The following is a 144,179-nucleotide window of genomic DNA, read 5'->3' on the forward strand; positions in this document are numbered from 1 at the left end:
ATGAGCGAGTCTTGTTACATAACGCCGTTTACCTGGTAATTTTCTCCACATAAACACGTATTATATATAGACGAAAGGACCGTATACACAGTGTGATGTTGTTTATGAGACATTTTATATCCAACATCAAATTGATTAATTCAACTTTACACGACAGTTCTTTTTCAGATTCATATGCCACATAGAATAATTTGAGGATCTTTATGTAAATCTATTCGTCAATACAGAAAATCGGTTGATGATAGTCAAATGCAGACTATTAACCCCTAACCCACCCAAGGCCGGACATACTCATAAAATTACAGATGTATGATCGGTAATTATGATCTGTATTAGGCCTATTGCTGTGTAAATCCAACCGTCCTTGGTTGATTATTCATGTTCTCAAGTAATTCTGTCGTTTCATGAACGATTTTTTTTTATCACTTACGTAACCTTTATCCATACAGTGATAACAGAAAATTCATTTTTATTTAAACGGGAAATATTTTTTAATGATCTATATATAACAAGTTTGGATATATTTTAAATTACTTTTAATTACTCCATTTTTCAAGTAAATATAAGGGTCGAGCTGTATACAGCGTGTATAACGTTGTACTGTCCAGTATACACTGTACTTTGCCCATTGCAAGTACATTCATGCCTATTTGCTTACTAAGTTCTTGAAAGAAAAACGTGCAATTTATTTTTACACTCCCTACACTAATTAAAATCCATCAAGAGATTTTTTTAGGTTTGTTCTTAGAGAAGTCAGATACTTTTAGGTAATCGCTACAGTAAGCCTACTTGGCCTAGTGGCCAGCTGTTGGTGATATGAAATGGTTCGGATGGTGGTATTGATCTCTGTTTGTACAGTAATATTTGCATTTCAAATTCCAAACGCGCGTGTGACGTTTCTAAGCAAAACAATCTCCGTCACAGAAGAGCTCGTCACTGCAGGAGATGTGAACCCATGATTTTCTGTGATCGTTAAATTTGGTGTACGGGAATACAACGCAAGGTAGAAAAGTTTATATATTGCTGTTGAAAACATAGGTTTTTAATGTTTTTATTATGTACATGTAAATATATTGTACAGTGCATGATATTTGAATTATCCATAACGTAGACTACAAATTGTATGCGATTTTTAGCCTAACTTAGAACCGAGTTGCACGTGAATCTGAAACTCATTCATGACGTCTTCTGTTTTGTAAAATTTATCATTAGGTCATCATTATCAAATGTGTGTCACAATATTTTGAACGCTCTTGTGAATTCATATTACTGTAACACAATATCACTGCAGATCACATGTATAACTGTACTGTTACAGCATATATTGTATAATTTCAGTAATACAAACTTATTACCAGGCTTACTGACAGTTAACCGCAAATGAAGATACTAATTAGCAGTTTACAATTGACATCATATGAAACAACACACTCTTTGATGAGGAAAACTGCAGAGAAACTTGTAAGTACCACAATTTTTTCATTGATATTGATTGTTGTTTCAAAATAATGTGCATTGTTTGTTATTAAGCTATCATGTTAATATGCCAGCATTGACTGCTATTAAGCATGAAAAAGATCTGCATTGAGCTGATGGTGCAGTATCCAATAACTGGATTAGCACTTGCACACAATAATTCATTTGCTTCTCAAATTAAGCCCTAGCTGATACACACTTATTCAGCAGTCAACAAGTCAATTATTTGATGCCTTCATTACAAAACCACACAATCTGCAGAATAAAACCCAAGTTAATAAAGCACCTGACAATTTCTGATATGCACACAGGTATCCCAATTGCAGTGAACTTTAATTTTGCTATAATGCCCCATGGCATTCATACTATAAATATCATATCAACACTATGTATATACATGCAGTCCTAGGTAGCCAAACATTTGCTCCCATTATAATTATTGATATTTACTTTCACATACTAAATCTGGTCACAGTACGTGGTGGCTGACACACATAGCACTTGATCAGAATATTTCACACAATATTGTCAATACTTTTATGTCAGGACATTATGGCCCAGTGGTTAAGATGTTCCAACTAATTACCACAAGCCCTCTACCTCTGGATCTTTAGTTTGAATCCCTTGTGGGGCAGTTGCCACGTACTGCTCACTGGTTGGTGGGTTTTTTCCAGGGTACTCTGGTTTTCTTCCACCATCAAAGCTGACATGTCCTTATATTGATCTCTTTCCTTGCTCACCTGGCACCAAATTACTTGATCTGCAGCAAAACAGTGCTCTTTCCTTAAGCTTGCTCACCTGGCACCAAAAGACTTGATCTACAGCCAAACAGAGCTCTTTCCTTGCTCACCTGGCACCAAAATACCTGATCTGCAGCCAAACAGAGTTCTTTCCTTGCTCACCTGGCACCAAAATACCTGATCTGCAGCCAAACAGAGCTCTTTCCTTGCTCACCTGGCACCAAAAGACTTGATCTGCAGCCAAACAGAGCTCTTTCCTTGCTCACTTGGCAATAAAATACTTGATCTACAGCCAAACTAAGCTCTTTCCGTACTCAGTCCTTGCATCAAAATACTTGATCTGCAGCCAAACATATTTTTTTCTTTGCTCACCTGATATCAAAATACTTAATCTGCAACCATGCAAAGTGAATTAAAGGTATGTTACTGCTCACCTACCGACAAAATACCTTTTTTACTCAGCTGCCCACAAAATGACCTTGTGTTCAAAAGAAATTGCATGAGCTTCTTCTTGTAATCTGAAGTTTTAGCATAAACTTGCTCCATTCATTATATACATTCATACAATTTAGGTTTTTCATTTATATTTAATAAAGAAAAAAAATGCCATCAGTACTAGTACTGTGAAAATAAATGTGTGTCAATGTGAAATGAAGTAAAGAGGTTATGGTAAGGCATTTTCTCTAATTAGACTTGGTAAACAGAGTGTTGAATCCATCACATACTTGAAATTTTTACAATAGCCAAGGGGTGCAGTTACTTCATGTGCATGACTAACTTTGTAGAGTTTAGTTATTTTTGTGTAGCTGTCAGGCATTGTCAACATCTGTTGACATCATCACCATAGTTTCTGGTGAAGTTCCTCAATTCAAAATAAAAGTTTGAAATTAGTGACAGTGATCATTGACGAAATGTACATGTATTGTTAGCATACATGTTCATTCTATTGCTTCTATGTGTTCAGTTAGGTAGACTGTACTGAATGTGCACTGAAAGAATAAAACAAATTGTAGTTTAAAAGTCACATTTTAATTAGTATCAAATTATTATTTGAAAAGATATCGGTATAATGAGCGTATAATTAAGCTAACAATAATTTGCAAATTAATGATACTTGTGCTTTTGGATATTGCTGACCTGTAAGTTAAAATAAGTAGTCATGTACCTGCTTATGTGTTTAAGATACAGTGGAACCTCCCAAAACCGAACCTTCTCAAAACCGATCACCTCTAGAAACCGAACATGGATGTCATGTACGGAATGAATTCCTCTTTATTAATAGTATATAAAACTTCCCAAAACCGATCCCTCCCAATTCCGAATACCGGACCGATTTTGAGATCGGAATAGTCAAATGTAACTAAAATACACTTCTGAAAACCGGCCTTACCTGAGCGACACCGATAGATTGCATTGAGGTCTGATCAACCGACCGTGAAATACACACGTACCTGTACCATAGTTGTTGCATGCCATGTCCTTGGGCATGTATACAGATGTGAAGGCTATAGGTACACGGTAATTATACCCGAGATGGTGGTGTAATTATTTAATCATGCCTATTGTTTAGATATCTAACGAAGGTCTACCATGTGCATGCGGTTTGTTTACTGTAGGAAAACAAGCAGAGCTAGTAATAAAGAGAAAGTTTCGTATTTAAATCACACTGGTTTTTTTTTTTATTTACATATGTAGTTGTCGGATAACGTAAATTATCTGTATGAAGAAGCCGAAGCCATGTATTGTTTTAGAAAATGACTTTGTCATATAATGACTGGCATCAACTGATCATCGTGTAATATTAGACCATTAAATTTGATTCTTGACGTAACCGGAAGCGATCGGTCGTATGTAGGTTGCAGACGAGAACATCCCCAGGAACATTCACGCAACTAACTAACTAAACTACGTTTATAAGCGGTAACAAAGTCAAGTTTGCTGTAATCCATTCCTTTTAAACGTATGATTCTCTCTTTTGTGATAACATTCACATTAACAATCAATATCGGTCGGTTTTAACGAACACTAGGCATACGTGCGATGCACTAATGTAAAAAACGACTTCCGATCGATTAAATCCGGATCGTGATGATCGGTATTCGGTTCACTTCTCCAAACCGAACCCTCTCTAAACCGGCCGAAATTATATGCACCGACCATGATCGGTTTCGGGAGGTTCCACTGTACATGTGTAGAAGAACAGGGAAAATACACATTCCTGTCGAGTGCCCCGACCAGGAATCGAACCAGGGTCTCCGGCGTGGAAATCTACGGCTCTACCGACTGAGCCAAAGAAGCATGCTCCGTCAGCTGAGTGACAGAGACCGTACTTAACACTATTTACAAGTCACACCGATCCGCTCCTTTTACACATGTACATTATGTATGGCTTGAATAGTGAATATGACCTCTCAAAATTATTCACAGAAATTAAACACAGTTTCTATATCAAGTGATAACAAAATGTGTAAACCATTACAAGCTTGATGCTTGAGTCAAGTTATTGACACAAAATATATTTTGATTTCATAGTAGTATTCATGTAGTGGAGTTCATTAGACTGGGTTGATCATTGATCACGAGGTAGTGCAGCAGAAGAGCATTAGGCTTGTGGTTGGATCGAGGTTCCGGGTTCAAATCCTGGTCTGGCGGCTACATTTTCTCCTTTCCTGATACAAACTTACCGCCCACCTAAAACACCCACAGTGGTGGTATAAGGGTCTTGTATGTCTTCAGGGAAGGAGGAATGTAGTGGGATTGGAATAGGTTGATCATCGGTGACCAGGTAGCTTAGCGGTAGAGCATTAGGCATGTGGTTGGATCGAGGTTCCGGGTTCAAATCCTGGTCTGGCCACTACATTTTCTCCTCTCCTGATACAAACTTAGCGCCCACCTAAAACACCCACAGTGGTGGTATAATTTTCTCCTCTCCTGATACAAACTTAGCGCCCACCTAAAACACCCACAGTGGTGGTATAAGGGTCTCGTATGTCTTCAGGGAAGGAGGAGTGTAGTGGGATTGGAATAGGTCGATCATCGGTGACCAGGTAGCTCATTGGTAGAGCATTCGGCCTGTGGTTGGGGGCTCCGAGTTCAAATCCTGGTCTGGCTGCTACATTTCCTCCTCTCCTGCTACACTCATACAACTTAAACACTGCTCATACACATGAAAATATGATACTCATAAGCAAAGCATGAATGAATTAGGTTGGAATGGTGGCGTGCAGCTCTAAATGGGTGGAGAGAGATGTTATTGACAAACAAGGTTATGATGATTACATTGGAGACAAAAATGAAAAATCTGAATATAGAATGTCTAGAATCTCATTTAATTGTCTGTTTTGTGATTTGGTTTGTAAAGTGATGTGAATTCGGTGGTGACATGCCAAGGGCACAGGGTCCTATAAAGAGATTGAGATAACTAATGTCATTACCCTGGGGACTTGTGTCCAGGGGTGAGGCGCCTCACACATTCAGATCTAATCATCATCAGTATTGGTAGTTAAGGTTGACACATAAGATCTAATCATGCAGAGTTCCCAGGTCAACCACTGGCCAGAAGCCATTGTTACAAAAGATGAACCTTAAATGTCAAGGGCGAAATGATCGTGAAAATCAGTGATGATTATTGTTATGTTTTTGATAAATAGTGATTCAATGATAACTTTTTCAGGAAAAAATATTTTCATTTCAAAACCAATTCATTTCTTTGAAGAAAGTAACAAAACTTTATCATATTTCATGTATGCAGTGCATGCTTTTTCAATAGACTCCCGCAACTAGCTTTTAACTTTGATTGCAGCTTATATATTTATATTGATATTTGTTTAAACTACAAATAAAATTCTTCCGTCTGTGCATGTCCACCTATTTTATCCAAATATACAAAGTACTTAAAATGTTTTAAATAAACCAATACAGTGTAGATCTATATGTACATATAATACAAAAGAGTTCATCTGTAATCGGTTCTGAACATATTTGGTCAGAAATAAAATAAGCATCAAATATTTGCATGACACTCAAGTAATAATATGGTATTAGAAAAAGGTTACATCCAGACTGCCTAAGGATTGATGAAGTAGTAAAATGTAAGGAAAGGGGAGACAATCATTTAGAAACAAATATCTATCCATTCAGAGAGACAATATTACTATCTTTGGAGCTTGGAATGGCATATACATGTAGATAAACAAAAATATTTTTAAAAGAGATCAACAAACAGAAATGAGCGAGTTTGCAATAATGATTATGGGTAAGTTAGTGAGATAATTCTATCTTAGAATCTATCTCCTTCATTTGTCTGCAATATTTATAGAGTGAGCTAGTTTTTGCTGTGCTTACAAGCATGGCAACCGGTAATTAATATAAGTGTCCATAATTTGCCTGTTTACAAACTTTTCCCTTTTAACAATTTGTTATCATATTATAGATATAATCGTAATAAAGTAAATCTGTCTAGTATAGTGAACTGCAGTAAAGTTTGTTTAAATAAATAACCTTGACTTAATACTAATTCATTCAACACTGACTGCTTAAGTATATTAAAGTTATTTGGTAACAAAGAAGTCTTGAGGCCAAGGTCAATCAAATAAAATAGATTTATGCCTTATAAGATCTAAATGTCTTTACATGGAGCTATAACACTAAGTTTTTATATAATTGTTGTTGTAAATGATCTAGGTTACTCTAGGTACCTATGGCCAGTACTGCTGGCCCGATGAGCTCACCGGTTCCTGATTTCAGTTCATTATTAAGTGTGAAATCATTTTATTAATATCATCTTCTTGAGAGCAAACAGACCCATGAAAACACCTTGTAGCTTTTGTACTAAACGTTTCTTTAGTCAGCTCATATCAATAATTCAGGATCTTACATGGAAACTGTATAGATGCTGCAAGCTAGGGTATGTCAACCTAGGCTATGAGCTGCTATTCATGTTTTTTCATGAAAGCATAGATAAAGCAAATTAAAAATCACCTCTTTGCATAAATTTTCCATAAAATTATTGATCCCCTACACTTTCCCATGGTGATTTTAGATTTAGATGACTTAGACATTGCCACATCATGGGATTAAAGTTAGCTTTCAGTGATAGTGTAATCTAGTCAAAGTAGATAAAACATTGTCAGATATTGGACTGGTATCTGAGGGCATTTCAATATCTATATATCACTCTTCAAGATATTCTGAAACGGGCAGCCACAGTTTCTAGATATTCAAACGGCAATTCAGTATTGCTGATATACGAGTGTACCTCCCCTATGACCACAGTTTGTCTATGTTCTCCCTTAAAAATGTTCTGAGGAGGAACATTTCTTTATTTAAAGATGCTCCACCGCCGACAGAGCATAAATGATATTCATTATTTGAACAATAATTGGTGTTTAATCGTGTATATATATGTCTAATTAACACAAAAAATGATATAAAATAATTTATTTTGACTTTGGTGCATGCAGAGTCAGTCTTTCATTCTATATAGGATATAGCGACACGGAATTTTTTCGGGATACAAATAATTATTTTTCATATTTTTAACTTGAAGTATTAGAAGCTCAAATTTTCCAATGGTGGTAATGGTGTAAAGTAAGTAACTTTTGTTACAGAAGAAAAATACTAAATCGTCTGCTCCTGTTTGTGATAGTGAAAATAATACCATTTGTCAGCAGTGGAGCATCTTTAAATTGCAATTCCATATGCTATTTGTTTGTTATTGGGACAAAATCCAGTGGGTGGGATATTGGAATCCCTGGAGTATTATCTAAGGTCAGCATGGATACAGGTCAAGTTGAGTGGTGACAGTCACAGAAGGTATTTCTTTTATGCATTAGAATTAATTTTTTTAAAGAATGTATACCAGTACATACAAGCAACAATTACATATCTTTTACTGTTATTGTTCCACCCAGACAGTTGAAGTTGAAGGGGGCAATATTTTTTGAAAAGATGATTGTCGCTCAAAACACAGTATCACTTTTCCTTTGAGTAAATCGGCCAATGTCATACATGTAATTATACTTTTTTTCTTAATGAAAGCTCATATTGATTTTAGTAGTTTTAACAATTTCCATTTTGAAGGTCATATTGATGTAGGAAATAATTCTTTGTATGCTTGCAGTGATTTTTTTAGGTACATTTGGGGCCGAATAAAGGCCCCATCCCCTAGAGAAATTTTGCTGTATTTTCCCAATTTTATGTAAATATTTTTTCCCCTAATAAAGAAAAACTCTCTAAAATATACATATTTCAAGAAAAATACTATGTAAATTTTTTCCAAGTACAGGCCCCTAAAATAATTTAGTAAGAAAATTACTGGCTTGGACGTCGAATAAATACTTGACATTTTCATTGAATTTAAATTAATTTACCATGTACTGATAGATGAAAGGTATTTTATACATAGAATGCATTGTTTTTATCTCATTGGCCCTTTACTGTCCCATTTGCACAGCATATAACAACAATCGACCTCCCTATAGTATTGTGTACATAAAGTGACTATGGCTGCCATGTTGCTTTGTTTATTGAGAATTTATGCATTTATTACTCACTGGAACTTTAGTACTTTGATCATTCAGTCTTTCTATTCCATCATGTTAGTTCTGTCTGTTGTAAGTTAACCAAGGTTCCAAGTCCATCCACATCCTGCCAGATCGATCTTAAAACATTCTACAGACCATGAATTTTTTATCTTCTTATTTTGATGTCTGCATAAAATTTTAAACAAATGCATAGTTTCCTGAGTCAGCTATTGTATGATGTTTAGAGAAATTAAACATGTAAAATACAAAAAAGGCACGTCAAGGACCACATATTCATGTCTGGAATTTTGTTTGGATTTTTTTTTCACCATTCTTCTATTAAAGCCATATTGCTATTTAATAAGGATAGATATGTGCCTGTTAGAGGAGCTATGCATGTAGGTGCTCAGGAAATATAGTTGTACACCTTAATTGCCATTATGCTTAATGCAGATGCCTCTCATGCAAAATTAGTAGTCTAATCAAAGGCCTTTATTCAAAATTTATCATTGACTGTCAGTTTTACCTGTGCAGTCTCAAGAAACTTTGATTTGTCTTATATGTTTGATTTCATCAGTGATGTAACATGAGTGTTCAGTATGTCAAATCCCTCTAAGAAAATTTGAAGCTAACATAAGGGGCCTTTGTTCAAGGCAAACTGTAGAGTTATACTGCTACATTTTACCTATAGTATGTAACTCAGTCAGGTCATTGACTCGCACAGTAATCTTTGAGCTGTTGGTCCAGATCTGAAAAATAAAAATCAATTAATACAGAAATCTTGCTTAATTCTTTTGACAAAAATCCACAGAATGTCTTTTTTAAATATTGATCAATGATGCAAAAATATACACAATGTAAAAGCTAACACTCATTCAGTCCAAATTATAGTCAGAGCACTATAAGGCGCACCATGGCTGTAGCAGTTTCTAAAATAATGTGATTGTAAATCAAATTGGGCATTTCCATTTTGTAAATTATTCATGTCCGATTCAAACTAGGGGGAGATAATCTAATAATAAAATACATCAGAGTAGTGATTATGAGAACTATAAGGTCTTGTGACTCAGTTTGAACCCAGAGGGTTCAGATCATGATAATTGTGAGTACACAATGGACTTGCCTTGAGAGAGTGAGGACGGGTGGAAATTGTTTTATGCATGGAAATTATCAAAGGTAAATTAATTAGAATAATTTCAATTAATGATTACTCACATAATTGGTTAGTTGATTGGTTGCCACATGCATTGTGTAATGAAGATGGATGAGTTTGTGGTTTAGGAGGCTGTGGTATATATGGTGTAATGTCTCCATGTGATAGTATGATTTGGGAGGCTGTGGTTTATGGTGTTGTGTCTCCTTGTGATAGTGTGTTTTAGGAGGCTGTGGTAAATGGTGTTGTGTCTCCTTGTGATAGTGTGGTTTGGGAGGCTGTGGCATATGGTGTTGTGTCTCCTTGTGATAGTGTGTTTTGGGAGGCTGTGGTATATGGTGTTGTTTCTCCTTGTGATAATATGTTTTGGAAGACTGTGGTATATGGTGATGTGTCTCTTTGTGATAATGTGTTTTGAAAGACTGTGTTATATGGTAATGTGTCTCTTTGTGATAGTGTGTTTTGTAAGGCTGTGATATATTGTGCTGTGTCTCCTAGTGATAGTATGTTTTGGGAGGCTGTGGTATATGGTGTTGTTTCTCCTTGTGATAGTGTGTTTTAGGAGGCTGTGGTAAATGGTGTTGTGTCTCCTTGTGATAGTTTGTGTTGGGAGACTATGGTATATGGGGATGTGTCTCCTTGTGATAGTGTGTTTTGGGAGGCTGTGGTATATGGTGTTGTGTCTCCTTGTGATAATATGTTTTGGGAGACTGGTATATGGTGTTGTGTCTCCTTGTGATAGTATGTTTTGGTGACTGTGATATATGGTGTTGTGTCTACATGTGATAGTATGTTTTGGGAGGCTGGGATATATGGTGTTGTGTCTCCTTGTGATAGTATTTTTGGGAGGCTGGGATATATGATGATGTGTCTCCTTGTGATAGTGGAACTCAATCTGACCCAATTTTATAGTGCTATCTCTCTGCAGTATGCTGCTGAAGACTTCAAATGATATACCTCAATAATGTACCAGGTACATTATATTAATTTCTTGAAGTTTCTATTTTCAGTTTTTTAACAAAATAAAGATGTCTTAGATGGAACAATACAAAAATTATTTGTAAATTGATAATTTGATATTGTATATTTGTCAAAAATTGCTGATGCCATTTTGCCTCAAATGGCCTCTCGATCATTTCCAAAATAACAGGCCCTGTGAAATATTTTTGACTTGCATTTTTTTCTAGTCATAGCATTTGCTTAGAATATGTAAAATGAATTTGGCCTCTATAATATATTATAAATAAATAATGCTTTATAGTTTTTATCTTTATTTGATACTTTTGCCGGATTTATTTAAGATGCTAGAACTCAATAAGATCTCTTGTACAAGGTCTGTATATTGACCTTCAGGATGACCTTATTTGACCTCTAGTCCACACTCTGTCTACATAGGACATCTTTGAACTAAGAAATCAAATGATTTTTGTTTTGTGTATATATAAAACCTAACCTCCTTACTCATAGATATAGAATTAGAATCAATATATCAGTACTATGTACAGCTATTATCACTAACTGGTGGTCTGTTCACTATTATGTATAATCCTACCAACATATGTAATACAAATTAACACCTCAGTGGGTCAATCCTATTTCACGCCTAGACTCACCCCATATGACACTTAGTGTGTGTATGTATGTGTGTAAATAGGGGTTTCCCTTCTGCCTTCAAGGTCTAATGCACTGCACGTCATTATAACTACTAACTACCCGCTACACACATGTAACAGCCCACGTGTATAAGTCTCAGTCTATCAACAATACCAAAGGGGATACCTTCTACAAGCACGTGGACATTGATTTACCCTGAGTGTGGTGCTGTAATTAAGACTTTGGTAACAAAGAGGCCTGTGTATTATTGGGAAGGATTATCCACCGGTATATAGACGTTGTTGGTAAGTACCAACAGTTGTCTCACAATGCAGCTTCTAGCTGATCTTTATAACGAGTCTTTAGATCACAAGAATTATGGTTTTGGCACTGTGTGATATCTGCCACTCTGTGTCAATGAAGGCCATGTAAAAAGTCTGAAATTTATATTTTCACAAGGTTAATTCAAGAAAAGCATTATTTTTATTATTGACACTCAATAATAAAATATTTCATTCAAGATCAATACTTTCTGGAAATAATTGCGACATTGGCTTAGTGAAAATTCATCCGGGTGTAACATTCATAATCAATACTGATATTCTATAATAACCAGCTGTATGAATTGTCTGTTTGGTTGTCTAAAAAATCATTAACCTGTATTTCTTTTCATCATTAATGTTCAGGAACCGACACTGATTTTATAAACATAAGTATATAATGTAATTAATGAATAGGTATAACCCTATCAATGATCTACCAGACTATATACGAAATCGGATGATACAGGATATTACATTGTCATGCAGTATCCTTATAAAATCTACTCTATGCTAGTAAATGTCACATTTGTCTCGGACTATAATACAGAAGCCTATACACACGTTTATCTCTATGTGTGGTGCGTGTAGTAGTGTGTTAAAACCTGGCCAGTCGTCACGGGTGGCTGCTCTCGTCAATCCGTAAATAGGGGGTTTCCAGAACCTCCTTCATTCAGGATTGATGGCCGACTATTTGTTACATGTACCTGTTTTTGAAGGCCTCGTTGTGACCAAATTCTATACCTACAGGGACTTCACGCATCAAAAAGTTAAAAATGTATACATATAACAGTGACTGACTTGATTATTGTCTCAGTCCTGTTGATATGCACACATATCAGTATTTTTGACATCAATCCAATTTATAGCAATTTAAATGTTTGAATAAATGCCAGATTTATAAAAGAGAAAGATCTAGAGAGAAAGCATGTGGTGTCTCATGTTACAATTAGTAAATGGTTTCCATTATGTAAACCAGCTGTTATCGAAATCCAAGATGGCTGCCTGGCGGCCATCTTGTCGATCAATCTGTCCCAAAATGCAATATGCACATGCTGGTTTGAGAATTGGTTTCTTTGTAGGATTGTCTTCAACAATTCATCATAAATTTTCTTTAGCTGAAATGTACAGTGGCAATCATCCATATCATGTGGTTTTTTTTACTTCAGTAAACGCCATGCCTTTAAATAAAATGATGTATTTATGTATTTTCATCATTTTTGCTCAATGTTCCCACTCATGAACACCCCTTAGGTATGGGTCCCTGGATCTACCACTGATGTATTATATATCACACAGGATAGACCAGCATTGCTATGTCATTGTATATATTTGATGCACAGAATATGTTGCTAGAGTGTTTCTATTTCCTTATCAAACAATTCCAAAGCCAAGTGATTAAAATCTATCTATGTACATTGTGTGTACTGTATAATACTGTGAGAGGAATAAACTTTAGAAAGGAAATATCCAGTCTAGTATAAATGTATTGGAGATCAAGATGTAAGTCAATCCTTAAGCCTTACAGTTTAGGTTCACTATATATGGTTAACTCACTATTGAGTTATTAAAAGTTCATTACAGTTTTTTATCAGCTCACCAGCTTATAATATTAGCCTGATGAGCTCACTAAGTTATCTGGTTAGTTTATAGCCCTAAAATTTCATTGCAATAGGAGGAAGCTTAAGTTAACTTCTCTGTGTTAGTAAAGTTCACACTGTGTCACATGATATTTTGAAGTTCACTAACCCTATAAGCTCACTGTCTATGACCCTTTATTCCCAGGACAGTACATGTATGATGTAATATTTTGGGAGCAAAAAAATAAAGTTCCAGTGCAGTGTGATATTGAATCATTTAACCTTGGTGCATGTATTGAGGTAGTGGTACAGGCATGGTGGGTTTATTTATGAATTACTTTCCTCTCCTGGTATGTACAGGGCTCACCCTGGGAGGGTGGTTATCAGACTGGGAAGATGACAATAATATGACAGATAGCATTAGGTTAAATTAGACACAGTAATTATATCTATACATATAGATAAGAGAGTTAGACTGTCCACTGTGTAGTGTCAGGATAGAGGGACCATGCTGAGTCAGTACCCCTGGCTGAAGGGAAGGGTTGACCCCCGTGGTGACCACATGATAGCAGGTCTCAGTAAGAGCTAAAATAAATGTGTTTGTTTTATATTTAAAACAAGTAATAAGTAAAGAATTATAATAGTGAATAATGTAATTTACTAAGCATTGGATACAGCAAGATGTGTATTATTGATATACTGAGTTACAATTCTATAGGCAGTATAGTTTGGAAGCTGTATAGCTTTTACAGTAATGTTTAGTGTGTGAAAGTCAGTATTTCTAATGTAACATTTGTAATTAATAATAGTTCTATATATTTTCTACATCATAAGAAAGAAGATAAAGTTATCTTTAATTTGCAACCTTTATATTGGTTGTGTACTGTATGGTTTCATTAATATATTAGGATAAAGATGTATCAGAAACACAGACTAGGCCTGTCAGGCAAAACCTAGAGATCCTTAGGGAGTCTGATTAGGGTGTCTTCTACCAGGTGTTGCAGGGACTTGTATAGTAAGGTCTTAGAGCCCAAAATACAGTTCCAGAGAGACTAGTAGTTTGAGAAGTTCTAGAAGTGACAAAAGGTTATAGTAAGACCATTGGAATATATATATATAAACATGGAGTGCAATTGGTGAATGTGAGATGCTGATGATGTAAAATTGTGGAACCCTATGTAATAAATATGAGGAACTGGCAGTACGGATTGGACATTATATTTTTAGTGTAAACTAAGCATAATCATTATGTATGATTATGCAAGTGCTATGACCAGCCACGAGGGCCGGTCATACAGTGGTGGAGAATCCTGGGGCAGGCACAATACCAGCTTGTGAACACTGCAAAACTACAGATCCTCGGGTCGAAATTAACATCAATATGGCCTCCAAAGATTTAAACATCAATGTGACACCTTTTTCCGGAGAAGGAAATGCCAAAATTTGGCTCAACAAGTTTGAAAAAGTTTCCAAGTTGAGGAAATGGAAAGAGGAGGACAAAATTTTGCATTTTTCATTGGCGCTGATCAACAAAGCAGAACAATGGTTTTATAGCCTTGAGGAAGAAAGCCAGAACAATTTTGACAAAGCTGTAGAAAGTTTTCAGCAACGTTTTTTTCAAAGTGAGGTCTCTCGGCCTAAATTAATTAGACAATTTCTTGCCAGTGTACAAGAAGATGGAAGTGATGTAATCTCATATATTGAAAAGGTACAAACTTTAGGAGCAGAACTTGGCCGCAGTCAGGAGGAGATTAAAGATGTGGTGGTAAATGGTCTGTGTCCTGACATTAGGAAATTTGTATTGAGTAAGGAAGCACAGTCCCTGAAGGAAATAGTGAAATATGGGAAAATGTTTGAGTCAATGGAGCAGGAGGGTACCAACAACACAGAACTGTTTAATAAGGTAGCTGCCTTACAACAGGAGCTGGAGGAACTCCGAAAACAAACAAGTAGTGCGAGTACTCATGTCAACATAGTAAAGACTGGACAATCCAATTCCAAATGGATCCAGAGGAACCAGCAAAAGAGAGGCAATCCAAGTGGCATACAATGCAGACATTGTGGTGAGTACCAGCATGTTGCACGTGATTGTAGGTTCCGAAATGCTAAATGTTTTCATTGTCAGAAAGTCGGCCACATTAAGGCAATTTGTAGGGCCGCCAAAAATCAAAAATAGGGGTGCGCGCCTGTCCCAAAGAAAATCTTTAGGGATAGGCAGGAACAAAAAGTGGGAAGTAGTCCGAAACCGGAATCAAAAAGACAAGAATTTCCCCTAGATAAATATTTAGTGAGTGTCAGGGTAGGCAATCAGGTATGTTCAGCCTTAGTAGATACTGGAGCCCAGGGAGTGTCATGTATAGGGGCTAGTGTTTTATGTAAATCAGGACTAGGCATAGAAAACTTGGAAAAGTCAGAGCTCAAATGGTTGCATAGTGCAGATGGCAGTGATATTGTAATCAAGGGGCAGATAACTATACCCATAGCCATTGGTCATCTGACAATGTGTCAAAAATTCCAGATAGTTGAGAATCTTAGTTTTCCCATGATTTTAGGCACTGATTTCCTGAAAACTCATAATGCTAAAATAGATTGTGGAAAGGGATGTCTAGAATTAGAAGGAGGGATAGCTGTTGTGGGATTTTTACAACCTAGTCAGGAAAAATCAAACCTAGCCAGAGTACTAAATAACATCAATATATCTCCCAGGTCAGTTAGTACTATTAAGGTCACAACAAGTAAGAATTGTACAGGAATCAATCTTTTAGAACCTTTGTCAAGTTTACCATCAAAGTTACACATCATGGGTGCTAGGTCAGTTTCTACTGTTAAGAAGAATAGTACAGTTTACCAAGTGTTAAACCCAACAAATAAGATGGTTGAACTAAAAGCTAAACAACCTATTGCCATGGTAAAACAGATAGAACAAAATCAAATTTTTGATGATCTCCCCTTACAGGATGGCAGTAACAAAGTAACCCCAGTGTCTAGCATTAGTACAAAGACAAACAACACAGATAGTGCAAATGTACAAAAAGCTAAAGACATAGGCATCTCTATAGAAAACTCTGACCTAACAACAGAACAGAAAAATAAACTTCTCAGTTTTCTAGGGAAAAATAGAGATGTATTTGCAAAAGACATGAGTGAGTTAGGTACCACAAACCTCTACTTTCACGAGATAGACACAGGTGAAGCTAAACCTATCAAACAAAGATTTTACCGAACTTCACCTGGTGCAAAAAGGGAGATAGAGAATCAGACTAAAGAGATGTTAGACAATGACATCATTGAGGAAGCTAATACACCTTGGCAAAGTCCGGTTGTCCTGGTTAAGAAAGCAAGTGGTGAATATAGATTTGCTATTGATTACCGAAAGGTAAATCAGGTGACAAAACCAATAAGTTTCCCCATACCTCGCTTTGAGGACATATCTGATACCATTGGCCAGGCCAAAGCAAAATTTTATTCTAGTCTTGACTGAAGGGCAGGTTTTTGGCAAATTCCTATTTCAGAAGAATCAAAACCAAAAACAGGATTCGTAACACATGAAGGTGTTTATCAGTTTAAAAAGCTACCATTTGGTCTGTCAAATTCACCTACAGCATTTTCAATGGTCATGACTGAAGTTTTAAGAGACCTTAGCTACAAGTTTGCACTTGTCTATATAGATGACATTCTAGTGTTTTCTTCAACATTTGAAGAACATCTTGACCATTTAAGTCAGGTCTTTGACAGATTACGCAGTGCAAACCTGCGGCTCAAACCAGCTAAGTGTAATTTTGCGGTGTCTAGTGTCAAATACCTCGGCCATATTTTCTCAACAAATGGCATCAGTGTCAATCCAGAGAAAATAAAGGCAGTAACAGAATACCCTGTCCCAAGATCACAACATGATGTTCGGGCATTTTTAGGGTTATGTAACTACTACCGCCGGTTTGTCAAAGGTTTTGCTGCAATAGCAGCTCCCCTTAATGAACTTCTAAAATCAGAGGTTGAATTCAAATGGTCAGAGGAGTGCAAGTCAGCTTTTGAACTGCTCAAAACAAGTTTGACAACTGCACCTATACTGGTGTATCCCGATTTTGACAAAGAGTTTATTCTCTATACAGATGCGTCAACCAAAGCTATAGGGTATGTACTTGGTCAAAAAGACAGTAATGGAAAAGAAAGAGTTGTAGCGTATGGTGGCAGAGCCTTACGTAAAGCTGAAAAGAATTGGGGTATCACAGACTTGGAAGGTCTTGCTTTAGTGGAAGGTATCAGGTACTACCATGTGTACTTAGCTTCTAAAAAGTTTGTGGTATATACTGATCATATGGCTATTAAAACTATTCAGAATAGTAAGCAAAAAGCAGGTAGAATAGCTAGATGGGCATTGTTGTTGCAGGGGTACAACTTTGTCGTAGAACATAAAGCAGGTAAACAGCATTCTAATGCTGACAGTCTGTCTCGTCGAGATTATCCTGAAGAGAAAGATCAGAATGACAAAGTGCATGAGGTAGTTGTAGCATCAATCAGTAGAAACCCTTCGTCTAGCATGGAATACACATTACATTGGCCTGAAAGTGTTCCAACTTGTGCTTCAATAAAATCAAGTGTGGTTAAAGAAAAGGTACTCTCAGATACTAATGATGACAATTTTGCAGGGGCAGAAAAGTCAGTTTCAGCAATGAGTTCTGAGGAAATGAGGGATATTCAGATCAAAGATCCTAAACTGAAGCCTATGATGGATTATCTTCAGTGTAGAACATTGCCTGAAGACAAAAAGTTAGCCCATACCATAGTAGTAGAATCCAATGATTTCTTGATGGATAATGGTGTACTGTATCATCTGTATTATCCAAGAGGTAAAGGGTTGAAAAGTGAAAGAGTTATCAAACAACTGGTAGTCCCAAAATCACTACAGAATGATGTTCTTCTCAGTTATCATGATGCATTGACAGCAGGTCATCAAGGCATTGAGCGCACATATCACAGTATCAGACTAAAGTACTTCTGGTATAAAATGTTTCAAGATATCCAGTACTATTGTAAGTCATGTGAGGCTTGTGCTAGGGCAAAGCGAGATACACATCAAAGTTCTTGCGCCTCTAAAACCTCTTCCAGTCGAAGATGTATTTAGTCGTATACACATGGACATATTGGGACCTTTACCCAAAACAACACAAGGTCATAGATATATCTTACTTATAGTGGATTCATTTTCTAAATGGTGTGAAGCTTTTCCACTTGTCTCATATGAGGCAGCTGAGATTGCTAGAGTTCTATACAATGAATTCATATGCAGGTATGGAGCACCAGAGTCTATTTTGACAGATAGAGGTCAAAACTTTGTGTCAATCCTTGTAAAGGAGTTATGTAAGATCTTTGATATCACCAAGATTCAAACTTCGTCATACCATCCGCAGACAAATGCGACATGTGAACGCATGAATGACAGCATAGCAACTAGTCTCAGAAGTTACTGTAATGAGAAGCAGTCAAACTGGCATGACATTTTACCTAGCATCATGTTGAGCTATAGGGCAGTGCCTTCGACACAGTCAACGCAATTTTCGCCCTATTTTCTATTGTTTGGAAGAGAGTGTCGGTTGCCGATAGATACGGTCTTGACGCCTACTACCACAGTGGGTAAATCAGCAGAATCACATCTAGCCAAAATAATAGAAAACCACGAGACATTTAGGCAGCTAGCTAAAGATAATGTCAGGAAAGCTCAGGCTAAATATAAGAAGCAGCATGACAAAAATGCCAAAAACCCTGATTTCAGAATAGGAGAAAGAGTTTGGTTGCACTGTAAACGAGTTCCTATTGGGTTGTCACCAAAATTATGCCAGAAATGGGTGGGCCCATTTTACATTACAAATGCCATGGACAACCATAGGTTTAAAATCAGGAACTGTCAGACACATAAAGTGGTAAAGTCACTTGTGCATGCAAACAGACTGAAAAGGTATATCAGTCCAGAGCTGAGACCTACCAATCCTCCTGAAGGATCAGATGAAAATCAAGATGCTAACCCTGAGTTAATTGATGACTCGGATGTTGAGTCTGATCAAGAGGTAAATGCTACCAATGATGCTAGTCAGAGTAGTCAAGGTTTGGATGATACAGACAGTACAAATAGACCTATTGTTACTCAGCAGAAATCTGGAGACAGTGCCAGTAATAGCCTGACTGTTGACAGAATTATATGCTGTAAACCAAGTAACAAGGTGAAATGGTACCGAGTCAAATGGAAGGAACAAAGAGAAACTTCTTGGGTAAAAGAAGAGGCTTTACATCCTCACTTGATCAGAGAGTTCCATATTCAAAAGACTCAGAGAGGTACAATGAAGAAAAAGAATAGGAATAAAAAGAAGTTGTAGTGTATATATAGAGTAGTAAAAAAAAAAAAATTAGAAAAATGCCATTCCTCTAGTATTGTATGATTATTATTGTTTTGATGTAGCGTATAATTGACACTCAAACATGTAAGATAGTGGTATAAAGAAGAGTATGTAGGTATAAAATATATGCATATAGGTATATATGGGCACCAGAAAGTACTAAATAGACTTTATATCCTTTTCTCATACTGATAGATCTTGAGCTTTAGCAACTTGAGTTCTAGGATTTCTAGCAGTTTCAGAATTATTTACGAAATTTGTGCGCAAAATATTCGGAAACTTTGGGGTAACATTTGTTTTTTTTAACTGTTAGGATTTTAGTATTTTGAGCCCTGCTTTAGTTATAGGTTTATTTTGTTGGGAATACGATAGTAAAATCCCTTTGAATATTACATATCAAATGTATTGTATAATTGTGCTGATATAAATACTCAAACCGTTCAGGGACATATCCAGGTACAGGTGTGTCTGAGGGTACAGAGAGTATCCGCTAACCTAGGTACAGAAGGGTACTGGAAGGGTTAATACTTAAATATAAAACTACCGGTAGAAATAAGTAATAGAACAAAGTTTGAGTAATCACCTCAGTTATGTTCATGGGATATAATAAGTCTTGGAGATATAAGTAGTACACAGGAATATGTGGTACTGAGGCATGTAGGATACATGTATACAATGTATATAGCTATAGAGAAATAGTTATAAGAACACCAGTTAGTATTGTTCTGGAAAGCCAAACAGCTTTGGGAAGAATTCAGTATAAATAGCTGTATTGTAACGTTTTATTCAATAGATAGATGAACACTTACTCTCAGTGCTGGGATGATTTAGGACTTGTCCTATCTTTTTGTTCTATCACTCAAAATCTATTTTGTTTAAGAACGTTGCATGGAACCTACAATTTGTGTGCAATTTGTTGTTACTCAATGATATGAAACATGAACAGTTTCAAATGTGAGCTTAAACGCTATATTTTCAATCGTGGAATTGAAGTGGTTGTGAATATGTCAATGTATGGACAAAAGTGAATATATATAGTGCTAAAAAAAAAAAACACGGACAGTTTCAGTAATACAGCACTAGAATATATATTAAATTGAGCATTTTTATCGAACGTTCTACAGCTCATGGAAAACAAACTGTCACCAAGCAAAATGAGTTAATTTTTGCATGTCTATACAATATACTTATGAAATTATTATACATGATTATATATTATGTTGAGAATTGGAATGCAAGAGTGAGAAACAGATAAAATAGAAATGATATTTTACAAATATTATGTACATATAAAGCAAATTTGTGGAACAAATTTAAATGGTGTAAGGGCGTATATGACAGATAGCATTAGGTTAAATTAGACACAGTAATTATATCTATACATATAGATAAGAGAGTTAGACTGTCCACTGTGTAGTGTCAGGATAGAGGGACCATGCTGAGTCAGTACCCCTGGCTGAAGGGAAGGGTTGACCCCCGTGGTGACCACATGATAGCAGGTCTCAGTAAGAGCTAAAATAAATGTGTTTGTTTTATATTTAAAACAAGTAATAAGTAAAGAATTATAATAGTGAATAATGTAATTTACTAAGCATTGGATACAGCAAGATGTGTATTATTGATATACTGAGTTACAATTCTATAGGCAGTATAGTTTGGAAGCTGTATAGCTTTTACAGTAATGTTTAGTGTGTGAAAGTCAGTATTTCTAATGTAACATTTGTAATTAATAATAGTTCTATATATTTTCTACATCATAAGAAAGAAGATAAAGTTATCTTTAATTTGCAACCTTTATATTGGTTGTGTACTGTATGGTTTCATTAATATATTAGGATAAAGATGTATCAGAAACACAGACTAGGCCTGTCAGGCAAAACCTAGAGATCCTTAGGGAGTCTGATTAGGGTGTCTTCTACCAGGTGTTGCAGGGACTTGTATAGTAAGGTCTTAGAGCCCAAAATACAGTTCCAGAGAGACTAGTAGTTTGAGAAGTTCTAGAAGTGACAAAAGGTTATAGTAAGACCATTGGAATATATATATATAAACATGGAGTGCAATTGGTGAATGTGAGATGCTGATGATGTAAAATTGTGGAACCCTATGTAATAAATATGAGGAACTGGCAGTACGGATTGGACATTATATTTTTAGTGTAAACTAAGCATAATCATTATGTATGATTATGCAAGTGCTATGACCAGCCACGAGGGCCGGTCATAATAACATGACATACATGTGTGGATTCCCCCCTCCCCTGACAAACAATGTACCTATCCTCTGCGCTAAAACATATTGGATATAGCAGAACTCAGCAGTACTGTATAATATGGTGTGATTTATTATATAGCTAGTAAAGTGACTCAGTGATATAACACATTGCTATACATGCAGTGTGCGATAAGGAAATTATTGCAGTGTAATTTATATTGTAAAATTACAATTAATCCACTGCAATATGAATAATAACTAATTATTCTATTGAATCATATACTTGGTTGCAAAGATAACATAAAACATAATCAATTAATACATGGTGTGTAAGTGGGAATTAAATATCACAACAAATGTTGGAAGATATTTGTAGACTTGAAGCAATTTAAACATGCAGGTAAAGAATATGCAAGAACATTTTGGGTTAATAAACTACCTGTTGATTTTCATGAGAGAAAAAAAGAGAAGATATAATCTTCTAGCACCTTCTGAAACCATCAGCCATGGTCACTGTCAATTTTATATCATGGGAAACTTTCACATATGAATGCTTCACTTTTCAGTAGCCAGAAATAATTCCTGTTTTCAAGATCAGAAAACAAATGACAGACCCTCATGCAATGTAACCGTCAACAAATATTCTCCAAGAAAAGACGGATGTGCAGAGTTGAACAAATCAATGGATTTGAGCATGTTCAGGATCAAATAAACAGACCAAAATTACTATCAATTAAGACCAATTAAGTAACAAACACTTCATCTGCACAGGTTTTTTTCTAAATGCAAGGATCAAAATTAGTATTTTGTAAAACAATATTAAAGGGACCAAAATTACTATCAATTAAGACCAATTAAGTAACAAACACTTCATTTGAACAGGTTTTGATCTAAATGCAAGGATCAAAATTAGTATTTTGTAAAACAATATTAAAGGGACCAAAATTACTATCAATTAAGACCAATTAAGTAACAAACACTTCATTTGAACAGGTTTTGATCTAAATGCAAGGATCAAAATTAGTATTTTGTAAAACAATATTAAAGGGACCAAAATTAATATCAATTAAGACCAATTAAGTAACAAACATTTCATTTGAACAGGTTTTGATCAAATTTTGCAAGGATCAAAATTAGTATTTTGTAAAACAATATTAAAGGGACCAATATTACTATCAATTAAAACCAATTAAGTAACAAACATTTTATTTGAACAGGTTTTGATATAATTTTGCTTACATTGTGCATGAGTTTTCTCATGTGTTTTAGCCAAATTTATTTTATCCCATACAAACCTTTTTTTATCAAATTAACGTTTACAATCTGTGTTTTAGTCCTTACTTGCTTTTTCTTACCCTGAACTTTTATCCTGATATTAATGCATGACTTGTAGTTTGGCCCTAAATGACCTTAGTTGTCGATGGGCCGTAAAACTCAAACAAACAAACAAACAAACAATATAATTTTGCAAGGATCAAAATTAGTATTTTGTAAAACAATATTAAAGGGACCAATAATACTATCAATCAAAACCAATTTAAAGTAACAAACATTTCATTTGAACAGGTTTTAATATAAATGCAAGGATCAAAATTAGTATTTTGTAAAACAATATTAAAAAGGAGATCAGGATGAAATTGAAAATGATTGAGACTAACCAGGTTATAGGTTAAAGATCAAATGAGAGAAGATGGAATCAATTTCTTATCATTAAGATTATATATTGACATATGTGCAGTATAGGTGGCTGGTACTGAATGATGATGTATAATTGTAGAACCTGATAATTTTTGGTGTCGTGTTCAGTAATATAACTCAAAGTTAATTTGAATTAGCTGATAAGTCTGATAATGTTAAGGATATTGTGCATGTTTGTGGTGTTGATGCTGTAACAGGACCGACATTATAGATAATCTTATCTCCCACATAAAATATCCCCTCTCTATCTACATAAATATCCCCTCACAGATTACATTCCTGGTTTGGGCCCCTCCTCAGTTATTTTTGGTTCCTCCATGGAATTCCAAATGGAAAAAACATTGATTGATGGACTGATTGAGATAATCATCTATTTTTGGAGAGAAGTGTAAAAGTTACGAAGGAGTTTTTAAGATTTACTCTTTGAGGTATATTATTGACCTAAGTTACACCCATCTATATATTTTTAAGGTCTAACCACTTTGATGCCTATCTATTTGTAGATCTGGTTACATGAGCAAAAATCAAAAGCATTGACTTCAAAGTGGGTTTTTTTTATCTCATGCAGTTTCAGGTTTTGTGGTAATGATCCTTGAACATTCTTAAAACCAAGAATGGTATTTTCAATATTTAGTGACTATCACTTTTTTGCCGGTGTTATGGAAACTTATAAGTATTGGTTATTATATAGATATCTTACTGTACAACCATTATACCCCAGAGGAGTTGACTAATACATACAGAATATGATTGTCTTTTGCAGACAAAGAAGTATTGCCGTGTTGATGTCTCTACAGTATCAGAGAAAATGTTTATCACAGTGTTCTCACCGAACTCAAACTGTCATGTCAATGTTCACTGTATGAAAAAAAACATGTTGTAAGGTTTAGTTAGACTGGCTACTAAAGTTTTTTTCTCAGCAGAATTTTATTACTCGATTATTTCCCTTAGTTGAAACTTAGAAACAGACATGTTGCAGAGACAACAATATTAACAAACCAAATTTTAGTGATGTTTTTAATATTCTAGAGACTATAATTTTAGTTGTACTTACATGGAAATCTTCCTGTAATACAAATACCACATTTACTTATAAATTAGGCTACATGTATTGGATGGAGTTGATTTTGTGCTCTTTCCTGGTAACATTATAATCCCATTTTAAGCTGCATACTTTTCAATGAATATTGAATAGTTATCAATTTATACAAAACAGCATTTAAATGCATTTCTGTTAAGGAAAGGTTTCTGTTTCTGTTATAGCCATGCTATGACAGGGAAAAATTTGATTGCTGAAATTGGAATATGGAGCCAATTTTAAACTGTTTTATGGTTTGGCTATTTGTGTTGTATTATACATGAACTGTTGCACGTTATCGATGCAATGCATACTGCGCTGTTATCATGAGGCAGCAGAGAAGTCTGAAGAGGAATGCAGTCTAACCATTGCTAAGAAAATATAGTAGTTTTCTGTGAGAGATAGGAGCGACACTTTAATATGCGATTGATGAGGGAATGTGGAAAGAGTAATGTCAGGAATTCAAATCTAACAGAAGGTCTGGTTTTATTACTTTCCTCATCAAAGTTTTGCAGACATGATAATATTGGATGGTATGTTTCATATGGAGATTGTCTATACATGTGTGGAATGTTTAACAGATGATAGGAACAGTTTCCCTGTTCTCCACACTTTCCTATATGGATCAATCTGACCACAGTTAATGATATCCTTACGTTAAGATGAATTAGTTTTAACTGAGCCAGAACTAGTGATCCCAAAAGGAACAAAAATCAGTTCCTCATCTTGTTTGTAGATGTTTCATTTAAATTAGATATTGCCATGTTGGAATTTTAATATATTAATTTTGATTCTTTATTTGTCTGAGTTTGACTGCATATCCATTTTCTCCTGCTACCATATTTCTTTACCTTCCTAAAAGACTTTATTTGTCCCGACATTCAAGGCTCTGTGGGTCCCTGGGTAATATAGAAGTCACTTTTCTGCAGTAATGTTTCATGTTGGTGTCGGTATATCTGACTATGGTTGGAGTCAATAAGCATATATTTGTTTGATTTCAATTGTCTGTATTTGACCTATGTATATTAGTCCTTTTGCACAGAGTTTGTATTTATTCCAGTTTCTTACATAAGCAGTCGTATTTTTCTATAACCAGAGTCTATTATGCTCTATTGCCAGAATATATTTGTTCATATCCTGTATGTGTTCTAATTGTCAGAATCAGCATTAATTAAATTGCCAGAATCATATAAATTTGTTCTATTGTTAGAATTTATATTTTATATTTTTATTCTTTTCCCAGAGTCTGTACTTGTTCTATTGCCAGATTCTGTATTTGTATTTTGCCAGAGTCTGTATTTGTTCTATTGCTCAATTCTGTATTTGTTCTATAGCCATACTCTGTATTTGTTATTTTGCCAGAATCTGTAATTGTTCTATTGCCAGAATCTGTATTTGTTCTTACTGCCATAATCTTTATTTGTTCTATATCCAGAGTCTGTATTTGTTCTATTGCCAGAATTGGTTTTTGTTTTATTGCCAGAATTGGTACAGTGTATTTGTTCTAATGCCAGAATGTATATTTGTTCTTTTCCCAGAATCTGTATTTGATTTATTACCAGATTCTGTATTTGTTCTATTGCCAGATTTTGTATTTGTTCTATTGCCAGATTCTGTATTTGTTCTGTTGCCAGAATCTGTATTTGTTCTATGTCAGATTCTGTATTTGTTCTATGTCAGATTCTGTATTTGTTTTAATGCCAGAATTGGTATTTGTTCTAATTCCAGAATTTAAATTTCTCCTTTTCTCAGAATCTGTATTAGTTTCATTGCTAGAATCTGTATTTGTTTTATTTCCAGAGTCTGTATTTGTTCTATATCCAGAATCTGTATTGTTCTATATTCAGAATCTGTATTAGTTTCATTGCTAGAATCTGTATTTGTTCTATTTCCAGAGTCTGTATTTGTTCTATATCCAGAATATGTATTGTTCTATATTCAGAATCTGTATTAGTTTCATTGCTAGAATCTGTATTTGTTCTATATCCAGAGTCTGTATTTGTTCTACATCCAGAAACGGTATTTGTTTTATTGCCAGAATTGGTATTTGTTCTAATACCAGAATTTACATTTGTTCTTTACCCAGAATCTGTATTTGTTTCATTGCTAGAATCTGTATTTGTTCTATATCCAGAATCTGTATTGTTCTATATTCAGAATCTGTATTAGTTTCATTGCTAGAATCTGTATTTGTTCTATTTCCAGAGTCTGTATTGTTCTATATCCAGAATATGTGTTTCATTGCTAGAATCTGTATTTGTTCTATATCCAGAGTCTGTATTTGTTCTACATCCAGAAACGGTATTTGTTTTATTGCCAGAATTGGTATTTGTTCTAATACCAGAATTTACATTTGTTCTTTACCCAGAATCTGTATTTGTTTCATTGCTAGAATCTGTATTTGTTCTATACCCAGAGTCTGTATTTGTTCTATATCCAGAATCTGTATTTGTTTCATTGCTAGAATCTGTATTTGTTGTATATCCAGAAACGGTATTTGTTCTATATCAAGAAACGGTATTTGTTCTATATCCAGAAACGGTATTTGTTCTTTTGCCAGAATCTGTATTTGTTCTATTGCCAGAGTCTGTATTTGTTCTATTGCCAGAATCTGCATTTGTTCCGTTGAAAGAATCTGTATTTGTTTTATATCCAGAGTCTGTATTTGTTCTATTGCCAGAATATGCATTTGTTCTATTGCCAGAGCCTTTATTTAATCTTTTGCCAATGTTTATATCCTATTGCCTGAGTCTGTTTTTATCCTATTATTAATATCTCTATTTGTCTAGTTATAAATGTCCTTTTTATTTTTGTCTGATATTCATCCTTTTTGGGTTTGTGTTTGTCCTAATGGTGGTTATGTTTTTTGCGGCCTGTTGGTATCTATGATATTTCCCCTTGTACTATAAACATATGTGAAATGGAGAACATTTCAAACTTAATTTGTTTTTTTTTCTGACAAGTTCCTGCAGCACTTTTCAGTAACTTTCATCATCATTTTATATTTTCTGATATTATCTTTGTTCATTATATTCTAGAAAGTCTGTCTCTTCTGTGGATATCTCAATCATAAATATGTTTTGTTTGTCTGTTGAACTGATTATATCTATATTTTTGTGTATAGTCGCCCTTAGGTATAAATTCTTTTCTCTCGAATATAAAACAATTTTTTATGATAATTGAAACACTGTAGAGGCAAGTCTTAAATAACATACCAGTACCACCATTAGTATGACATTTATTTGTTTAAAGGACAAAGTTAAGACATATTACTATATGTGTAGTGAAAATACAATTCCTGAAATGGAGTGGAAAAATTAAGTAGAAATAAGGAAATACAGAAAAAAATGTCTAAATAGCAAACACTTTCACCCATCTGGGCTGTTCAGGCCATGCTTTATTTAAATGTACACTTTACTGTCGTCATTAATAACCTCAAGTCATGGATATCAGAAATTGAATGATTTTGTTATCATTTTTTTATATACATATGTTTATATACATAATAATGTACTATTGTATTGAAATATAATTTTTAAACTATAGTACTATACAAATGAACTTTCACATCATGAATGAAATTAAGAGAAGAATAATTACAAGTATATAGTACATCAATGATGGCTAATTGGTGTACTATATAAATATTCTTTTCTTAATTTCATTTTGGGATCGATTAATAAAAATCTTGAAAATCAATTGTTTTACGTGTGTGGGCAGAGTAGTTGTGAATCCTCGTATTTCATCCATGTCATTTCTGGTAAAAAATTTCTTCATTAATTTGGACATAACATGTAGTTTAAAATGTAACAACTAGCAGTTACCTGTACGTGATGCAGAACGCCCATTTACCCATACATAATTACATGAACAGGTAACATTTGCATGTAAATTGAGAATTTCAAAGCCTCATGACCTTGATCTAGTGGTTAAGACAAGCGTTAATTTGATATGGATATTCAACATCACAGATTTAGATGTGTAGATCTCTGGATAAGTAACAGATTTCTGAGGTCAATTATAGACCTTTGGAGACTATGCATTCTTCCTCATAGAGATACATTTCCTAGTTCTATATATAGATTCAGGTTTCTTTAGTTTAATGATTATGACTTGTTCCATTATAAATATGTTTGTGTCCTATTTGTTAGCATAGCACTTTGATAACTAGATGGCCATTTTTTAGACCAGATAATAGCAACAGGCTTTTGTTCCACATGAACTCTGACCCTCAAAGTGAGACCCTCAAATGAAGTGTGTTCCTTCCAATTTTGAATTCCAATATATATATGTTTTATTGACCAAAATTGGTTTTAGAGATAAAAATTAAACTAATAATGTCACACTGAAACATTCAAGAAATAATATCTTTCAAAATTTCAAGTTTGTCCTTATTCACAATTCAATGCACAAATACTTTTGTTTCAAATGTTTATTGGACAAAAGGGAAAAACAAAAAGGAAAAAGTCACAAATAAGATGAAAAAGTATGAAATATACAAATCTGTCATATTAGAAATTTAGTTTTAACTTGAATTTTATATAAGTGCATGGTTTGATTTCACTTACTTGTGCCATTTATCAGAGCTCTACAGAATGTGTCAAATATGCCAACTTTAGCTTTGTTTTGTGCATTGGCCTGGTCATCGACCTTCCAATAAAGGCTGTACATCATTCAGTCGGTTGAAGGCTAGTTCAATTTCTCTGGCTGTACATTTATTTGGATGTTTTGGTCAAACAGCCATACATAAATAGGCCACTATAAATGTGTAATTGTCACATAATTAGTCCGAGGCTGTTTTTGTTGTCCAGGTTCTCATCAGGACACAGGGTTAACTACAATTGTAATATCCCTGTCGGTTGATTCTGTTGGCATAAAGTCCAAACTAATTATTAAATCTCTCACATCACTAGTTTGTACTTGGAATGCCAATTATTTCATATAGTAGTTGCTAGGTTCCAAATATGACCTTGATCTATAGCTATATAAAGAGAAGCATGTTGCAAATCTGGTTGACTGCCTTAACTGACTCTGAAATATATATCGAGGTATCAGTCATAGATTATAAGTAAAAGTTAACCTAAAATTACTGTTGTATCATGCACCAAAAGTAGGAAACTGTGACCTATAATTTTGGTTTTGACCTACATTAATCAAAGAAATACAAATAGTTAAAGACAACCTGAAATGCTTATTGCAAGGATTGTTCAAGAGCATCCATGCAGTGGCCTTTTATATGTAACTTCTATAATATATTATATAAACCTATTGTCATGCAACCTTCATTAGAAATTACGTGATTTACACTCACATGAATAAAATCCATGAAACCCAATTTGAATGTGGCCATGGTGGTTAAGTCACACCAATCAATATTTTATTTCCCTTACTACTACATCATCAGTGCGTGCTTGGTGTATGATTGCTCGAGGGAGTTTGTGTCACCCAATTGTCTTCTAATCATTGGTGTTGTCTTTCTAAAAATAATTCACATTTTGTGAAATTTGGTTTAAAAGCAATGTCTCTAAGCATTCTTGTTTATTTTTTTTCTTTGAAGCAGAAAGAAAGTTTTGATCAAGAAGCCTTATACAAATGTGAAAAACATTAATTTCCATAGTTATCACTAATTATTTTTTATAATTTGCTTTCAACTTTAATTTCATTAGAATAGCTTATAAAATGGTAGTAAGCTTAAATCCCGATCCATTGATCTTCATCTTTATTAATAAGTTTACCAGGATATTGGGAATATTTGTAGAGAGGACTCACATATTAGCACCGTTGTCTGTAAATCAATACTTCTATTGTTTGCAGTATTTACTAATTTCCCTATCTGTTAATGACAAATAAAGGTCTGTAGGAGCTATCTGTTACATAGCAAGGCCACCTGACTGTTTGTTCCTGTGAACTTGAAGCTTTGACCATTTATACCTGTTTGTTCTAGATCTGTTCCTGTCACATGTATTATAAGTTCATATGCCCCTAGGCCTATAGCTTCTACAACATCTTTACATGATATGGATTGAAATCGGGTATCAAGGTCAAATTTTCTAGCAATATTGTATAGAAAGAGTTGAAAATTAAAACAGATGCTTAAAATTTATTTTTAGTCACCATGTTTTAAAGAAATATTTTTTAACAAATATGTCTAACAATAGAAAATATCAATTTTCAGTGTTGAAAAACCTTGATTTTCACAATACAAATTTTGTTATGTATGGCTGATAGCTGCTAATATCAATATGAATATGTATGTGGACTCCAATGGTACTTCTATACACAGGTGTCTATATGTAAATAGCTGTTTTCATTTGTATGACGGCCTTTATGCGTTTGTTTTTCTCCATGTCACGCCTATCAAATTTGCGATCTCATAGGCTATTACATTCACACCCATTATAGACATATATGGAGAGCTTGACTTATCTTCTTCACGATTGGCTGAAAGTTACTGGAACCAGTCCAGTCAATACAACAGACTGTTGGTCTCATTGACCAAATTTATCTTGAGGCTGTGATTCTTAACAGGGGCAAAATATCAAAATTACATGCTACAATGATCATATGGTATAAATATATAGTAGAGCATGGTCGTACTGTATTTATATATCTACGCTTGATACAAATCACTCAAATACATATGTAACAACACGGGAAGTTTGGGGTAAGTTAGCATTCTATATAGAATATAATATAGTAATTATTTCTTCAGGCCTTCCTTAATCATTGTACATATTCATGTAATTGATGATGTAATTTATTTTATAATTTTTGCTTTTTAAATTGATTTTGGTATCCTGTAAAACTGTGGCATGATTTTCAAATTTTTTGCAATTTTACTTGTAGGGGTCAAATTTTTTAGGGTAAAGAGAGAGAAAAAAAATGCAAAATAGTGTTTTTGTTAAGATTTATTGATGTACAAAATGCCTCGCTATTTTTTTATTGATTTGATGTATTTTGTATGGTATGATTTGCAGACTTCTTACTAAATGACGTAGCTAATAGAAAGTTGAGCATAAGTGCACTTAAAAGAACTTATGTTTTTCGTAAAGTCATATGATCTGTCCATTTAAGGTTTGTTATTGTGTAAAGTGAGGAAGGGTAAGAATTCAAAACGTAAACAAGTTAATTCTGTCATTGACTAAAGTCCTATTGTGTATTAGGTACACACTGTGTAACAAAAGACTTGGCTATTAACCTTACACAAGGCCGATATGTGTATTACATATACATACCCACATATACTTCATAATGTGATTGACAGGCACGACTCATATATCTCATATGTTAACTTGGATCATTTATCTTTTGATCAAAAATTTAATAAATGTTTGGTTTGATGCAATATCCCGTACTTTGTACCTAAAGTGTATACAGGTGTGAACAAAACTCCAAACTCAAGGTAAATTATTATATCATATAAGCATGCACCACCTGCCAAAACTATCCTGTAATTAAATGTGAGCACAGGTACACATCTTATGAGTTATGGCAGTCTGTATATACATTTAGAGAAGGATTTCATATTCTCCTTGATAGTAATTCTATTCATTTTTTGTGTTTCAAAAATTAATCAATCAAATACTGCATGTAAACATGCAGAATAACACATCATCAGTTAAGACTATTTTCCATTGATTTATACATATATATAATTTTCTTGTTTTGTACCATACAAACTAGTTCATATTATAAAGCAGACCTGCTTTTTTTGCAAGATTTCCAGCAGTTCTAGATTATCACCAGTTCTTTGGGTTAATTATTATATGAAAGATTTTAGGACTTTGTTGAAAAGGACAAATCCATTTAAATCCCCTGATCTATGATAATGTGTACAGAACAGTAACCCTGTACATTACATGTACTAGCTAAATAGAGTTACATGTTTACTATAGCCATACACGGGACATATGTTTTCTCATTGATTTCTGTTATAAATAAGTAAATGGCTATCAAACAGACAACTAAACCTTACGATGACATGCAGGGTACAGTTAAGTAAACACCTCTGTATAATTAAGGTCACTTGCTTAATAAGACCTCTTTCTCAGGGTCCAAAACTTACAATTTCAACATAATTTGGCTTGTGTAGGAAGACAACCTGGCTATAAAGACCACTTTTCTTGGTCCCTTGAGTGGTCTACAGACAGAACTGTCAGTATATTTTTTTTGTATCACTCTTGCCCCAGAACCACCTTTAACCCTGCCTTTCAGACCCATTCTACTAGGGCATCCTGCAGACAGTTACTACTAGCAAGTCCATCTCCAAGTATCAAGCACATGAGTTAATGGTACATTGGTCATGGCCTTCACTAGGGCAAACTACAGGGCTACTTACTGCAGTATACATGTAGTGTTAAAAACGATGTCACTATACCAAGCTACCAGGCCAAGGTCACCAACAGCCCAACCTTTGAATATAGCCATGCAATATGACAAATTCCTTGTTACATATTGCAGTACAAATAAACTATACACCCTGACTGAGATAGGGCCAACAGCATGACTGCTACCCTTTGGTCATAATTTACGACCCACCAATACATACCACTACATACACTTCTATCCCCATTCTTAGGTCAACAGCTGCACAACCCATTAAGAACAAAACTGTTCATAGCAATACGCTACTCCCAGGACAATTATATATGTAAAGACAGTCCTTAGGCTACCAAATATAACTCAGAGGATCACCTTCAATATTGCCATCAACTTGGACTATTGAACATGTACACTATAGCAAATTGCACCATGCACCGTTGAACTATCAAAACCATAAAACCATCAACATAATTGCAAACTGGACTATCATTAAGCCACCAAAACCAATAACACCATGCACCCATGCAAAGACACCACCAAGTTCACAACAACATGCAGCCTTGAACTATCAAAGATAACAGCATATGCCTTGACGCTTAAAGAACACACCAAAACCTGAGACAACGCATGCAGCTTTGAACTATCAAACAAGTGGTACTGATAACACAATGCACCTGTGAGTCAAACTACCAAGCACTGTAACATATACAGTTAACACCTAAACCATAGGACTTACCAGTAACAGATATAGTTAACACCTAAACCATAGGACTCACAAGGTGATCTAAATTAAGAAGGCATACCATTTCCCTAGACTCGTCACCATACGCTAAGTTGCTATATGTGTCCCCCTAGTTAAAAATTAGAATTAAACAAAAAATATCAACCAAAATTTCATTGACGATTTTAATATCACTGCATGGTTGCAAATATGCACTGGTAGACCTTATGGCCAGACTGTGACCAGATGGAACTAAGTAAGATAGAAATCAGCTGGAGCCTTCATGGTCAGTCCTGGAGGTCAACATCTGTCAGACAGGGTGTGAAGGGCTAACTAGATAGAGATATGTGATAGGACAATCTGATCTACATGGTGTTCATACTACTGTCATACACATACTTCTTCTCCTTATCATTTCTTATCAAATCTGATACCGCCACTAGGCAAATAGCTGAAATTTATAAGAAAAATATATTATTTCTATAGGCATCATGCACTGGTTCTGAGAAGGAGGCAGAATTTCAACTCTTATTTAAGAACATTTCTTATCTTAGTGTTAACTACATCCCACTCTGGCATTTGTTGTTGTAGTCAGTCATTTGTCATGTCTGTCATCAGGTATTTTAATCTTTTCTTTAAAAGCTGATTACATATAGAAGTTAAATATAGGTTGTATAATCTACCATACTACAGGAATGCAAATCTTATAATAACAAAATAAAGGCAGTAATTGTTTGTTTAATTGACAGCATTCTGATATAATTTCAGATAGACTAACAATATATTTGATGCAAGGTACTTTCAATAAAATTTAAATGTTTAGTGTTAATTATGAATTCATGATCAATTTGAAGTTTCCCTTCTTTAATTTCATATATCTATATTTGAAGGTTGCAAGCTGTTTGCTAGGTTATAATATTGTTGCTATACAGTTACTATGCATCATTATATACCTGTGCAGGTTTAACTTGACACCTATGAGTTCGGCACAGATATTATGTGACTGATAATTCTCTGTTCATTTCTGGACGAATTCCATTGTTTGACAGCAATAATGCAATCAACAGATGTTGCCATAGAAACATTACAATTAACTATGATTTAATTAAGTGCTAGTAGTTCCCTATAGTGGTTTAAATGTAACTACCTTGAATACCTTAATGCTGTGAAAGCCAAATCAGCTCTGTGTTAATTTTCATTCATAGTCAAGTCTGGCAAGCTCAAAGTCGGTGAGGCTAGAATGATTATAAAATTACACTATCAGTGTACTTATAAGTATTTGGGTGAACTTTGATGTACTTGGTGTACTCACTGGTTTCTTCAAATTAGCGTAAAGCTGGGTTTTTTTTTTACGTATTAAAATGTTCGCAAATTTTGGTCTGAAAACAAGAACATTAAATATTTTAACGGTTTTACATTTTTTCAAAGTGGATTTAAAAGTATATATGATTCAAGCACATCATAATGTTTAGCAGATCAAAATTTGTAATTACGGCAATGCATGTCCTGCGAAATTACAAAAATAACCAACTATACATGCAGTGGGCTGTACGGGATCATATGTAGTAAACACCCGATCCACAGTAAACAAGGCTGTTGGTTCCTTCTGGATCACAGTAATAATAATGGAGATTTAGTGATGAACTCCATTAATTTTGTTGTTGTTGGTGAGTTTTAATGTCTGTGTATAACTATTAGTTATTAATTATTATTACCATTCTGTATTTCTGTGGACAACTGTCTGTTACACATTTTGCTGCAGAATTAGCAGTAACTACATGATGGGGTGGGGGGGTGGGGGTGGATGAGTTGAAATTTAATTTACTTGATGTACATAATGGGAGATTAACTCAGTGTACTGTATGAAGAATGTTCAGGTAGGAAGTGACTGATATAAGTTAATTTCCACCACTGGTTGTCTCCATCGTTTGATTCCTTGTCTTCCATAACCTGAGGATGACATTAATGTGACAGTTATTGTATATTTCACCTTTAGTCTTGTTTGACCTCTAACATTTAATTTACATTACTTCATTAAATCTCAAAGCTAGCTTTAATTCCTCTCTGTCATTAGATACTTAGAGAATTATCATAAATAATGACATGACACCTAGTATGTACATATGTTTTGGGAACCATTAAAATGAACAGCTGTAAAACATGACTTAATGGATTAACATATCATTATTAAATTTGTTTGTTGAATCAATGAAATATTGATTGTGTCATGAACCAATTAGTTTACTTGATCTATAGTTATAAAATGAAGGTCATCATGACCTTGGTCAAAAACCTTCAGTAAGGTCGATGACTTTGTCTGTCCATATTGATCAATATTTATGGTATCCATCCTGTTTGATGTATTGAAACATATTATATTACACATAAGTCAATGGTTGGATATGCTGATACAGACAACAGTCACACTTCCAAACTGGGAGTCGACAAAACGGTATGGTATGGATCATGAAGGTTGGGTCATAAAAACTTTGAGCAATGTGAATATATTTCAAATTTAAATATCACATTTCTTAAGACGTTCTGTTTTAACAAGGAAGTCTCCTACAGAGTTTAATTATAATTGAGTGGAATAGCGATTCTGTATTCCCAAGTGATTCAAACTGTAGGATTCTGAGGCTGGCGAGGCTTCCACAGTTACTGCATTGACTTTTGATTATAGGTAGAGGCTTTGGCATTTATTGTTGGTGTGTATATAAAGATCAAGGTTGAGAGGAGCTCTGTACATATATTCTTTTGGGTAGGACTACCAGTATATGTAGGTATGTGGTGTACATATGTCAGGACCATGAGAGCTCAGAACAACTGTCTTAGAGTACTGAGTTGGTGCCATACCTGTATAGAACTGGAACATAACGACAATAAAGCATTTCAGCATGGCAAGGTGGTAATAATCAGACAATGGCAGATATCTGCAGACACAAGTGAATAATGTCAAGAAAAGAAAAGTGGTACCCAGGGATATAATAACCATTATCATGAAGATTGAGTTGTCGAAGTGAAGTTTTTGTATTAAGCTCTTTTTTTTGACAATAATCCATTTCAGTATTGTACACAAGATGGCAATAATTATTATATATTTCAGCATTCCCTTTTATGGTTAATCAATTTAAGAATTTACAGTAGGTTTCAGAAGTCCAATAAAGCAGTAAAAGACATTGATGAGACATGTTAAACAATTGGTATCTTCAAATGTATAATGTGCTATTCAAAATATATAAAGAGCCCAAATGCGTCTGAGAATGATATAATCCTGATATAAAATATTCCCTTAAAATCTCGCCTTGAATTGGTTCATATAAACTTCAGGTATGGAAATGATAGATTAGTATTGCATTATGTTTCATTGTTTCCCAGCCTTTTCTTGGTAACTGTTTATCAAACTCATTTGATTACCCAATATCATTTAGATGTTAACTAGTGTATTGTGTGATAGTGATTTTAAAGTATTTTTTGTCGCCATGGTAAATACAAAGAAATCATCAAATAAAGGATCATCAAAATTATGCAAGTTAATAGCTGATTACAGATCTCTTAAATTCTGAACATGCTGAAATCTTATGTAATGCAGACTGTTAAAGGAAATTAGAGTGTACAAAAGAGACAGGAAATGTTGGTGTAAAACTGAACTATTGAGCTACATGAGGTATACAGCTGAAGGTTATAAAGGTGAGGATGATGATACAAAAATAGTTACAGGGTTCAGCTCATTGTTACACACCTGAAATGTTTATAACAGCACTAAACTACCTGGAAAGTTGGTCGGCTCCGTGCCAGATACGTGTATCCCAGGCACTCTCTCATATACTCCCTCACTTAATGCTTCTAATCTCACAAATTTCAGGCTTCTTGGAGATCAGCTTTTCTGTTTAATATAACTAACTTAACTACTTTTCCATGTGATATAATTTATAAACACACATCTGAGATATATAAATGTTTCCGTGTTAAACGACAGTATCATAAAGGCGTTTGTCAGCTATATAAATAAACACATGCTTTCTTTATATCCATTTGAGAAGATGTTGAAGGAATGCTCAAAAGAAATCTTAAATCGTCAGATTGTGAAATGATGATGTTTGACAACAAATGAAGCCAACAGATATATCTGATAAATAAAAAGGTGGACGGCCATTCCTGATAATATTTAATCTGTACAACTAAGTATCAAATATCATAATATTAAATAACATCCGTATTCAAAGGTTAAAGATTAAAGGTTAAAGATATCTGGAACAGGATTTGCTAAACTAAATAAGTAAGGAGATGTAAATATGGAATGATCACATCAGTCTGTACAGAATACAGTGAAACATAATAAAACAATCAATACAGTATATCATTTCTATTATTTCAGTGCAATATGATAGCGTTAACAATTTTAAACCAAATTGCTCGAAACTTGATGGAAATGATTAAAATTGTTTTCTTGAGTATATGAACGAAAAACTGGTATTTATCTTGTTATGTCCGGTCACTGTATATGTCTTTAAATCATTTCTCAAACTTGTGTGTTTTATACATTGCCTAGAAAAAGCAGACAACAAAATGCTATGATTGTTTTGACACCAAAGACATCATCTACAAAACCCAATATATGTAGTCTTTGTTATGTTAGACAGTACATATAGACATTGACCGATTGCCAGGCGGTATGTAGCCTCGCCTCATGGTAGCACATGCTTGTGTTCTTTTCAATGTCTGAGAAAATGTTGTAGAATACACAATTCAAAATGCAAAATCACATGCTGTTTAATTGACAACTGGTGAAACATCAATTTCATGTAGCTTTGCATCATCAAACTCAATTTTTTATTAAAACATGTAATTTCCATCCTCAAGCAAATGTGCTTGCTTTGGATTACTAGTTAAGTCTGAAGATAAAAGGTCAAGGTTGCAGAAAATGTGCTGCCTTATAGTTGCTAAAGTTCCCTTTGGACAAACAAATTCAAACTGATATAGATCCCCATTACAGAACATTTTTGCTAATATACTACATGTATATTCTTTTAAGGACAGAAAGTCATTATGGTCAGACTGTTTCCTTATCGTAACTGAATTAGGTTTCAATGTGTCAATCAAATTCAAATTTTAAATGTCAATATCACAAGGTCTTGCTTGCTTGGATTGTTAAATTTACTGGATAAAAGTTCAAAGGTAAGGGATATATCACTATCAAATAAAATATCTTTTTCCACCCAATGATTAAATAGTCTTTGCCTCATTAAACTCAAAATGGCTTGAAGACAATTATCGGGTAGTGCCTGCCAACTGCCAAGAAACTACATAATCTTGACCAACTGACCAAGAAAGCTGATGGACTAGTGGTGTATTGTTGGACACCTTGACCACTTTACAAGGTGCACTAAATTTTTGCTTGATTATTTTTTTCTCTTCTTCACCTCTGATTCCTAAGTTTTAAATTAGGGGAGATAATCTTGTATTGGAACTCTGCTGAGAAAGTCTTATCAACAACTTAAAATGAGGGTCTGGTGACCAGTATAGTTGAGGACAATAGATTTTGAGACTTGGTATCAGGTAATACAAGTGATTTTACAGACATCCTTGTATTCACAAGAAGTAGAATATTTAACAGGTTTTATTTTTAGCTTGTGATAGTTGAACCAGACTTTTGACATCTGCTTGGAGCTTTAATATCCCATGCTGTTCTTTATACAATCTGTAGCTGAAATAAAATGTTTCAAACTGTTAAAGGATTTTGAAAAGAGGATAGAAATCAATAGATTGATATTTTAGTAACTGATTTACAGCAGGTTTCCATATTCTACAGAGTATATGACAGACTAATTCAGATTTAATGTTTCTTTGTTTTCATACCATTTATTTATCAAATTAAGATTCTCTCTACCTACATGAATGGTAGTTTGCCAGTAAATGGAGTCATGACGAACAATAATCATTTTAACATGTCGTGAATCCTCAAGTCGGTGGGAATCTGTATGTGTTACAGGATTTTGGTGGCCAATTATATAGTACTCATCAGGTATACACATAATGTGCTGAGGCTGTTGGAGCCCGCTGGCCTAAACATCCAAAATCAACCTTCATAACCCCAGGTGATTATATAGCATAATTAGAGCAACAGTTTTTAATGGATCTATCTTAATATATCTAATTTATAACAATATCATAGGCAAGATTTCTTCTGACGTATAACCCTTGTATTGAAGGGTCTTTATAGACTTATAAGTAGCTACATTATCTTTGGTGTGAACTATCATTGGAACCTTATTAGTATGATCTGTGTCTCAGATAGTAGTCTAAACTAGGGGGAGATAATCTACTAGGTATTCAAAACTAGGGGAAGATAATCTACTAAAAAATCTAAACTAGAGGAAAATAATCTACATGTTATTCAACACTAGGAGAGATAATTTAAGGGATAGGCCAAACTAGGGGGAGATAATCTACCAGATATTTAAAACTATGGTGAGATAATTTACAAGGAAGTTCAACTTAGGAGGATATAATTTGCAAAGTATTCAAAACTGTTTAGAGACAAATTACTAGATAGAAAGTCTAAGCTAGGTGGAGATAATTTACTAAATAGAAGTCTGATCTAGGAGGAGATAATTTACTAGATGAACCAGAGAAAAAAATAAATATCCTATGATCTATCAACTTGTGCAACTGTCCTAGCTAAATATGGGAATCAAACTTGAAATCCAGATGTTGAGGGCTTAAAACATGGCCTCAGCTGAAATCAAATTGATTCTTAAAGCCACAACAGTCTGATAGCTATGACAGTCCACTATAAATTCTTTAGTAATTAACAGGTCGGACGAGAAAAACTTGATTTGGTGGTTCGGAGAATATTTAAAGCTCAAAGCAGTTGTGTCTATATCTTTCAAAAATGTGGATTGAAATACAGTGTACTATTAAGACTTTTATATATAGCCTAGTACCAAAATACTTTGTCTATTACAGTCTCAGCCATACATAGTTATATAAGAGACTTCAAGTGTGTATTAAGAATTTCTACTCTGAATATAGATGGTCTGTGTGATTGACATTTTTTTTACAAACATTACTACATGTAGAAGTGAAATCTACATGTTTTGACAATTCTTAACCTTAATGTAACTTAATCTTCATGAGTTTGTCAAGATATGTATACCTTTTTATAATTTGTATCCTGAATAGTAAGTGTCAGCAGTTATATTTCCATCAACACTTGATTAGCTGGTTAACCAAAAGCTAATAGAGTTCAAGTTTACATGTTTATTGTACACGTATATGTATAAAGTATGTGACAATAATTACAATGTATATATGTATCGGTCAGTCTATTGAACATTGGTCAAATACAGGATATTATACTTACAGTTATATATTTATTCTCAACAAACATTACCGAACCCCAACAATGGATTAGAGACTGCCAATAATTACTCTAATGTGACTTTACCACCATAGCAAATGTCCTTGTCCTATATATAAAAAACCTATAATCTGTACAGGAAAACACTTGGAGTATTATAACAATATCCCCTGGAGTGTGTCCCCATTGATAGAGGTGTATTCCTTTACTAATGATGATGGTTATAAAGGGAGTCTGTCCCTAGATATAACGATTTGTATTGAGAGGTAGAGATTGGAGTGAGATATTGTCCACAAACTAATCAGTGATGTAATAAACTCAAGGGAAGCTGTCAGAGTGAGAGTGTTGGTAAACTAAATGGAAATGTCAAAATTGGCAAGGTTTATTGGAGCTTGGTGGCAGAGTCTATAGGAGTTTCACAGCAAATGTGTCCACACTGCAGGAAAACCATGGAATCTTGGTGTGTCCAAAAATCTTGACACAAGGAACATTTATTCTGGCTGTATCAACAGAATTACACCAACAACTCTGAAAGAGTCTTGGCAGGTATGTATTAATGAGAGACTCAGTTCAATAATAATCAGGATTTGTGAAGTCCATGATGGATTGGGGTTGGTGGAGTGTCCATGTCCAAAGAAATCTGTTAGTCAAAGATTGATGATAAGTCAAAGATTGAGATGTTTCAAAATCTCTATCTTTGAGTAAGCCCACACTGGCACAGTCGTCAAAGATTTCAGGAGTACATTGCATGGTCAACTCAAGATTTGAGGAGCTTGGTATGTCCAATTAAGTGGTCAAGATTTGAGGAGTCGGTGCTTGGTCAACTCAGATTTGAGGAGCTTAAATAAGGAGCAAATCTATATAAAATTAATGGATGTAAAGAATTGTCATATTCACAGTGAGGTCAAAGTTTTTAGGAGCTTTAAGTCAAAAGTGGTCAAAGATATAGGGAGCTTCTATATGTGAAATGGGGTCAACGACTTGATGAATTTTTAAATTCTATGTCCACAGTTCATGGCCAAAGATTTAGGGAGCTTCTATATGTCAAATGGGGTCAAAGACTTGATGAATTTATCGATTCTTTGTCCACAGTTAATGGCCAAAGATTGGAAGACTTCTTTTATGACCACAATGGTTAAGGATAGGAGGAGAATGTATCTGCATAAGTAAAACTGGATGTTACTGTTCAGTTATCAAAGATTGATCAATGGTAAATTTGTCCACCAATAAGTTGGATTCATCATTGGTTCAATGTTGAGTTTATTTGTGCATATAATGTTTCAGAGTTTGTCGAGCATCTATTAAAATTCCAAAATTGGTGAAGAATGATGTCCTTATATCTTGAGAATTCTGTATATTATTGCCATTGAATCTGTGAGCTGAGTTACTAACTATTGATTGAGATTTAGGCCTGGTTAGCCTTTCCACTGTCTTTATTGCCACGCCAAGTTTTGCCACCAATCGGATGCCACTGGTTTATACATCCTGACATGTCAATCACAGACAGAATATCTCAGGAAGGTCATCTAATTAGTGTGCCTGGAATACAGTAGCAGCTCAAAAGTAACCAGGGAGAGTCAGGCTGACAATACTTTCATTAGATTATGTGACCAGAGGAAGATAAAATGAAGGATTATTGGTAAGTAATTGTTTCTGTTGCTGGTGAATCCCCACATGATAGATATATCACTGGCTGATGGAGAAAGCCTGGTGTTTTGTAATCAGAGCCAAACCTCACCGAAGACTTTAACATCTTGAGCTATATACATGTACATATGTAGTGATTTTGTCACCACATGAAGGTAGTCTATGTAGAACTTGATAGTATGTAATTAAGGACATGACTTTGTATATATTTAGACTGGCCGTGGTAAAACCTTTATGAGCTGGTTGTGGAGGCTTAATGGTGGTCAGTGTGATGACCCTAGTGGTCAGTGTGATGTCTTTTCACCTGATTATGGAGTTAATAGTGTCACTGATCCAGGATATCTTGGATAACACTACTAACTGATATCATGTGGGCTGTACACGTTTCTTACTGATTTAGACCGGACACCAGATCCCAAGTTATCAGTATCACCCGTACCGCATTGTTGATTTACTACATAACTTTAATTAGAATATTTATAAACATCTGAAAGTTAAACAAAGTGAAGGAAAAGTATAATACAGCATACTTATGTCTTACAGCATCTGAATCCCACAGGCTGAAATGAATCCTGCAATAGATAATTTATTTTCTCAGCAGAATTCTAATACTAGATTATTTTCAACTTGTTTTTCCAACATACTGCTAATTTTTGAAATGTGTTACTACTTTAAAAAAATATTTTGAAATCTTTCAAAAGTATAATGTGCAGTACCACGTATTCCCTTGGTTAGTACCCAAAATAGGGATGTGACCATAATCATGTCTGCTATTTTTATGATGTCAGACCTCATTTTGAAGACACTGAAGAATCATACCTTTTGGGTTGAGACTTTATTGTGTCAAAGTGAATGAAAGATTCTATTATTCTACCCCTATGGTAAAAGTACTTCTAACTGTTTTCCAGTTGTTAATATTGCAGGGAAATCTTGCTCTGCTGAACATCTCAAGAAAATCCCCCTGTGGTATTATATGACTTCCATGTGTATATCTAATTTTGTTTCCTTTATACAGATAATCATTTGATGTATATCTCATTTGTAGATTTTGTACTGAACATAACACTTCCATTTTTATATGGCAGCATGTTTAGATTTTAAGACTTTCTGATCCTTCCAGTTTAATGCTTTATCTGACGATAAAAGCATTTTACTTGATTAGCTTCTCTCTGTATTGTTATATCATTTCCCTCCATTAATAACACATCATTTCTTGTTTCAACAAAGGCAACTCAGTTGCAGTAGTACAATTGCTCATTAAGGAAAATTTTGTAAGCTTGAAGTTATGATATTGCTGATAAAACATGTGTTAAATATAGATAAATTGAATATCTGATGTTGTTACTGTTCATGGCAGGTAATTACCATGATCATCTCGATGGTATCAGGCCTGGCTGGTTAGGTAGAATATTTATGTCTATGATGTTCATCTTGGTATAATTCATGGAATAAAGATATAAGAGTTTTATTCCTTGACAGCAGCTGCAATACATCAATTTGTTGCCAGAAATAATTTCAATAACTAAAAGAATCATAAAATTTGATGAGTCTATGATATAATGTGGTGTTATACACACTTTAAGATTGGATGTTCCAGGAATACTGTTTACTAACATGTTAAACAGATTGACATAGATTGAATAGGGTTTGGCAAAAATATCTACAAAGTTTACATTGCTAATAGCTTCTATAATTTCTTTTTTCTGATACAATGAATTTAGGAAAATATGGTGCAGTGAAACCTGTCTATCTGGCCACCAAATGGACACAGGCAAATAGTATTTTATAGCCAAGTCTGGTGGTTTTTATACACAGGTTGAATTGTGCTGAAAGTGGTCATTTGGGAACATAGAAAAATGGTTTTAAGCAGATGGTATTTAAACAAAGGTACTCACCTATAAAGTATAGTTTTACTATATGTATAATTAAACAATTGATCTGAATTTAAATTCCTGTTGTTGGAAATGAAAGTCCTATACAGATTGATATGTTAGATACAGGCCACAAAGACCTTTTGATTTATAATATTGGTGATTGGTAAATAATGACAGTGTTGTGTGAAAATATTTTTGTTATGACTGATGTATTTGTATTTGGGTGCCAATTCCAGATATGGACAGATGGGCATGGTTCTGTTTCACTCCCCATCAAATCTGTTTTCTACATTGATCTACTTCAGCAGCTGTTAGTCCTAAGTTGTAGAGAATTAATCGCCTGCTCTGTGAGGGATGTGATAAACATTGGGTAGTTATTGTATCAACACAAGCTTGTGTGTATTGGTGTGGGGTATCAATCAGTGGTTAAATAGGTCACTGAAGCTATAGAACCTGTCACAGTAAAAGTCAGGGGATCCTGACCAAAAACATCACAGTTCTTTATCCTCAACAGCCAGATTACATGGAGCTGACCAAAGTCATGGCCATCTCTAAATCAGCTTAGTATGACAATCTGTTGGCAAAACTTAGATGTTGATGTTGGGTTCTGTGGTCTCAAAAGAAAGTAAATAGTTCAGCAAGGGAAATAATCTGTCAATTATACTGTGTTTAAGCAAGGGAGATAATCTGACATTATTCAGTGGTCAGCAAGGGAGATAATCTGACAGTGATTCTGTGATCACCAAGGGAGATAATCTGACAATGATTCAGTGTTCAGCAAGGGAGATAATCTGACCATGATTCTATGGTCAGTAGGGGAGATAATCTGGATAAAAGTAATATTGGGATTGATGAATAGGGTTTAATCATTACATGATGGTAAGAGAGATAATTTGATATTGATTTTATGGTCAATAATCCAAAAGGAGATAATCTGAAATGCATTTTGTTATTAGTAAGGTAATTGTACTTTTTACAATCAATAATTGATTAATTTGTGGTCATTAATGAACCATTTTACATGACTTACGATCAGTAGATAACTATATAATGGTGTGTTGTCAGTAAAGGAAATAATCTGGCATTAATTAGGGCAATTTAACTTCTTTTTAACTGCAGTATATGAATTAAAGAATGTAAATTATGTTTGACAACTATGCGCTTTAGTACATTTATTGTGCATTTAGTGTATTCTAATTGTAACATAGGAATTGAAAGAGAGGACTCAGTTATCGTGCCTATGATGTAGCTATTCCGTAGTATAAACAACTATTAGATTTGGCATCCTCATGCTTTTGCTAGTTTGTTTACCTTAATTGTTAAACCAATTTCCTTAAACGTTTATGTTGGTTAAATGTCTGTAAAGCACAGAGTGTTTACATGAGGATGGGTTTTGGCACCTGGACCCTGAGAGGCCAACAACCTTTGGTGTCACTGGGTAGATACAGCTGATGAAGTATTCACCTGTGGACAGTAGTACTGCTGGCTGTTAGGTGTAGAATGCTTACTGTACCTCTCAGGGCACAATCTGATACCAGGTTCTGTCTGATTAACTTTATAAACAATGACAGACCATATGCCACATGGAGGGTTTTCACTCTGACATAATATTTATAAAACTCTGAAATGTCTAAAGGTACACTTGATGAACTAATGAACTGATATAGATAAACTAAGGATATCCTGGATGTAGTATATTATCTGGCTTCTTTATAACTTGTTTTTCTTTTTCCTTCTTTTCACATAAAAATCTTCAAAGTTTGTGAGATCAGCTAACAGGGATATTTTAGCAGTCTTACTGCATACCCTGTCTTTTTGTTTGAGGTTATGAAGCATGTAGTAAGTCAGTAATTGCATGATTTCTCGTCACTCAGGACTTATTACCCCCTCGCTTCACTCAGGTGTTATAAATCCCTTATTACTCGAAAGCCATGCAATAACCTTTACTTATGTGTTGATCAGTTGTTATGTTTTGGATTTTTCTAAAAATGATTAAGCTGGTCATTACTTTGACTAAAGTTTCCTCTTGTATCATAGAAAAAGACCTGTCAAGGTCTGACATATCATGCCTAGTGGTAAGTGATACTCATCAACACATTGGACTGAAACAAAAGGTAGACCACTAGATGGCTGCTCCATACTATAAAAACTATATTGAATGTATATGTTTGTATTTCCATTTTCGAACAGTTGGTTGGAATAGATGAATGGTGTTTCATTTATATCCTAACCCACCTCGACTTGATCGTACAGTAAACAGACACATCAGTTATTGAAAGCTGTATAGCTGTATTTACTTGAGCTACCAGTACATCGTCTGAGGATACATTAATTATTATGTAATAACTAGCTTCATTTTTTTTTCCAGAAAAACCAAAAACATGGATTTACCACCCAATAATACTGGAGAAAACCAGGGGGTGGAGCTTCAGCATGTTAACGTGGTAACGACAGAATGTCGGGAAAACCCGGCGTTTACGATAGAATCTGAAGGACAAGGGCCTCCCCGGTACAGCAACAAACAGAAACCTGGACAGAACACTAAACAGAGTGCTGACTGGAAAAACGGAAATGTTAATGGTCATGTCACCACAATAAATGTACCACAGGCATCCCCAAAAAATGCCGAGGGAGGAGGATTATCTCCCCCTGATACGGGTGGAGGTAGAAGGCGTCATCGCAGCGAAGGAGCACTCAATACATTAACAGTCAGTAATAATTCTGCTTCACCGAAATCCAACAACCTACTGGATCCAAATCGCAAAAATTCCATGTACGAAAGTCGCAGCACTATCAGTGGTGTTAAATTTGATGATTCCTTCATAGGTATGTATAGTTAATGTCTTTTTACCCAAGCTTATGTGTGAAGTTTATGTAATTCTATTTCATAATATTGTTCATGTTAAAAATTATATAGGAATGAAATGCAAAATTCTGCCCCAGAAAAAGAAGCAATTCATTCCTTGTTACATAAGACTGGAAAAACGGAAATGTTAATTGTCATGTAAATAAAAAGGCTTAATTATCACTGGCAATAAGGGCATGCCTTTTGTTTAAGAAAATCTATATTATTTTGTTTTTTAAGTTTTTGATTTTGTGTTAGATTAGCTGTGGTTTCTGTGAAGCTTGTCCTAATTAGGTTACAGCATTAAATCTCTGTTTGAGCATGACACTAGAAACACTTTTATTTTAGAAGAAAACAAGAGTTTTGACTACGGGTCTGAATCGGATGGCGGTAAGATAGTGTAAAGCACACCAATTTTACACAGCTCAATTTTAAATCCACTTTCGATGTGACATGTTGTTTATACATATTTACATGTTTATAATGGGGGTGTTTGGAGTGGATGGGTGGAGTTCCCGGGGAAATAATGTCTGATAAAAATAAAAAAGAGCCTTTGTTTTCTGTACCAATGTTCTAAGTTTGAAAGAAACTAAAATTGTAAATGTACAATCTGAAAAAGGGTTAAAACAGATATGATATCTCCTTGCACATGCAGTTAGAGTACCTTTGGAATGTTTTTATTTAGATGTTGGAAATTTTTTGGCACTGCTAACTTCATTCAACAATATTGATTATTAAAACTCGACTTGACCTGTAAAATGAAATTTAAAACATAAACAAACATGATCATTGATACACTTCCCTCTTCTTAATCCCCCATATTATTATATCTCCTTGTTTTATCATAAATAATCTCCATTTCAAAATAATCTGATTAACCTAGTTTGATATTCACCCTATATACCATGATTAACTGAAATATATAACTACATGTAGGCTGTTGAGATTAGCTATATTACCAAAACAAATACAATAATGAAAAGTCAAGTGAAAGAGCCAAGTCATATAAAAAGGGCACTAGAATAACTTTTTTCTATAAAGGGAGCAATGTTTGCTACTCAAGATTTACATGCCTACAAGAAAATCATTTCAAAAGAATATCAACTCCATTTTAAATAGACTCAAAACTAAATTTTCTAAATATCAAATATTGCACATTAAAATGCAGCTGATTATTTAAAATATATTGCAGTTAACTGACTATATGAGTTTGTTTTTAATTGTATAATCATAAACTAATTTGATGCTAATTTTAGGTGAATTTAACTGATGAATACAATGTGTATTAGCATTATTAAATGAAAAGAAGTGAAAGTGAATATGAAAATGCTGAAATTTGTCTGTTGGTTTTTAACATACTGCATGTCTGTCTGTAGCCTATTAAGGAAAATATTAAAAGAATTGAGCTGTGCATATTTTTTCAATGTTTTTTTGTTTGTTTCATCATTCATTGATTATGACATTTTCTGTGTGTTAATTCTCTTTGTGATAAACAGATGAACAGAAATGTTTAAACAATACCTTACCTTCTGATTACTCTTGGTACCCTTATAATCAAAATCAAAAATGTATTTCTGGCCAAGATGGTTAGTGCCAAGTTGTTTGGTGTGCATGCTTCTTTTTACCTTTATAGCTGTAATGTTTAATTCACATTTTTTTCTTTGCATTGTTACATCGTTATAATTTTTTTATATATCAAATTTAGAGAGCATGCCATTTAAAAAATGGCCTCATGAATTTTCATATTTACTGTTTTGCATGTGTGGTAAAGTATGTTGTATCATGTATATCGTTCTTTATCGCACACCTTCTAATAACTTTATTTTTTTAAGTACAATTTACTTTTTATTCCTGTTATTTTTTTTTAATTCTTGTTGTCTGTTTTGAATTAGTTATTTATACAGATTATACATAACATTATATATTAAAGAAATTATTTTATTTTATTGTCATACTAAATTTTGAATTGCATTTTACACAGCTTTTGTGTTTTTGATACAAAAGAACACATATATTTATGATTTTCCTACTTATATTGTGAAAATAAGCCATCCCACTCACAATGATAATACATTGTAATTTACACTGATAAAATTATTTACCATTCATTGCTATAGTTTATTGATGGTACTGTAAATATATAAGTATTAACCCAATTTATTTTGGCCGTATAATTCTAAAGTATCAGTACATGTGCTTTTGTATGAAATCTATTATATAAAATTTCATAACATTTAATGAATTTGAAGCTTAACATATGAATGCCTTAACTTGATAAGGTGATGATGACATTACCACTGTGGAGGACGAATTAGGTGATAGCATTGTCTTATATCCTAATTGTATTGATCGTTACAGATGAAAGTGGGCTGACCTTGATGTACTCCCGACATGAGGTAAGATATACTACATGTAGCTACCATATACAGCAGTGTCACATGTAGTCACAGAGACTAGGGCTCCATCAGATAACTTATCATGATCAGCATTCAATTTAGCTACACCATCACATCATTGGACACACCATTTCCTGTTTGGCTCTTTTGTTTATCTGTGTTTCAGGGCCAATGGGCATGTTCAATAAAAAAAGAGCTTTCTCTAGCAGTAAATTTATATCTGATCTGTATTGATGTTTCAGGCCAAACAGACCAAGTGATTAAATACTATATTTGACTGGTAATACTTAAGATTGACAATGATTAAATAATGTATTTGACTAAATGATATTTAAAATTGACAGTCAGGTTAAAAATGTATTTGACTGAATGATAGGTAAAATTGACTGTGGTTAAAAATGTAATTGACTGAATGATAGGTAAAATTGACAGTCAGGTTAAAAATGTATTCGACTGTTGATAGTTAAAATTGACAGTGGTTAAAAATGTATTTGACTGAATGATTGGTAAAATTGACTGTGGTTAAAATGTACTTGACTGGTTATAATTAATTGAGAGTGGTTAAAATGTATTTGACTGGTGATGATTTAAATTGATAGTGGTTAAAAATATATTTGACTGGTTAGAGTTAAAATTGACAGTGGTTAAAACTTATTTGACTGGTGATAGTTAAAATTGACAGTGATTAAAAAAGGTATATCATTGGTGATGTTGAATTTGTATTTCTTGTAATTTTCACCATCACAAACTCTCATAAAACATGCAATTTGTGAATATGGATGCTTATATATGATGGTTCAGATCCATGAAAGCACCAATATACTATTGACATAGCAGTAAATGTTGCATGAAGTATCACAGGTTTTGAAAGAACAGCCACAGTCAAAGGCATGTTTTAAACTTTTGGGTAATATCGGAAAACTGAGTTGACATCGGTGATACCCATATAGATTGGAACCTCCCGAGCCGTATCATGTTGTCAAAATCGGCAATACCTGTACAGATTGGAACAGTTCGGAAACTTCCGAGCTATTTTAAACGTATACACGTTAAAAATCAATATTTTAATTTCATTGTTTAATTACTTTGCAAATAAGAAATTAACAAAAATCGGTAAATGTCGAAAATTTAGAATTAAAATAGATGGATAAAATATGTAGACCACTTTAAATATTTTTTCTATGCCAAAAATACAATATGACATAGACCATACAACTTTAAATTTGACGGTGGTCAAAAAAACAACTTTTGACTGGTAAAGTTAAAGATTAATAATATATAATTAAAAATGTCTTTGATTTGAAATATTTAAAGATTGACAATGCAAAACCTACCTATATTCACTTGAAATTACATGAAAAATTATATGCAATAAATGATGAATTGTCAATCAGGTAGGAATAATAAAGGATATTAATTGATTAATGATTCTCCCTAGTGAATTGCAAATACAGAGAATCCTGAGAGATTAAGCAACAGATTTTGTAGGTCAAATGGTCTCTGCTGATCATTTTGGAATTTTGGAACCTGAATGACTGTTCAAATATTTAAAAGTTTAGATATCTAATATACTTAAGTATGTTGGTAATTTTTTCATGTAAGTGTTTACAAAATTGCTGTATAATATTGAAGTATATGATTGCATATGTTTGCTTCATTTTTTCTTTAGAAACTGCCTCTGAAGGACTTCTCTTTAGAAATCCGAGCAGCCATGGACATCCAGCGTTTCCTCAATAAAACAGTGCTTCTCCTTGACCTAAACAAGATCAGTTTGGACGAAATCATTGATGAAATCCTCCATAAGATATTAGACGGGACGGAGAGTGAGGTCAGCTTTGACCAGGCACGGTCAGCTCTGTTCACACATGATTATGGTAAGTTCTCTTAAGGTACAACCATTTCATTGATTTTATATTCCTGGTTCAAAAACAACATACGTTCTAAACAATGAGCAGGATATGTAAAACAGCAGCCTGGATTTCCATAGCGTTTACATGTACTTATGATCTCCATGGAAATTAAGGATGGTTATACAGTATTCTGTCTTTACATATTACAGAGTTAGCTCCCTTGCGGGTAGGTATTGATTGTGATGTCATTATTTTGTGAGCGCAATTTACGTCGTTTTCTCCAAAACGAATGACGTTACGCTCTAAAACACATGACGTCACAATCAATACCTACCCTCAAGTGCAGATAACTCTGTGATATGCAAATTCAGAATAAGTTCTGTTAATGTATATATCTTAGTGGTGATCATATTTGAGGACTTTTTACGCTAAAAGATTTTCACTAAAAAAAAAGAGCAAAAAAACCATGTATAATGCACCAATTAACAATCTTGCTAACCGTTCAGAAGTAGTTGTGCTAAAACTTGTGCCAAAGTAAGTAAGTTTACAGTGTGTATGATACAAGGAAAGGCCATGAAAGAATAACAAATTAGATATAGAAGTCTCCAGGTCAGAGCTATTCTTTATCAAATTTCTCAAAAGTAAGAAGAAAACAGCTCCAGTTGAACAGGTGTAAGATTGTTATTTTAGTGTGCATATCATCAGGCTGTGTATAGGTTACATATCAGGTTTATGTTTCGGTGTGTGTGTGCCTATCAATAAAGCTTTCAATATTGGTACTAGGACGTGATATTTTAGTGTAGTGACATGATAAACAGAATGTTGGAGCGTGGGGGGTACTGAAGTGTTGATGGTATTCAATCAAAACAAGAATTCAAAACAGAAAACAAAAATAGAAGTCTGCAGATATTTATATAAGATTAGATAATAGTTCAAATAACTTCTTGCTGTGTAGTGAAGGGGTTTGAGAGACAGGGTAAGTCCAACAAACTAGCTGTGTACACATTTGAAGAGGAAAATCTGTCTTAAAACTCAGATGGACAGTTTATATAATGTTTATTACTATATATCTCATTTGCGAAACATCATGAAATATCTTGTGTTTGAGCTCAAACAAAATATTCTGTATACCAGTGTTTTATATTTCTGTTTTTAGAATGGAATCAAAACAATCATTCTGAAGTAACAAATAATTTTTAATATTATCAAGCACTAAATGTCCATGGATTCATTTAATTTAGAAATGCCTTTTTGAATATGTACATAGAAACTGAAGTTTGAAATAACAATCTTGCTAACCGTTCAGAAAGTTGTGCTAAAACAGTAAGTTTCAGTGTGTATATACAAGGAAAGGCCATGAAAGAATAACAAATTAGATATAGAAGTCTCCAGGTCAGAGCTATTCTTTATCAAATTTCTCAAAAGTAAGAAGAAAACAGCTCCAGTTGAACAGGTGTAAGATTGTTATTTTAGTGTGCATATCATCAGGCTGTGTATAGGTTACATATCAGGTTTATGTTTCGGTGTGTGTGTGCCTATCAATAAAGCTTTCAATATTGGTACTAGGACGTGATATTTTAGTGTAGTGACATGATAAACAGAATGTTGGAGCGTGGGGAGTACTGAAGTGTTGATGGTATTCAATCAAAACAAGAATTCAAAACACAGAAAACAAAAATAGAAGTCTGCAGATATTTATATAAGATTAGATAATAGTTCAAATAACTTCTTGCTGTGTAGTGAAGGGGTTTGAGAGACAGGGTAAGTCCAACAAACTAGCTGTGTACACATTTAAAGAGGAAAATCTGTCTTAAAACTCAGATGGACAGTTTATATAATGTTTATTACTATATATCTCATTTGCGAAACATCATGAAATATCTTGTGTTTGAGCTCAAACAAAATATTCTGTATACCAGTGTTTTATATTTCTGTTTTTAGAATGGAATCAAAACAATCATTCTGAAGTAACAAATAATTTTTAATATAATCAAGCACTAAATGTCCATGGATTCATTTAATTTAGAAATGCCTTTTTGAATATGTACATAGAAACTGAAGTTTGAAATAACACAAGTCTATCACATTACAGAGTGTTCAGTGAGTCACATACTTCCCAAAAACTAGCTATAGTCCTTCGAAGGCTTTCTCCTTTAATTCATTGTAACATTTAATTTAAATAGATTTATATCTGTGAAGAAGTGTGTATTAAGATTTATCTGTAATCTAATTACAATTAACTACATTATATACATACACTTACTACACAGATAATGTACAAAGTTAAAAATTAGCAAAATAAAGAAACCAAGTATATAATTTACATCCATATTTTATTGATTGATTGATTAACTTGTTAAATGATTATCAAATTAAAATGAATAATTAATATTTATTGATGATATGATTTATTCGATGGCTACGGGATCTTACTTACCATTCACTGTTTTATCATGTCTTGCCCCTATCACAATTAACATCCTTCATGGAAAGGAGCCATCAACTAAGTAGTTATAATATACTAACTGGGTCCAGTTTCAGGGATATGTCTTGAATTTAAGGAATTCCTTAACTTCAAATTCTCCATTGGAACATTTCTAATCACTACATACATACACACATGTATACATACATACAATAAACACACAATCAATCACACCCTCACATACATTATATATACCCAAAACATACATGTACAAGGTAAATACATAATTTACATTTTAATATATAGTTTAACATACATTTATAAGAGGCACCACTCCATAGGCACACATACACACAAAAAACACCCTCACACCGTCATAAATAAAACTTTTATGATTTAAAAATAAAAGAATTATAAAAAAAAAAAAAAATTCCATTGGAAATCATTTCAGATTTTAAGGAAGGCTCTTTAAACTTCAGATTTTTCTTCAACTTCTGAGTTAAGCTTTTCTCTGGGGAATTCTAAGTTAAGGAATGTTTGTGAAACTGAGTCCATGTACAGCATAACTGGCATATATGACTTTAAATGCAATTACTAATATGATGTTAAAGAAATATACGGGAAAAAAGCGATAAAAAAAAAGAAACTCAAATATTATTGATTAAAAAAGATGTTCAACTTGCATTGTAAGGGAAATAACTCCTGTGTGATTTTCACTTTCAGTACACATGCTGAGTAGGACCTTGCAGTGTACCAGTATATCTGAAGGTGGCGGATTTGACTACGATCAGAACTGGATCTGTGCCATGTATGTGATATTTTTGGTCTTCTTTCTTTTGATTTCAGTGAATAAACAATCACATTTATGTCAAAACATTGTGTTAAACTTACATTTCATAGTTAATCAAACCAGGGTCTTTGAAATATATGATCTTCAAATAACAAAATATCCATATAGGATATATTGACTATGGAGATAAGTAGAAGATGGGATAATCGATTGTCCTTGATAATATGTTGCATATATCCTTACAAAGAAGGACATACATTCTACATAAAAACAACATCTAGGTGTATATAAAGATTGTAATACATGCAGTTCACTAAAGTTACCAAGTGTGATAGACTTGAGAAAGAAAATACTTCTAATGGTCAGCATAGTTAAAGTTAGACATTTGTGATTACAGGGCTAGTGTGCCGTCCATTCTCACCCGCCATGTTGGTATTGCTCGACTCCGCACTGCTGCTAATCTGGGTACCAGTAGTCAGGAGGTGTACTTTGTGATAGTGGTGCTAACCCCTACAAAGGAGGTAGGTTTAATGTATTCCATCTTTGTTTATTACAGAGTTGCCTCCCTTGCTGGTAGGTATCTGTTATTGTGTCATTATCTTGTAAGCAAAGTTCACATAAGGTTTTCTGAAAAGTACCATAATGGTATATTGACCTCGATCCAAAATATCATGCTACACCTGTATCATGTTACGCTCGCAAACACATGATTTCACAATTAATCAATACTTTTCCGCAAGGGCAGATAATTCTGTTATATACATATACAGAATATACTGCGCGATAGAAATATATATACTCACTCCTACAAAGAAGCTAAGGTAGGTGTATTTTGTCCTCGCAGGAAGATCACTGTAGCTAAGTCACTCTGTCCCATATAATATTACCACATATCAAGATCACCATCAGTTGGTATCACCCTATAGTCTCAATAACACAGAAATGTCTTTGTAATGTGTGTAATAGATGGTTAGAACAATATTCTCTTGTTAGTTTTATTTATGATTGTTATCCCTTTAGTTTTTAGTTACATAATTGTAATTTTTAAACTGATTGATTCTAAGTGATTTATAGGAAGCATGCTTTTCAAATTGTTTTAATTCTTTATGACAGAAAGGAACCAAGAACGAGGTGGAGACTGGACGAACGTTTGCCACGATATTCTCCGATCTTGACTTCCGGTTAAATCTTCTTGCTGCTTCTAATGAGGAAGAGTTTAAGTCCATCTTGGAACAACACACCAAGGAATTGGCTGACCGTCAGATGGCCCTGACCAATAAAGTACCGATGTATGACACTGACAGTAACAAGGTATGTCAGTCTAATATCTGATTTCTCAAAACAAACTCCCACATCAGTTAAATAAGAAGGAAAACCAATTATTTTAATTGTAGTTATGTATTCTAGTAACAAATAAAAACTTTTTTCTTGTGCATTTCAGGGAGGTTGTAAATGTGGTATATTCAAGGGCATTCGTGGAGATCTGAAGCGACGACTTCCTCACTACTTCTCAGACTACAAAGATGGTTAGTATCTTGTTTTTATACATTGTGTATTATTTCAAAGAGCTTTTTATCATTTATAATTTAGTTTGAAGGAAGATGTGATATTTATGACAATTTAAAATGTGCTTATTTGAACTACAGGTATCTTTGGACCAAAGACAATTCAGAAGACGTTACTACGACAAGACGTTATCTACGACATTGTTCCTCTACTTTGCATGTCTGATGCCATCTATCGCCTTTGGGGTCCTCAACGCAGAAAACACAGAAAATGTGCTAAGTATGTCTAGCTTTCTTAGTTTTCACTTCTTTAAGCATTCAAGTCAATATGTATATATTGAACTGAACTCTCAAATTAAAAAAGACATTTGCTAGTCATAAAATGCCCATTGTCTGTAGTATGTACATACTTAGGTATAATAGCTGGTATACGATGCTGTAGCTGATATTAAGCCTTGATAACAATAGTCCTGTAGAATACAGATTGAAATTGTCAATGCTTTGTCATAAACCAGAGGTTTACTCATCAGATGATTTAAGGATTTATATTTTTAAATTAATTGATGGTTGATATTTGCTACAGCCGTGGAGAAGGTGCTATATGCACAGACGTTTGGAGGGCTGGTGTTTGCCCTGATAGGAGGGACTCCATTAATTGTCTTATTGACAACAGCGCCTCTCGCTCTCTACACAAAGAGTAAGTATAATTCCCACCATCAAACCACTCCTCTGTCCACCTTCACACCATCATTTGCATTCCATCTTACTTTTCTTGATTTCATTCTTGAAACTTTTTAACAGATATCTTTGAATTATCAAATATATCAATACTCAATTATTAAAAGTCCCAGTTGCCAAATTTTACATATCTCTTCTGTTATTGTAATTTTTCAGATCAATATGGCAAAAGTTTTCCCTGAAAAGTCATTGAGGTCATTCAGATAAAAAATCTAACATTCTTCTCAATGGTATTTTATCAGTTTGGAATGAGTTCCTTGTGCATTATTACAACAATTGTATTGAATTGTTTGAGTAGACAATACATGTTGTTGATGTTGATGTCCCCACAGTTATCCACACCATCTGTGAAGAGTTTGATCTAGATTTCCGTGCCATGTATGCCTGTGTGGGTCTGTGGAACAGCTTCTTCCTCTTCCTCTACGCTTCCTTTGATCTTAGTGTCCTCATGCAGTGGTCAACCAGGTAAGTGTTCCACGGTTTTCTGGAACGTCAACTTATCGTAGGCAGCAAAGTGAGGCAGGTATTTATTATTAGGATCAGAATTGCACACTAGAAGGCAAAATCTAGATTGATTGACTGTGATAGAGGAGACATAGAAAAGATTTTTGTCATCTGTATCACAATCAAGTAATGACTTGTTGTTGTGTGTTATTCGTCTTCTTACCTTTGTCTGTATTCTTCTACAGGTCATCAGAGGAAATATTTGCTTTGTTCATTGCTATAGCTTTCTGTGTGGATGCCTTTAAAAATACAGCAAAAAGTAAGTATACTTGTGTCTTCCAAATTATACCATTATTTTTTCATCCACCATCTTTATTATACTAATTTTATAAAGTCAAATGTATTTAATTTATTTAAACTAAAGTTCACACCATTAGGTTAATGGAATTTTAGTTTTCCAGCTGAGGTATGAAACAGAAAGGAATCCAATTCATATTGCATCTATGTAGAAAAATATATACTTTCTCTAAAATAAGTTCAGATATGCAGTTTTACATGTTATATTTTTGTATTTTAGATTTTGGGGACCATTACAACACTGCAGACTGCCATGGTGGATCAAACACTGGGCTTGTGGCGGCCAGTAATATCACAGCTAACATTTCCTCTAACATATCGGATACATTAACACAGTCTCCGAGTGAATGTGAGCGGGATGTCAGTCTGCTCTACCTACTACTGTTACTGGGGACACTCTGGGTGGGAGTGATGCTCTACAACTTTACCAAGACGTATGTACATTACCTTTAATTACCAAATTGTACCGAAATTATTCAAATGATTGTAAAAATTATCCTATTTCCTATTCAATCTAATATGCGCCCCTCCCCATTTTCAGTCAAAATATTGCTTACCTCGAATTAAATGGAGACTGACATTATAAAAGTTTTCTCTGTTTAGTTATTACTTACTTTATGTAATAATTCTGTGAAAGGCTAGTCTAAATTTGGTCATTATTTTTTTTTTTTTAAGCGCTCTATGCACTCATCGGACCAAATACAGTGTTTCAAATGATATTAATCTTAAACAGTTCATGTACACATATCAAATATATACTTTATTCAAGAACCAGACTTAAGAAATACCACAAACACATTTCCACTATGCATGTGTAGCCCTAAAGTTCTGAAACAATCCAAGATTTAAAACTTATATTCAAGAACTTTGTGCAACAACTTAAATATGATCTATATATTACAGGCCTTACCTAAATGCGGGCAAGAGAGAACTGTTGGCAGACTACGCCCTGCCAGTAGCTGTTGTGGTCATGAGTCTTATTGGTGCTTTGGCTTTTAAAGATGTTGATCGTAAGTTCTTATTAACTATGAGGTCTGGAGCTCTGCTATCTCTATGTACTATTATATGACAAAACTACACTGAATATTAACTTCAATCTGTGTTTGTTACTACTATCTGAAAACAAGTTTTATGAGTCTGAATGTTAACAGTTCATGTAATCCAAATTCAAAAACTAATAATACATATAACAAATGGATGGGTCGGGATGAGATGCTGTATAAGAAAAAAGCAATACTATACTTCATTTGCAGGAGCATAAATACAGGAGTCAAACCTATTCTTTAAATTTTCACAGTTTGATTTTAACTACTGCATGTGAATGCAAGTAAGGTGAATGACGGTCAATTATTTTGTGTTTCAGTTGGTAAAAGTTTTGATGTAGAAGGGGGTGGTTTCTCCATCTTTGACATTGTCCCCTTCCACACTCTGTCCTGGGGAGCTGTGCTGGGTGCCATGGGACTGGGCTTCTGTCTGTCTCTGCTCTTCTTCATGGACCAGAACATCTCAGCAGCACTGGTGAACTCCCCACAAAACAAGTAAGCAGTTATCTTTAGGTATTCATGTAATCCTGATTATAAATTCATGTAATGTCATAGATTTCTGGAAATACGAAACCATATATTATTAAGATGATAAGAAGTTTGTTTTGCTTTCAAGAATTCCAATATGTTCATTTTCGAGCGTAAAGGCAATCACTGAAATTTTGACCAATTGAATATGACATCTTGTATTATTGGAGGTCGATATGGTGTTGTGTATTAATTAAAAATTACATTATCCTTTATTTACTGTTTAGGATGAAGAAAGGGACGTCTTACCACTGGGATCTAGTCGTTGTTGGGATCATCAACTTGTTACACAGCCTTGTAGCCTTTCCATGGGTACATGCTGCCCTTCCACACTCACCTCTACATGTACGAGCCCTCGCTGATGTGGAGGAGCGTGTTGACCAGGGACACATATACCAAATGTATGTACACAATGGAACTTAATAATACAGTTCCAGATTATTAGCTCACTTAGCCCAGATGGCATATGAGCTTGTGTCATGATGCATTATCAATTGTCCGTTCGTAAAAATTTCCTTTAAATCGCTACTAGTCACAGGGATCTACGTTGATTGTAACAAACTTTGGCCAGAAAAATCTTTCGGGGAAGGGGAACTGAGTTGGTTAGTGTAAACCTTGACTCTGGCCCCTTGTTGCAATGAGGAATAGGTCCCAGTAGGGATAAACATTGGTAAGTCATTTGAATCGCTATTAGTCACAGGGTTCTGCATGAATTGTAAGCATTTGGCCTGAAAGATACATAGGAACAGACACTCCTAGCTTCGACCCCTCAGAGGCAGGAGGTTCCAATAGGGGGTATAAACACAGAGGTTATACTTTAAATAGCAGCTAAGTCATAAGAGTAACATGAATTGTAACAAAGTTTGCCTAGAAACATCCATGGGTAAAGGGAAATGATCAGAGTTGATGTAAATCTTGGCTTATGACAAGAGGGGTAAATATGATATTCAAAATATTGCACCCTTGTTATATTTTACATGTATAACTATAGTCTAATAATAATTAATCAAGTCATTATTTGCATTTATTGCACTTGGTGAATATATTCATGGAGTTTAATGAATGCAAAAAAAAGCAACGCTTTAATATAGCTTCTGGATAGTGATAATATTCGCTCGAATTTGCATTCATCCTATATGAATACATTAGTGTTCTGCAATCATTTAAATATAACATTTTGTTTTGTAGTATAGTAAAGGTTCGAGAGACAAGGCTGACGGCTATTTTTTCCCATATCCTGATTGGGTTGTCCTTACTTTTTCTGGATGCACTCGCCTACATCCCCACCCCAGTACTATATGGTCTCTTCCTTTACGTGGGAGTTACCTCCCTTGACGGGAACCAAATGTTTGAGAGGGTCATGCTGCTATTCACAGAACAGGTAATGCATTACCTAACATTTGATATTAATCATGCGTTATTATGAATATTTAACAAAACTTTACCTGTTTCCTTTTAGATATAAAACTTAATCTCTACCTCACTACATGTAACTTTATTTTGTTTCTGTTAATGTTGGACTCAATACCTGAAATTAATGTCCCAAAAACTTTCCATCACTCCACTCAAATGCAATGTAGAAGTGCTACTTGGATATGTGGGTGATGAAGTCTTGAAATGATTAATTGAATCTAGGTTGTGAAAATAATTTCTGTGTTGTGCGTGAACTATTTGGTAACAAATTAATGTTTGTTTCAGTCTGCATATCCCCCGAACCATTACATCCGTCGAGTGCCACAGAGGAAGATGCACTTGTTCACCTTGCTTCAGCTTCTGCAACTGGTTGTTCTTTGTGGATTTGGCTTTGCACCGTATCCTTACCTCAAGATGTTTTTCCCTGTCCTCATCTTCCTCCTCATTCCTCTTAGGTAAGTCTTTATTGCCATACATAGGAATCCTGAGATACATCATTCTTTGTAAGTCCTAATTACCACTTCATTAAAGACAACTTTATATATTCTGTGACAGGATGAAGATGAGCGTAGTAACAGATTGGAGTAGACTTTCTCTCTGGGAATGTAATGGTAGTTACAAGCTGGTGTCTGAACATAGATATCGTAGTGACAGATTGGAGTAGACTTTCTCTCTGGAAATGTAATGGTAGTTACAAGCTGGTGTCTGAACATAGATATAGAGTTCATGCAATACTTTAATATAACAATTATATATTGATACTTCAATATTATTTTTACAACATTATTGACTTCGTAAATAAAATTATCGTGATACAGATTATTCTTATTTTCCTTGTGATTTTCTTTTCCAGACATAAAGTTATTCCCCATATCATCGAAGACAAATTCATGAAGGCCATGGATAGTCACTAGCTCCATAAGCCTTTTGTTGACATGGTGATGCTGAACTGTAGCATTATGGTTGAAAAGAGTACCAAGGCATTGTGTGCAGTGTGTGACAGACATTGTGTTCTGTGGATATCACCAGTAATTACGGGACATTCTAAGCATGGTGACATGAGTTACGGATGTAGGATCTGTGTTATGTGAGTTTTGTACAAAACGATGAAGATTATTTTAACATGGAGGAACTGAGAATTTACTCTGAAAATGGACATGAGTTTTTAACCTATTGAGATTCAATACCTAGAATAGTCTTCGTAGTTTTGATGACGAAATGTTTTAAAGACCATGTGTGACAGACTAACGTGTACATAGTTATACATAAAACCTCTCTGTTGGTATATATTTGTTATCACGAGGTTTGACTGATGTGATTATCATAAGATTTACCGGCTTATTGTACTAGCTCATCTGGTTGTATATATATCTATATGATATAAATGTCAAAATTATTGTTTTTATCGTTGCAAAAGAAGTCAGATTTAACAGTTACAATAGGTTAAATAGTCAATTTGCAGTAGTCATATAATATTGTTGCAAAACATATCAATTTGCTTTACTGTAAAATAAGACGTTTTGCAGCAGGCATGTGTTACTCTGTTGCTTATTGAGTCAATATGAGTCAATTTGCAGCAGACGTGTTAAACTGCTGCAACACGTTTCTCTGAAATGAGTCAATCTGCCGTGGACCTATATTTTATAGCTGAAGGAGTTTACTGGTGTAATATATTACCTTTTACACAATGAGTCAATTTTCAACAGTCATGATTTAATGAGGTGCTACATTATTATACATGAACACTTGCTATGATGGTAAAATGTGTCTACTAGCAAGTAATGCATTTACTTGGATATCACATACTAGTTTCCACATGCACGTTATAATTACTTGCTGCCTCTGTTTGTACCTATTACATAGACATGTTGCCTAGCTAAGAAATACGTAACACTAAAAACATAAACTAAACAATAGCATTCTATACATAATAGCATCAACAAAGCTTGATAGACATCCAAACATCTCTGGCTTCATTCATAATATTCTAGAGCCTTTTTACCTTTAAAGTTACTTAAATGTACAATTTTGAACAATAACCAGAACGTTGCTTACTTTTAGAACACTACGTTTTTTATTTGTCTAAGATATTTTACTTACATGTTTGTCCACTTTTAAAGATTCTCCACCAAATAATGATCTGGCCTGTTCCTTCTGTTGTATTTGATAAATCATTGATACTCATTATTTTAGAACAGTCAATACCTTTGTATACCATACATTTGTCTTTTGATTTTCTTATACAATGTGCACTGAAACGATCAATTCCCTGCAGTTTAAATCAATTTACATCAATTCAGGTAAAAAGTTTTAAGTTAACCAATCAAAATATACTAGTACTTGGTTCATCTACAGAAACTCAAACAGAATCTCGCACTAATATATCTGCAATATTTCTTTGTCATTGATGTTATATATGTGTAATATTGGGAATGGTCTCGAACAAAAGCAAGTGTTAGATTAAGTCCAACGAAGCATGATCAAATGCATTTATCGGTTGATAGTTCCTGAGAATTTGTCCAAATAATTACTATATCTAAAGTCTACACAATCCGGCGTGATTCTGAATTGTTATGTAGTTTTAGGTTCACACTAACCACAACGACTCACAGTTTGATATGTATAGTATAGGGCAATGATCTAACGTTTATCTTGACGTATCTGTACCTTAATGCTGTTTAATACTCTGTGATGGTCGATGTATTCATAAAGTTACAATATTTACGAGTTTAAAATGTACCGAGCGTTTTTACATATGTAAACATTGTTTTTCATTTATTGTCATAATTGTATAAGTTCTATTGTTTTATGATATTAATGTGTTACAATTATAAATCATAACTGTTCTCATATTTCTGTTCAGTTTTCCTCTATTTTTATTTTTCTCAATACACGAGTACTCCAGTGGAATGCTGAGTCGATTTAATACTGTATAAATAAATGAACCGTATTACTCTAAATGTTCATTTTTGCAGTAATACCGTTTCAGCGTTATCGGTTTTGCTCAAACGTCTGTTTGTGCTGAAGTGGTATCCATGTCTAGATCTTGTTAGTTCTAAAACTACATCTTACACTATCACGGTCTCTAGTTGCTCCCTTTTCCTATTACCTCAGGATTTAGGTACAATATTGTGTGATACAATAAAAGTATAATTGTTGCAGTCATTGATTTTGACCATCTTCAATATTGTGACAGAAATTAATTTAGTAAACTTTTTATTGTGTAATCACTTGGAGTTTTTTTTTAAGTTTAACGATGACAATTAGATGACATCCTTAAAGTTGGGTTCCTGCATATTTGCGCCTAATTTTCATTTCAATGCAAACATTTTCTTAGATAGTATAAGTTTGAGTCCCACGTTAATACCAAATTTGAAGAGTAACTTACAGTGCAAGCTCATAATTATTAATTTATCATTTTGTACTTAACATAGGTTTGAAATATGTCTTGAGAAAGAGATAGATATTTTAACACATTCTTAGAGTTACATGTACTTGATAAATATGTTATTAACGCGAAGCTGATAACTGAATAAACAGTACAGCCTTGGAACAAATAATGGGACATGTTTGCGAAGGATGAACCTTAAAACATTTTTGCGGGAACCAATGCCTTATATCCATTAATTACCATAAAGAAACCAAACCCTTATTTGGACCTCTATCTTATCCTTGTTACTTGTATTATATTACCTTCTGTCGTTAATCAATTGTCATTGGTGCAAACAATATGTTAACAATCTATTGGGTTTGTTATACAGTGGTCAGACTATCAACAACATTAACAAAAGAGTGTAAAAAACTTAACACCTTACAGTTACACGTTCTAACTTACATCGTTCTCTAGTCATCTGTTTACAACAATGTCCATACATTATCTGATTATACTTATAACTGTAGATTTAGACCCGCCCGAAATACCAGTTAAAGGTCTTCTTCTGTCTAGATCTACAAAGTACAATTATTTAACTACAATGTTTTATCTACATATGACTACTATGCTTAATTCAAAATATACTTCATGAATGTGAATTTTCAGCAAACCTTACTAACTTGCAGAAACAACTTCCATCAATACATATCAAATTGAAGACAACGCTTACAGATTTCTATAACACGTCGATTTCGGGATATGTCACAAAACTGGCGTAAAAATATGACACCACATACCGGAAATCGTACTTCACCCACGCCGTTTTGGTATCTCGAATTCGACGTGTTAAGAATGATCAGCGATATCAGTTGTGTGGTTTTACTCACCACAGGATTTTGACGGTGTATCAATTCATTTTACAATGTTTCTTGGACTGTTTCTTTTATTCCGATTTTAATATACAAGTTGTTATTCATTGTACATGTTGATACGTTTTCATATCTAACGAATTGTATTTTACACATGATGTATATTTTGTATATATGATTGTTGATATACACACTACAATGTTATAGATGTTTTGATTTATTTTTACTTTTACGATGTTTTTCACGTCTGCTCTTCCTATTTTAGCAATAACTGCATGCGGTGTTTTTTTCTTTTTGTTTAGAAATAAATTGTTAGACCAAATAAATTAACAGTGCAAGTTGGGAGTTTGCTCTATTATGTATATTGTAAAGTCGGAAGTATCTGTTGAGATTCAATCTCATTGTAGATGTTACAAGAAAAGTTACAGGGATCAAAGGAGAAGGGGGAGCAGCACCCTCCAAAATTTGAACTGTTATGATTATCTTCTCTAGAAACAATTGGCTACATATCACTTTGTTTTAGATTTAAAATACTCAGTGTTGTTCTGTTTTATATTCTTAATTTGTCAATGATAATTTCACGTTCCAGTATTATAGATGAAACGCCCAGACGAGGAAAGTGCTAAACTGTTGATATCACTGCTTTTACCAGTTAACAACTACAGCGAGTCAAGCTTTGTTGTTTTATATTTTACCTAATTTTAATATCAATGCTGTACATGTCGATGTTTGAGCATCGTGATTGATTAGTTCTAAGTTTTGATAGCCTGACCTCAGGATCATGAAACTATTGAAACTTTTGTTTTGCTTTGGGAGTAAAAATGACAAAACTTACATAACAGCACCAAATCTGTGATTTGCTTTATCAAAACTTAAGGTATTTCTAGTGTTCATTATCTTGTAGCTTGGCGGATCTGAAAACATGCATAATGACATTTTCTATAATCTCTGATGGGTGACGAGGTCACCGTGTGGTGGTAGTAATGTAGACGATTCTGTGATATACATGTATATAGGTTATATGTTTATGTGTTCTACATATACTACCAGTAAATACAGAGTTGATTCATCCATATTATTGTTACAACAAATAATAAACTGTATGGTGTTGACCCTTTTTTATGACTTGTTATTTCATCTTTTATAGTTAACAATAGCATACTTACGAAATAGTAGCACCAATGAAATAACGAAATTTACCATTAAAGCGAATAGTCGGGCAAGTGACTGTAAAATCGGTAAAAATGGTATTAATATATCCGGTGTAATTTCTTATGAATTAGAAAAATAAAACTTTCCGTCAAAATCGCTGTACATGCGAAGAAAATAATAATATCTATGGGAATCCTAAAAGTCCTCCCGGACGGCTAAGAGTGCAGTTCAATCTTAACGCATGCGCAACACCCACCACTCTCCGTAGTAAACAAAACATGGCTACCGTAGTTTTGAACCAAAATGTTTCCGCCAAAACAACCAACTGACTCACCTAAAATGCGAAAGGAAAGGCAATGGAGCAGCGACAATCCCAACAACTGACTCGGTAAACATTACGACGCATGGAGAGTGTTAATACAACTTGTTATAGTGAAGAGAACAGTTCAAACGAGCACGCGGCTCCGGACCGCTACTGTACGTACCTAACAGTTAGGCCTACTACGTACCCGGTACTCCCTGCTCAGCTGATTGTGAGTGAGTCTTCGTATTTTGATCATTATGTAAATAGTCCCTAGCAGTATTTTTTCATAAATGAGTGGTCACATATGGTCACATGTTTCATACCTGTTCCCCAATCGCGTAAAACGTAACCTTGGGGTAAATAGCGGTTCTTTAGTGGGGCCTCTTTAGGGGTAATGAATGCCCTGTATGCTACCGGTCAATTCATACAGTTCTGATGTATATATTTATAGATTTTTAATTTGTAAATTTTTGTTCTGTACATGTTCTGGTAGTGTTATACACATACATTGTATATAGGATTTACATTGTAGGTTAATTGGTAAAATTGTATTGTATATGTTCTGATATACACATATACATATGTACATGTAGGTTTTAGCTTGTTCTTTAGATATATTTGGAGGACACCTACAATATTATTTCTGGTCATAATAATAAATAGTGTTTGTATATTTATTACAACTGTACCTGATTCATGTGTATATGACAAACTTTACAGAGTTGAAATGTACTGCAGCCATGTATCATTTATAATTATTCTGAATTTTTGTTGGAACTATAGATAATGAATTTTGTATCTTTTTTTGAAACAATATTTGATTCTATCAAATGCATCAGTGACACATTCACAACTTATAAAATGTTTTCTCTAAAATAAAAAAAAAACTGTAGAATGAACCTACATTTATTCATTTATATATATTTGAAATTGATCATTTCAATTTTTGTCATATTCAACATATATAAAAAAATTATTGGTTCTTTTTTTTCAGGCACCATGCATGCATAGTGACATGAATACAGAAAGTTCATCCCTTGGACCTGTATACAAGTGTATGTATACATATACATACAATTAGCATCATATGAAGACTGAAGAATGTTGATTTGAGTGCTCTTGAAAGTAAACTTTTCCAATATGGACCTAGAAGATCATGAACAGAACATTTAAACAGTATTAATTTATTAAATGTTCCTTTCAACTGTAATCATTAAATAAAATTATGATGCAATATTTTTCATTGTTTAACTTTGTAGAAAAATTTGTTTATATTAGTCCTCTAGATCCAGTGATTATAATTCTTGCATCCATATGCCTGCCCATTTGTTTGTCAGGGCTTGTGAGATAGCTTTTCAATTACTTTTAAAATATAAGGATTTTTATTACATATAGCAATATAGATAACATTGTCTTAGGATGTCTAAATTCTACTTTACAAGAGAGTAGACTCAACATATAAATAAAACCATAAAACTAGCAAGTTATCTGAAATGTTAAAAATCTTTTTGTCTGAACCAAATTTCACATTTATTGTCTATGTGTAACTTGTACATAGACCATTTATGTATTAATACTGTAGTAACAGTGATTACAAACACATAGACTAAAATGTAGTATGTAGTACTATGTACATCTGTCTTTGATTTGAGTTCTAAACAAAAAAGTGGTACCTATTGGGAAGTTGTGACTTGGGCGGAGGGTGAAATACAGAAGAAATAGCTACACATGGAAAAAAAGAAAGATATACAGTACCATATGGATTCAAAGTTGCTCCAAAATCAATGAGACTAAATAACCAAAAAAAAGCCATGTAAACCCCAAATATGCAATGACCAGATCAATGATAAAGCACCCTTCCACTTCCAGTTATCTGTAGCTATTTCTTCTATATTTCAACCCCCCACTCAAGTTACAACTTCCCAACCTCATGATTCTTCTGTCTTTTAGCCCCCCCACCCCCACCCCCCAACACACACATACCTGATTGATTGTCATGTTATTTCAGGTTCCTATTCAGGTATTATTCCTAAAAACCAAAAAGGGTATACACACTGTGTACTCTCAAAGAAGGGAAACCACTTCATTCGAAAATGGAATTTACAATTTCATCTTAATTTTGAAATTTTCAATTTAATTATTAATTACTGGACTATTAAAACAGTATAGAACCCCTCGGCTACAGACAAAGTACTGTGGTACACATTTCTCTTAATTAATTACTTTTCTTCAACTCAATCATCTTTTTCTCCAGAGCACAAAAAAGAACAGGAAACAACAGAAAAGGAAAGTAACATACATGTAGGCCTATATGTTTTCTGGAAATATATATGATGTGTTAATTCTCACAGCATAGGCCTACATGAATTTGAAGAATTAAATATTATCAATGTTTGAGAGAATTTCCTAGTTGTAATTCTATAGCAGCTACATGGAATGTACGTTTACATATATACATTGTACGATACATATACATCATAAAAGTTTCTTTCCTTCCAGCTGGACATTCATGTCATCTCTCTCCAGAACTCAAATATTGTTTACAAAAAAAAAAAAAAACAACCAGAGACATAGATAATTTAATTAAATCTCTGCAAAAAACTACACGAATAATTGAACACATATATTGTACTTGTAAAATATCTATGTATGAGCTAATTTATTTTCACATCTTTGACAGCTACATGCACGGACGTTCTATGGAACGTTTTCGTGTGGTTTTAAATGGGAAATTATGTTACGATTATTTGTATTTAACCTTCATGATTCGGTTGATGTAAAATACGACGAATGCTATGCTGCAATAATTGCCCCTTGCCGGGGCCCCATCTCTGCATCGGCCGAATATTTGTGTCGATTTCCATGTACAAGATGCTTTTATCGAAAAATGCTTACAAAGCATTGTCATTAATGTAAGAATACTTCATTTGCATCAAATGTATCATCTCAAAACAACAATTTGCATACCGCATTAGTGGTTTATCACACGAAACGAAACCGACACGACTGAGAAACACATGTCCATGTTGACATTTCCACGCAGCCTCGTTTTCAAAGAGTTTGGAGAATTTATATTTAGAACTGTGCTAAATTTACACGGGGCTTCCCCAAAATTTCAATGGTCAAAACTGGACACCGTAAGCAGAACTTGACCATCATTATGGTATACAATGACTTTTGGAAGGCCAAAGAACGCATTTAGACTGGTTTCCTTTGCCCGACTATTCACTTTAAGTTATTCCATTCTTCTTGAACTGGCATTCGTGCCATGGATCGAATGTGTGGGAGCTTTGGGACGTAATCTAAAATGACAAATACCAGGACTTATTATACATGTAGGGTGATGAAAAAAACCATTGACTGAATAATCTAATACAAAAAAACCAAGAAAAATATTCACTTTTGATTCTTATAATTTTGCATATTTTGAACCACGCAAGTATTTGAATTAATCAAATAAAATAAATCGTTCGGATTTCGATATCTATTAAGGACTAGATTTATCACGATAAAGATATTTCGCCCATCAACAAAACTAATAATGATTCGGTTACGACATAGGGCTGTCCATTATATCTGAGGAAGTAGGAAGGATGCCACTTAAGTACATGTAGTCTGCTATCTCTGATCAAGTGCTGCTCTTCATAAGTTCATATACGGAACTGAAGTTACGGAACCAGACTTTAACTGAACAAGGATACGATTTTGTTCACATAGACGTGCCCAGAAAGACTCAGGATTATGAAACAGTCTTAGACTTAAGATTTTGCTTAGCTAATAAAATATGATGTACCTTTTTGTAACGTCATCTGTGATTGGCTACGTGTTTTAGACTTAAGACCATTCCATGATCTTTGATCCAGGTGCCAGGAGGTGTGATAGACGCTTTACAGATATATACTATGTAGATTTCCGTATCCTAATATTGTTAACAAGATGTTAAAATTTTTAGTTATAAGCAGTGTTCTTTTACTAGTTATAAGGTCACATGTTCCGTTTTTATACACACTATATAGAGTGAGTATTTTTGTAAATTCTTGTAAAGTAAACCCTATTGAATATATATATATATATATATATATATTTGGAGACAATGTGGATCGTAATATTGGCCTCGAGGTTTGCTACATATTCCTAAAATCCAAAAGGAGATGGAAAATACCAGCGGATATATTACTGGAGATCAGAATATAAGAAATATCAATATCTGTAACAGTGATGAAATTCTTTGGTGATGTTTATGTTTAACAGGTAATTACAAATAAACCTCGAGTCAATTAACCTCCTCAGATTTACACGTTAGTCGTTGTATATTATGCTATAGATGTTATACATGTTATATTTTCCCCCAAAATAACCACATTCTTTATTCCCCAGACATATCTCTATCAGTTTAAGGCTGTACAGGTTGGAGCCTTGGGGGTCAGCCTTCATATATACATATTATAGTTCATTTTGCACTTGCGTATCCCCTAGTGTGATATTTATGGTTACACAACAGCCTATATCCCAGGCAGTGATGAACTGAACAAAGCGGTGAGCCATGAACCTTAGGTGATGTTCAAAGTTCAATAAACAGAACGGCGTGGAGTAGTTGTAAAGTTGTAGTAGAAAATATTCTGCATAGACGAAAAGATGAGCACGGTCATCAACTTGGAGAATGTCGCTCTGCTTGGTGTAGTTACCCTGGCTGGGGGTTACCAACTAGGTATGTATATATATACAAATGTACACTATTGTTGTTTTATATGTAAGCTCTATTGATCAATATACCTATCTGTGTATCTGTCCATAAACAGGTCTGTATGAGAGTTTGTGTTAGCCCGGGGTCTGGTCAGCCAGGTACACTGGTCATTTATACATGTTTTCCAGTAGATTTGACATTACCATTCATGCATTAAATGTTCTCAGTACAGGCTGGACAAGGTCATATTCCTACAGGGACTTCATTGTTATGATGTGAGCATCGTATATGTGACCTTTGGATGATGAGAACTAAAGTTCCAAAACTAGTCTCAAATAGACAAATGAACAGGTACCAACTCAACTTTGATTAAGAATAGTGTTCATGAAATGCAAATGTGATTTGAAGAAAATTAACGTTTTGTTATAAATTCATTATGAGCTCTGTATCCAACCATATACTAGTATTGCAAGATCAGTGCATGGCTTAAATGTACCATACACCAAATCACAGACGTTCACGGATCTAATCATACGATCTTGTCAACGCTTAACCACATAATGAATCGAATACTATCAAGCAGGCACAGATGACCTAATTTATCCATTATCGATTGTTTGTTATACCTTTATACCATCAATTATCACAACCATGCCCACATGGACAATATACAATTGAAGATGTGTGTAACACGTGTACTATAGTTTTAGTTATATTTCCCATGTGTATACGTTTTAGGAAGTTTTGCGAAGCGTGTTGGGAAAAGGAGGTACCAAGTGAAGCTAGCCTACCCCGCTGTTACCGGTAATAAGGATTTTGAGCTGATATACAGGGCACAGTAAGTATTGACAAGTGAAAGGTCAGGTAATATCAGTAATAGGCAAAAGGTTCACAAGGACATCAATACGAATATACCACAGTCTCCCATAACACGAATTCTCACCACATCCATTAGACCAGGAAGTCTTTTCTCAGACGAAACTGATATATATTGTAATAACTGAAATATGCAAAAAAAAAAAAAAAAAAAAAAAAGCCCAGAAATATTATGACCTATAAAATACTGCATTATAATGATAAAACTGTCTTACACTAGACTGACCACCAGTCTCTAGAGCATTGAGAACGATCACTTAAATTTGGCTTGATTATTTGTATCTCTACTAAGTTTCAAACTAGGGGGAGATAATCTAGGAAAAAACTCTACTGAGAAATCTTATCAACAACTTACGGTCTGTATAGGCTTACACAAGTGTACTTATTTAAAAACAAATCTCAATTAAATACTTTAATTTGCATTTTCAACATTGAGTTGATGATATAAGATGGATATTATGGTTTAAATAAAACTTAAACGAAGTTATAACAAATGAATGTTCTAGCTAAGTAGAAAATGATGCATGTTTTCACTCAAAGTCATAAAATTAAATATGACACAATTATAAGAACAGTTTCTTGGGCATGGGAGAGTGGGGTGGTTAAGATACCACGAAGATAATTAAAATCATATTGAAATGTTATTCGTATTACATTAAGCTTTTACTGACGATTGTATTATTGTAATGCTAATACATTTAATTCCAGACAGAACTGTTTAGAATTTTACCCAGTTTTCATGTCGGCATTTTGGATATCAGGATTGTTCTTCCATCAAGGTAAGTACGGTATCAGTACTGAAGATTAAGAAAGAACAATATTGATAATAAAAACCGCATACATTTTATCTAACGGTTTCTTAAGCTTATCGTTTAAATGTATTTCTCGAACATTTGTACAATTAAACCTAGACCTACATCTACTGTTATTCTTCAACATTAACCGTTTTCCTCTCTGCACTAATCGACTTTTCTGTGAACAATGTACAATAAACTACCCTTTCAGATGTCCGTGTCTATCATCAACTATCAAATCAGACGGTCACTGAATTGTTGAAATTTCGTTTACATCGGTTAGATTGGTATTGCGACATTATGAGTATAAAACTAGAGGTATCTCTCACTGCAGCATATACAACTGTAGCCCAGGAACCCAATAACATAAACCACCCGATCACATTATACATACAAATGACAAACTAGTCTGTACACTACGCAGAAACATAAACTACAAGTTTTATACATCATAACATGTTTAGGGCAGATATTAGGCAAGAGTCTTCCTCACAGGGGCCAATGTTTACAGCAAGGCCAAAATTAAGACGGAGTTAAGGGACGAGCAGATGATAACCTAAATGTGGTGTCCAAGCTAATGTTATAAATCCCATAGAAACTGCCCACAGCCCAATTTTCTTGAAACTTTGCATATTGGAAGTACTACTAGTTATCCATTTAAAATGACACCACTTTTTCCTTTGATGATTTTCAAAAGGCCCAAAAAATTTGTATTCAATTTCATTAAAGCTTCTTGCACAAAATGCCAAAATAGGTTAGCCTTTATTAAATATTCTACATTTTTTTTATTCATAAATCATTTGAGTTTATCGTATATTTTAAGTCATTTCTTTTAGATTTTGAACGGAAAATTTTCTTTGAAATAACATTTTTTACGAAAAATTAACACTTTTGAGAAAAACGAAAACGAAACATTGCTCTTTGTCATCTCATTTCACTCTGTTACTGGTTTTGTTCACAATTTTACACCACATAAAAAAATATTCTCATGACATTTTCTGTCTGTATAAATTGGTTTCGAAATCAAAATATGGGAAAACATTTTTTGAGTTATTTGAAAATAGAGTGCAGGTAGCAACGTACCACTTAATTCTTTGTTAGTATACCTACATGTAGCTATACATTTCAAGGTTATGATTCCTAAGTCCTAAGCATGTGAATATAATTGTACAGTAATAATTTGAGATGCTAAATATCATGGCAACACATTTGAAAATATCGGTTGCCATGGTAACAAAACGGAGGCCTCTGATTGGCTGAAATTTTAATGATGTCATAATTAAGTAAAAATTGGTATATAGCGGTTATGAGGTATGCTGAATAACATGATACCAAAATAGAGGCCTCTGATTGCTTGAAAAATCAATTTGTAGTAAAATAATTAGTAAATATCATTTTAAATGGATATAAGATAAAGAATGAAGTACATGTATCTTTTATTAACAAAAAATAATTGAAAACTGAAAAAAATGTTTAAAAAGTGGATAAGAGGGGTCCTCTCGCAACATACCCAAAGTATTGTTAGAAAACATTATTTAAGGCTCTGTATGCCTTTTAAAAATACAAAATAGATAAGAAGCACATATAAAGTAGTTATATACCTAGAACTTTAACATTGTAAAATTTGAAAAAAGAGCGTGGGCGGATTATGCAACCCCACCTTTAGCCGCCTTTTATGGTCATCCAGTAGCACAGGGTAATTAGGTATACTTTTAACGCCATACCTGCAGGCCAATAGCCTTATTATCAATGAATCGATTAGATAAAAATATGAACTTACTCTTTTGAGTAGTTGGTATTGTTAATCGACTTCAACCTTGGAATGGTTGTTTTCGTGTTATTGTTTAAACATATCATATAATAAAACAAAAGACAGACTGATTGGATAAACCCCTTTTATTTCCTTCTTTGATTGAAGGGACAATTCCGTCATTAAAATTTGCACATTCATCGGGACTAAACCCGCTCTAATGGAAATAAGCTCAGTTGGTTTTACTGTGATATGCAATTAGGTAAATCTTCATGCCTAAAAATTATTTCATCAACTCCTCAGTGTTTATGTATATTATTTGATTAACGTACGTAACATTGGTTCAGGTATTGGTATAGTGCACATATTATACCTTCTTAATCGTATTGCTATACCATTTGAAATGCCACCGATTCTTAACAATATTTTATGTTATATGTTTCAAAAGGAATGTTTAACAATACATTTATGCCATGCTTTGCTTCGTGGCTATGTAACAGAATTTATCTGACTGATGACGAACTATTCTAATTGCTTAGTTTGATTGTTCATTCAAAACGAAATTTATTATTTACAATAAGTAGGCACGGTAACAGTTTTCTAGCAATAATGTTATTGACTTATTCTTTTGAATAACAACAGATGAAAAAAACCCACGAGATTTTGTGTGAAATGAGTGTTTTGATATTAGTTGTCAATATCTCGATATCTACTGAACACAATGTAAAGTGTTGATAATTATGATCAGGTTGTTACGGTATATAATGCTTCTATCATTACTTTTTCAGTACCAACCTTTCTTGCTGGGGTAGGTTACCTCTACGCTCGTGAGAAGTACTTTACTGGTTACACTAAGAGTGCAGAAGAAAGGTAAGACTGTGTTTGTAATGTATATGTGCTAAGCTGTACGCTCAATATAATGCAATTGTCCAAATTGACATATCTTTTCCACTTGATAATTATCACGATTGACATAGTTACATGTAAAAAAGTTTCAGAATACGACTTTTAATTGTGGTGTCAAATACATTTCGGGGACCTTGTACCTTGAGCAGTTGTTCTATGAATATGACGTAAATTATAAAAGAATAATTACGTACATTACTCATTTGTATTTTTTGACTCGTTACCAACTAGATTGCGAGACGTTATAGACTTGCGTATGTCTACTGGTACAAATAAACAAGGTATGATAATGTTGAGCTTACCTTGTGTTTATATAAAAATATGAGGGGTATGTGAAAAAATTAGTTTCCGGAATACTATCAACTAGGGGCACATTTGTTCAAACCTGATCAGTGGATCTCTTATTTTCTAATAATAGACTAGTTAAACATGATATTTGGCACATTTAGAACAACTACTTTTGACTTTTTTTGAAAATTGTTGTCATACTGTTATTAACCTCATTTTATATTCAACAAAAATGAGCAGGTATTTATTGATATATTACAAATATTGTCAGATTACCTGGGTTCCGCTGGAGTGTCCGATGTCTGATGGCTCTCACGGCTATGGGAATGTTCGGACTTGCAAACATACTCCTGAAGCAATACGCTGGCATTGATGTGTGTGACCAGTATCTACGACAGTATATCAAGTTCTAAGTACTGCAATTAAAACGCATAATGTGTCAACCGAGTGACATGTAACCCCGGATAATTCTGATACTTATGTTGTAAACAGTAAACGTAACATGTGTCAAATTTTGATGTAAATGAGATTTATTACTAGCGGTTATTATCCCCGGTTTCATTCCTGCATTGATTACATCTTGCCGTCTTTTGTACAATACGACATTACTTTTTACATGTTTTATGTACTGTTACTAGCATTTTGAGGTTTACTTCTGAGTTACTAATTTCAATTTATGTATTTTTATATGAATATTAAACAAGAACTTGAAAGCAAATATTCGAGTTTGTTTTCCTACAATGAAATTAATTTATCGTCACATCGCTACTAGTTGTCCACCTATATTACTGCAGTATATTTGTTTTAAAATCGACGAACGAATTAAGTATACGTCTTTGAAAGTGCCTGTATAATGTTCCTGTCCTCATACAAAGGGACGATACTCTTAGTTTCGTTGTCACTTCATCAATATAATTATATCTTCCAAGCGTTTTATCACTTTACAATCTGTTATGTGACCGAACACTTATCGTGTCCTTACTCCAATACTGATCGATATCTTGTAGAGAATGACGGCATTGCGTGATTTAGTACCGATGTCGAAACACGTAAATGTAGAAATAGTAGACTTTTTCTACCTATAGAAGATTGGGTTTACAATGTTGGCAACCTACATGATAACAAGGTTGTAACTATACCAAATTTTACTTTAGTGAGGTACAGCATCCTATGTTGTGTTATGAATTATGAAGCATTTGGATATCTACAAGTGTGATGTTTTATGCTTATGATGTAGAGAGGAAGCTCGCGGCTAGTGTTCGGTTGTCTGGAGTTCGAACCCCGATATAGCCGCTACATTTTCTCATATACTGTTACAATGACTATAAAAGTCTAATCTCAGGCAGTGATGAACAAGGCAATGACGATGAACTATGAACTCCGCTTGTAGTTCAAAGTTCAATAAAAAAACACGTCGTGGAGTAGTTGTACACATTTTTGTTGTAAAAAGAATTCTGCACTATCACGAAGACGAGCGTGGTCATCAGCTTGGAGGATGTCGCTCTACTGGGTGTAGTTACACTGGCTGGAGGCTATCACCTGAGTACGTATATGCACTTATTGTTGTTTTATAAATAAGTTACATTGATGTAATAGTTTACCTATCTGGTTATCTGTCCATATTTAGGTCTGTATAAAACCAAACTTCTAGTCAGTCCGGGACACCGGGCGTTCTACACATATTTTCAAATAGACCGCTCAGACATTAAATATTTTCAGTGCAAAATGGACATTGTGATACGCCTATACGGAGTTCATTATATATAACCTTTATCATTGGATGGTGGTTAGAGTTGTAGAATTAATCTCAAATAGAAAATAAAGATACCAAGTAACTGATAAAAGGTAAGTGCATGTCGCGTACCTACAACCAAATATTGTTAGATCAGTACATAATTAACTACACCAAAGTAATGCCCAAACATATACATAAATAGGGTCGGAAGTGAATTATTTAGCTCATGATAAACTTATAAATAAGTTGCAGTAAACTTATATTTCCTATATGGGTAACCTACTGTACTATCTCGCTATTATCTATTGTTGTATTATAGAGAACACGGCGAACCTTTGGTGGCCAACGAAATCACTCCGTTACAGACATATATCGTTACGTATATGTATACATATAGCATGTCTTATGTGAACATTAACGGGGATTACAACTACTATGTTGTAACCACGGATTTGATATCAACGTGTTCGTTATAGACATTTTTTCTGTATCTTTGTACCAACGATTATCATAACCATGTAAATTAACAGTTTTGGATATTATACATTGGGTATATTTGGGTCTTCAAACTTTTCAGGAACCTTTGCCAGACGTGTTGGGAAGAAGAGGTTTCAAGTGGAGCTAGCCTACCCCGCTACGACCGGTAATCACGATTTTGAGCTGATGTATAGAGCCCAGTAGGTACTACCGAAAGTTCAGATGATAGCTATACAGGTGATATCAGTAATAGGCAAGAGTTTCATACGGAAATCAATATTAACATACCACAGCCTCCTAAAACCCAAACACACACCACTTCCATAGGACCAATGGAGAATATTCTCAGTCGATACAGATAGATGACGGATACTGTATTAGACTCTTTAGATGGTAACAGAAATATGGAAAATCAAAGACATAATATTACCTAACACCTATTTATTTCCAGACAAAACTGTTTAGAATTTTACCCAGTTTTCATGTCGACGTTATGGACATCTGGATTGTTCTTTCATCAAGGTAAATACACGATCAATACTACGAATAAAAAGGTTTCTAATAAAAATGTATTCATAATTCATAACAAAATCAATCATATTTGATCCAACGGCTTCTCAAGTTGATGTGAATATTTTGAATCAATCTAATTAAATTCCGACTTGTAACTCCGCTCCTATACTTGTATTTGAGCGTATCGTTGGGCATTGTAGTGGAGTGGAATTATATTTTAATTTTAATTAGATTACATCGTCACCTTTTATGACTTCTCTGTTTGATATTATACAAATGAATTTCCTTGTATCAAATTAGACGTGCATTGATTTATACATGTATAAAATTCATTTACATTCTTAAGTGTGTTTTTTATTTTATTGCCAACACAGTGTGTTCCACATTAGAACATACAGTTATCTCAAAAAAACACTATATGAATTGGATTAGTAAAATCCGACAGATTGTTATAAACAGCAAATGGTGAAGCAAATACTGATTTTGGTATCATTGGTTTGAAATATATTCCATTCTCTTACGCAACGTATTCAGTCGAGATTGTATTGATGACTGTTTGATATACCTACATGTAGGTATTCTGTGATTATAATCTGGGGTTGATGGTAGGCTAAGCCATACTGGACTTACAATCATCAGTTATGTGTTAAGATAACAGTGCTTGCGTTACGTAGCACATGTATTATGGTGACTGCGTTTGTGTTATAGTTTAAACATATTTTATTGTCAAGGGTCTTACAACATTAATTGAATGCTTCTCATATCAACCTTTATCAAATAAATGAAGAAATAGATTAATTGCTTAGTTTAAAATCTTATTCAAATATAAAAGTAAATTTGCATGTACTCTACCGCATAACACTTTACTAGCTATTAATTTGCTATTCGTTAGAATGACAAAGATTTTGCTTTTGAAAATATATTTGTAAAAATATAACATTGTGAAAATCTCGATAAGTACGTTATGTTGTTATGAGCACTTGAACAGTTTGTTACGGTGTATGATACTCCAATGGTGACTTTTTTCAGTACCAACCTTTCTTGCTGGGGTAGGTTACATTTACGCTCGTGAGAAGTACTTTACTGGTTACACTAAGAGTCCTGAAGGAAGGAAAGACGGTGTTTGTTAGTTGGTAACTGATTAGGTGTGACGTCCTATTCACAGGTTGACTCTGTGGTGCGTACACAACGTACTTAATTAGACAATTTTACAAGAATAAAAAAATGAGAAATAGTCATATCTTTAGGCATAAAATGACGAGACGAAAGAAGCAGGTAGGCAGAGCAGAGGATCCGTTTTCTGTAGCACGACTCACTGTTGGGCGGGGATGAACGGTCCTTTTTAAAATACAAACAAAACGTTAATTAATTAATGATTTGCGCAAAATATGTAAAAAAATGTTGTTAGATAACCTGAATTCCAGATATTAATTCATATATATGACAAATGTTGTCAGATTACCTGGGTTCCGCTGGAGTGTCCGATGTCTGATGGCTCTCACGGCTATGAGGATGGCCGGACTTGGAAACATCCTCTTGAAGCAATACGCTGGCATTGATGTGTGTGACCAGTATCTACGACAGTATATCAAATTCTAATTACTGCAATTAAAACGCCTTATTTGTCAATGTGACATTTAGCCCAGGTTAATTCTGATACGTATGTTGCCTACTACATGTTCATGTATATATCTGTCGAATTCTAATGCAAATGGGATAGCTTCATTACCAGCGATATTTCAACTGGAATTCATTTCTATGTTTACTACATCTTGCATTGTCTTTTTTTAGTGCATCGTGACTTGTATTCCATGTTTTATGTATTATTTCATAAATTGTTGTGTTTTTACTTTTAAGTTGTTAATTTGAATTTATATATTTCTGTATGAAACAGAAACTTGAAAGCAAAATATTTGAGTTATTTTCTTACATTGAAATATCTACCCTCATCACAAATACTCCGTCCGTTATATTACGTTTGGAAACATATTTGGTTTGGAGTTGTTTTCTAATTTTACAAAAGAAATAATTATATGCAATTGAGACGCTTGTTCCGGTCCTCTGTTCTAAAATAGCTAAGATAACCCTTTGGTGGCAGAATGTTAATGCTTTGCTTTCATATATTATATACTCCTTGTACACTGGCTTTGTTAAAACTGTTACGGATTTACAGTGGTTCACCATTCACCATATACTTTCAAAAATAACCAATCAATAGAAATCATGTTTAACGAAAGGAACACTTATCTTGCCTTTACTCAAACACTGGTTGCTTCTAAAAGGTTTTTAAAGGAATGAAAAAAAGGCATTGTGTAGTGTAGATGTTGAAATGTATTCACATTATGTGTGTTGTTTGTAGATATAGAAAATTGAATCCGGACCTCTGACAACAATAGTATCCTGGGCTTTACACTATTCGCTTATAATCAACGGTGACGGTTCATTCCCTAATAGTAAAGGTCTTTGATGTCTTACTTGTAGTGAGATCTTTAATAGCACGAACAGGTAGAGGCTTCACTACAATCAATCTCAAAAGTAGGGAAGTATTTGGTAAAAAATATTATGGAATTTTCGAGAGAACAGTTTTGAGAAAAACAAGTAAAAATAATGTTCTCAAGTGCAGTTGTATTTTAATCGGATACGATACGATATGTTTGTTTATTAACCATTCTCAATTATCGATAGTTCATTTAAACAGGACAACACTCTGCAGACTCCATTGTGCAACTAATCAAATACCTGGGCTAAAGGGCTTGCCATATACCACGAGAAGTCTACAAAGTACTGATAGGGAAATATGATTTAGAGGTGTCAAATATTTTCAAAATCAGGGAAGATTCATCAACACCGTGATATGACCTCAAGGTTTACAAAACACTCTCGAAATTAAATGTAAGAAAATACTTGTTTACATAGAGAGCTGTCGATGTATGGAGCACCCTTCAATTCCGTCACATGCAGTGTACGCAAAAGTTGTCAAGGAATTCGAACATAAATTAAACGAACACTGGAATAACTAACCACAAAAATACTGTTTTAAAGAAAAAATCCGACTGTGAATGTTACAATTTTGTTTCATTAAAAAACCCAATAACATCGTATTATAGATCTGACCGTCTAAGAAATACAGATTCCTAATTTGTCAGAAATAAATCTATGTATCCTTTGTAATACAGCGATATCGATGTCGTGGACAGACCAATAGTACCATGGCAATCTATCTCCATGTTCTATCCCCAACAGTCAGTCCCGTCCTTGTGCCGATATACAATCTTATAGTAGGTTGTACCATCCCATTTACAGCTAAACTTAATGTCATTTTATGCACACTCCACATACAGAAAATAAAAGAGTTAAATGAATTGAAAATGGCCACCGTAAGGTGACAAATTTATTATAAGATATTTATTAAACTCATATCAAAGTAATATAATATTATATATAAAATGACAAATATTTAGTAAACAAATTGACACATAATTCAGTTTTATAAAATTATGTAACAGGATTATGAAATATAACATAATCCAGAACATCTCAATATTGATATTAAAGTGGGGGTTATATAGAACACGGTTACAAAGTTAAAAATATCTCAAAGAGGAATTTTTAACTTCCCCACCAACACATTAAGTTCACTTTTAAAAAACACATTCATGATTGGTTTGGCCTATAATGAAATTTAGATGTAGTTAATATCACGTTAACGACCTATCATTTATTTTATGTAATATATTGGATCTGGTGAGTGCGTTTGTTGTCGTGTTGTTTGTTTTAGCAATAAAACCAGTTACAACATACCATACTTACAACTGACAACCCTTACTTTTAGTGTTTGTTTAATGTATTGACGTTACTGGTGACCATCCTCGATATTCCAGGGATTATTACTTTTACCGTCGTATTGTCCCCTGGAATATGTCATAATAAAATGAAGACATTTTAGGAGGAAAAAAACTGACCAATTGCAGGCCTACAATAGATTATGAAGATTTTGTAGAGAGTGACTTCAAAGTCATACTATCAAACACATTGTATTAGATTATGTTGATATGCATAAAAACCAATCGATTTGTGGCATCTACTATCGCACACAATGTCTTCAGTTTTGAAATCATACATTTCAGGGGTGAATATTACAACAGTGATTGTAATCCCTGGATTATAGATGATGGCTGGTGTCTTACCATATGATTTATAGAAAAAATCTGCTAGATGTATTCGGCTTATATGAAAACCCTAAAACAAGCTATAATGTCATCCATTGTGATTCGAGTATCCAATATTTACATGTCGCTGTCCAATAAGCTCGAACGTATGGGGAAGTTACAGGTTATTAATGGACTAATAAAAGTAATATATTTGGCAGCACTTTTGAGGTGAAGGTTTTAGTGATCAAGTTAGTTAACTAAACAATGGACAATGAATATAGACATTCAAAATCCACGTTTTTTCTTAAATACATGCTACAAATGTATATTAAATTCCAATGCCGTATCAACTTTCTACATACTTGTAAAGAAACCAAAAATGATGAAAAATTTAAAACACATATCCAAACCCTTTAATCTAAAGGACACATTCCAGCCCGAATGGGATCCATATAAGACAATAAGTTACATTGTTTATGGACTTGAAGAACTTTATGATTCCTTTGTAAATTTGTGTATCGTTCCAGAAATATTGATAATATTTATCAATCCGCATACAATCAGTAGTGAAATTGTTCCACAGTTTTTGATTATATGATTTATTTTATTTTAATCATTATTTACGATATATATCAATCACATTTCATGTATTTTAATGTTTCAATGACAATATTAGCCTATTACATCTTTGCTGGAAATCCTTCCTCACTCGTCACCGGTAGCACATGCAAACACGAAATTTGTGCCAATTTGAGTATTTCCTGGGCATTGGTTTCATTGTTTTTCTTCCAAATTTCAAATCTACGGACTGTCCATTTAATCTTATATTCAGTGTTTCATCACTATCCAAAATAAAAAAAAAACGCTCTTAATGTTGAAATGGCTGTTTTGTTCTATTTTCGAAAATATTACGCAAAATCCATTACTTTCATTGCTTGGACTGGGTATTTTTCCTTATAACTTGATTTGGTGACTGAAACATGTCATCTCTGTGAAATAATGTAAGGAACCGGTAAATCTTATGCCTTTAACGGATAGTTCATTTAAATAATAAGGCTTACAGTATATTACATGTAGGAGTACAACAAGTTAACAAAAGGAAAAATGTGCATGAATGGGACAGTCCATTTTGATAATAGGGTCAAGGTCCCTTTAACAATAGGTGTCTAATATGTTAACAAAGAAATTGTTTTTTTACAACTTACTAGAATTCCAAAATTAACACAAAGAGGGGTTGTTTTTTAAAAATGCTAATAATACGTCTTTAGTATATAGAAAAAAAGAACACTTGTCGACCTAATGGCCTCCACGTGTTCGTACTTTTGTAATGACTGTTTGTTAGAATTCTACCAAGATATTTTAATGTGATCATTAATGATAACAAAAATAATCATAATCATCGTTTTTTCTTTGTTTCCATGCTAAATCTTATTTTTATACCACTTTGGAAAATTACTCGTCCGTAAATAGCGCGAAAACACGAAGTTATCGCGAGAACACGAAGTTATCGCGAGATCATAATAAAGACATTGACGTTTCTTATTGGTTTGGAAAACAATACATTGTACAAACAATACATTGTAAAAGAATACATTGTAAAAACAATACATTGTAAAAACAATACATTGTAAAAGAATACAGTGTACAAACAATACATTGTAAAACAATGTAATCGTACATTGAAACGTATTTTATTTTGTCAAATGGTCTTAAACGTAATTGTAAGAAATACTATCCAGTTTAAAAAAAAAAAAATTATAGCATGAAAGGGTATTTTTTTATTTTACTTTTACAATAATCCGCTACCCAGATTCAAACAGTTTGCAAACAAAAACAATTCCTACTTTAAAACATATTTGAAAACAAATCGTGACATTAATGGTTGAATGATGAACCTAAACATTTACAAAGTTTTGTCCTCCAATATCTTAAAGGAGTATACTTAATACGAATAATGCATATTTTATGCATTATCATGGTTGGTAATATTTTCTCCGTGTTGAAACGTAAGAGATTAATTACGTTGTATATGTAAACTATGTATACGATTTCTGTCGGCTTATATAGACACTGAAATGACTACTTAATGTCAGCGAGATGTTTACAAGAGACTTACATTAAACAGTAATTATGTTGACAAAAACTGTATTGTTCCCATAACTAATTTTGCTCTCGATTCGATCAATTTTACGTTTTTCTTTTCCACGTGACATAATCTGCTGCTGTACAATGTTATTTCCCAGAGTCTTTGTTTATTTTACAGTCCGATGACCAACTGGCACATTATTAATCAATGTATGTTACATTTACATAAACATCATTAGTGTTGGATAATTAACCTAGTTGTTAAGAAAACAAAAAAGACAAAGTCTTGAATTGAATGTCAGATCGATGGTATATATTTTGAAGAGATTTGTCACTATATTAAACTAAATAAGGTTTTAAACAGACTACTTCAAGGAAATTATATGTATCTAGTATGGTTTTCAGTTCAGATTGGTTGGTCATGGAACAGAACATCACACAACGATAGACCATAAGCAAGTAAAAAGGAAAGAGTCCCTCATGAAATTTGGAACTTTGCGAGATTAAATTGAATTATATGAATTGGAAGGACTTTTAGCTCATTTAAGAACGGTTTCTCATGTATGGAATGTGTTGTGTATATGAACGTCTTTACGTTCGGGGAGGGGTCGAATTGTATATATTAGTATTCTGCCTCCTTGTAATAGTGATATCTTCCTGAAACATGTCGCCAAAGATACTCAACATCACGCAACCTATTATACTGACAACAGACAAAACAGTCGTCCCACTCCAGGAGCAGAAAACTAACATTACAATGTATGTAGTGTGTAGCGCCCAGGGGACAAAACCCATAACTTTTTTCACAATGCAAAAATTCAGGTGATGTCAAGGGAGACCTTAGGCAGTAAAAAGATAAAATTCAAAAAATTTTAAATCCTTGAAAAGGTGGAACTTTTGTCTTTTTCACATTTTCAAGCGGCTTAGTAGGCATTCTCTTGGTAAGAAGGTGATGGAAAATATAGAGATATGTCACGCATTACGTAATCAAAACAACGACCATTTGTTGACAATATATGATATTGGATAGTTGTACTGGCCATAGAGAAAGCGATCCTGTTACATTCTCGCATTTGCGAAGGCACGCATAATTCAGTAGGTGTGGTTGATAAACCACTTACAAATAATGTACAACATGTAATAGTGTTTGTGTTGATATTGATACACGTTCATTTGGAAATAGAGATGCGGACTGATATTATAAAAAGATACATAATCACATTGTATATCTTAAACAGAAAAATTGTACGAACTATATTTAAGGCTTTAGACACACATGTTCGCACGTAGACCAAGTGATATGAATTTTAGATGAAATTTGCATTAAATGCTTATTGAAACGCTGTTTTAGCCATGAATAAAGAGTAAAGATTCAGCTGAGTGCGCACGCTCCAGGTGACTTAATCCGAGGTGAGGGAGTAATAACACCACGTAGAAGGAAGACTAAATGTTTATGGCAATAATAAAAAGGTGTTTGTTAACATAAACATGTTTATTTGTTGAAATCAAAACAAACTGGAATCATTCCAAGGACAGAATGTTCTCATAGTAAATGATTCAACATTAAATGATAAAAGGCCACCGATTGGTATGTATCTGGTTACTGTTTATTGACGAGTGATGAATACCCTAAAAAAACTATTTACAAAGAGATGAAACTTCTTTATTGCAACTACAATTTTAAACATCAAAATTACGAGTTTCATTTCCAATTTTCAGAATTTTTTGTATTCGTTCATGTGAACAACAGCTTGATGGAAGTGTAATCCCATTACCATTGAGGGTCGTCAGGATTTCATGGATTTATGATTTCTCCATATGGATCAAGCTTAAATATCAAATAGATTATCTCGTATTTCACACAATAATCCAGTACATAAATGTACATTAACACACTTTATCATTATTTTATAAGAATGTCGATAGGTCAAGTATTATAATTAACCAATAAATGTTAGCCATAATTCCTTACACAAACTTTGTGATACCCACTTCTTTTTAATTATGTAAATATATTTCTTTTATCACGTTTTAATGTTTTTGTTCAAATGAACTTTTGCCCATCTTGGTACTCTCTTTAATGCGGTATTCCAAAACTTGCCGAAATATTCTATTTGTTTTACAGCACTCGCGAGGTATTGAGGCTGATTTGGCGACAAAAGATCCTCAAATGCTTGATTTTGGTCCATAGAGATTGTCTCACCGATCGATTGGAATTCAACATCCTTCGCGAGTTCAACTAACATACCAAATATATATGCATCATCAACGGTACAGTAAGGCATTGAAAACGAGGCTCTGTACAGCTCCGGAATGACATCCATTGTCAATAATACAACGTTAGCGTAACACATAGCAGGGAATTTCGTACGACCAGGTAGTACTTCTGGAGGCACGTACCATTTACTGCTTTTATTTCTAATGATTTCAATAGAATTCTTCGGTCGCGTCTGACACATAATGACTTTGTTTTGTCTCGATAGTTCCGACAACCCAAATTCCATAACGTAAAAGAGGTTTACAAACATGTCATCATCAGCTTTGATGGCGTACTTGGCATGAAGGCAGTTATTGTTGATCCACTGGAGGGCGAGTAGGCCTTTCATAGAAATATTAGCCTTGGCATCAACAAAGTCACCTTGAACTATGTCTCCATATGTCTGACCTTCCGATTCTATTTTAGCTTGGTCTGCAGCAGTGGTTGGTCGTCCAAGGAAGAACACAACTTGAGTTCCAATATCGATGAAAGTGTCGCGGGCTGCCCATGTGCCTCTAATGGCGGCACGCTTGTCGGCGTTGCCCCAGTAACTTACAGAAATGACCAATATGTCTACCTCCGTATTTTTACATACTGAACTTGTGATAATTTCAGGTTTAGTCAGAATTGGATGGAATGTCGTTGGCACGTATCTGTCCACTGGTTTTCTACGAAACCAGCCTTTTACTACCGTGTCATCTATGTTGCCGTCTGATATTGGCGGATGTCGATATGCATCACTCTTGTCCATCTTTTCACGTTCTTCATTGAGAACAGAGAGGAAAGTTTTCCTGTTTTCTTGTAGCTCTCGCGAAGAATCGATTTTCCTTTTTGCTCTTGTAATTGTTTGGGATTTCGTTGTTATAATGATGGACAGTCCACACGCAAATATCACAAATCCCGCGAAGAAGTTTTCACAAGCGCGTGATGACTTCCTGGCATGCGCCATTGTCATAGGATCGTGGTGTCGAAGCCTTTCAGAATGACCGCATCCAACTCAGATGTTCCAAGGAGAGGAAGCTGTAACATACAGATCAATGTTTTTTTACAACTGACATTATATATAGAATATACTGTTCTCTCATACCTACACGTGTAATACTGGCTGGTCTAGAGCAATACAATCATGTCGCCTGAGGCTGTATTGCATGGCTACTCATGCAATAAAGCCTCGTGACGTCACAGCGTCAACATAATGACTATTTTCTTTGTGCAATTTTTAACTTTTTTTTTCTAGAAACTAGGCTGGATTTACTTTAAAGCCACACTATACGTACCTATCAAATTCGTTTAATAAAATATTTTTTTATGATTTTTTAATAACTATGGTACAGCAGTTGTTGAAAATCGATACACGTAAACATGCCTTCATTTAAAAGTGATCGCCATAGAACTTACGATTATTACCGAACAGAGGTCGGAAAGTTCATGACCCGTTTTCGGAAGAGTTCGGACAGACGTTACGTAGTTAAGGTAGTCACATGACGTTCTCGGCAATGACGTTACAATATCGGCTAACTTCGGCTTGTTTGACGAAGTGGGACCCACCTAGCGATGTTTAATATTTATTTGATTTTTATCAAAATATTTCGAATCATCTTCACTTCGATTTAGTCCTGTCTCTTCATGATTTACAACAGGTTTTTTTTCTTCAAAATTCTTCTAAATCATGGGGGGGAATGAAAAAAGATACGGATATTGGGCCTTTAATAGATATAAACAACGGGACTTGAGTTGAAAATGTCACACAATGTTAATGCATGTGAAATTTAAAATGCAATCCTGTTACATTTTTTCGAATTTATTCCAAAATGGCGGAAAATGATAGTAGTAAAATTGCATTAAAACGTCGAAGTATGAGAGAAAAATACTCTTTCATGTACGTGGATATGAAGGATAGGGATATTTTACCCTCGGGATCACAAAATGTAGTAAAACCCTCGGCAAGCCGCGGGTTTTACTACATTTTGTGACCTCGGGTAGAATATCCCTATCCTTCATATCCACGTATGAAAGAGTCTTATAATACAACATGTAACTCCATTACAGAAACTACTTCTAAATGTTGGATATTAGAATTTGTGAAGTAACATATGATATACCAAAATTGTTACAAATGGAACATCTTATCACATTTAATAAAAATAATTCCAAATGTTCGTCCACATTGTCTTCGTTTATGCAGTGTCTTCTAGTTGGCGGCTAAGAATAAGAAAATTTGGAGTTTTTTGGACGTTTTGAAGTGATAGATATGTATCACGTTTAAACTGCTAGTCTACTAAAGCTTTACGTTTAGCACCCTTCAATTGAACAATTATAGAAACGTTTATCATGTTCAGAGTTCATTGACGTGTATTTCGCAAGCATGAAACAAGTTGTAATGTTGTGGAAAATTGAAGGTGTATATAATGAAGTTCATGATTCACTCGATGCATTATGGTCCAATAGAGAGACTAGGCTCAGTCCACTCAAGTGAAAGGTTAGTGTGTTTATTAAAACATCCCCACATATACCTGTATGTAGGATACGATTAAATATTCAATGATTGTGAGTGTGTAATTCTGTGATGTAATTGTTTGATCAGAGAATTGATTTATAGTTTTCGTAAAAGACTGTCGCTGATATAATATACTTGATATTTGATTTATGCAGTCGCACCACGCAGGAAGTTAATAAAACTACACAAGATTGCTTTCTATATTAACTACACTTTACACCACAAATCTCATGTGTCAACAAGCTCTCTAAACAGTTCGACGTATCCAGTAACACAGGTAATTACAGCTACAGTATAGCATTCTAAAGTAACATTCTCTATTCTGCAGTAGTCACGGGTTAAATTATTTCTTCACTGGTGTATATTGTAAACTGGTTTGCAATCTTTAAAACGCCAATGGCCACCCGTTTACAGCTCGGTAGATATACAATTTATTAGTGGTGTCATCTATAATTGAGAAATTCTGGCCCTAAATAACAGCAACAAACACAAACATGTAGTATATACTTTTTCGATATTAGAATGGCTGAACCGTACACGTTAATATGTATTTACCATTGGTAGCTCCCTTCAAAATATAGTGTTCCTTGTATCAGCTACATGTCCCAGTAGTAATCCTGTACAGATTTCTCCTCACATCAATGTCACTGGAGAGGAAAGTGATCGTACAACTGTCCCGTGTCCCAGCACCTACTCGGTACAGGTAGACCCGCCCTGTACAGTTGTATTATAAGATCCTGCTCCACATGTAACACTGGTAAAGTTTTCTCCGGTTATCGTCTACCTTAGACCATTGTGTTTATATACGTATACCCTTCTATTTATCGTGTTACTGGATCCGAGACGGGTATACATTCGGATCAACCGACCGTGACTTAACTCTTAAACAAAGCATTGCTCTTACTTACTAATACAGTGTGATATGTTTACAGTGACTGGTAACTGTTCAAACAAAAGTAAGACATATATAGAAGAGCATAAGAGTCACGTGAGATTGTATTGTTTTGTAGGTTTTTTTTATAATTACGTACAATGTATGTGCACTGTCTCACTAAACAATTTATGTCACATTTAACATATTTAACTAACTCACTCACTATCGTTTTCAAATAGAATAACTTAAACAACCTTGTACATATAACTATCAAAGTAATATATGTTGCATGTCGTTGGCTATAAATATTAATAGGCACTTGAATTGAACTCCTTGACCTTGCTTCAAACATGCAGATGTTTTCCATTACAAATGATCTATAGAAATTACTGTTCAACACGATATCGGCGCAGTTGGTGTACACACACAAATGTACATATACATATATAAATGAGTGTTCATTTCATATGAGGTTTTATAAAACGTGTCTAAGATGCTGTTATTATTGCGAGCCTTGGCGAGCAATAGTTGAATGTTGAAGACAAGTTTCATAAAGTTTCCCGGCCAATGAAAAGCGCTCTAGGTTATGTTACACTTGTAACATATCCTAATGCCATATTACACGGACGAAATCAATGGTATTGGGCGGATTACTCTATAAAAGAATATATGTGATGGTGGTCAGACAGACGAGTAAATTACAAACATTGTTACAAGAAGGATGCTCTTTCTTTTCACCAATAACCGATCTAGTTCAGTTTTACGTCAATCCGTACACCTTCTTTCTTGAAACCATCACCTGCAAGAGACAAACTTCTATAACCCAAAATTCCGGTATCCTACATCCTCGATATTCCAGGGTTTACTATCAAAGTCTTATTATCCTCCCATGCAATATGTTATAGGAAAACTGAAGGCTCTGTGCGCGATAACAGATGAGCAGGTATTTCGATCCTTTGATGTACATCAAAAGAATTAAATAATGATACATTGTAATTGACTGGTGACTTTAAAGTTGGGCGTCTTTGTTATCTTCATAGTAAATATCTGCAGACTTGTGATTGTTCTCCTGAACTGCCCTCAGTTTTACTCTGACATATAACAGGAATGGATAAACGAGAGTGATAGTAACCCCTGGAATATCGAGGACGTTGACCCCAATGCTATGAATGCTTGACAAGCTCACACGATCCCTGATATAAGATGGGGAAGACGTCGCGGCCTGACTAGGACCGAGGATCTGAAGTAGACAGCAGTGGCCTGCCACTAATGATAGATCCAGTCCAGTCACGGTACGTATATTTATACCATATACATAATAGATGAGTATGTGTCTTTTTCATTACCATTATAGGAATTCTTCAATAGGGCTTTACCTCAATAAGCTAGAGAGGTTGTCTGGGTTTCTAGTCTGGTTAATCAAGGCTGTTAGTACATACTCATTTTTCATTTATCACATTGACAAAACAACAAATCCGCGTCTTATAAAACGTAACGTTGGTTTATTCATCTTATTATGATGTTCTAAAAACAAATGATAAACACAACTTCCAGCATATTTGGAGTTTCCGCCTCATCAATTGTATATAATTGCATACCAATGTATCCGATGTATACCATTGCATACCAATGTATCCGATGTATACCATTGCATACCAATGTATCCGATGTATACATTGCATACCAATGTATCCGATGTATACCATTGCATACCAATATATCCGATTACCAATGTATCCGATGTATACCATTGCATACCAATGTATCCGATGTATACCATTGCATACCAATGAATCCGATGTATACCATTGCATACCAATGTATCCGATGAACTTTATCCATGTTGTTTTATACTCTATATAACATTTCCTGTATGATGGTGCAATTAATGTCTGTGCTTATACCGTTTTTTGTAAGTTTATACTTACTTTGTGCAGTAGATGAAATTCAACATATTTGTTGGTAGCCAACAGTTACGTTTATGCTTTCATTTACATGCTTATCTAATTCAACTAATGATAGTATTCTGGAACTGTTTTTTTCTTCTTTTTTTTTTCACTCTCTCTCTTTTTTCCCCGTGTGTTCTCCGTTTTCTTTAAATACGATATGTCACTTTTTCGTTTGTTAGTGCCTTGCACCTAATATTGTTTGTATTCTAGTTTGTTTATGTTACGTTTCGTTTAAGGAGGAATAAAGATATAATTTAATGAAAAATGTTGTCATATTATTTGTTACCAAATACGTGATCAACACAATGGACGGAGCAAAACAAGCGGACTTCAAAAAGATAAAACATCACATATATGTAAAAGTAATATTAACATATAAATAACCGTATTTTGCACTTTAGCGCTGAAAATACCAATAAATGTCCTGATAACGGTTGGCTTAGCCATCCGAAACATGTAAACCAATAAGTAACCACATATTTACGGAATGGTTGGTGTTTGTGGCCCATCCTTGTTCATCTAGCTAGACCACAGCGTTAACGTTTGAACATTCATTTTGCAGTACAGATTATTTTTTTATGTCTAAGCGCCAATATTTTTCTCTACAAATATACATCATTTATACATATTTGAAGCATACGTTGTCACAATCTGTGAAATAATGAATAACAGATAAATCAAATGTACTATACCATTACACACATCCGATTTGATTTCCATAGTCAAAATCGTGAAAATAATGGACTACATACTAATTAAAGTGTGATATTCCTATCACTCTTCCTATCACTCCCTTTGATAGATTTGGTAATTTGTTAAATTGATATAACGTATCACGTTGACATTATTTTATATAAAACAAACCACTAAGTGTGACACGAAACAGATTTGTAGATTACAAATGTCAAGGACTTTCATCTGATCTCTAAATCAATCTAAAAGTGGCATGTTGTCTTCATTATCGACCTGCATTTTATGGTTTCCACGAAAAGGAAACCCTAATTAATCTATCAACCAATTGAATTGCTTCAATAAAATCATGTTTGAAGTGTTAACTAGGTACCCTAAAATAAAAATGGTCGCCCAACTTCCTTATTTTGACTGTTATTCAAACATTCACTAAACTAATGATATCAAGCACTACATGATAGGATATAGATTAGGGACATTTTAAAACTCATTAATGTGGTTCAGGGAAAGTGTTAAACAATTAGATAACAAATAATTTACCTAGTAAAGACCAATGATTTTGAACATCCATTTTGCAGTACAGATTGATCGTTTGATGTTTTTCTCTATAATATTTATCATGTATGCTTACTTTTAAGGATACGTGGTTAATGAAGCAGCTCAGCGTAATTAATCACATACCAGGCACCCGGTAATTTTCATTTCAACAATTTTATTGCAAATAATATGCAAATGGATTTGGCAACAGGCAAAGCCTATATTAGCCATCTCCAAACAAATCCGGTATAGTACAATTATCAACAAAATATTATAACATTTAACATTATAATATAAATGAATATTATTATTAGTGTATCTCCCCAACCTATCATAGTAGAAAAATCTAAAAAAATCTTTTAGTTTCAGATATATATTCTGATATGCGCAATAAATATCTATTCTTTTCTTCATCACATTTGTCACAGCCATGCAGTAAAGTTTTTGTGTTAAAATGCGAGTGGGGAATATTAGAGTTATGTATTTTTTTTTTTTTTTTAGAAACAAGTTGCCCTCACACAGGAGGGGATCCATTCAACTTTTATACGTATTATTTAAATTCAAAAGACACGTAAAATTGCAGGGTTCAAGCAGAAGAAAAAATAAGTAAAAGCAAGAAAACTTGAAACTTCATAAAACTGCATTTGTAATCTCAGGCCTATTTTTAATTGAGGCATTTTAAGCTGTAAAGTTTCAGATGGTCTGAGATAGAGTTCATGGCAAAGTAAACAAATGTTAATATTTATACTATAATGGAACTAACTATCATTCAAAATGGTTTGTATAAAATATGAAATGTCCTGACTTAAATTTCCTTTTCATTGACTACTTGAACCCTGCTTTAAGAAGCACATGAATACCGATATGTTTGTTTGTACAGTACAGTTGTGTAGAATATTAAATATGAACAAACACATGGACACACAATTTTACCTCTCAACTACAGTTAGATTCCAGACAATGTATATATTGGCTGACGAGGGTGCCTCACCTAACCTATTGCTTTCCTCTTCCAGTAGTGAGAGGTAATTATATATAATTTATAAAGTATCATTTCTTACTCCTTTAATTACATTTCTTTGAGTGAATATTAGAGTATAGAGAGGAAAGAGAGAGAGAGAGAGAAAAAAAAGGAGTAGGAAGGAAGAAAGAGGATGGTACTATCAATGATAATTTATACAAATTTAACTTGATGATATATGAATAAAAACATCTGCTTATTCTTAAAAGATGGATCAGCAACACTGTTGGTAGCATTGGAGAGTGGTTTAAGGAGAGACGAATATCTACTATAGTTTAGAAAATTTTCCCCATGTTTCCCATTCTTTTTCAAATTTTTCCTTTTCCAAATCACCTTTACCGTTTGCAATATATTTTTGCAAATTGTAGAATTGTTTCAAAGCACAAATCAGCCCATTTATGGTAAGTGACTTGTGAAAACACCGCATTTTATAGATATATTCTTTTATAATGAGAAGAATTTCATTTTCAGATTTACAGTTGTCGGGGTTTTCAGATATCAGACCAAAAATAAAGGATTGCTTATTGAAAGAAAATGGGATAGAAAGAGCATCTAATAAAATTCTAAGGCTTTTAAGTAAATTTTTTACTTCAACACAATCCCACAGTACATGTTGAATAGTTTCATTCTCCGAATTACAAAGAGTACATAAAGGCGATATAACTAAATGTGATTTGAAGAGAAAGGAGTTAGTAGTTAGGATATGATGATTGATTCTGTATTGAAGCCACTGCAGCTTGCTATTTTTTGTAACAGTGAAAGGAACTTTGTATATCATAGCCCATGCTGTGTCATCCAAATCAAAAAGTTCATTCCACTTCTTTTTACCAGTTGGCTCAGTATTTCTCTTGATGAAAATATCATAAAAGTCTTTAGCACCATTTCGATTTTTCAAGAATATTTCAATGTTTATTGGTATGTATGGATATGGTACTTTACTTTTAGTGAATTCATTGGATGATATGAACTTTTTAACTGCTGACACAATGCTATGGTACTGAAGGAAATTAGATTTTACTTTATATATACGAATGACTTCCTGAAAATTGTAAAAACGTCCAGTATTATGGTCTGATATTAAGTCGTTTATAATCAGAATTTTTTTGTCAAAAAAATTCTTTAGAAAGACTGTTTTGTGGCCAATAAGTATATTTTCATTGAACCACAGTGGAGATTTCAACACAGAATTATCAATAAGACTATTTTTTTCAATCAAAGAATTCAAATGGAACCAGGCTTTAAAAACATCTACCCAGAAAGGATTACTGCAATTTTTAAGACATTTCTGCACATAATCATTGCCGCAATTAACAAGTAAATCAATATTCACATAGTTTTTTCAAAATAAGTTGCCATTTAGATGTGGTCTGAAGAAGCCTTCGAATCCAAGACAACTTTAATGAGTTTATAAATGCTTTTAAATTGATCATTTTTAAGCCACCATTTAAATAGTCTTGGATGACAACTTCTCTTTTAACTTTATCTGTTTTACTGTTCCAAAGGAATTCAAAAAGAATAGAATTTACTGTTGAAAGAAATTGTTCATCCGGATTCGGAAGTGCAATAAAGAGATGATTGAACTGTGAAATAAGAAGAGATTTGATAATATGAATTCTGCCAATAGGAGTTAAACTCCTTCTTTTCCAGGTCTTTATCAATGACTTTAATTTAATTAGTTTTTTATCAAAATTCAATTTGGGTATTTCATGTAAATTTACATGGAAGTCTATCCCTAAAAGTGTGAATTTATGCTTACCCCATTGTAAATTTAAATCTGGAAGGAAGGTGTCTCCACTAAATTTTTTGCTACCAATCCAGACTACCTGTGTTTTGGTAACATTAATTTTAAGACCAGAAATTTTAGCATATGAATTAAGTTCGTTGACTGATTCTTTTAGTGATCTTTCAGAACCATCTAAAGCTAAAGAGGTATCATCCGCGTATTGTGACAGTAAGATTATGTATTTTGGTTCTGAGTGATGATCTTTGTTCATTAAATAAAGGACATATGAAAAGATAGTGTTCGGCTGTTTCATCACAAGGCCACAAGAACAAATTGGAGAATCTCTCAAATGATCGCGAAATAGGTAAGAATTTAGATTGCTAGAGGAATTTCTGAGCTGGCACAGAGTAATATTCATAATTCGAGAACCTTTGTTTATAAAGGTATTTGTTATATCATGTTCCATTCTATTAATGTTAAAAAGGAGTGTTTTAAATTGTGCAACAGTATTAACATTCGATAAATCAAAGTTTAAAGCGAAAGAATTAAATTCTCTAAAGGTACTTGGAAAAAACCTAGTATATTAACTTGCAGTTCTGCACATAGGAATATTAAACTATCTTGTCATCCTTAGTGGATATCTCTCATTTTCAGGCTGATATAAAAATGGTTGTACAATTTCAATCAAATGCTGTGGAGCAAAGCCACGGAGTACATGTATCTTAAACATAAGAATAAGTTTGTGCTTTTGACGCCGATCAGAGAGAGATTCCTAAGCTAGTACTTTACAAAGTATATCATGGGAGGTACATCTGCGCAATCCCGTTATAATCCTAGCGGCTTCTAAGTGAACAGACTCTAACAGAAGTTAACATTGTTCAGTACAGTTATCCCATAAAACATCAGCCTATTTTAAAATAGGTAAAATATAATTTTTATAAATGTTTAAAAGAGTTTTACGTGACACTCTTTTTTTTTAATGTTTTTAAAATATTTATCCTTTCAAATGCTTTCTGGTATACATAATCTATGTGATGAATCCATTTACAATCGTCAGAAAGTAAAACTCCTAAATGTCTATGTGTGCTAGATGTATGAATCGTGTTATTGTCAAAGTATATATCGGGATGAATGACTTTTCGTTTCCTTGAAAATATTAATGATTCAGTTTTAGTGGGGTTAAACTTTATGTCCCATTTCAGGGCCCAGGTACTTATATTCGACAGATTTTGTGAAAGTGTATGGGCAGCATAGATTTGGTTATTATCAATTACTTCACTTATCGAAGTGTCATCTGCAAACAATTTGCAATCACTAGTAACAATATTAGTTATGTCGTTAATATATAGTAGAAATAAAAAAGGGCCTAAGACAGATCCCTGGGGGACTCCAGCGTTAACCCGGTAATTTTCGCGGGGATACAAGACTATTGTTGCGTTAGTTTGGTGTGGTCTAAGTCTGTGAAATAATACATAATAAATAAATCATATCTACTCTTATAGCCATATCGCGAAATCTAAATTTGATTTTCCCTCTCTAAGTCAAAATCGCGATTTTTTACCTGCGAAAATAACCGGCTATACGATAATTAATATGTGATACTCCTATAATTGTATCACTGCATTTAACTTTGTATTTGAGTAAATGCATACAACGCATCACATTATACTATTTTGATCATATATACACGTATAACACGAAAAAGAGTTATGGATAAAAAATGTCAAGGACCTTAATCTGAACCCTAAATTCTACTAGAAAGTGGCATGTTGTCTTCATTATCAATGGAAAGGAAATCATAAATTTAAAAAAGAAATAGTCATGAAAATAAATATGAAATACTTTTGGCTGAACAAATGTTTATAAGAAAGATAAATATAAACACTATAAAAATTGTCCATTTGAAATCTGCCAATTATTTCCGATTTAACTACTGATTTAAGTAATATTTATTTTTAATATATGTAATGGAAATTCAGTATAACATAAAAGTTCGTGTTGAGATAAAATATAACATATTTCAGGTGGTAAAGAGGTGCCCTAAAAGAGAGATGACCGCCCAATTTCAATAGAAACAGGGATGATTTAAAGGGGTCACCTGCAAATCATTTTAGAGAAATGATTTTTATCTCAACAAAAATGTTTAACCGGCATTGTGAGCTTGAATGAAAATAGATAGCTACATTGTATAAATGTACTCCTTTTGATAAAGAAGCAATTGTACCCGGTTATCGCGTGCTCGACTGTCAGTCTTAATCAGTGGACGATAACATCTAACATGGTTTATAACTAATTTAGCTCTTTTGTTCTACTTCCTTATGGTGATCAGGTATTCATGACAAATCTCTTTTTTATCTCAATGACGTGACATTTTTCAATTTGCTTACATTATAACATTTCCTTTGATTCAGATAATACAGTACTATCTAAATATCTAAATATTGTCTCTCATATTCGTTAATTTTACATGTGCACTGTATGTGCTGATTATGAAAAAAATTTGTTATTTTCCGATATTTATCTACACTTTCAGATTCGTAATTTAAAGAAGTTCTGCCTAGCAGATGTTGTAAAAACATGAACGTTTTGCATATAAAAATCCATCAGTGGAATAGGATTGAATGTTTTCTCTCTCAAAAAACACAGTCATGAAGTTTGTACAATAGAGACTTCTTTTATTCATCTACGGCGAGTGACGTCCCTTACAACATGAGAAATCATTTATATGTACATCTATTCTCTCTAACATACCTGACATACTAAAGTAGATAAAAACATTACATGTGTGATCTGCCAAAATAAAAGTGTATCATTCGTTATAAAAAACCTTAACTGATATTCCATCGCCTAGTTATGACGTTGTTCATTATTACACATTGTTACGTGTAGTGTATGATTAGTTGTAGTCCTATAAAAATTAATATTAATGAAATAGTAAGCGTCCAAAACGAGCATGACTTTGTTAAAAAACCAAATATGAAATATTTATACCAGAACGATAATTATAAACGCTAAGAATGTGTCGATTTGAAATGTCAACACTGTGTGTATAATAGCTCCATAAATAAAAATATATGTAGTTAGCCTTATGTGATAAATCCTGATTATTTATGCCACTGTAAATGAAAAGTCTTATTGCTAGCACGATTGAATTATTTTGGGATAATTGTAACATATATGAATATAAAGCTTTGAGATAACATGGAAGTAAATAAGTCGCAATTCTATCATTTCGATCAGTTAAGTCAGGCTTATACATCAAACGAATAAGGGTACAAATTGTCTCTAATTATGTCCATGAGTTTCCGACCAAGGTAGGCGTAATGAAGATATATCACCAAAGAAGTTTTTTTTATCCTAATTAATAAACGACATGAAAACGATGATTCCATCTATACGTTTGACAAACTAGCACAATGGAAATGTAGCAATGCATCGTCATTAAACATTTCCAATACCGGAGTAGTCATAATAATCCGATACATGATCTGTTTTGATCCCGGACTGGAAGGAATCGTACATGTTATCCCGACCCCTAGAATGATCATAAAGGTCATCGCCTGTCTCCATGCTATAACCAATACTCTGTAGCCGTCCGTAATCCGCGTCAGAACCATGGTCATGAGGACACCTTTCTCTATGGTGCTGGAAAGAATCGTAAGTGTCGTTCTGGTCATACGTGCGCGCGTGATCATACGTGTCGTCCATTTCGGTCCTGTTAAATTTCTGATTTAGACAGCCGTACTCGAAGCTCGTATCGTAATCATTTGTGTCACATTTTTCAGACATTCCTTTAGTAGTCTGGAACGAATCATATTCTCTTCCAGAATTGATTTGAGGCATTCTCGTGTGGTCGTACATGTCGTCTGATTGCCTCCTGCAGTTATCCCCCTTTTTGAGGATGCCATAACCACTGCCGATGTCAGTATGATCGTAGTGATCCTGGCCATCTTCTCTCCGATGTTTGCCTGAAAAAGAATCGTACATTCCATCCGAACAATTAAGATCCATGGATGATGCCTTTATCTTACTATAACTAATTTCATTATTCGAAGTTTCCATCACACTTTTGTCGGACATCACATTCTCATTAAAACATTTTGAGTTCGGAATAGACATACTATTTGACCCTGTTTCCCTACTTCTCTGTTTGTGTCTTCTCTTTCTAAGACAGTATATTGAGGTAACACAGCCAATAAGAATAACAATAAACGCTGCAGCTCCCCCTATTGCTGGGCCCACCAGATTGCTCTCCCTGCTGTCTGATGATGGCTCAGATAGAGGTTTGTCAATCTCAATGTCGCCTGGTAAACAAGCTGATTGATTAGAAGTGTCATTCACTGTATCCCTAGTAGTATGGACAGATTCACTAACTAATTCAGGTGTTACGATTTCAGATCCAGATGGACTGCCGACACTTTCACTACTTTCTGTTGACACCTGTGTGTGCAGCGTTGTATAATTGTCCGTCGTGTCAATTAAATTAGTTAACGTTTGAGGGTAACTGTGTGATGTCCTAGTAGTGGTTTGATGTATTGACGAAGTAGTCTTACTGGGCCTTTCTGAATCATACTTATACGTATTCACTATGGTGCTACTGAGTTGATTAATCGTGGTGTCATAGCGAGAAGACACACTGAAACTGGATGGTGTTTTGTTGTAGGGTAATGCAGTTTCTAATGTTTCTGTTGATGGTGTAGATGGGTTCATTGTAGAATGTATACGACCACTTATACACAACGCATGCTTGCTACTATGGCATGGCGATTTAACGGGAAATAGGATTTTTTTACGTATAGATTTAGTTCTGTTAACGTATAAAACACGGATAACAGGGATATCTGTGAACAACTGAACGCAGCCTTGATATTCTTCTGCGCTATTTCCTTTATTATCAATTCCCCATGCAAATATGTCTCGTTTAACGGCGCCTGTCAAATATACTTTATATCCGAAGTCCATATGTGCAGAATTCACATTCCAAAGAGTAGTGTTTCTGTCATTTATATACAGCTGGGCTGGTGTAAAAGTTAAAACACTATTGAGTATATCATTTATAGTTTGATTAAGGTTTGATGAATCAAGACAATTATTAAATGTACTTCCCTGAACGAGTTCGTTAATGCAAACCTTTTGCGACTGTTCATATGACGAAGTTGCAATTTGCCTATACCCACATAGACAAACATAAGGGTGTAACTGTTCACTAGTGCCATAGATAACGATAGGATTTTCATTATAGCGCCGTCCAGTACAGGATCTTCCAGTTTTGTTATATCCAGGTGTCATACAATAGCAAATATCACGATGGAACATAAAATCAGAACCGTTGCAGTAGTAATTGCAGTGGAGAATGTGATCCGTACTCACATTCAGACCAGGCTCAGAGGGTAAACGGCCAAAGAAACATCCGTCGAACTTGACGAATCCCTTAGGTTTAACATGAGCGCCTATCCATCCGTTTGAGATATCCAATGAGTGTGTGATATTTACTGGATGTGACAATAGTCCACCGGATAGATCACTCCCGAGCAATACACACTTGGACTGGGCATCTGACCAGCTGTAGTTTCTAGGTGACGAGTACACCGATATTGAAGAGGATGTTGTTGTGTCATTGTAAACAAAACCAAAAACACAAATTATAAGAAACGTTCTTTTGATCAAAACTGAATATTCCGACATCTTATCCGCCAGTGTTGTACCCGTCTGTCGTTCTTCCTTGATGGAATTTGTCCTTGGAAGTGATTGTTGGCATTTCCACGCTCTAATGTCAGTCCCAGTGACTATACAACCATACGGTCTAATATGATAAACTTCCGGGATGTTATCTTTTCTGATAAATATTATAAATTCACTCTACTTGTTATAACGTAATGTAACTTGATGTATCAATAACATTGATATCTTTGTTTGCTTTTCGCATTGTCACCATACTATTGTATAGATAAAATCATGATGGCCGAGATATGTAAACTTATAGATTATAAAACTGATCAAAGGGTTTGATTTAACCTGTGATATCTTTATCTACAAGGAACTTTCACATTCATTTCCAATCGATATCTGATATATTTATAGTATATGATAAACGTTTTTTAGTTGACATTCCAGTGATATCATACACATTTGTAGTTATGATTCATTCAATACACACAATGTGTATGTTTATAAACTTTATATATCTGGATACTGTAAACTGTAAACTATGGAAATCATTGTTCTGCCTGTCGATGACCAGACTTTAATGGCTCTAATACCCGTATTCCTCGAACTATTAATCTGGTCCCTGCAATCGAGTTAAAGTTTAGTAACAGTGTACTATTTATATTTCGATATAGGACATCTAGACATATTTTGCATCCGTGTAATCTGTAATTAATTAAAACTCTCATGTGCGAGGACAAACATGTCAGTTTAATGATTTAAATAAATAAAAGAATTTGAATGTAGATTTTTTTCTTACTTTTTGAAGTCTTTAACTAGGTTATGCTTGTTAGATTTGTGGAAGTGGTTGCTGAATTGTGTTGTGAAAATCGTTCAAATAGGCAGACAAACACGTATGATGCCTAATTATACTGAATTTATCCACTGTGAAATTATGTGTTTATGCCTTATGTATTGTTTGATGGAAACACACCTACATGGATCAATCATTCATGTATAAATGTCAAATGGAATTCTAGACCTTATTGGACGTAATTGCATGACCGTTTGTACTCATTGCACTTCATTGTAGATATGAAATTAATGATGTATGGAAGTACTCCCAAAATAATTTTCATCTCTTAGTTGTCCTTGTAAAATTAAAAACCTATACGTTGTAAGTATTGTAATTCTCAAAATGGTGGTAATTGTAGGTGCTGAATAACATGTAAAAGCTTTCCGTGATTCGTGAGTATGAAAATTATGAAAATGGTATTCTCATTTACTCTACCTTTAAACCTATTTGTAAGTTATCTTGATTTGGTATGCAAAAATTGATACTTTTACATCGTTGAAATGACAGAGAATAATTTTATGATACTCTTCCGTCTGGCTAACCTAAGTCTATTTCCATTTTCCTACTTTCGGTATATATCTGCATGTATGAAATAACTATTACGATTTTGATAACATTATCGGTACCATTTTACCAGTGGGATAGGGTCATGCTCAATACAAATAACATCAATATGCAGCTAACATTTCATGTTCATATCTACGTCTGGGTAAATCTTTCTCATTATTTGCTTTTTATCAACCCCCATACTAAAACTATTTAGTTGTTATTTTAACAACAAATCGATTTTTAGTTAAAATAATGATATTTTTTATGATCATACCGAATGGGAGACATCATCTTACAAATCTAATATAGCTTATAGTTACAGCTTATTTAAACTAAATTTTTTAACTTTTATGATTTAGTGAATTCATAACTCTATTTAGAAAATATTCTATACATATCGTATAACATAGGTTGGTTGGGTGAAAACTTTCGTAGTTTTCATGGTTTCTGTGAAATCACAAATAAAAAAAATAATTTTGTTTTTGTATTATAGTCACTTTTGCTCCATCGGCTAATCATGAATAATCATATCCACGAAATTACAGAACACCTTCAAACTACCAAAGAAATTATACACGAATGCTCCCTGTAATACAGTATACGAAGGAAATTATGTTTGTATCATTTCTTATTCCTGTCCTGACACATGTTAATTGTGCGATTTAAATATGTATATATCCACACAATTCCACAATGATACTTCCTCATTTATTGGATATTACACATTATCCTGTAGTTCCTCACATACATACACTGTACTACTGTACTGTACTACATAACTAAGGATGGTTAATCAACTCAATGTTGTCAATGTTATGTTATTTCATTAACTATTTTATCTATGTTGTTCATTATTGTGAAACATATTCTTCAGGTTGGTAAGGAATTTTATATTAATTGTTTTTAATACAACTAACGGAATATTACTCGCGACATTTCGATTTGACACGCATGCGCTCACCTGTCAACAGTTTTTGCCATCTCGTACACGCTTACCTACTGAGGTTTCATCTCGTACCGACATACCTCTTAAACATATTGTACTGTCATTTTACGTCTAATGAAGATAATAATGTGGATATCAAAATTTAGATAATGGTTTGTCATCAAAGATATTATTGATGCATATAATGGATATTCCATGATGGAACGTTTGAGATAACTTAAACGTCAAGCAATGCTTCTGATTATTTGTAAAGGTAGAAATACAGATACATGCATATTAGATGAAGCAAAGTCAATTGTCAATGTAAACCACTTCCTATTTAGAACTATTACCTGTGGCTGCGACAAACCCCAGTAACAACAGCCCATACGGAAACACCATGTGCATTTAAGTTGGTAGTGACGTAAAGTCATTTCTCGCACCTCGGACAGGGAAATCTCACATGATACCCAGTGCTAGATTTTTCTATCTCGTCCGATCTGTCTGGTACCTTTACGCGATTTTTGGCGGAATTTTACACCATTCATGAAACAGTCCGCGCATGTTACGTCATACTCTCGAATCGATGACGTCACACGCTTCAGACAATCAATATTATTAAAAATATGTACATTCAGCATTTACCATGCATTGTTTGGTTGTTGTTTTTAATGATTAAAATAGTATGTACCGATTGATCAGCTTTTTTCTTTGATATAACCGAACTATAGTTTTACGCGGAATGACTAAATTCGAAGCGCAGATGAAATGGTCAATCGGCTTTGAACCAGGAGGCCCAAGACGGGATAATTTTACTCTGAATGCGTTTATAGATGGTTTTATTATATCTTAGAGGCGCGAGAAAAAAAATCTATTACCTTTAAGTGATAAAGATCGGGTTATTTCAGACGAGGTCTAAGATTTTGTAACATCCCAACCTCGGCTAACGCCTCGTTTGGGATTATGTTACAAAATCTTAGCCCTCGACTGAGATAACCCGATCTCGATCACTTACAGGTAACCGATTTTATTAATCACAAAGTCGAACATCGAGTTCACATGAACTAGTCTGCCCTGCTGTGTTCGACTACTTTATTTATTTCAGAATAAAGAAAGTGGTGTGAAATAATGTTACGGTTATTCCATGTGGCATTACATTTGTCCGTCACATTTACTACACACTTATTGAGTGGTAAACCTTTGGCGCTTGTTGTATCATGCAGTAACAACCAGGGAGTATAAGACGCTATACACGTCAGGTGCTGGGTAATGTTCTGATAGAATATTCAGGTGGTTTATCAATAATGGCATATTGTAAATATGTAATCACATGGAAACGACTGTGCTATTGTCTAGAGAATTATTATATTGGGGAAATCTGAACTGATAATAATAATTATAAAGGTTATCACTATTTCTTTAAAATCGGAAATAAAATGGATATGGTAAACAATTTAAGTGATGTTATTAATAATTGGTTAAACAACGATGCTTAAATAAATTGTGTGAATCGATATAGTTAGTATTTGTATCGAATGAATGTGAGAACAAATATAATAAGGCAGTGATTAAACATGGCGACCTTGTAATTCATAAATGAGGAATGTTAATCATTATAATCGCCGCTTGGGAGAGGATAGATTAACAAGGCTTCAAAATTTAAAAACAAAGGAACCGTTCAACTTCGTATGTCACGTCAGTTCCAAAAACCGTTATAAGCATAGTAAAATTGGTTTTATTCTAATGTACATGTGTATCCAAAACTGCTTATCAATTACGCATAGAAAACGTTAAATACAATTGACACCCCATAATATTCATAACATTAACGATAGTTTGTTATAATCTTTTTTTGGTGAAGCTTTGTGCTGTAATCATTTCTTTGAATAATTAACCCAGTTTTTAATGGTAAATTGAAATATGCATTGTTGTTGAATATTTAAAAGCCCAATTCACTTATTTTTTATTTATTCATTTTTTTTTTCATTTTCAAAATATTTCACAAGACATACTAAAGCAACACAATAACATTTTCTGAATTATTTTCTCTCATACCTATGGGTGCAATACTTGCTGGTCTTACAGTGTATGCATTACACTCATGTCGGCTACCCATGCAATACGCCGACAACAAAATTACTACTTTATCTGTACAAGTTTAACTTTTCATAAGCTATGCTGGTTTTACTATAAAAGATGCAAACAACGGGACTTGCGTAGGTAATAAACTAAATTTTAATGCATCAATAATTAATTTGCAGTCACGGCTTTGTTCGAACGTACTTCAAAATGATGGGATATCATACATGTAGTTGTAAAATTGCAATAACACTTCAAGGTATGAGAGATAAATACTTTTTCAAATGTGTATATGAAGGATAGGATATTCTACCCTTGGGATCACACGATGTTAAAACAATCGGCAAGCCTCGAGTTTTACAATATCTTGTGACTCTCGGAGAGAATATCCATATCCTTCCTATCCACATATGAAAGGGTTTTATAATTTGTTACCACTTCCTGCTGGAGATAAGTTGAAGAATTTACCTGTCGGTTTTCTAAATCAGTCAATTTGATAAGAATATACCAAGGTGTGTAATGGGGTTTAGGTGTCATAGTGTCAATTTCGGGATAAGAGTTAAGTTATCTCATTGTACTTAACTCGCTCATTCTTGATGATTTTTTGCTCTTATACATGTATTTAAAAGAAAAGAAATTAAGCTACATTGTACATAGAAGTAGTTCTATTTTGACTTCACCATGTTTGGAGTCTTTTCATACCGAACATTATTACAATTGTAAACGTTTTCGACAATTCTCTTGACGACATTACGTAATTTGTAATCTTGTATGAGATATTACACTTCTATCTTTATAAATAATTGAAGCTTTCACACTTTCAAAGGTGAAATATTGCACCGAGTATGTATCATCTTAGAGATCTTAAATAGGATGATTGTGGGATAAAATGCTTCTAAATAACAAATACAGTTCCTTGATATAATACTAGAAGAAAACTAAATCAAATTGATTATTTTTAAATTTTGCTTACCAGCCAAACTACGTGTACTTCACACGGGTCAATACATCTACCTGACTAACTAATGTAAGACTCTATCAGTTTATAACGATAACTGTCTCTGCAGGACACCTACAGTGTTTAGATAACGCTTAACGTCACGTTTCATATGGCACTTTAGTACCCTTGACATTGACACTAGGGTGAAATTCTGGTGGATCCCAGGTTAGGAAACTTTGCCTTTGTGAGCGCACAGCCCAGTTATCATCACAGGGACTTGTAACGTAGGTTGTGAGAAATTCTGCTGTGTATACATGTGTACTATATACTATATAAAAGGACAAGGGAACCAACGACTCGCTTGGAAGAGGTACACCTGCCTCTACAAAAGTCGCCCGTATTCCGTCAAACATGGATAAATATGTACATATTTAATACCAATATATTCTTAAATAAATTTTCGACATGAAAAACACAACTTCAAACACGAAATAATATATTAACATACCTTTATTTCACTATGAACGTGGAAAATGCAGTCAGATATCACCGATGTCGTTTTGCCTGTCCACTGAAATCTAGGTTAAACACGTTTGTGTGGATATTGTGTACCCCATACCCGGACCCGGACTGGAAACACCATATACCCGGTGTCTGTACACTAAAAGCTACAATATCAATGTGGTAACGGTCAAGTACAACATTAGAGTCTCCATTTAAGTTAGATTCTTCAATTAATGATATATGCATCTCAAATAAAGGTTCTTCTAAGAACCTAAACCGTGAAACTTAATTTATACAGAGTCTGAGTACAGAATTTCAGTGTAGTATCGGGTAAGGGCGAGTACACCAAAAAGGTACCCATCATCAATTACAATATGGCGGATTATACGAACAAGAGTCGAGTGCTGGATAAAAAAAGTGTGATTCCTCGCTTAGCTTTTGGATTGGATTAATGAAAGAGTTATCAGAGATAGCCTATTTGTATTTGCAATGGGAAAATATCACCAGAAAGTGAAATGAATGCATACAAAATTTGTTACAAGGGAATATGAGTGCTTTTGACCTAGATTTCAGTGGACAGGCAAAACGACATCGGTGATATCTGACTGCATTTTCCACGTTCATAGTGAAATAAAGGTATGTTAATATATTATTTCGTGTTTGAAGTTGTGTTTTCCATGTCGAAAATTTATTTAAGAATATATTGGTATTAAATATGTACATATTTATCCATGTTTGACGGAATACGGGCGACTTTTGTAGAGGCAGGTGTACCTCTTCCAAGCGAGTCGTTGGTTCCCTTGTCCTTTTATATAGTATATAGTACACATGTATACACAGCAGACTTTCTCACAACCTACGTTACAAGTCCCTGTGGTTATCATAGACTCTTTCGATAATTGTATCCTTCATAAAACAGGTATATCAGTATCATACCCACAGGTTTAGATAGATAGAGAGCTGTATATTTATAGTCTGGTCAGAGTTATCTTTACAATCTTAGATGATTTTTTTTAAAAGTCTAGGACTACCTGCAATATAGTTTTAGATCATCCTCTTTATTGATGTTTACTGTTTGTAAGACTCGTACAATTCCTCAGAACTGTCACTTGTTTCAATCCTCGGCTTGGCGTCAGTTGATTTTTCCTGTACATTGATATACTTGCTATGGCTATCTACGGATTCATAAGTCCCGTCTGTCGTGAATTTTGGCGTGGCAACTTCATTTTCGTAAACATGTTCATATTCAGAATTCTGAACGGTCACACTGTGGCTCCGTTGCGTGTCGCTGTCCTTTACCGTCTTTCGTTTTATTTTGATATAAAAAGCCAAAATTACACAACATATCACAATAAAGGACATTGTTCCGCCCACAACAGACGCAATCAGACTGCTGTTTCTGCTTCCTGTAGCTGTACCACACACAGGCTCTGTAGTCCGATCGTCACCTCCTGAGGGGGTAGCCTCATAAGAAATGTTCTTCACTGTGCTGCTAGTAGTATATACAGTTTCACTATCATATCCAAGAGTTACGTTTACGACTTGGGAACTAGATGAATTGGAAACGTTTCCATTTCCGTCTGTAGGTAGAAATGTTTGTATGGTTGTCTCGCTGTCCGTGTTCACTGACGAAGTGGTTGGGCGAGACGGACATATGTTGGTTGTTCTGGACGTACTGTGTGATCCCATAGTACGGTCTTGTGTCGGCGAAGTCATCTCGCTCGAAAATGTCGGATCAAGTCGCGAGGTTGTGGGAGCATGGTCATCCATTACATCTAAACCTGCCAATGTAGAAGATCCACTAGGCATTCCTGTAACGCTGTCATAAACAGTTTCAGATGTTGTTTTCTTTTCCTCGTCTTCCTGAATACAAATTGCAGGATACAAATCATTGCACAGAGATTTAACAGGGAAAAGCCTTCTAATGATCATCTCCTTATCGCCAATGGAGACTGGAATACGTGCATATAATGCAACACAATTGATTTCGTTTTTGGTTGTTGGCACCTGTCTACCATCCCATTGAAACGTGTCTCTTTGTACAGCTCCAGTCCAATAAACACGAGTATTAAGTTCTAACGAAGTTACTTTCCATAAAGAAACACTACTTCCATTTACATAAAGTTGTACTTTGGTTAAGTCAAGATCACCTTCTGATATTTCATCCGTAGTTAATCCATGGTAAGGAAATCCATGGCAGTCGCTTAAGGTTCCATTCTTCTGTAAAACAGCCTCGATACATATTCCATGTGATGCTTGGTGTGGTTCCTGTTCTGTTCGGGTGTATCTACACAAACAGTGATAACTCCCGATCATACCTGTACCATAAATAATTACGGAAGAACCATTGTATCGTCGTCCCGTACAGGACACTGCAGTCGTCTTATTCTCGGCAGACATACAATAACATATATTGTGGTAAAACATAAAACCAGAGCCATGACAGAAGTAATTACAATGAAGAATATGATCCGTATTTACAATCAATCCCGGCTCTAAGTTTAAGCCTCCATAGTAACATCCGGCGAACAAGACAGTTCCGGTATGCTGAACATGAGCTCCCAGCCATCCGTTTGAATATATTAAACCCCGTATTCTCTCTTGATTAGTCCTCCAGATATCTCTCTTCCTAACAGTTCCTTCTGGCACAGTAAACGATTCCGAATATATAAACACCACTATATATGTACCATGTTTTAAGAAAACGGAATGGTCTAGCTTCATTCCTCCGCTGATATTGAAACATCTGTCTCAAATTCTCTGTTAAATTAGAACACCACATTTAACAAACTGTTGCCTGTCTTACGTTTATGTCAAATTGAATGTACTTTTTCACAATTAGTCTGCTATCATTTATACATGTGATTTATACAATACCACGTGTACCTTTTCATTGGTTAATATTTAAAGATATCGCTTTTACCGTATCATGTTTGATAACATCAAAACAATAGATTGCTATTAGGGCTGAGTGATGTCATCAATAGCTACACAGTTATCATTAAATTACCAAATCGTGATATAATGTAAATAAACACTACACAGTTATCATTAAATTACCAAATCGTGATATAATGTAAATAAACACTACACAGTTATCATTAAATTACCAAATCGTGATATAATGTAAATAAACACTTATAACGATCATATTATTCTACACTTCATTGACACACCTGGTAGAACTGGTCGTTTCCTTCAAAATAGTTTGTTACCAACTCTTGTCCTTGACACCCTTGATAACTTTGCCATTTTCTGGTACGTAGTTATTGTCCTTTCCATTGATTTAAGGAGAATGAACAATGACTAAAATGCTATTGGTTTTAAGCGTGAGATATAAATTCTGCTTTATATCTTTATTCGAGATAAGACAAAAGTTGAAAACAAATACTTGAAAACAAAAACAAACCGGAGAGGATTTAAAAATAAAAGATATTTATAATCGACATATAGAGGGGAAAGTATGACATAATGATACACCAATTAAATGCTGTTTCCCAACTGTTTGGAATTGAACATCTTAAATAAATAAATGAGCATATATGTGTATTCTAGGCCTCTACTATTACTAGACATATTATGATGTATTTTTCATCGAAATAAAGTGTTAATCTCATTTCTTATCACTGCTTATATATGTTCGTTCCGAGAATTCGAGCCATTGATTCAGGATATGTCAATTCCACTGTTGCTAACATTCCGTTTCCAGGCCTGTCAAATTATGATAGAACCCATCATGTTCGATTCCATAAATGCCTATATGGCACACTGTATGGGATGTAATGATTGTACATAGTACTAGCTGTTTCCGTGGCACACTGTATAAGATTAAGTGATTGCACATGACATTATCTATTGCTTGCTACACTGTACATGTATATCTTTTAGTGATTGTTTTTGACATTATTTGTTTCTGTTGTATACGGTATATGATTAAGTGATGGTACATGCCATTAGTTGTTTCTGTGGTTCATGGTATGCGATGTAGTAATTGTATATGACAATAGCTGTTTCTGTGGTATACTGTGTATGAGGTTGTGATAGTACATGGCATTAGTTGTTTCTGTGGTACACGATATACAAATAAGTGATTGTATATGACATCGGTTGTTTCTGTGGTACACGGTATGCGATGTAGTAATTGTACATAACATTGGTTGTTTCTGTGGTTCAATGGATGCGATGTTGTAATTGTATATGACAATAGCTGTTTCTGTGGTATACTGTGTATGAGGTTGTGATTGTACATGGCATTAGTTGTTTCTGTGGTACACGATATACAAATAAGTGATTGTATATGACATCGGTTGTTTCTGTGGTACACGGTATGCGATGTAGTAATTGTACATAACATTGGTTGTTTCTGTGGTTCAATGGATGCGATGTTGTAATTGTATATGACAATAGCTGTTTCTGTGGTATACTGTGTATGAGGTTGTGATTGTACATGGCATTAGTTGTTTCTGTGGTACACGATATACAAATAAGTGATTGTATATGACATCGGTTGTTTCTGTGGTACACGGTATGCGATGTAGTAATTGTACATGCCGTTAGTTGTTTCTGTAGTATACTGCGTATGAGGTTGTAATTGTACATTATACTTTAGCTGTTCCGTGGTACACATGCATATCATCCAGAGGTTGAACATGGCATTAGCCCCCATACAATGTATATTAATTAGTGATTAAACATGACATTAGTAGCTGTTTTATTGTTTGGGTATTACGACTTGAGCACTACGATCCAGAACGTGGTCAGATGTGTTATCATCTAATTCAATAATACTGTTAATATCATAAACGTTGTTCTCGTGTTCCGACGTATATTCCATTGTACCGCGTCCACGTGTTCCATCACAAGAAGACTGATCATCTGATACTGGAATCTGTGCCCGTACGATTCTCCCTGTGTTCCTTTCCGTTAACTTATTTTCACTTCTGGAGAAGTCACCGACATGCGATTGTTGTGTATTTCTATTGTTTCGTTTCTTGCTTTTTCGGAATCTCCACACAAATACTGCTACTAGTACAACTACAATACACACTACCAAGGTAGGTACGACAATGGAAGCAACGTTCCCATGACTACTTCCTTTGTCCTCAGACGATAAACTTGTGTTTGTTGACACTTCTGTGGTCCAGTAAGCTTGGTTATTAGTGGTGGTGCTTTCCAGACCTCCGCAGCTTGTGGGAGATAAGTTAACAGTACTTGAGTGTGAGTGGGTAATATTCGAGACCATTCTAGGTTGTAGCACACACTTCATAAAGGTAAGCTTATTGTTTATATTAGATTTAAGTACTCGATTTCTTGGTAGATATAAATATTTATTAGGTATAAATCCGTAAAACACGCCTGTCCATAAATTGATGTCCCTATTATAGTGAATTCTAGAAAAGTTGTCAGTAGCTAATTGCATGTTACGTTGCTCACACGTCCGAACTGCATCTGCCCATCTTCCGTTCTCATTCGGGTATATCTGGAAATTGTTATAGTAGTCAGAACAAATATATGGATAAAGTTGCATACAGTCCCTTGTCTCACATTCCATATCATTCCCAGAAATCCTCAGAGCCTGGCAGCCATTTTTTTCTGGCATCACTGATTCACACAGACATGTGAAATCATCAGAGAAACTCAGGTCACCACAGTTACTCCCGGTACAACGAAACTGTAAACAAGCCGAACCATCAGCGTGCTCACACGTACAGTTTCCATGACTACTGATTGAATTAACCACGGATTGTATGGTAAAAATACCATAGACTAATGTTAATGGTGATGCATATACCATAGTAGCTGTTTCACTATTTTCTTGTGCAGTCGCTGCTGTTTTACAGGTAGAAAGACATCAGGACAGGCCACATACTCCTGCTATCAAGGTAGAGACTAGTAACTACTGGGTATTATCACCTTATCGAAAGAACATATGTCAGAAGGGCTTGTCAATGATACCACATGTACAGATAGCCACGTCATTACATAATAAAATCTTAAACATGTACACTTCTCGTACGAAGTATGTTTTGTTTGCATATTCTATACTCACTACTCATTGATACTTCTACATGTATACGTTTATTACATAACGTCGAGTTTTATATTATCAATTACACAGCTTATCAATGAATCACATCAACCCTTTTTAAAAGAATATCTCTTGACAATATATATTACTCAATATGTATCCCACCACCAAGACGAAATCAATATTCACACAAGCATTTTCTTATCTCGAGAAATTAAATGTGTCCATGTCAGGACGCATGATACGATCTTGTCTAAAACGACATCTGTTATATAGTTGTGTCTTCTTAGCAGTTATCATCAGCCAGCTAGATCAGGCATATAACGATTGAATCTCTGGGGTTATTCCGACTGGCCAACGCACACGTTTGTTTCGTTCCTGTATAATCATGTGTATCCGGTCCCAGTTTAACAAACATTTATTTAATATTTACTTTAATAAATTCCTTAACTTACCTTAACATTATCCATAAGTATTACAGAAGTTCAGGAAGTTTCTCTAAAATGTGGTTTCTGTAATGCTTTCATGTGGGGATTTCAAGTTAAGGAATTCCTTAAATTTAAGAAATATTCGTGAAACTGAAGTGTCGTAATACGTTGTCGCTGGTGCGTTTTCATTTTCTTACGCATTTTTTGAAAATGTGAATTATCACAAAATTTCATTTTAAATGAGCTCTTATATATACTAAGATCATACCATTCAGTTGCTCAACTATACTGTAAGATATACCATATAACTGGGCCGTGGTGGCCGAGTGATTAAAATATATTATCACAAGCCATCCATATCTAGGTCGCGAGTTCGAATCCCATGTAGGGCAATTGCCAGGTGCTTACCGCTGGTCGCTGGTGTTTCTCCGGATACCACGGATATCCTCCATCAACGAAATCTGGCACGTCCTTACATAACCATGGCTGTTAATAGGTCATTAAACTGATAAAACCCAAAACCCACCATAAATTAACACAGGAATGAATAACGAAGACTTATATAATGACTGTCGGTATTGATCGAGTGGCATGTTTTTTTCAGTTTAATAACCAACCTAGCGATAAGGGCCAGGGGTCATATCGACAAAAATAAGGATATGTATTGATAACTAGGGGATTCATGTAACCCCTGGATTTGTTGAATTTGATAAGGATAGGCTTCCTCAAAAACAACTAGTTATCTTTAAAGAACAGTACTTTGGTTTGAAATAGATAACACAAAACAAAGAAAATCACAATTGTAACAAACAGCATTTATTACATTTTTCGCAGTGAAATATAAGGTTTTACGGTGAACATAGAAAATATCATTTTAGTTGTCACGTCATTAGTTTGTGCACATACATGTGAATGGCGTCATAATTTTGTGTAGAAATATGACGTTATGCTCACAAAAATATGAGGTGATATTAGCAAGATTAAATAACTCTGTATAGTACAATGGTGGAATAACCTTCGGCTAAACTAGTAGTGAAGGTCTTCTGTAAATGGAAGGGAGAAAAACAAAAGTAACAAAAAAGAATGTTTTTTATTTATTTTTTTTTAATTTATTTTTTATTCATTTTTTTCCAAAAATACACACATCACAACATATACAGAAGATACATGGAAGACAAGTACAATAGAAGTTACATTTGTAAAGTTATTTCAAATTGAATATTTTAACGTATGTACACTGTACATACATATATTTACAAGTAACTTATTAACGTAACAAATACACACATACTACCATTCACATAAAAGATCTATCAAGAGTTATTTCCCTTCCTACAGATGTAGTGAGAAAATGAACTAGGGGAGACAACTCTTGATAAAAAAAATACACCAAAGACAGGACATATTATACATTTAACCAATTTTGTAATTCTGCAAGTGCTTGTGGTTTCCGCTTTAAATTACTGTTGGATATTATAATCCTGTGAGCTTTTAGTTCAAATTTAATATGATTTTTTAGACTGTTTAAATTGAGTTCTTTTTCTAGACATTTGTAGTTGTAAATGTATTGTTTTACTAGAAGCAGTATCAAATTTTCAATATGGAAATTAGTATTTAAACTTTCTTGTTTGCCGAAGATAAAATCCTGTTTTTCAAATCTAAGACTTAAATTATTAGTAATTATAGAAATTCTTAAATGCTCAATCAAATTTGATACATTTTCACAGTCCCAAGATATATGAGTAATTGTTTCTAGATGTGTTTTACAAAATGTACATAGATTGTTGTTTGATTTACCAATTTTTAAAAGAAATGTTTTTGTAGTTAGTATTCTGTGATTTGTTCGGAATTGTAACCATTGAAGCTTGGAGCTAGTAGTATCATTAAAAGGTTGTTTATAAATATTTCCCCATCCATCCCGATCAATTTCACAATTTTGATTCCATTTATTTGGAGCATTCGCTATAACTTCATTTTTAATTAAAACATTATATATATTTTGAACACCTTTTTTACAACTTAAAATCAATTTGATGTTTATTGGTATGTTAGGAAGAGTTATATTTTTTTCAGGGTCAAAACTTTGTTGATTGTTTCTGATGACATGATTAATGGCATTTTTTATACCCTGATATTCTAGAAAATTGGTCTGAATATTATACGTTTCATGAAATTCTTCTAGACTATATATGGATTTGTCTGTTTTCAAAATGTTATAGATAAATAGAATAACTAGAATTTAAGAATTTATAGTTTTCATACCATAAATTCTTAAAAATAACTATGATTCATTCTGATTTCACTATTAAACTAAATAGGGTTTTCTAAAATATTTGTATTGTAAATATTACTTGAACTTAAGGTCGTACACCAAGCCTCTAGAACATCTCTCCCAAATAAATTTTTGCAATTTTTAGATTGTTTTTTTAAGTGTTCAATTCCAGTATTCGCTAATTTTTGTTTGTCAAATAGAGATCTCAGAATAATATCCCAGTTTCCTTCCTTTTTTATTTCTTAATGAATGCAATTAATATTTCATTTCGCGAAATAGAAACTTACATATTTTCACTCGTGCTGTGCACTCTTGGAGAATATCAAAGTTTCCACCTCACTCAATACAATATCACTTGTATTTATTAAGAAACAAGAAAGATATTCTAGTGAAAATAGTAGTATCAATTGTAATTGTTCACTCACTCTTGACCAATCGGAATGTGGCATTGACAACATAAATATCATTTTGATTGTTACCTCATAAGTGTGTGTATTCATCAAGAAACAAGGAATACCCTCTATATAATTATCCCAGGTATGTTACAAATAATTTCACAACAGTTAGTACATATATATTTACAGACACATCATCATGACAATCATTAAGGTCTTTTTCAGTATTATTTATGTATGTTTGACAGATACGTTCTTTTGTTCTCTATTTTCACATATAAATTGCACCCTTCTTCGATTGCTTGTGTATATTGTAAATAATTTCTTTTAATAAATGTCACTTCGGTTTTGATCCTTATAAGATTTAAAACAGTTATATGTCAGCCACATAGAAGCGTTACTTGACTTTCTTTAACATCATAGGAATTTGTTTACCATGTGCAATACAAACCGCTACTCACTACAAAGCTAGGTATGCTATCCTAACACGGACCTCTTACATATTAAACTATACAGGCTTAAGGACTGTACAGGTCAGGACAGGCAGATAAAGATTGTTCAAAACCTCTGCTGTACAAAGTACAAGCTGGTTTATCTATCGATCTATTTTTTTTTAATCCGACTTTCGACAGCCAAACTATCCAATCATATTATTACTTTGAAAGTATTACCTTTCCTGTGTAGACAACACTGGAAGGTATGTTGAATGGTATTACTTCCACTTTTTAAAAAAATCATTTTATCACTGATCTGCTCTGTCATTTCAGTCGGCATTGTCATATTAAAATATCGTAAGACACACGTGTAATTAAACTATGGTGACGGCGTAGGTAATACTGAAGTCATAGATAATACATGACGTCGCACGATTGTCTCAGTAAATAGAAACGTCAACTTCGAGCCTGATTGGTCCACTCCTTTATAGAAGCGATATTAATTGTTTTCGTCTATATTTCCATAAATAAATTAATGTGCGCTAAATAGATCATCAAGTCATTGAACTAGTTTGATAAAAATCATATTACATAGCCACTCATGTAACATTTTCCATATTGAATATTACGGGATATCGGTCATTATTATGGTAGTCGTCTCATAAGGTGAAAGAGAGAACGCTTAAATGATTAGGAGGTCTGTACTGTACCCTCCACAAGTATCATTTAGGTGATAATAACTGAAATGTAGCGTTATTGTATTCTTTGAATGTTTGACATGATATACAATAATGTATATCAATAGAATCATTGGATCATATAAAACTTGCTTAGAAGGATTCCAGTGGCCTCATTGATAAAAAACTACCATCCATGCTCTCCTAATATTACAGAATCAAAATACAGATATCGATTCCAAAAGGAATGCATTTCTAAAACAAACAAATACTCGAATGTTCATTTTTTTATATATCCAGGATATTTTTACAAAGACAGACTATTAGATGATCGATTCACCCAAAATGATTTTTTTGTCGACATTAACCATATAACTATTTATTGGAATACTATAATATTGGGTTTTATACAAACGTTGTTTTCAAAACATTACCTAGGAAGGGTATTTGGTTCTATAATCTATAACAGTAATTGTTTATTGTATAAATGTTTTATATTCTTTTTAACGTCCGTGTGCTGGTATGGTCTAGGTAATGAGATTGAAAATCAAACACAAATATTTTCCCCGGAAATAAATAATGAAAAAAAAACCCAAAACGAATTCAATACGGAAGTCATGGCCCCTAACAACTTCATAATATCATAAATCAAAATTTTGCACTATACATGATCAATTGCAGTACTTCGTATTGTTGGAGAAGAATGTACATCACCTTACCAATTCAGAGAAAAGTTTGTGTTTATTTTCTTATGTGTGTTTTTTCAACTTGCTTGTTGATAGATTTCAGAAATTCACAATAACGCATAATGTTAGCTATGGCTAAATATAATGACATATATATTTTATATAATTTCAGTAATTTGATCTCTCACGAAAATAATAATTTTGTGTTTATTTCAATGTTATTGATATAAGTTTAATTATCAGAACTTTTGAATAAAGAATAACACATAAGTACTATATTATGTGTGAAAGCCATGCCATTAAGTATTACCTATTAGTTTATTATACATTTACATTAAAAGACGGAACGGTAAGAAGAGTATATTCCAGACGACAAATTAAAATAATTATTATTAATATGCATAAGACTAAAACAGGCTAATTAAAAACCAATTAAGATAATCATTCAAATAATTACAATGTCGGTAAATATCAGATTAGCTACATCTCAAATGGCATATATTACAAAGCATGAACAGTGAGCGCACCCAATATAACAAAGATTTACTTGATTTTTGTATTGTTTTGTCATTTTTTACGAAATATCACAAAATATCATGGAAGCTCAAAGAACATTGTTATTAAATGATATTGACAGTTTATATTTCCAAATTGATTCACCCTCTCGAAACAAGTGAAGCATACTAAGTAGCATGTGTATGGTCATAGTGGCTACTAGTATGATCATAAACATCGTCACCATCACGACGTTTACCGGCGTGTAGCTGACCATACGTGTTATTCGTATGATCATAGACATCGTCACCATCCTGACGTTTACCGGCGTGTAGCTGACCATACGTGTTATTCGTATGATCATAGACATCGTCATCATCACGACGTTTACCGGCGTGTAGCTGACCATACGTGTTATTCGTATGGTCATAAACATCGTCACCATCACGACGTTTACCGGCGTGTAGCCGACCATACATGTTATTCGTGTGATCATAGACATCGTCACCATCCTGACGTTTACCGGCGTGTAGCCGACCATACATGTTATTCGTGTGATCATAGACATCGTCATTACCAGGATCTGTATGACTCTCAAACAGACGCCCGTATGTATCCCCAGATGCACCAATAAAAGTATGGTCATACTCGTCATCGTCACCACGCGGACAAACACTGTTTAGGTGCCCGTATGTACCACTCGCTGTATGATTAAAGGTATGATCACACTCACTCCCGTCGTCATACTTATCGTTGTTCCTATGATAATCATAGAAATTTTCGGCTGAAATGTGCTGTTTCGTTTTAAGCTCGCCTATCTGATCATTAACAGTATCGGGTACTTTTGCATCATCGGTATTGCCTTTATCCACTTTAGCAGTCATTTCTACGCCATCACCTTTCTGTGTATCGTTAGCACTAGGAACTTTACTAAATACCCTACGACGATATAACAGTAAACCAACTACTACAACGACCACTATAATAATCACACCGGCTCCAACAGACCCAACTATTGTCGGTAGAGATGACTGCTCGCTGATCGTTGAAGAAGAAGGGTTGATACTGCTTGTATCCAGACTAAATGTTATATTATAAAAAGTCGCTGTTTGAGTTATACCGTTATTGGTAACAAAATCTGTGATTCCTTTGATGTTTGATTGTGTTTGTACCGGGTAGGTTACACATAACGCCTGCAGTAGATCGTCACACGGTAAAACAACAGGTTTTAATTGACTGTTCTCCGTTTTTACTGCTATACATCCATCATTGGCACTTAATGGACGGCCCCACCACTTAGATGTCACCGCGAACGCACCAATCCAGTAGGTATAAGTCAAATAGTTATTTACTGAAATATCAGTTGATTTAGAAGCAAATTGTGAATTATTATTATAACATTCTGAGAGGGAATGCCACCAGTCGTATTCAGTCAATATCGGAAAACCTTGTGTTACGTTTGGCAGTACATAACACAGGGGTTGATTTTCCGAACTACAATTGCGAGCTTTGAACTGTTTTTCAACATGTCGAACGACAGCAGTCAAACAATTACCAAGACCCGATATTTGTGAAACGTCATGAATCAAACTGAAGTGACACATACAGTAATTTGTTACATTTTTCGTATCTTGAGCTGTTCCGTGTCCACAGTAACTGTACTCTCTATTATAGCACTGACTCGCCTTACAACCAGTTGAAAAGCCATCTACAAAGTCAAAACAAACACACGTTTTCTCTGTGAGTATAAACTTTGTGTAGTTACAATGTCGTAAGCATTCCTCAGCCGGATCACCGTATGGTTTTTGTGTTTTCGAAATAAAGTTGTGTTTGAAATATCCATAAAAACAGCCCTCCATGTTTATCCAATAACGTTTTGCGTACGCACCAATCCAGACCGGCTGATGAAAGTTCAAATCAGTTTTGCTTATATGTATATTTACAGTGTCCTTTTCAATTTCTCCAGAGGAGGTGGTCCCTAACATTGAACATGTCTTGTCATTAAAGGCGCTGACCCATGATTGGTTCCTAGATAAGTATAATGTTTGGGAATGTACACAGCTTATATTCATTGAATACAGCGCAAAAACACAAAACATAATTAAATTCATTTGTACACTTTTTCCCTCGTTTGTATCCGAATTCATTTTTATGAATTGTATGTTCTCTTTCGACTTAAAACTCCATTAGTTGTCGATTTACTTCGTCTTTGGCAGTCCTGTATAATATAAATATATGATAAAATGCTAGACGGATTGTTATAGATAAAGTTTATTAGTTTTGCTTTACCTGAACCAGGAAGTTGAAACCTAAGGGCAAAGTCTAGGACACGCATGTTGATAACAGAGCAATCAGCGTATAGCATAATCCGCTCCATAATTACGATATTGATTTATCACTAGTTATAGGTTCATAGTACACGTAGTTTTTTCTTCACTAAAAGATAACGACAAAAAGACTTCATGTAAGAACTTATCAAATGCTGAAAACTTAACACTAGATATGTACATTTTTTTTCTAAAGCTTAATAAAAAATCTGGTTGCGTGTAGAAAAGCGTTTACGCAGTCTATATATTACAGTACCCATGGCGACCGCAACTGCAGTCTGTCTAAAACCAAAAATGGGGATATATATATTTAAGGACTATTCTTCTTGCATAATTGGTACAGTAGTATGAATTTTTTTGGTAAACTGGGCCTGTGGGTTTCACATAATACGTTGTTACATTTATACCACCGGATACGGAGTCAAAATGAATATCAATCCTTAATTATGTCCATATCTTATTATATACATTATGTACAACTCAAATTGTTCAGGTTAATGTAGGAATTAAGGTCAACGTTCAGCACACGTTTGTTGATAAAAAAAATCTGTGCATAACTTAATCCATCTATTTAGTGGTAATGTTAGGATGAAACGCCCAACAAACTACATGTATCATAAACAAAATGATTTTGATGAATAATCTCCGTATTTTTGTGTATATTGAAGTAAATTGCAAGACTTGAGATAGTGACAAAAGATAAGGATGATCATGGACGAGAAAGGACTTGGTAGCTAAGATATCGTAGTTTTGATAAAATAAATGATGGTGTTGTGTAAGTAAGCCACTTCAACACTGATGATGGAAAAGAGAAACCATTTGACAAATAACACATTACAAACTATCAAGCTACTTTTATAATAAATATTTAATCTATTACATATATTTGTGGCCACAGTAATCGAATAATTAACAGGACTGCAAATTATTCTTTATTAGGTCGTGACTTTGAAACGTATGCTGGACAGCTGCCAGGTACTGATCGCTAATTTTCCTTAAACCTGGAACTTCCTTGTATGACCTTTTTTCTGATGATACTGCGCTAAACTAAACAAATAATTTATAACTTTTCTATTGTTACATGTAATATTCAGTAAATATAGTAGATATTCAGTAGATTATTGAACAGTATATCAACGTACATCCATAATCAACATATACATTGACTTCAGACGTTATCTCAAACCGCCTTTCCTTGTTTTGTACCTAACAACTTATTTTTCAATCTAGCGTTAATATTGAAACTGTCCAATAATTATCAATATACTGCATGGTCGATTGCACATACTAAATGGACAGTGTAAAAGTCCATTAATGCATACTCCCAACCTCTCAAAAAGGAACACTGTGACCAATAAATCTATTACTATACCACAGTTGAGTCCACACATAATCCCTTTTCATGGCCAATCATTATTACTTGACCATGAAAGGGGCTGTACATGTGTGCAGTAAACCATGATAACAAAGCTGTGAGACAGGAGAGACAATTATTACCCATCTTTTTCTAATGATTAGGTCAATGAATATATCGACTAACCAATGCTGACAAGACTTTTAAAAAGAAAATGTAATAAGGATTTTTTTAAATAAACATCAAAATGCTTCAAATAATTAATGTTTCAATTAATTTATTAAAGATTATCATATGATAGTTGAATATCAACTTCAAAGCAATGTAAGTAAAAAGGTTTAACTCATCATGCAGGAACCTTCACACAACAAATGACACTTAGGAATTACATGTATACAGATCATAGATGGAATTGATTTTAAATACAATATACTTACATTTAATGTTTCCAACAATTTCTCTTTTTCTCATCCAATTGTTGAACAGAGCTTGATAATAATCCAGTCGTTTCATACTGTACATGCGCATATGTGTTATATATTAAATATTTTGGTGTGAAATACAGCATAATTAAAGTTTTTTTCTCTACAAATCAATGTGCTCCTTACGATGGATAATGACAAACTGATTTATTAACACTGAGCAAAGAACCCCTAGTACCGAAAAGTACTCACAAACAGAATAGGTACATGTACATTTTTTTTGTAAATCTATCCGAGAACAATGGGAGAGTCACGGGTATAGGGATGGAAGGGTGACAGTTTTCAATCAACCTGTCTTTTTGTTCAAAGTTAAGAAGCATGCAGTAAGTCAGTTATTGCATGATTTCTCGTCACTCGGGACTTATTACCCCCTCGCTTCACTTGGGAGTAATCAATCCCTTATTACTCTAAAGCCATGCAATAACCTTTACATATTGACTGCCCAATATTAACACAAAAGTGGCTGTGATCTTTTCATCAATTCACATAATAAATTGTTTATATTGCCTATATCCCTTACCTGACATACATACATACCGTTGTTGTTACGTGTATGACGCAATGGTAAATATAATCACAAGTACACGGTGCTCGGTGAGATTTCTGTCTGATGTATGTTGTAAAGGTTGTTCAACTTATTACTTTTTTAAAGGGTTATTTTCAAAAGACATCATTGCTAACTTCATGAAAATAGACATGTAACGTCAACAAAGAAACGGAATCAGCTTCGTAATGTAGCACATCGAATTGATCTTAACTGGGATAGATTCTGTTTTTATTTCAAGGAAATATGTCACAACAATCAAAGTGTATTATAAATAAACGACAAAGCGATTTGTACGGCGGTATATGAATCAATCAATTGATATATGCATACAAATATATATTTTAATGTTGTTTTTTTTCAGGTCATTTGATATCATTCTCATAACGATTGGTTTTAACGCATGTTTTAATTTTTCCACATGATTTTTACCTACAACAGGTGAGATTTAATCTTATCTTAACGAATAAATCAAAACAACGTGTTTTATTACATGGCTATGTGTTTTGCTCGCTCCTGATTGGCTGAAACTACACTTTCCCGCCATGATACAACACGATATCCACCAGAATTTCCGAACTATGCATTGTGACGTTATCCCAGGTTGATATACATATGTAAGATTCCAAAACTCCCAGGTCGTACCCAAATATAGAAATCACAATCACTTCATAGGTTGATATAAGAATATTTACAATTACCACTGTTTCTGTATCGATAAGCTATGTTGGGGCAGATCTGTTTATTTCCCAATTACTTGAGTGCAGAACGCGACCCGATTCGGTGCGTATGAATATCTATAAACATTGGCGGGCTTACTTTGACTTTCCACAAAATCACATGCCAATCTTTAAAAATAACACATGTACGAGACAATCGGAGACATAAGACATACAATAAAACGCATTTATTTTTAATGTATTATTGCTATTTCACATGAATAAAATAACTGAAATATGAGAACTATTTTCTGTGACATCATGGAGAAAAAAGGCGGGATTAAGTGGTCACTTAACGGCGCGCTTTTTTGAATGGCTGGTGTACATGGATCAACATGACGGCAGTATAAATTTGACGGCGGATAGCACGCGCTAAATGATTGTATCTGTTTTTGTTGATTTTATTGCTTAAAGAAAATATTGTAAATATAAGGATTAACCACTTCCTTTGCTTAGTGTATGAGATGATAAACCCAATGGAGCAGTCGGTAAAATGTACGTAAACGTTTCGCATTTACGCAATTTACCTCGTGCTCCATTGGGTTTATCATCTCATACAATAAGCAAATTAAGAGGTTAATCCTTAATTCCAATGGGTCCATGTAGTACCCAAATATAGCGTGAAGGAATTTTCGTGACGTCAAATATCTATTGTGACGTCATTATTCAGCGAGATGTGACGGAGTGCAGCAGGTTTACTGGAATCAAGGTGACCATGCCAATATTTGTGTGTACTTTTTTGTCAGATTTTTCAAACAATAAGTAAAATGTATTAAGTGGTGTTTTCTCTATTTTATTGATATAATCAGCCTTTACTTTTCTCTTCAAAATTATTCAATAGGACTATTATGCATCGGGGAGAGGGACAACTCAATATCATGAAGAGGAAATAATTGTACATATACATGTTTACATCATGTAAATGCCATATTATAAAACAGATATCTACCTGTTTTCAGGTGGATACGTTGATTTATCAACCCTCGAAAGTGATATAACCCTCGGCCTTTGGCTTCGGGTAATATTATATATATATTACTTCCTTTAGTTGATAAATCACCGTATCCACCTGAAAACAGGTCGATATTTGTAAAATATAAATGATAAATAATAGGTTTCTTCGCTATCTATATGGCCTAGGTCATAATATTTGTGTCGAAGCAGCATCTTTAATATTCAAGGGGTTACTAACACTGGCGTACGTATTGGTGAAACTGACGTAATTTCAGGAGATATATATCAATCAATTGCAGGCCTACAGAGATATTCTTTGAGGATTCCAAGAGAGTGACGCTTAACGTGTATCCATACGATGTCCTGCTATTCTTTTGATATCAAACGGCCAAACTACATCCCAATATGTTGTTGTACACAAAGCGTGTAGGCATAGGCGGAGGTAATTCACGGAGATAATGAAAAATTAATCAGGGATATATATTATTGACTCAAAACTTCAAAAAGACGATACTTTGTACATTAGGTGAAATCGTGATGAAACCAACATCATCATGGTTATATATTATGTTATTAAAATTTTGTATTACAATCTTTAATTGAAGAACATATCTTGGTGTGTAGAAATAGTAGTTCAACACTTAAATTGATATATAATTAAAAAAAATCTAACAGAAAAATAGAAAATATAGTATTTCGTTTCCCAACCTTTATGTCTTATAATACAAGATATTTTTTATCAAAATTAATTGCATATATATAGTAAGGTATTGTGACTATCAGTCAAAAGTTTGAAGTCTTTTTGTTTTATCCTTCAACACTGACGATATAACATTAAAGCCCACAGTCCTTGAGTCTGCATCATTCAGGCACCGTCTATTCGACGTGGAAGCAGCAGTATTTACATTGAAGATGCATTTAAAAAAATACCTGATATCTCCTTCTTCTCAATAACACTTATCGTGTTTGATTTTACAAATCAGCGATATCAAAACAAAACAAAAACAAAATATTTCGAGTAATCTCCCCTTACTCGGGTTATGACTTGTTTTCACAACTATACATGGTGTTGTGTTACTATCAACAGCACAACATAGCTATTTGTGGATACAAGTGTTGGCCTAAAGAAGGGGAACATCACCCAGAAACGTAGCCACTATTAATGACATGTTATGTTTGATTTTTAATGGTTAACTATATATCGTTAGTGTACACGTATATATCATGCATATGAGACTGATCTAAGAGAGGTGCGCCCCTTCTGTTAGAACAGTCTACTACAGTGGGAAGATTGACACTTTTCTACTAATATTTACAGCGTACGAATCATGCTCTCATCTAGGATACATGAATTGACTTAAAACGATTTGTTTGATACTGAATTTATTGGGAACGAAATCGGTAACATTCTTAGGTCTCTGTACAAGATATTGTAACACATTATTTTTTAAGTAAATTATCGTGTCAAGGTAAGATAGCTGAATGAATTTGCGATCACGTTTTGGTCCTGTTCTTACAGCAAATTTTGAAAATATAATGTGGTCTGTATAAATGATAAGTTTATTTATAACAAATAATATCGGTAGTCTTTGTATGATAAATCAGCTATTTTAAAAACTCTCTGTTACCATCGCTACAAATCACCAACAACAAACACAACCTACCTCGAACACAAACAGAGGTAGACTACATGGCGATTTCACATTAGATTATAATTCTAAGAATAAACAACGATTTTGACGGACCACAGGTAAGCAACTGCCAACATTTTTTTCACTCAATAATGAAAAAGAATGTTCTAACATATTGATTTATTTATCGCATTGCCAATGTACGTCTAGGTCTTTCGTAAATAGCCTGGTTATAACATTGTGGTGTAACGATAATGCGCATAGATCGAAAATAGGCCTGTCTTAAAAGTAAGTCTTCCTTTTTTGCAATCAAATTTATCCTAAAAATAAACTGACATTGAAAATACGCCTTTGATTTCACGCAGGAAGTCAACATAAAAATGTTGCCGATCAAAATGATGGTGATAGAAGAGAAGGCTTCTTTCATATCTTCTAAATAACCAAACTAGCAGTAAGGGTTAGGGGTCATATTAAAACGGCATAAATAAGCATAACCCACGGATATGTGAAATGTAAGATTTTATGGTGAAAATAAGAATGATATACTTCCCTTCAGTGAAAACATCTATTATAAACGTAACTAGACTTTCTGTAACATCAGAGGACTTTTACAGTGTGCAATACAAACCGCTACTCACTACAAAACTACGTATTTTATCATAACATGAACCCCCTATAGGTTATACACTACAGGCTTAACGACTACATGGGCCAGGGCAGACAGATAAAACATTTAAAACGTATGCTGTACAAAGAACAATCTAATTTTTCTATCTGTAAAAATCCTATCTTCGACAGCAAACTATTCACGCATATTATCACTTTGAAAGTGTTACCCCTCTAGACAAACACTGAAAGGTATGTTGAATGATAAGATTTCCACATAATTCATTATATCACATAACTCGCCTGTTTAGCCATGTCATTTGGCTGTGCCGTAAATATTGTAACACACAAGTGTAAGTAAACTATTGTGACGTCATAGGTAATAATAACGTCATGATCAAAATATGACATTGCACGTTTGTCTAGGAAGACAGAAATCTCGAATCCGAGCCTGATTTAGCCATTCTTATATAGTAACGGCATTAAATTATTTGTCTTTGTTTCCATACAAATATCAGTATGTTTTAAATACAATATTACACCCGTGGCTACGTAATATGGGACTTGCTAAATAATATAATATGCCACTCATCGCATTAAATTATTAAACGATCCATATCAATATTTCATTGGATTATATAGAACTTCATTAGAATGACTCCAAGAGGCCTCCTTCCTAAAGAAACCTCCATTCATATTCTCCAAATATCATAGAACCAAAACATCGATATCAGGTTTTTGATTTGGTAACATAAACAATAAAGTATCTATTGGAATAACATTCGGTTGTATATAAAATGCTGTTTTCATAATAGGTAAAGTGAAGTTCTATATGACTACTGTATGTATCTATCCTAATATTCGCCGTATTAATTTCGGTTAATACACGCATTAACCCTATCTCGCGAAATTGTCCAAAACCACACTGTTTTTATATATCATAGCACATTTAGAGGATCTTACATGAGTGGCTATATAATATGTCACATAGTCACAAGTGTAAGATTCTATTTATCACATAACTTTTATAAATAGAAATATAAGTAAAACTCTTTATATAAAACACTAGAAATCAGGCTCGGATGTGACGTTTCCGTCTACTGGGACAATCATGCGACGTCATATGTAGATTATGACGTCAAATCTACCTGTGGCGTCACAATAGTGTTATTACACATGTGTACGATATTTATGACATGGCCGTATGATATTACGTGCTAGTTATTTAATAAAATGCTTTCAAAGGCTACAATGGTGATTCGCGGAAATAAACCACCGCAAACAGCAAGTCCCGAAATTTTACACCCGCGAAATCTAACACCTATACAGTACATCAGTAAGTGTTCCTTGTAATAGGGAAGCCATAGTTTTATTTCTATTACACGTCCGCTTGCAGATATGTTTTAGGTCCTGTGATTGAAAAACAAACACAAATATTCTTTTCCTGGAAATAAAAAATGAAACAAAATCGAGTTCAACAGGGAAGTAATGCTCCCTAACAACTCAAAAGATCATAAATTAAAGTCTTTACTAAATATGATAACTTATTATATTTTGTATTGTTAGGGAACAATGTACTTTACCTGTACATGTACCAATTCACAGAAAAGTTTGTTTATTTTCTTGTGTGTGGTTGATAGATTTTAGATATGCAAAAGTACGTATAAAGACAACTATGGCCTGATATACTGAAAACGGCATTTCCAGTGATTTATCTTCTGAAGAAACTTGTTAAAGAAAAATATTATTTTGTGTTTAATGTTTAAGTTATAGATTTATTTTCAATTATTTGCACAAAATGGAAGATGCAAGACGACAAATTAATATTGTCAATTATTTATGTTACATTTATATTATAAAAGGATTTGAAGTAATGTACAGATGGTAACAAAATAGGATATTCTATTTGGGCGATCATTTAACAACTTTAAACAAATAAGTAAGCATGACAGCATCATTAAAACCAATTTAAATACTCACTCAACATTACAATGTATTTCATCACCAATGGCATATGTTGTAAAGCATCAGCAGTGGGCACACAACAATGACTATGATGTAAAAAGTTACATGTATATATTTTTTCACTTAAGCATTGATGTCACTATTCTTTAATTTCATCGGGATATGAACGACAGTTTGTTTGCAAACTGTGTGAATCCGCGTGGATTATTTTTTTCTAAATCAATACACAACGTCGACGTCTCTATTGTAACGTTATGATACTGTCGGGTTTTCGCGCCATTCTCGGATTTTTTCTTAATAGTATATGAAGAAAAAGAATCTGCCAATCAGAAAGTAGGATTTAGTATGAAAACAAATAAAAAATAATTATAAAATTTTATAATGTAGTAATAGCATCATATCATGAAAGTCCAAAATTGTTTTTGTTTTTTTATATCAATACTATCAAATAACAGTTATTTATATTTCCAAATCTTTTAAAAATTTCACGGGTATATTATATCTTAAATGTACTGGAATATGTGCCACAAATATGGTCATAGTGGCTTTCTGCATCAGACGGATATTTGGACATATTAATGTGACCATACATGCTACCTTATTCTCCAGTATGGTCGTATACATCGTCAAAATCGTCAATATCCCGACGTTTACCGCCGTGTAGCCGACCATACGTGTTATTCGTATGATCATAGACATCGTCATCATCACGACGTTTACCGGCGTGTAGCCGACCATACGTGTTATTCGTATGATCATAGACATCGTCATCATCACGACGTTCACCGCCGTGTAGCTGACCATACGTATTATTCGTATGATCATAGACATCGTCATCATCACGACGTTTATCGGCGTGTAGCTGACCATACGTGTTATTCGTATGATCATAGACATCGTCACCATCACGACGTTTACCGGCGTGTAGCTGACCATACATGTTATTCGTGTGATCATAGACATCGTCATTACCAGAATCTGTATGACTCTCAAACAGACGCCCGTATGTATCACCAGATGCACCGGTAAACGTATGGTCATACTCGTCATTGTCACCACGCGGATAAACACTGTTTAGGTGCCCGTATGCACCACTCGCTGTATGATTAAATGTATGATCATACTCACTTCCGTTGTCATACTGATCGTTGTTCCTATGAAGTCGGCCATATGTGTCACTTTGAACCCCCGTATGATTATATAACTCCTCGTCGCCTGACATGTTTTGTTTAGTCTTTAGTTCACTTAGGTGGTTATAGCAATTATCAGTTTTAGATATAACTTCTGTACAATTGTTATCAACTTTATCGGTGTTTTTCCTTTCTATATCGTTACGCCTTCCGCTGTTTTTAGTATCCTTACTCAACGTCCCACTCATTTCTATATCGTTACGCCTTCCGCTGTTTTTAGTATCCTTACTCAACGCCCCACTTCTTTCTATATCGTTACGCCTTCCGCTGTTTTTAGTATCCTTACTCAACGGCCCACTCATTTCTATACCGTTACGCCTTCCGCTGTTTTTAGTATCCTTACTCAACGCCCCACTTATTTCTATACCGTTACGCCTTCCGCTGTTTTTAGTATCCTTACTCAACGCCCCACTCATTTCTATACCGTTACGCCTTCCGCTGTTTTTAGTATCCTTACTCAACGCCCCACTTATTTCTATATCGTTACGCCTTCCGCTGTTTTTAGTATCCTTACTCAATGGCCCACTCATTTCTATATCGTTACGCCTTCCGCTGTTTTTAGTATCCTTACTTAAAGGCCCATTCATTTCTATAATGTTACGCCTTCCGCTGTTTTTAGTATCCTTACTCAACGCCCTACTCATTTCTATATCGTCACGCCTGCCACTTTTTGTGGTATCTTTACTGAACGCCCCATGACGATGTAACACTAACACAACAATAACTATGGTCACTACAATCACTACACCCCTACCACAGAGCCTGTTATTACTGGTACAGAAGACTCCTTTGGAGTACTGGGGTCAGGATGATCAGCATATGTCACAACAGGTAAACTTTTAGTTGTTTGTTGATTGAAAATCTTGGTTGTATTCTGTTCTGTGCCGCCACGTTGAGAAGGTGTCATTGTATGATTGTTAAATGCATATGAGGAATTGCGAATGTTCTGTTCTGTTGTAACTTGTGGATGTACCAAAGTGTCTACACATAACGCTGGAAGTAAAGTGTCACAAGGTACATCAACACGTGAAAGGTTGTTATCGATTGTTTTGATTGCTTTACATCCGTTATTTGTACTGGAGGGATTGTTACATACCTTGTAACTCACCGCAAACACACCGACCCAGTAACGAGGATTTCTAGCTGGTATACTTTGCAACCTCGTGGACTTGTTAGCAAACTGTGTGTTGTGTTCAAGCATGTAGCAATTTAATAGAGAGTTGGACCAATTTAATTTCTGATATATTACAAAGCTATCATATGATCCATCTGACCTGGAACACAGAGGATAAATCATATCACTACAATCCGCGGCAACAAACTTTGGCTGTTGATACTGTTGGAAGCTAACTGTTAGGCAGTCACCGGTACCTGATTGATAGTTCATTTGTGTCTCCAAACTAAAGTGACACATACACTGATTTGTTGTGTTTGCTCTATCCAATGTGGTACCCATACCACAATACGTGTAATTTGTGTCATAGCATTTGCCTGCAATACAACCGGTCGTCGATTTGCTTGAAACATCATTGTAACATACACACTTTTCCTCGGTGAGAACGAAACTCGTAAAGTTACAATACCGTAAGCAATACTTAGCTGGATCCCCTGGCATTGTCAGGTGTATTCCGCTATTATCATTGTTAAAATTCCCATAGTAACACCCATCAAAGTTTATCCACACACGTTTGGAGTACGCGCCAATCCATGCAGACTGATTACTTCCAAATATGTCATTACCAATAATGTCAGTGTCTCCTGTCAGGTCTAGCAATTGACATGTTGAGTGACTGGAAGCGTCATTACATGATATATTTCGTGATAAATATACCATTTTTTTGAATTCCACAACCACTTTTCAAAGAGAGAAGAAAAATAATACACATATAGAATGCATCCATTCCTCTGTGTTGTTGATCAGAGATTGTTCCTTCCATAAAAGCTGTATCATTCGTTATGATGCCAAGTAAATGCAGAAGCACACGTTATGATATATCAAACCGATCGGGTTGACGACTATCCGCAGGTGCTGCCGAAATGTGTATTTTCTCACAGTAATGTAAACAAAACAACATGAACCAGGAAGGTAAGATAAAGGACGGTGTATCGGTTTACTATATAATTTGAGTATGAAATATTAAAAATCTGATAATGACAATGGTACTCATGGCGTAAGGTAAACGTATTTATGAAGAGATATTTAGTATATAGATTATTTAAACAGATAATTGCAAAAGATGGATGTCTTAAATGGAAGATAAAGGAAATAGTGTTTCAAGAAACTATCATAATAAGACACATAATCTTGATAACTCAAAATAAACTCTCAGGAGACGAAAAATGGATAATGTAATAAACACCATTAACAAAACTATTATACCATTGTAATGAAAGCCTTGAATGGTGGGAATCAGGCCAGCATTGAATTTTTAAACGGGCATTATTGCCTGTTTGGAAAATACACGATGATGTCACAACAGACAGATTATAATGGGACCGATTTTTGTCTTCTATGGTTCATTCTGTGCAGGTTCTGATTGTGAGTGAAGTTACGTTCACCTTGTCTATACCTACATGTAACAATACCTTACAACTCTGCTATGTAACATTTACTCGATCCTTGTATACATATAAGATGTATTTCTTTTTCCGTCGATAAGCATATCTTTACTGTTACATTTATGACAAGTGTGGTAATGATAAATATAACACATTACACAGTGATATCCACGAGTATAGAGGTCGTTCAATATATTGGTCTTATCTCATTATTTTCAAAAACATAATTTTCGGGAATTTAGGTCAATTTTTGTATTGACTTTCGAAAATCATGCTGAAATACATTGCAACAGTAATCATTCAATTTCACCTTTATTAAATTGCTTGAGAATTCCATCCGCTCATCTAAATTATTTTACTGATCATTACCTTTCGCAATTCTATTCACATTAAAAAAAAATATTATGAGCTTTTAATTAGCCAGTTTGTTACCCATATTGAAAACCATTGATGACAACCGAAATAGAATAATCACTTTAAATTCAATTCATTTACATACACTAATAATGATATAGCATCACAACACATATCCCTTTGTGAGTGTGCATCATACATTGTCTGTTACGTTTATCCGACGTGGGGACCACAGTGTTTATAGTGGTGACGGTGCCACGTCTCTCCCTGCGCCGATTATACATTTCATGTTAAGAACACGTTTTATTATTATGTTTAATTTTACAAACCGACGATATAAAAACATAATAAGGCATTAAAAGTGGTTATGTTTCCGGCTGTTGCCCTCTTCTTCTGATCATCACTTGTAAACACAAATATATATGGTGTTGTATAACTATTACCATTCCTTGATGATATTTACAGCGTACGAATCATGTTCTTATCTAGGATACAAAAATGACTTAAAACGATGGTGATGGTGTTTGATGGTGATTTTATTGGGGACGACTAAATCGATACCAATACAGACAACATGCTTAGAACTCTGCACACGATATAAATGTATAAGTTTATTTAAGAGATCTTTGTCGACATTCTGCATTTATTTTAAAATGCGTGCGGTATATAATAAACCTTATAACCTATGCAAGTGAAACATTTGTTCTATAAATACATTTGAATTTTTATCAATAACCTTTAAGACCGCATGGGGGGATGCCAAGACAAAGACAGCAAACCGATAGTAGTTGGTTATAAAATACATTAGGGATACTCTATCTTTAGATTGCCGTCGTTAGTCTGCAACCGTGTTCTGTCTTTGAATACCTGTCTCCCTGGTGGGTAGGTTTCTATTGTGATGTCAATATTTTGTGAGCAAATAACACGTTTTTCATTTGTTCTGAAAAAGTATGACGGTACGCATTTGACGTCACAATTAATACATATATGCAAGGACAGATAACTCTGTAATGTGCAAATACAGAATATTTTGAGTTTTTCACTGTTTAAACCCCGTCTGTAATTCATTTTGCATTAGCCACATCTAAGCGTCCATACATGTGTTCCTCAATACTATGTCGTGTCAGTCCACAATAAGTGCTATCTTTAGATCTCTGTTGAACGAGATCCTGTTGATGCTTCAAATAGGCGCCATTCACATATAACATCTCATCGTCCCTTTTTGGTTCAGTATAAATATGGGATTCCCGCTGACCACCGTCATCGACATAGTCATAGACATTTGTGTTCTCGGCGTAATGTGGTGACGAAAACTTGCTTGAAACAGAAATATTTTCTTTCGGAAGTTTTCCATGTCGACGCAAATATAAAACGAAAGCAACAACCGCAACAACACAAACAACACCCCCTACAGCAGAACCAACTATAACTGGTACCGGACTCTTATACTGCTTACCAGATGTTACATCTGTTGAGGTATTGTAAACGTCCAATGTGTTCGTAGATGTTGTGTTGCCTGGCTCATTGATGGTAACTGTTGACAATTCATTGCTGCTAATTGTTGCTGAATCATTGATGGAAATTGTTGATGACTCATTGGTTTTAATTGTTGATGACTCATTTGTGGGTATGGTTGACGCTTCATCGACACTTGGTAGATATCCCGATGTCCCTACTGATCTGTATATAGACGGTAACGTTGTCGTCTGACTTGAACTCGTTATTTTTGTACATACGGAATGGAGTAGAGTGTTACACGGAAGTACAACTGGTATTATCCGATCTTGTGTTAAACTGATAGCTAAACAACCATCATTTGTGTTTGTTGGCTGGCCCCATAGGTTGTATGCCATCGCAAACGCTCCGATCCAATATGTACCATTATGAACACCTATCAATCTGGTTTTTCTGTTGACAAATTGTTTGTTATGATTATAGCATTCCAACAGAGAATGCATCCAGTCATATGCGCTTTCAATGGGATAACTTCCATTGGAGTAAGGAACAAAGCAAAGCGATCCATGTTTCTGGTTACACTTTCTAGCGACAAATTCCTGGTGTGGCTTGAACTCTACTGACAGACAGTTACCTTCACCAGAAATTAACGTGGAATCGTTTTCCAAGCGGAAGTGACACATACAGTATTTCACTAGGTTAGGGATGTAAGTATTAGTTCCGTATCCACAATAAGCGTAATTTTCATTTGAACAATTGCCCGCAAGACAACCGCCGAATGTTTCTTTAACTTCCTCATAGCAAATGCACCTATCGCTTGTGAGAACGAAACTACCATAGTTACAATACAATAGGCATTGCTTAGCTGGATCTTCGTGTGATGATTGCGCTCTACCACTGATATTGTGGGTAAAGATCCCAAAATAACATCCCTCGAAATTAACCCATACACGTTTAGCGTGCCCTCCTATCCAGGCTGTTGTAACTGATCCCAAATTAACATCTACGAGGTTACCTATGTTTTCATCAAGGTCACCTTCGTTGTTTAGTCCTACCAGTAGACACGAACTGTCAACAGAGGCTTCATACCATGTTTGTTTCGTGGATAAATCCACGGTTTGGATGTGTTTGTTGCCACTTCCTAGAGCAAAAGGGAAAAGTATGAGAAATTCAATTATCTCCATGATCATGTTAACGATATCGACAACACACTGTAGTTTTAGATTACACCTTTTAAAATGTCCCTGTTATCAGTCGATGTTATATAGAGGCTGCTTAGTTCATATATCTAAGCATGGATTTGCACCAGGAAGTTAACAGACAAATTTCATGGCATGTCAATCATCGTTATCAGAATTTTGGTCGCGAGCTCTAATCCCATGTGTAGCAATTGCCAGGTACTGACAGCAGGTCCGTGCTTTTCCCCGGGGGTCCGAACAGTTGTGTATGTCTTGTTTGGTTTTTTGAATGATGAAGTTTTTCGGAACCTGATTTTTTTTCGAATTGATAATGATTAATTATCAAAGGTTGACTCATGCATATATGATCTATCTACAATAAAAGCAAAACAAATGAATATTGCAAAAACTGTCTGCTATTTTAACTAACAAATGATATTGTGTTTTACTAGCAGGAGGACCATGTGGTAGATTAGCCTTTGGCTTAACATGTAAATCTATCCTCAATAAATAAAGTTTATTCTTATTATTATTACAAGCTAAGCGATACTTACATAATATAAGACCATGTACACGATCATGCGCATTGTGGGTAGCGATAGGCCTAGGACGTCTCCTTGCAGGCGGTGTATGTAATTTGCCTAGATGAAATAAATTATTTGTTTTAACGTCCAGAATGGTTTATATTATGTAAATAAAGAATGTACAAACCCATATTTTCAACGTTAAACATTTGTATTTTGCTGTAATTAATATCGATGCTGGTATCGTTTGTGCGGTGAGAGGAGATGACGAGGTTTCAGGAGTCATCTCGTCTTTCAGTGTCGACACCAAAATAAAAGCAGTAGGCCTACTTTAAGATACTAAACGTGTATCCGATGTAAATCCTCATATAAATGTATATAATTACATATTTTGTTGTAATAGCTGCATATACATGTAGCCCTCCTAACCAGATTTTGTTAATAGTTTGAATAGGCATGTTTGCATGATATATTAAAAAATAATGCCGTGGTGAGAATCGAAAGATCAGAAGATATTCACGTCAACACTAAGCCAGATTCATGCTTATTCATATACATATACAGTGATTTTTTTTATAATAAGTAGATAACACTGTTATTCTAATCACCTATCTTAGCAAATAGTATGATTTAGTATTTCCTAATAGAATTTTGTTTTGTAAATGACAGTCATGTACATGTAGCTGTGGTTTGAACATGACGAAAAGTGGAAAAAAAGACATCAACACATTGCTCACAAATCACCAAGTTTATTTTGTTCATTCATATACTTGGTATACCGTAATCTTTGTTTGTTGTGTATTGATTTTTGCCGAAATGCTCGAACGTCGGTGAAGACACTCCTGAGGGGGATAGATTGGATTTCGCCTGTGACAACAGTTTTTATTTCATAACGTTACCATGGACTATCAAAGTTATATGCTGTGAGAAATTGTACAACACTGTGTTTTTATGATAAATCTTTTAGTCGAGCCTACTGCGTACGCATCGTAATCACGATAACTGCAGGTACATGTAGGCTTACAGTCGATGTCGGGAACAGGTCCGATTTGATGTACTCAACTCAAATATAAAAAAAAATAAATGCTATTTCCGAAACTTTTTGGACTAAAGATCGATACTTTTTTAATGAATATAAAAGATATTTGCAGCTTTCCTGGACATAAAGAAAGAGTTCGATACCGGTTGGCATAGGGGACTTATAAAAAATTGAAGCGGAAAGGAATCCATGGTAGAATATTAAGCATTGTGGAAAACACATATGCAGGGCTTAAAAGTGCTATTCTTTGCAATAGAACCAAATCGCGATGGATCGAGATGAAGCGAGGATTGCGACAAGGTGGGACGATGTCCACGTTATACTATTTGATCTTCATCGACGATCTCCTGAACGACTTATCTAAATCTAACTCTGGTGCCCCACTTAATGCTTTACATAGTGGTAACCCTACACTTGCTGGTGACATCACCTTACTCGCCCTAACATCGCGGAGAGCATGCTCGTTCTCTTTCGTATTGGAGCAGAAACTGATAAACAAAAACTACAATTTCTCCAGCGACTTATAAAACTACCAAATGATTACCTTGCAAATAAAGTATCTTAGTGATATTCTAAGATATTCTTAGATATACCTATCTAAACGACGATGTTCCGGAACATAAAGGATTCATACCAGACATTTGTGATATCTTAACTAAGTACAACTTAATGGATTTATTCGCTCGTTATATTACTACCAAGACGGAGTTTCTTTCAAAAAATCGAATTGGAAACTATATATTAAACTATATATATTATACACAAGCTGATATATCCCCACGGATTATGGATCAACGCAACATCCAGAGCGGATCTCGCTTGTGCGAGATTTGTATCTAAATTATTGACATATCCACCACAATCTCAAGAAAAAACATGTAAAAAATGTCGTAAAATATTCACAGATCTCATCCGCCATGACGTCACACATTGTGACGTCACCGTATTAGCAGAGACATATTCACCACACAAGTACATGCATATGCTATTTGTGGTATTGATACATTTTTTAACTGAAGATAATTGCTCAGATGAAGAATATGTCCAAATTATCTTCGGAAGACACAGCCCAAACACAGATCCTAACAAAGACTTTGAATTGATGACCACATCAGAGCAGCGTCTCACGCATTCATGTCGGCTGAGGACAGGTTCTAACTAAAATGACTGTGTAAATTGTTATTATTGCAACCATCCCAGGATGGTAGCTTTTATAATCTGCCATGTTGTTTGGATTTCACATGGTTAGAAATAGTCTGTTCACTTTGATTGGCTGGCCAAAACGATTGTTGATTGGTTACTTGTTGTTCAAGATTTCATGTGTGTAAGGGGTACCAGTGGGGAAATTATTGCAAACAAATTATCATTTGATAAACCCAGAGAAATCCGAATGTTATTTCTGGTTGTCGGACATTATTCTCAGAAATCACACAAGGCGGCGCTACACATACTGAATAGAAAACTCAATCGGATCCCCTCGGAGAAATAAGTTCGGTGATTTGCCGAGTTTTGTTTACATTGCCGGGAGCATCTATATATAGCCTTGCTAGTACTGTTGGCTAGATGACCATGACCTACTTGTAAAAACGCGATGCTGAAACAAAGTTAGGCTTTACTTAGGGGATATTCATTCAACTGTATGCGCTTAAAGTAAAGTACAGTTTTAACCGAAATGTTATGCTTGTTTCTATGCGCATATGTATTACACCAATATGTCCAAGTACATGTACATGTATATCAGTACAGACGGAAAACTTGTTAGCATTAGGAAAAGGCCCACTGCACCTTCTGAACAACTTTATTAAAATAAACAAAACGTTCATTTTCATAACGCAGGTCGTATTATATTTCCCGACGTCGTCATAATTACAACGCGTTAGTTGACTTTTTCTGCACCAGACGGCAAAACTTCAACTTGTTTGGTGCTGTAACCTCATCTTTGGCTATATTTTGTTATAATTGTTTTAAAGAAATTTTATATCATTTTTGTTTTGTTTCGGAAAGGTAGCCTATAGTGGCCCTTTCATGAAAATCATGAAATTGATAACTTTTTAGCTCACCTGGCCCCAAGGGCCGGTGAGCTTATGAGCTTATGTCATGGCGCGGCGTCCGTCGTCCGTCCGTCCGTCCGTCCGTCAAAATTTCCTTTAAATCGCTACTAGTCATAGAGTTCTGCATGGATTGTAACCAAATTTGGCCACAAACATCCTTGGGGGAAGGGGAACAGAACCTGTATAAATTTTGGCTCTGACCCCCCGGGGGCAGGAGGGGCGGGGCCCAATAGGGAAAATAAAGGTAAATCCTATAAAACGCTACTTGTCCTAGAGTTCTGCATGGATTGTAACCAAATTTGGCCACAAACATCCTTAGTGGAAGGGGAACAGAACTTGTATAAATTTTGGCTCTGACCCCCTGGGGGCAGGAGGGGCGGGACCCAATAAGGGAAATAGAGGTAAATTCTATAAAACGCTACTTGTCCTAGAGTTCTGAATGGATTGTAACCAAATTTTGCCACAAACATCCTTGGGGGAAGGGGAACAGATCTTGTATAAATTTTGGCTCTGACCCCATGGGGGCAAGAGGGGTGGGGCCCAATAGGGGAAATAGAGGTAAATCCTTTAAATCGTTACTTGTCCTATAGTTCTGCATGGATTGTAACCAAATTTGGCCACAAACATCCTTGGCAGAAGGGGAACAGAACTTGTATAAATTTATGCTCTGACCCCCCCGGGGGCAGGAGGGGCGGGGCCTAATAGGGGAAGAGGTAATCTTATCAATTGCTACTTGTCCTAGAGTTCTGCATGGATTGTAACCAAATTTGACCAGAAACATCCTTGGGGGAAAGAGAACAGAAAATTGTATAAATTTTGGCTCTGACCCCCTGGGGGCAGGAGGGGCGGGGCCCATTAGGGGAAATAGAGGTAAATCCTGTAAATCGCTAATAGTCATATAGTTCTGTTTGGATTTTAACCAAATTTGGCCCAGAAACACCTTGGGGTTAACAGAATTTGTATAAATTTTGGCTTTGACCCCCTGGAGCAGAAAGAGTGGGGCCTAATAGGGGAATTCAGAAAAGAAACAATGAACTTGAATTCAGAACATTTCTAGGCATTACAAACCAGGTGAGCGACACAGGCCCTCTGGGCCTCTTGTTTTACATTGAATGCGAAAACATTTAAATTATCATTCTTCAAAAATAAATTGTCATAAGAACTATGGCAGCTAATTTATAACTGTGGACAGAACAATGCATCAAGCTTCCCTATTATTGCTTCCTAATAAATAATGGTGTATGATAGCCTTCTTAGCTTTTTGGGAAGCTAATACTTGTTATTATTTTTTTTTCGCGATAACGTAATGTGTTGAACTTTTTTTTTCACTCTTTTTTTGAATATATTGAACATTTATTGTATATCTTTTAGAGGAAATAAAGAATGAATGAATGAATGTTCACAAATCACCAAGTTTTTTTGTTCATTAATATACCTGGTATACCGTAATCTTTGTTTGTTTCTTGTTTATTGATTGTTTGCCGAAATGCTCGAACGTCGGTGAAGACACCCCTGAAACACTGTTTTTTTATGACCTTTCAGTCGAAAATTCTAAGTTGAAAAAACACGATAACTGCAGATAGGCTTACAGTCGGTGTCGGGAACAGGTCCGATTTGAAATATTTAACTCAAATATAAAAAAAATGCTATTTCCGAAACATTTTGGACTAAAGATCGATACTTTTTTAATGAATATAAAAAAACCAAGGACGTAAATGAGAAGGATAAGTCACACTGGGTTTTGGGGGAGTACAAGGCAGGAGTTTTTGTGTTTGTGCAGTGATCGTGACGTTGGGCGACGGCTGATTTTCCTTTGATATCCGCTGGCGCAGCCTTTGATGTAGCTTGCGGGTGCGAGGGTTACCGTCTTACTTTCTGAAGCGAGCCGTCATTTCATGAGATGTCGTATTTTTTTAACGAAAATTTAAGATATATCCTAAATCTTCTGTCCTTAAATCAAGTTATAAACGTTGTGAAATATAATAAATTTTACATTGGTGTTTCGTTTGACTCGATAAGACAAGTATTTGTTGAGAAAAATGGTTCTTATTCCCGGTTCATGGGCGTCTCGCGTGGTGTTTAGTAATGTAAAGAGGCAGTCACGAATCCTTCTCACTTATAAATCCTTGAGAAAAACACACGAAAAAAATCACGATAAATGGTCGCGACCCAGTCTACCCCGATTTCATCGGTCTTCGACGGCGGAAGACCAAAATAGATTTTACACACAATGTCAAACATATTCAATTCAAATCATTGATCAAATGTTTCAGAAGCATGTTAAAGTTGTTTTTTGTGCAATATTTAATGAATTTCATCTACTAAACGAAGCATTGTACATGTATCGACAAACGCAGTGAAATACAGTGTACATGTATGGTCAAGTGCCCTAAATTCGTCAGGGACCTGTTTTCATCATGTTTTCAATTTTGCTTATATATCATGAACTATCGCGTGATTTCATAAAGAGCGTCGTCTGCCAAAGCAGATTTGATTAAGGAAGATTTTTCTTGCTTAAAAAGATTGTGTGCTATAACCAAGTGATTTTATAAAAACGATGTAGCAATATACCCAAAATGAAGGTATTTTCTTAAGTCCATTTTAAACTTTAAAACCCTACCGTCAGCGTTTGACTGTCCATGTGCACTGATCAGCAGAATGTCAACAATGTACCGGACGTCACGTGTCTGATCATGTGATTCATAGCCCAGATTTTGGGTTTTTACAAATTCTTTTGGCGATTCAACTTACCCAATTTTTTTGGTGCGGTACTGTTGAAAACATAACGTTAATCTATATAAACAGAGGTGTTCGTCACTTTCCATGACCAAGAGGTTTAAAGACTTAAAAGCGATGTAAGAAAAAGAAATTTTCAGCTTAAACACTATCTCACAAGCGCCTGCTGCTCAACATTTATTTTGAATTACGTCAATTTTCATAATAAGCCAAAAAGCCACCCTGACGAAATTAAGTCCCTATTGTGTCGACCATCACCGAGCGACCGGCGGGTAGAAATCTTCCGTATCGCGATAGATAAATAACAAATTGATAGACAACTTGCCGTACAAGTAAGACAAAATATTATATATTTGTGTTGTTAAAATTGGTACATTTCATTTCATGCTGGTTTGTTGATATACGGAAGATTTGATTACCCTGACGAATATTGGTCCTTCAAGGGTACAATTTGTAGCCTAGCTAGGCCTACTGTTTCTATTACTTTTTGTCAAAGTGACGTTTAAATGATAAAATGTTTCAAGATAAACTTACACAATTATTTTAAACTATGCTCTGCTGTATATGAGTGCAAATTGCCACATGAATGCATATTCCTTCAAAACACAAGCGTGCAAGGTCGAATCACCCGGGGCTCATATAGGCAAAAAAATGACGTCACGGATCAAATCATCAAAGTTAGAAATGGTGATCAAAACAAAGAAATTAAATATATATTCACTCATATCGTAATGTAACAGGAAAGTCGTATTATCGTGTATCAAGTTCTACGCCTGACTAATCTCGATATTAGTGCTGAAAATATCTTGTTTATTAATATTGTTCCGCTCCTTTTGTTGAGTTTAAATTTGCAAATTCGAAGGACGCTTGTTTTCAACCGGAATCAAAGCCGTAGTGATAAAGACCTTCCAAGTGAATATTTGCATAGGTGGAACAGGGACATAAAAAGTTGATTTTCTCCAAAAGTAGGTAAATTAAAATACATTAATTTTGCTGGAACACTTAAAAAAATCATTCTGGTTTAGGAACAGTTAGAATTATGAAGATATCTCTAACAGTATTTTTATAATAA

At 34.3% G+C, this 144,179-nt stretch overlaps 6 protein-coding genes and 2 pseudogenes across 6 annotated transcripts; 5 read left to right on the forward strand and 3 right to left on the reverse strand.

Annotated features, from left to right (window-relative positions):
* The first annotated feature begins 14,767 nt into the window (after positions 1 to 14,767).
* On the forward strand, positions 14,768 to 16,867 carry LOC138326910 (uncharacterized). The gene is made up of 2 exons (XM_069272888.1): positions 14,768 to 15,449; positions 15,939 to 16,867. Exons 1-2 carry the CDS (start codon positions 14,768 to 14,770, stop codon positions 16,865 to 16,867), a joined length of 1,611 nt encoding a protein of 536 aa, XP_069128989.1.
* Positions 16,868 to 18,815: 1,948 nt separating this feature from the next.
* On the forward strand, positions 18,816 to 19,754 carry LOC138326912 (uncharacterized). Its single transcript, XM_069272891.1, has one exon. It carries the CDS (start codon positions 18,816 to 18,818, stop codon positions 19,752 to 19,754), a length of 939 nt encoding a protein of 312 aa, XP_069128992.1.
* An 11,496-nt stretch (positions 19,755 to 31,250) lies between these two features.
* Positions 31,251 to 66,379, forward strand: LOC138327546 (solute carrier family 4 member 11-like). The gene is given in 21 exon segments (XM_069273721.1): positions 31,251 to 31,426; positions 47,055 to 47,512; positions 47,880 to 47,921; positions 49,890 to 49,927; positions 51,597 to 51,801; positions 54,926 to 55,010; positions 55,390 to 55,513; positions 56,106 to 56,303; positions 56,434 to 56,518; positions 56,639 to 56,664; positions 56,666 to 56,777; positions 57,081 to 57,194; positions 57,568 to 57,700; positions 57,925 to 57,998; positions 58,257 to 58,470; positions 58,940 to 59,046; positions 59,400 to 59,574; positions 59,835 to 60,008; positions 60,796 to 60,988; positions 61,306 to 61,475; positions 61,874 to 66,379. Coding segments are annotated over 20 exon segments (2,775 nt in total). The 5' UTR covers positions 31,251 to 31,426; positions 47,055 to 47,067; the 3' UTR covers positions 61,935 to 66,379.
* Positions 66,380 to 71,238: 4,859 nt separating this feature from the next.
* On the forward strand, positions 71,239 to 76,734 carry LOC138327547 (microsomal glutathione S-transferase 2-like). Its single transcript, XM_069273722.1, has 5 exons — positions 71,239 to 71,426; positions 72,141 to 72,240; positions 72,987 to 73,057; positions 75,611 to 75,692; positions 76,288 to 76,734. The coding sequence occupies exons 1-5, from the start codon at positions 71,354 to 71,356 to the stop codon at positions 76,427 to 76,429; spliced, it is 468 nt and encodes a 155-aa protein (XP_069129823.1). The 5' UTR covers positions 71,239 to 71,353; the 3' UTR covers positions 76,430 to 76,734.
* A 292-nt stretch (positions 76,735 to 77,026) lies between these two features.
* On the forward strand, positions 77,027 to 80,468 carry LOC138326913 (microsomal glutathione S-transferase 2-like; annotated as a pseudogene).
* Positions 80,469 to 86,450: 5,982 nt separating this feature from the next.
* On the reverse strand, positions 86,451 to 90,615 carry LOC138327548 (beta-1,3-galactosyltransferase 5-like). The gene is made up of 2 exons (XM_069273723.1): positions 90,287 to 90,615; positions 86,451 to 88,254 (listed from the first exon to the last, which is right to left on the reverse strand). Exon 2 carries the CDS (start codon positions 88,187 to 88,189, stop codon positions 87,002 to 87,004), a length of 1,188 nt encoding a protein of 395 aa, XP_069129824.1. The 5' UTR covers positions 88,190 to 88,254; positions 90,287 to 90,615; the 3' UTR covers positions 86,451 to 87,001.
* Positions 90,616 to 94,926: 4,311 nt separating this feature from the next.
* On the reverse strand, positions 94,927 to 96,441 carry LOC138326796 (uncharacterized; annotated as a pseudogene).
* A 12,651-nt stretch (positions 96,442 to 109,092) lies between these two features.
* Positions 109,093 to 113,266, reverse strand: LOC138327026 (uncharacterized). Its single transcript, XM_069273019.1, has 2 exons — positions 112,754 to 113,266; positions 109,093 to 109,887 (listed from the first exon to the last, which is right to left on the reverse strand). Exons 1-2 carry the CDS (start codon positions 113,264 to 113,266, stop codon positions 109,093 to 109,095), a joined length of 1,308 nt encoding a protein of 435 aa, XP_069129120.1.
* Positions 113,267 to 144,179: the final 30,913 nt, after the last annotated feature.

This window comes from Argopecten irradians, chromosome 7, assembly GCF_041381155.1.
Source record: "Argopecten irradians isolate NY chromosome 7, Ai_NY, whole genome shotgun sequence".
Lineage (NCBI taxonomy): Eukaryota > Metazoa > Mollusca > Bivalvia > Pectinida > Pectinidae > Argopecten > Argopecten irradians.

Excerpts from the sequence above, each read along its gene's own strand:
- LOC138326912 (XM_069272891.1), top strand. The coding sequence starts at position 18,816 with ATGAATGACAGCATAGCAACTAGTCTCAGAAGTTACTGTAATGAGAAG.
- LOC138327026 (XM_069273019.1), bottom strand. The coding sequence starts at position 113,266 with ATGGTCTCGAATATTACCCACTCACACTCAAGTACTGTTAACTTATCT. Across the intron at positions 109,888-112,753 it reads TGGATCGTAGTGCTCAAGTC|GAAGACGAGGAAAAGAAAAC; the intron begins GTAATACCCAAA and ends ATTTGTATTCAG.
- LOC138327547 (XM_069273722.1), top strand. The coding sequence starts at position 71,354 with ATGAGCACGGTCATCAACTTGGAGAATGTCGCTCTGCTTGGTGTAGTT. Across the intron at positions 71,427-72,140 it reads GGCTGGGGGTTACCAACTAG|GAAGTTTTGCGAAGCGTGTT; the intron begins GTATGTATATAT and ends TATACGTTTTAG. Across the intron at positions 75,693-76,287 it reads ACTAAGAGTGCAGAAGAAAG|ATTACCTGGGTTCCGCTGGA; the intron begins GTAAGACTGTGT and ends AAATATTGTCAG.
- LOC138326910 (XM_069272888.1), top strand. The coding sequence starts at position 14,768 with ATGGCCTCCAAAGATTTAAACATCAATGTGACACCTTTTTCCGGAGAA. Across the intron at positions 15,450-15,938 it reads CATACAATGCAGACATTGTG|GCACTGATTTCCTGAAAACT; the intron begins GTGAGTACCAGC and ends CCATGATTTTAG.
- LOC138327548 (XM_069273723.1), bottom strand. The coding sequence starts at position 88,189 with ATGACAATGGCGCATGCCAGGAAGTCATCACGCGCTTGTGAAAACTTC.